At 42.4% G+C, this 137,849-nt stretch overlaps 7 protein-coding genes across 8 annotated transcripts; 1 reads left to right on the forward strand and 6 right to left on the reverse strand.

Moving 5' to 3' along the window:
* Positions 1 to 6,633: 6,633 nt before the first annotated feature.
* Positions 6,634 to 8,701, reverse strand: LOC118947621 (zinc finger protein 3-like). The gene has a single exon (XM_036972559.1). The coding sequence runs from the start codon at positions 8,165 to 8,167 to the stop codon at positions 7,436 to 7,438; it is 732 nt and encodes a 243-aa protein (XP_036828454.1). The 5' UTR covers positions 8,168 to 8,701; the 3' UTR covers positions 6,634 to 7,435.
* A 35,641-nt stretch (positions 8,702 to 44,342) lies between these two features.
* On the reverse strand, positions 44,343 to 51,595 carry LOC118947610 (zinc finger protein 239-like). The gene is made up of 3 exons (XM_036972542.1): positions 51,545 to 51,595; positions 51,171 to 51,348; positions 44,343 to 45,917 (listed from the first exon to the last, which is right to left on the reverse strand). The coding sequence occupies exons 1-3, from the start codon at positions 51,545 to 51,547 to the stop codon at positions 45,202 to 45,204; spliced, it is 897 nt and encodes a 298-aa protein (XP_036828437.1). The 5' UTR covers positions 51,548 to 51,595; the 3' UTR covers positions 44,343 to 45,201.
* Positions 51,596 to 58,609: 7,014 nt separating this feature from the next.
* LOC118947611 (zinc finger protein 501-like) lies at positions 58,610 to 64,777 on the reverse strand. 2 transcript variants are annotated; one of them, XM_036972543.1, is made up of 3 exons: positions 64,731 to 64,777; positions 60,729 to 61,007; positions 58,610 to 60,476 (listed from the first exon to the last, which is right to left on the reverse strand). In XM_036972543.1, exons 1-3 carry the CDS (start codon positions 64,756 to 64,758, stop codon positions 59,356 to 59,358), a joined length of 1,428 nt encoding a protein of 475 aa, XP_036828438.1. In that variant the 5' UTR covers positions 64,759 to 64,777; the 3' UTR covers positions 58,610 to 59,355. The 2 variants fall into 2 exon arrangements, with proteins under 2 accessions (XP_036828438.1, XP_036828439.1); XM_036972544.1 differs by having other exon boundaries at positions 58,610 to 60,290; positions 60,711 to 61,007.
* A 105-nt stretch (positions 64,778 to 64,882) lies between these two features.
* On the reverse strand, positions 64,883 to 66,174 carry LOC118947612 (protein MNN4-like). The gene is made up of 2 exons (XM_036972545.1): positions 65,453 to 66,174; positions 64,883 to 65,138 (listed from the first exon to the last, which is right to left on the reverse strand). The coding sequence occupies exons 1-2, from the start codon at positions 65,847 to 65,849 to the stop codon at positions 64,981 to 64,983; spliced, it is 555 nt and encodes a 184-aa protein (XP_036828440.1). The 5' UTR covers positions 65,850 to 66,174; the 3' UTR covers positions 64,883 to 64,980.
* Positions 66,175 to 73,475: 7,301 nt separating this feature from the next.
* Positions 73,476 to 111,701, reverse strand: LOC110515088 (zinc finger protein 850-like). The gene is made up of 5 exons (XM_036972533.1): positions 111,448 to 111,701; positions 92,202 to 93,438; positions 91,574 to 91,655; positions 83,635 to 83,677; positions 73,476 to 75,581 (listed from the first exon to the last, which is right to left on the reverse strand). Exons 1-5 carry the CDS (start codon positions 111,551 to 111,553, stop codon positions 74,227 to 74,229), a joined length of 2,823 nt encoding a protein of 940 aa, XP_036828428.1. The 5' UTR covers positions 111,554 to 111,701; the 3' UTR covers positions 73,476 to 74,226.
* On the reverse strand, positions 83,779 to 85,128 carry LOC118947613 (protein MNN4-like). The gene is made up of 3 exons (XM_036972546.1): positions 84,633 to 85,128; positions 84,357 to 84,581; positions 83,779 to 84,042 (listed from the first exon to the last, which is right to left on the reverse strand). Exons 1-3 carry the CDS (start codon positions 84,802 to 84,804, stop codon positions 83,885 to 83,887), a joined length of 555 nt encoding a protein of 184 aa, XP_036828441.1. The 5' UTR covers positions 84,805 to 85,128; the 3' UTR covers positions 83,779 to 83,884.
* A 17,761-nt stretch (positions 111,702 to 129,462) lies between the features above and the next one.
* LOC110519809 (piggyBac transposable element-derived protein 4-like) lies at positions 129,463 to 136,476 on the forward strand. Its single transcript, XM_036972547.1, has 3 exons — positions 129,463 to 130,112; positions 132,534 to 132,774; positions 134,212 to 136,476. The coding sequence occupies exons 1-3, from the start codon at positions 129,893 to 129,895 to the stop codon at positions 135,965 to 135,967; spliced, it is 2,217 nt and encodes a 738-aa protein (XP_036828442.1). The 5' UTR covers positions 129,463 to 129,892; the 3' UTR covers positions 135,968 to 136,476.
* The last annotated feature ends 1,373 nt before the right edge of the window (positions 136,477 to 137,849 follow it).

Here is a 137,849-nt window from a genome sequence, read left to right on the forward strand (position 1 = left end):
GACCAAGCTGTATGCTAGACCAGACCAAGCTGTACCATCTGGTGTTCTGATCTGGAGAGACTCTTCTCTTCCTCGTCAGCATCAGGATGTTGTTGAGGCTTCCCAGAGGATCCACGATAGTCATGTGTCTCTCCTGTGTGAATGAGAACATCAAACAGATGGTAAACTTATGACCATCTATTGCAATCATAGAGTTACAAGAGACATGCATATGTCTAAAATGGCCACTTTCATCATGATTTCCTAAAATATTGTTTGTGATGCAAATGTAAAAGGGTCGTTCCACAAAATGGGTGGCCTTTGTTATTTTAAGTAGAAAATATGCACCAATATAGAATTTTAAAAGACTGTTATATTAGATGAGGGGAACTTTAATATAGACCACATTGAGAATTCAATACATCGAATTGAAAAGTCCCTAAAATATATGAACCAATGGTAGATCGACCATTTAACAATTCCTACAGTACTGAACAACATATTCAAGTGTAGAACTTCAGTAGAATGCCACTTTAAAACCACACATTAGTTCAACAACGGCATAGTTTGTGTCCCTGTTGAAGACAGTACTCACTGGTGTTAATCTGATATTCTGTCTCTTCCTCTTTCACTCCCAAAACGTCTTCCTCCTTCACCTTTATTGAGATAGCATCATCTTCCTCTCTAAACGGTTCTTTCTCTTCTTTCACTATAACAGCCTCCTCTTCCTCCTTTTTCATTCTGAAAGATTCTTTCTCCATACAGCTGACCCCCTCTTCATTAGCAAGGGAGAAGTAGTTTAGTGAGCTCATGGTCAGGGATGTTATCTAGCTAGCTAGCATTAGCGTCTAGCCTAGTGCTAGGCTCAGTATCAATCTTTAACACGTTTGCAAATTGAACCAATTGAACCAATACGTCAACCGAAAATCGTTTAAAACACTGAGATTAGATAATGTACATTAGCATGGTCTAAAACGTCAATCTTTCAGTTTTATGTTGGCTAGCAAGCTACCGACGTGGTTGAAAGAGTTGGCGCCTTGTTGTTCCTGAAGAAGCGTCCCGTCCAGTCCATTATACGTCACGCAAGAAGAGTCAACTGAAAGACGCTCGTCGCCATCTGCTGGCTGGAGTGGGTAACGCAGTTTGGAAACAATAGTTACTACACTTTTTGTATTGGAAAGAACGTCATAATAATTTAACAATAAGCTGATATATTTTCTCTTTCGTCATACAACTAATACTTTCCTGTACACAGACGTAGAAGCGTAATATGAATATGTAGATGATGAATAAATACTTCTATGAATAGGTAGTGTGTTTATACACATTTACTCTGTTCATTTTTCACAATCGTTTTTGTCTAGATGTGACCATACTCTTCCCTTAAAGCCACGCTCTATACGATACAAATCATCCTGTAAACAACAGAACAAATGCATCACATGCAAATAGCACTTGATTATCTGTAGTGCTTTACACTGGGTAGACAAAACATTAAGAACAGCTTCTCCTTCCATGACTTAGAAAGACCAGGTGAATCCAGGCTAAAGCTATGATCCCTTACTGATGTCACTAGTTAAATCCACTTCAATCCGTGTAGATGAAGGGGGGAGACAGGTTAAATAAGGATTTTTAAGCCTTGAGACATGAGACATGGATTGTGCATGTGTGCCATTTAGAGAGTTAATGGGGAAGACAAAATATTTAAGTTACTTTGCACAGGGTATGGTAGTAGGTGCCAGGCGCACCGGATTGTGTCAAGAACTGCAACGCTGCTGGGTTTTTCAGCTCAACAGTTCCAATGTGTACCAAGAGTGGTCCACCACCCAAACAGTGGTGGTTTGTGCCGTTTAAGATGAGGCAGGACGATTTGTTTTTTCATGAGCATGGCCTTAATTCTATTACAGCATATTGGACGACTGTCATTCATATTTCACTCACCCTGTTCAATGTAACAGCAATAGGTTTAGGCTACTACATGATACTCTAATTGTCCCTATACCCATCATGAGGTAGCAACCTAGCCTATGAATGAAAGTTTAGAATGTAGGTTCACACAGGTCGAGAGAACATTTTGCGATGACAGACAGTGACACATAGACAGACAGTGACACATTCAATACTGCCTTGCACACTCTCGCCTGCATCTAGCTGAAATAGAGATATCACTGGACAAATTCAGGTATGTTTATCCCCGTTTTGTTCCATTTAAGAAACGTTTGTCAACAGAATCGGCGGAATGAAAACACCCCTGATCATGCATAAACACAGTTCACTTTCATTACAGACACGTTGTATTCCTTCTTGCATCTATGTGCTCTCCTCTTATCACCTTCTCCCTTTGTTTCTGTACTTCAATGCACAACACATCAGCTGTATGTGACCAGGAGAAAAAACCTTTCCAAGCCAAACCATTTCATAACTGAAACACACAGCTTACATTGTTGTCACCATATTAGCTAAAGTAACATCATAGTCAACAGAGCTAATAGAACTAACTTGTTAGTAAACCTGCTACAATCATGCAGTAACATTAGTGTACAGTCAGTAAGCAGTTTAGCACTTACCTTGGCGGGTCCCAGTGGCAATAAATTAGTAAAACCAAAAGCTTGCCTTGACTTGGAAGAGTTCCAGTGTTGTGTTGGATAGTCATAGCCAGCTAGCTAACATAGCATCGCTCTGTTTGAGCCAAGTGTTTGAGTAGACTAAACTAGATAGCTGCATTTGCTAAGTAAGTGAAACTGAAAGTGGAAAATAAATGACAAAATATCTCTCTCTCGCTTCTCCTTCATTTTGGAATAAAATAATTTGTTCAAAACTGTTCAACTATTGTATTTTTCTCTCTTTTAGTCAACTACTCACCACATGTTATGCACTGCAGTGCTAGCTAGCTGTAGCTTATGCTTTCAGTACTAGATACATTCTTTGATCCTTTCATTGGTTGGACATCATGTCAGTTCATGCTGCAAGAGCTCTGATAGGTTGGAGGACGTCCTCCGGAAGTTGTCATAATTACTGTGTAAGTCTATGGAAGGGCTTGAGAACCATGAGCCTCCTAGGTTTTGTATTGAAGTCAATGTACCCAGAGGAGGATGCAAAACAGTATGTTTTAATAAATTATTTGGTGACGTGATTATATTTAGTATAGTTTTATCTAAAAAGGACCACTTTTAAATATTTTACCATTTGAATTTTTCTGAAAATAACTGAGGACGATGGTTCTCCCCTTCCTCCTCTGAGGAGACCCCACTGCACCCAAAGGACACCCAGCCAACTTGACACAATTGTGGGAAGCATTGGAGTCAACATGGGCCAGCATCCCTGTGGAATGCTTTCGACACCTTGTAGAGTCCATGCCCCGACGAATTGAGGCGGTTTAGAGGGGAAAAGGGGAGGGTCCAACTCCATATTAGGAAGGTGTTCCAGATGTTTGGTATAATCAGTGGATACATCTGCAATTTAGCAGACACTTTTATCCAAAGGGATTTGCAGTCATGTGTGCAAACACTGTACATATGGGTGGTCCCAGGAATCAAACCCACTACCCTGGTTTAACAAGCACTATACTCCACCAACTGAGCTACAGGACCACAAGGAATGATCAAGGATGACGCAGATAAACACACACAGCCTGAGTTTCAAAAATATAATTGTATCAAAGACCGTAACATTGAAACTGCATATTTAGTTACAATCAAATATTATTTGTCACATGCGCTGAATACAACAGGTGTAGATCTTAACGTGAAATGCTTACTGACAAGCCCTTAACCAACAACGTAGATAAGAAAAATAAGGGTTGAGAAAATATTCCCAAAATAAAAAGTTTTAATAAGTAGCTCAGTACCGAGGGGTAGCTCAGGCCTGAGGTGTAGACATTACCTGAGGTACCCCTCGGTCCTGAGCTTCCTCAGTAATAAGGCAGCCCTCAGTCCAGGTGGGCCCTTTGTTAGGGTTACTAGGCCAAGGTCGGCGGCGAGGGTCGCCACTCAAATGACGCTAAGAAAGCGGACTAAGACTATGGTAGAGTGGCGTCCACGTCCCGCCACAGTAGAAAGACGCCCACCCAGACCCTCTCCTATGGGTTTAGGTGTGCGGCCGGGAGTCCGCACCTTTGGGGGGGGGGGGGGGGGGGGGGGGGGTACTGTCACGCCCTGTCCTTAGTTATCTTTGTTTTCTTTATTATTTTGGTTAGGCCAGGGTGTGACATGGGTGATTTATGTGTTTCGTCTTGTCTAGGGGTTTATTAGATTTATGGGGTTGTGTTCATGTTAGGTGTCTAGGTAAGTCTATGGTTGCCTAGATTGGTTCTCAATCAGAGGATATATATAGAGGAGGTACCAGTACCGAGTCAATGTGGAGGCTATATACAGGAGGTACCAGTACAGAGTCAATATACAGGAGGTACCAGTACAGAGTCAATATACAGGAGGTACCAGTACCGAGTCAATGTGGAGACTATATACGGGGGGTACCAGTACAGAGTCAATGTGGAGACTATATACAGGAGGTACCAGTACAGAGTCAATGTGGAGGCTATATACCGGAGGTACCAGTACAGAGTCAATATACAGGAGGTACCAGTACCGAGTCAATGTGGAGACTATATACAGGGGGTACCAGTACAGAGTCAATGTGGAGGCTATTTACAGGAGGTACCAGTACCGAGTCAATGTGGAGACTATATACAGGGGGTACCAGTACAGAGTCAATGTGGAGGCTATATACAGGAGGTACCAGTACCGAGTCAATGTGGAGACTATATACAGGGGGTACCAGTACAGAGTCAATGTGGAGGCTATATACAGGAGGTACCAGTACCGAGTCAATGTGGAGGCTATATACAGGGGGTACCAGTACAGAGTGGAGGCTATACAAGGGATGTTTACATACACTTAGGTTGGAGTCATTAAAACTCGGTTTTCAACCACTCCACAAATGTCTTGTTGACAAACTATAGTATATGCAAGTATAAACACCATGGGACCACACAGCCGTCATACCGCTCAGGAAGGAGACTTGTTCTGTCTCCTAGAGATCAACATACGTTGGTGCGAAAAGTGCAAACCAGTCCCAGAACAACAGCAAAGGACCTTGTGAAGATGCTGGAGGAAACAGGTACAAAAATATCTATATCCATAGTAAAATGAGTCCTATATCAACGTAACCTGAAAGGCCGCTCAGCAAGGAAGAAGCCACTGAAGAAGGGCCTTGGCTAGGGATGTATCCTTGTTTTGAATCCCAGCCACCATAGGAGGCCTTTTGCCTTTTGGTTGGCCGCCGTTGTAAATAAGAATTTGTTCTTAACTGACTTGCCAAGTTAAATAAAGGTTCAATAATAAATTAATTAAATAAAAATAAAGTACAGAGAGATAATTGATGAAAACCTGCTCCAGAGCACTCAGGACCTCAGACTGGGGCAAAGGTTCACCTTCCAACAGGACAACAACCCTAAGCACACAGACAAAGGACAACGCAGAAGTGGCTTCGGGACAAGTCTCTGAATGTCCTTGTGTGGCCCAGCCAGAGCCTGGACTTGAACCCGATCGAACATCTCTGGAGAGACCTGAAAATAGCTGTGCAGCGACGCTCCCCATCCAACCTGACAGAGGTTGAGAGGATCTGCAGAGAAGAATGGGAAAAAATACAGGTGTGCCAAGCTTGTTCCTGTTAAGACACCTGGCCAGCTGAGTGCAGGTGGGCTCTCCTGTCAACATGAGGCTCCTGTTGCAGCCCTCAAGGGCACATTGACAGATTTTCCACCTAGTCCTCTCTGGGATTCAAACAAGGGATCTTTCAGTTACTGGCCCAACACTGTTAACCGCTAGGCTACCTGCAGCAGGAGCCCCATGTTGACAGGAGAGCCCACCTGCATTCAGCTGGTCAGGGGCAGTGGTGCCCTGTAAGTAACAAATGTATCACTATCAGAAAGGTGTATTATGACATCAGATAGAACTACTCAGACATTCCAAATATCACTTGATTATCAGAGGGGTGAATTATGACATCATATAGAACTACTCAGACATTCCAAATCAGGCTTCATCCACATCATGAAGGTGGATATTGATCCAACCATTTCAAAAGTAATGACTGGGCTGATGGAAACAGGTTATGCCTGAACATTTTTATAAATGGCGACAGACGATATGTTAGTTCGTTTGACATGGTGGGTTGTGTCAGTAAAAATGTTTTAGTGAGAAATGGCGATGGAAACTCCTTTATGTACAAATATTTATATAATAACCATCATGTCTTAGTTAACTTGGAGTCACGTGATGATATGTTGTGTGGTCCTCCCTCTAAAACTTGGAAAACCATGTAGTTTATCAGGCTACAGATGAAATAAGTTATGAACTTCACAGGGTGGTGAAACTACATGTGATGAGCTTGATGCTCAATTCCAATACATTTTGAGGGTCTTAATCTGGTGACATGATGACCGATGCTTGGTTGCCATTTGACAAATAAAATAATTGCTCTCATCCATAATAATCTCATCAATCGGGTAACAATGTTTATTCAACCAGTGGGAGCGTTGTAAATGCCCCAAGGAAAGTCGAAAGAGGAACTCTTCATTGAGACAATGATAAACAGCAATCCTTGGGAGAGTTGTGGTGGATATTATAAAATCAGGATCTGCTGGAGTCCAAGTCAAACCAAGATTCTTTATTTCTGAGCTCAGAGAGAATAACAGAGTTACACAGCGCAGTGTAGACAGTCTGAATTCCTGAAGCATTGGGTGATTAGCACATATCTTTATAGTTTCCTGTTCCTGGGCGGGACTTTATTCATACAAGGACACAGGTGCAAATTGGTTTGCAACACAGGATGATACTCCCAAGAACAGGAGCTTATAATACATTTCACAAGGTTAGTCACATACTCAGTTATGTGGACACACAAACAATTAACATTTTCCATTACAGAGTCTGAACATTTTCATTTCATTAAATCAGCAGTGGGCCAACAATGCAAATGTCAACAATGGAACTAATGCATCACATCCAAATATCACTTGATTATCTGTAGTGCTGGAGGAATGACACACCCAGATAAACACACAGAGTTTAAAAAAAGGACAATTTAAAACAAGGAACCTGATCTCCTTTATATTCAAACTGACAGACTCCATATTCACTTCATGTTTTCTAATAAAAACAAACAAATATATGTTTGAGTATACCCTGTACCATTTAATTTCATATGGTAAAGACAGATAAACACTATGTCAGTCAACAATATAAGACAACGGGAGCACTGTGTATGTTCTCTGATGAATTTTAAGTCAATGTGATGTGAAATATCAACATACACGCTAAGATAAGTAATATCTCTCTCCTGTGTGGATTCTCTAATGACGTTTAAATCACTTATGAGTAATATGTTTTCCCACAGTCTGAGCTTTTCTAAGCCTTCTCCTCTGTGTGTAGTCTAATGTGTTCTTTCAGGCTTCCTAAATGGGCAAAAGCTTTGCACCCTGGGAGGAGTGGTAAGGCTTCTCTCCTGTGTGTAATCTCTCGTGTTGGTTCAGGCATGCTTTCCGGCCGAAACGCTTTCCACACTGGGAGCAGTGGTAAGGCTTCTCTCCTGTGTGGATTCTCTCGTGTTGGTTCAGGAATGCATTTCGGCTGAAACTCTTTCCACACTGGGAGCAGTGGTAAGGCTTCTCTCCCGTGTGTATTCTCTCGTGTTGTTTCAGCTCCACCGAACGGACGAAACACTTTCCACATTGGGAGCAGTGGTAAGGCTTCTCTCCTGTGTGTATTCTCTCATGTTTTTTCAGGTGTCCTCTCCTATTGAAACACTTTCCACATTGGGAGCAGTGGTAAGGCTTCTCTCCTGTGTGTATTCTCTCGTGTTGGTTCAGGCATGCTTTCCGGCTGAAACTCTTTCCACACTGGGAGCAGTGGTAAGGCTTCTCTCCTGTGTGTATTCTCTCATGTATTTTCAGCTCCCCCGAACGGACAAAACTCTTTCCACACTGGGAGCAGTGGTAAGGCTTCTCTCCCGTGTGTATTCTCTCATGTTGTTTCATGTTTACTCTCTGGTTGAAACACTTTCCACAGTGGGAGCAGTGGTGTCGTCTTGCTAGTTTGGACGTCCCTGGCTCTGGTTCCTCCGAGTCTGGCCTTTCTCCTGCCAAAGACAGTGTTATTTTTAAATAGAGACCCGAATGAAACCACATGATAAAACAACCTTGCTACGAGGGTAAATCCTAAATCAGATCTCTCAATAACCCGAGGCCAGTTTTAAAAATCTTAGTGTGATTTTAAAACAAATGTAGAGCTTCCTGGTAATTACTGATATGTTTACATTACTTATTTTATTCATCCTGTTTTAAAAGTCAGAACACAAAAACCTGGACAGTTCTAGGACACTGAAGACACAGACGTCGCTGGATCCCAATCAGCAGGTGGTTCTAAATATATAACTTTCATAGCTGTATGATACAGAATGTGACCTACACACTTCCTTAAACATAAAATAACTAAAGAAGTAATTTTGTGTGGAAGTCCAAAACTTGTTTTTACGTCGAAGTTACAAAGCACATCAGTAACATCTCCCCGCTCGACCAATTTCTTATTTAGACATTCACAGATTTTCAACATTTTGATTATCGCTGATGTCATATTTTGGGTAAATGTTCCTAAAACTGATAGTAACAACAAAAAACAAAAATATAAACGCAACATGTAAAGTGTTGGATGTTTCATGAGCATCACTGTTAGTCAACATTTATTCTTTGCCAAGATAATCCATCCACCTGACAGGTGTGGCATATCAAGAAGCTGATTGAACAGCTTGCTTATTACACAGGTGCACCTTGTGCTGGGGATAATAAAAGGCTACTCGAAAATGTGCAGTTTGTTCACACAACAATGCCACAGGTCTCTGAGGGAGCGGGCAATTGGCATGCTGATTGCAGGAATGTCCACTGAAGCTGTTAGGACATTTAATGTACAGTACCAGTCAAAAGGTTGGACTCACCTACTCATTCAAGGGTTTTTCTTTATTTTTACTATTTTCTACATTGTAGAATAATAAAGACATCAAAATGATTAAAAAACACATGGAATCATGTAGTAACCACAAGTGTTAAATCAAAATATATATTTTATTCTTCAAAAGTTGCCACCTTTGCTTTCTCTCAACCAGCTTCACCTGGAATCCTTTTCCAACAGTCTTGTAGGCATTCCCACATATGCTGAGAACTTGTAGGCCGCTTTCCCTTCACCTCTGCGATCCAACTCATCCCAAACCATCTTGATTTGGTTGAGGTCGGGGGATTGTGTAGGCCAGGTCATCTGATGCAGCACTCCATCACTCTCCTACTTGATCAAATAGCTCTTACACAGCCTGGAGGTGTGTTGGGTCATTGTCCTGTTGAAAAACAAATGACAGTGGGACTAAGCCCAAACCAGATGGGATGGCATATAGCTGTAGAATGCTGTGGAAGCCATGCCGGTTAAGTGTGACTTTGATTCATTTATTCATGGCATTGTCAACAGCAAAGCACCCACACACCATCACATCTCCTCCTCCATGCTTCACGGTGGGAACCACACATGCGGAGATAATCTGTTCATCTACTCCTCGTCTCACAAAGACATGACGCTCGGATCCAAAAATCTCACATTTGGACTCATCAGACCCAAGGACAGATATCCACCGGTCTAATGTCCATTGCTCGTGTTTCTTGGCCCAAGCAAGTCTCTTCTTCTTATTGGTGTCCTTTAGTAGTGGTTTCCTTGCAGCAATTCGACCCTGAAGGCCTGATTCACGCAGTCTCCTCTGAACCGATGATGTTGAGATGTGTCTGTTACTTGAACTTTGTGAAGCATTTATTTGGGCTGCAATTTCTAAGGCTGGTAACTCTAATGAACTTATGCATCAGAAGTAACTCTGGATCTTCCATTCTTGTGGTGGTCCTTAAAGTAATGATGGACTGTTGTTTCTCTTTGCTTATTTGAGCTGTTCTTGACATAATATGGACTTCGTCTTTTACCCAATAGGGCTATCTTCTGTATACCACCCCTACCTTGTCACAACACAACTGATTGGCTCAAACACATTAAAACCTGTTATGGCTAGGGATTCCGCTAGTGGAACATTTCGACAACATCCGGTGAAATTGCAGAGTGCAAAATACAGATTTTTTATTAGAAATATTTAACTTTCATGCATTCACAAGTGCAATACCACAAATTAAAGCTTAAGACTCCATAATGTTTCATCATTAGATGCTACAAGGCTCCTTTAAGACTCCATAATGTTTCGTCATTAGATGCTACAGTCCTCCTTTAAGACTCCATAATGTTTCATCATTAGGTGCTACAGTCCTCCTTTAAGACTCCATAATGTTTCATCATTAGGTGCTACAGTCCTCCTTAAGACTCCATAATGTTTCATCATTAGGTGCTACAGTCCTCCTTTCAGACTCCATAATGTTTCATCATTAGATGCTACAGTCCTCCTTTAAGAATCCATAATGTTTCATCATTAGGTGCTACAGTCCTCCTTTAAGACTCCATAATGTTTAGAATGTGTCTGGAAGCGCTACTCTATCTATTCTACTCTCATCCTTTCGGTTTTAATAATATTTAAAAATAATAATGTTATAATAGGTAATAACTAACTTTAATAACTAGGGTTAATACCTGCCTGGCGCACCAACAAAATATTTCTTTAGCCCCCTCTAACAATACCGCTACAGAATTAGCATAGTAGGCCATGTAACTTAACCTGTAGTGACACCCAGCCCGTGAACGGGACCGTTATCATCATCTGACACTAATTAGCATAACGCAACGGACATCTTCCTAGAAAATATTCCTAGTCATGAAAATCACAAGTGAAATATATTGGAACACAGCTTCGCCTTTTGTTAATTAAGCCGACCCCTTACTTTTTCGAACATTCTGTTAAAAATCGCGCAACATTTCAGCGTCCTGCTACTCATGCCAGGAATATAATATATGCATATGATTAGTATGTGTGGATAGAAAACACTCTGACGTTTCTAAAACTGGTTAAATCACGGCTGTGACTATAACAGAACGTGTGTTTCATCGAAAAGCGGAAGAAAAACTGATCACCGAAAACTGGAAAAAATATCAATGCGCCACTTGCATGTATTGTCTATGGGACAGCAAATTAGATGGGGCCGAGATTGCAAGTCCTACAGCTTCCACACGATGTCGCCAGTCTTGTCAATTGCCTGGGCGTTGTTTCTTGGTCAAACGAGTAAGAGAGACCCCATTCCTTCCGGTCTCCGACAGGATGTTTTGGAAGAGAGATTTCCGACCATGATTTGAAGACGTGGAGCTATTGAATACACATCGCCCCGTGATCAATTTGATAGATTATTAACGTTTACTAATACCTAAAGTTGGATTACAAAAGTATTTCGAAGTGTTTTGTGAAAGTTTATCGTCGACTTTTTTAATTAAAAAAAATGACGTTGCGTTTTAAAACTGTGTTTTTTTCTGATTCACACACTTTTCATAGATCGATATTTTGGGTATATATGGACCGATTTAATTGAAAAAAATACCCAATAGTGATGTTTATGGGACATCTAGGAGTGCCACCAAAGAAGCTCGTCAAAGGTAATGAATGTTTTATATTTTATTTCTGCGTTTTGTGTAGCGCCGGCTATGCTAGTTATTTTGTTTACGTCCCCTTCAGGTATTTCGGGGTGTTGCATGCTATCAGATAATAGCTTCTCATGCTTTCGCCGAAAAGCATTTTAAAAATCTGACTTGTTGGCTAGATTCACAACGAGTGTAGCTTTAATTCAGTACCCTGCATGTGTGTTTTAATGAACGTTTGAGTTTTAACGAGTGCTATTAGCATTTAGCGTAGCGCATTTGCATTTCCAGATGGCTAGATGGCACGCCTGCGTGTCGGGTGGGCTTATCTCAGATTTTCAAAATATGCTTTACAGCCAACGCTAGACAAGCATCTGTGTAAGTTTATCATAGCAAGGCATAATGCTATGCTAGGCTAACAGCAGGCAAACTTGTCACGGAAATCAGAAAAGCAATCAAATTAAATCGTTTACCTTTGATGAACTTCGGATGTTTTCACTCACGAGACTCCCAGATAGACAGCCAAAGTTCATTTTTTCCCCAAATATTATTTTTGTAGGCGAAATAGCTCCGTTTGTTCTTCACGTTTGTCTGAGAAATCGTCCGGAAATTGCGGTCACAACTCCGAAAAATATTCCAAATTAGCTCCATAATATCGACAAAAACATGGCAAACGTTGTTTAGAATCAATCCTCAAGGTGTTTTTCTAATATCTATTCGATAATATATCCGTCGGGACAATTCCTTTTTCTCTAGGACCAATTGGAGTAATGGCTACCTCTGCACTTTACGCGAGAATCTCTCTCGGAGCCACCATGTGACCACTTACGCAATGTGCCCCCATACGGCTATTCTTCAACAGAAATACGTAAAACTACGTCACAATGCTGTAGACACCTTGGGGAATACGTAGAAAGCTTAAGCTCGTTGATGGTACATTCAAAGCCATATAGGGAGTCATTAGAACGCAGCGCTTTCAAATTGGATTTTTCTCAGGCTTTCGCCTGCAACATCAGTTCTGTTATACTCCCAGACAATATCCTTCCAGTGTTTTCTATCCAAAGATGTCAATTATATGCATATTCTAGCATCTTCTCCTGACAAAATATCCCGTTTTAAACAGGGACGTTTTTTTCTCCAAAAATGAAAATACTGCCCCCTAACACCAAGAGGTTTTAAGGTAATCAGAAATATTTAGGACTAACTTATTCCTTGACACCCATTCTGAAACTAACTGCAGCTCTATGTTAAGGGTTGCAGTCATTTCAGTCGCTGTAGTAGCTGACGTGTACGGTGTTGAGTCATCCGCATACATAGACTCACTGGCTTTACTCAAATGTCATTGGCATGTTGTTGGTAAAGATTGAAAAAAGTAGGTGCCAAACAGCTGCCCTGGGGAATTCCTGATTCAAACTTGATTTTGTAGCTCTGGGGCGGCAGGTAGCCTAGCGGTTAGAGCGGTAGGCCAGTAACCGAAAGATTGCTGGATCGAATCCCCGAGTTGACAAGGCCGTCCTAGGCCGTCATTGAAAAAAAGAATTTGTTCTTAACTGACTTGCCTAGTTAAATAAAGGTTACATTTTAAAAGAAAAACTCGATACACAATATAGCAGGGGGTGTAAAGCCATACGTTTTTTTCAGCAGCAGACTATGATAGATAATGTCAAATGCCGAACCGAAGTCTAACAAAACAGCCCCAACAATATTTTGATCATCAATTTCTCTCAGCCAAACAGTCATTTGCAAGTGCTGTGCTTGTTGAATGAACTTCCCTATAAGCTAAAAGTCTATATTTGTTTAATGTAAAATAGCATTGTATCTGGTCAAACACCATTTTTTAGGGTTGGTAACAGGCTGATTGGTCGGCTAGTTTCAAATGTGTCAAGGGCAGTGTCTGGTTGCTCATCATTACGGACCACGGACCACAGAACAAATATTATTTACATCAATAACATAGGAATCACTACAAAAAAATGTATGACCTCTTATACACAATATTAGGCCCAGCCTTGGAAACTGTGGTTTTCCTAGACATGGCTCCTATATTGTGATCACTACATCTGGTGGATCTGGATACTGCTTTAAAACCCATTTCTGCAGCATTAGTAAAGATATGATCAAACCATGTTGATGATTTCCTTCCTCTACTGTTTGTCACTACCCTGGTAGGTTGATTGATAACCTGAACAGGGTTGCCGGCACTGGGAACAGTTTGAAGCTTTCTCTTGAGTAGGCAGCCTGATCACAGCTTTCCTCCAGTATTAGTTCATTAATTACCAAAGTCTTGAGTTTAGTTTGCCTGTTCTACAGTCTTGTAAAGATAGGGGGGTTGACTGGGACAGGCAATGTAACATCCATAATGTTTTAAGGAAAAGTTTTTGTAAAACAAGCATCTTACATTGGATCATCTTGAAACTGTCTCTCCAAAGCTGACTTTCATCAAGGTCTTATATGGTCAATTGGTTTCTCTCTTTTCATTGGCAGAATCCTTTTTCAGTGTTATGATATTCATAACATCCATATACACCAGTCTACCTTCCTGTCAATTGGTTGTCCTGGTAACAGATACCAGTGGGCAGATCTATTGTATTTGTTCAAACTGAACTACAGCACTTACTTTGATGTGTCAAATCTGATCCTTTCTTCTCTTCTCCTCCTCTCACAGTTCCACTCAGCCCTGTTGTTTTCCTGCAGTCCACCAGCAGCACAGACAACCTCTTCATACCCAGCAGTAAGGTGCTACCAGGAGAGGCACGATACAGGGACTCCGGGAGGGAGGAAGGGCTTGCGTTGTCCTGGTAACCATAAAGAGGAGACACAGACGCACATCATTATGGATGCTCATGTCACTGTTGTCATGAAGTGCTTTACAGAAACCCAGCCCAGACCCAGAGAGAGCAAGCTGTATGCTAGACCAGACCAAGCTGTACCATCTGGTGTTCTGATCTGGAGAGACTCTTCTCTGCCTCGTCAGCATCAGGATGTTGTTCAGGCTCCCCAGAGGATCCACCATAGTCATGTCTCTCTCCTGTGTGAACTAGAACATCAAACAGGTGGTAAACTTATGATCTACTATTACAATCACAGAGTCTTACTACAAGAGGCATGAATATGTCTAAGAAAAGGGCCTAAAATGCAAATGTAAAAGCATTGTTCGACAAAATGGAGAATTCAATAAATCTAATTGAAAAGACCCCGAAATATATGAGCCAATGGCAGATTGACCCTTTAACAATTCCTACAGTACTGAACAACATATTCAAGTGTAGAACGCCCCTTTCAAACCACACATTAATTAAACAACGGCATAGTTTGTGCCCCTGTTTTTAAGACAGTACTCACTGATGGTAATCGGATATTCTGACTCCTCCTCCTTTTTCACTCCCAAAACGTCTTCCTCCTTCACCTTTATTGAGACAGCATCCTCTTCCTCTCTAAAAGCTTCTTTCTCTCTTTTCACTGTATCCTCCTCTTCTTCTTCCATGTTCAGCGCAAGAGCTTCTTTCTCCAAACAGCAGACCTCCTCTTCTTAAGCAAGGGAGGAGTAGTTTAGTGAGCTCATGGTCAGGGATGTTAGCTAGCTAGTTAGCATTAGCGACTAGCCTAGTGCTAGGCTCAGTATCAATCTTTAACACGTTTGCAAATTGAACCAGTTGATACGTCAACCGAAACTCGTTTAAAACACTGAGATTCGATCATGTACATTAACATGGTCTAAAGCTTCAATCTTTCAGTTTTATGTTGGCTAGCAAGCTACCGGGGTGGTCGAAAGAGTTGGCGCCTTGTTGTTCCTGAAGAAGCGTCCCGTCCAGTCTATTACACGTCACGGAAGAAGAGTCAGCTGAAAGACGCTCATCGCCATCTGCTGACTGGAGTGGGTAACGCAGTTTGGAAACAATAGTTACTACACTTTTTGTATTGGAAAGAACGTCATAATTATTTAACAATAAACTGATATATTTTCTCTTCCAAATAATACGTTCCGGTACACAGACGTAGAAGCTTAATATGAATATGTAGATGATGAATAAATACTTCTATGAATAGGTAGTGTGTTAATACACATTTCCTCTGTTCATTTTTCACAATCGTTTTTATCTACATGTGACCATACTCCCTTAAAGCCACGCTCTATAAGATACAAATCATCCTGTAAACAGGTAGGGGCGAGGAGAGGGACGGAAGCTATACTGTTACACTGGCAATACTAGAGTGCCTATAAGAACATCCAATAGTTTATATGAAATACAAATGGTATAGAGAGAAATAGTTCTATAAATACTATATTAACTACAACCTAAAACCTCTTACCTGGGAATATTTAAGTCTCATGTTAAAAGGAACCACCAGCTTTCATATGTTCTCATGTTCTGAGCAAGGAACTCAAACGTTAGCTTTTTTACATGGCACATATTGCCATTTATTTACTTCTCCGACACTTTGTTTTTGCATTATTTTAACCAGTACAGAGTTAATGTGGAGGCTATATACAGGAGGTACCAGTACAGAGTCAATGTGGAGGTTATATACAGGAGGTACCAGTACCGAGTCAATGTGGAGGCTATATACAGGGGATACCGGTACAGAGTCAATGTGGAGACTATATACAGGGGGTACCAGTACAGAGTCAATGTGGAGGCTATATACAGGAGGTACCAGTACAGAGTCAATGTGGAGGCTGTATACAGGAGGTACCGGTACAGAGTCAATGTGGAGACTATATACAGGGGGTACCAGTACAGAGTCAATGTGGAGGCTGTATACAGGAGGTACCAGTACAGAGTCAATGTGGAGGCTATATACAGGGGGTACCAGTACAGAGTCAATGTGGAGGCTATATACAGGTGGTACCGGTACAGAGTCAATGTGGAGACTATATACAGGGGGTACCAGTACAGAGTTAATGTGGAGGCTATATACAGGAGGAACCAGTACAGAGTTAATGTGGAGGCTATATACAGGAGGTACCAGTACAGAGTCAATGTGGAGGCTATATACAGGGGGTACCGGTACAGAGTCAATGTGGAGGCTATATACAGGGGGTACCAGTACAGAGTCAATGTGGAGGCTATATACAGGGGGTACCAGTACAGAGTCAATGTGGAGGCTATATACAGGTGGTACCGGTACAGAGTCAATGTGGAGACTATATACAGGGGGTACCAGTACAGAGTTAATGTGGAGGCTATATACAGGAGGAACCAGTACAGAGTTAATGTGGAGGCTATATACAGGAGGTACCAGTACAGAGTTAATGTGGAGGCTATATACAGGAGGAACCAGTACAGAGTTAATGTGGAGGCTATCTACAGGAGATACCAGTACAGGGTCAATGTGAAGGCTATATACAGGAGGTACCAGTACAGGGTCAATGTGAAGGCTATATACAGGGGGTACCAGTACAGGGTCAATGTGAAGGCTATATACAGGAGGTACCAGTACAGAGTCAATGTGAAGGCTATATATAGGAGGTACCAGTACAGGGTCAATGTGAAGGCTATATACAGGAGGTACCAGTACAGAGACAATGTGGAGGCTATATATAGGGGGTACCAGTACAGGGTCAATGTGAAGGCTATATACAGGGGGTACCAGTACAGAGTCAATGTGGAGGCTATATATAGGGGGTACCAGTACAGGGTCAATGTGGAGGCTATATACAGGAGGTACCAGTACAGAGACAATGTGGAGGCTATATATAGGGGGTACCAGTACAGGGTCAATGTGAAGGCTATATACAGGAGGTACCAGTACAGAGACAATGTGGAGGCTATATATAGGGGGTACCAGTACAGGGTCAATGTGAAGGCTATATACAGGAGGTACCAGTACAGAGTCAATGTGGAGGCTATATATAGGGGGTACCAGTACAGGGTCAATGTGGAGGCTATATATAGGGGGTACCAGTACAGGGTCAATGTGGAGGCTATATATAGGGGGTACCAGTACAGGGTCAATGTGAAGGCTATATACAGGAGGTACCAGTACAGGGTCAATGTGAAGGCTTGCTCGTGTTTCTTGGCCCAAGCAAGTCTCTTCTTCTTTTTGCTGTCCTTTAGTAGTGGTTTCTTTGCAGCAATTCGACCATGAAGGCCTGATTCACACAGTCTCCTCTGAACAGTTGATATTGAGATGTGTCTGTTAGTTCAACTCTGTGAAGCATTTATTTGGGCAGCAATTTCTGAGACTGGTAACTCTAATCAACTTATCCTCTGCAGCAGAAGTAACTCTGGGTCTCAATAAAATGCAAATTAATTACTTAAAAATCATTAAATGTGATTTTATGGATTTTTGGATGGATTTTTTAGATTCCGTCTCTCACGGTTGAAGTGTATCTATGATAAAAATTACAGACCTCTACATGCTTTATAAGTAGGAAAACCTGCAAAATCGGCAGTGTATCAAATACTTGTTCTCCCCACTGTATATTATAAAGTATGAAAAGGCTTGTTCGTTCACATGTCATGAATTCACTATGACATGATATTTGTATACGTTTTTTTAGACTTTTGTTATGTAATAGATCATATGGGTTGAAAAGTGTTTTATTAGAAAAGTATGAAAATCAAATTAAATATTATTATTCACGTGCCGAATACAACCGGTGTAGACCTTAGTGAAATGCTTACTTACAAGCCCTTCACCAACAATGCAGTTAAGAACAATACTTGTTAAGTAAAAAAATTGTTATGTTTAAAAAGAATGATGAAATAAAAGTAACAAATAATTAAAGAGCAGCAGTAAAATAACAATAGCGAGGAAATGTGGAGGCTATTTACAGGGGGTACCGGTACAGAGTCAATGTGCCGGGGCACCGGTTAGTCAAGGTAAATGAGGCAATGTGCACATGTAGGTAGAGTTAAAGTGACTACGCATAGATAATAAACAGAGAGTAGCAGCAGCGTAAAGGGGTGGGGGGGTGGGGCGGGCAGTCCCTCTGACACCGCCTGGTATAGAAGTCCTGAGTGGCAGGAAGCTTGGCCCTAGTGATGTACTGGGCCGTACGCACTGCCCTCTGTAGTGCCTTGCGGTCAGAGGCCGAGCAGTTGCCAAACCAGGCAATCATCAATGCTCTCGATGGTGCAGCTGTAGAACGTTTTGAGGATCTGAGGACCCATGACAAATCTTTTCAGTATCCTGAGGGGGAATAGGTTTTGTCGTTCCCTCTTCACGACTGTCTTGGTGTGCTTGGACCATGATAGTTTGTTGTTGATGCGGACACCAAGGAACTTGAAACTCTCAACCTGCTCCACTACAGCTCCGTCGATGAGAATGGGGCGTGCTTGGTCCTCCTTTTCCTGTAGTCCACAATCATCTCCTTTATCTTGATCACATTGAGGGAATGGTTGCTGTCCTGGCACCACACAACCAGGTCTCTGACCTCCTCCCTGTAGGCTTTCTTGTTGTTGTTGTCAGTGATCAGCGAACTTAATGATGGTGTGGGAGTCGTGTCTGGCCATGCAGTCATGAGTGAACAGGGAGTACAGGAGGGGGCTGAGCATTTTTTATCTAGGTAAGTCAGAACAAATTCTTATTTACAATGACAGCCTATGAAGGTGAACCTCCAACAGGACAACGACCCTAAGCACACAGCGAAGACAATGGGCTACTGATGGCAGCCCATTCTTGCATAATCAATGCTTGGAGTTTGTCAGAATTTGTGGGTTTTTGTTGGTCCACCCGCCTCTTGAGGATTGAACTGATGATTGATTGATGGTTGGGAGAAGTTGCTCTCGGAGGATGTATTGGTACCATTCTTTATTCATGGCTGTGTTCTGAGGAACATTGATTTAGGTGCAATCTTACTGGCCTGTGAAACCCTTTTTGTGCAAATCAATGATGACGGCAGGTGTTTCCTTGCAGGTAACCATCGTTGACAGAGGAAGAACAATGATTCCAAGCACCACCCTCCTTTTGAAGCTTCCAGTCTGTTATTCTGGAAGAATTTGTTCTTAACTAGTTAAATAAAGGTAAAAAATTAACATACAAAATACAAAATTGGAACTCAATCAGCATGACAGAGTGATCTCCAGCCTTGTCCTCGTCAACACTCACACCTGTGTTAACGAGAGAATCACTGACATGATGTCAGCTGGTCCTTTTGTGGCAGGGCTGAAATGCAGTGGAAATGTTTTGGGGGGATTCAGTTCATTTGAATGGCAAAGAGGGACTTTGCAATTAATTGCAATTCATCTGATCACTCTTCATAAGATTCTGGAGTATCTTCAAATTGCCGTCGTACAAACAGAAGCAGCAGACTTTGTGAACATATATATTTGTATCAATCTCAAAAAGTTTGGCCACGACTGTACATAGGTATTCCTTTTGTCCAGATGTGAAAGGGCAGTGTTGAGTGCAATAGAGATTGCATCATTTGTGGATCTGTTGGGGCGGTATGCAAATTAGAGTGGGTCCAGGGTTTCTTGGATAATGGTGGGGTGTGAGCCATGACCAGCCTTTCAAAGCAATTGATGGCTACAGACGTGAGTCTCTGATCTGATGAAACCAAGATTAAACTCTTTGGCCTGAATGCCAAGCGTCAGGTCTGGAAGAAACCTGGCACGATTCCTACGGTGAAGCGTGGTGGTGGCAGCATCATGGTGTGGGGATGTTTTTCAGCGGCAGGGACTGGGAGACTAGTCAGGATTGAGGGAAAGATGAACGGAGCAAAGTACAGAGAGATAATTGATGAAAACCTGCTCAAGAGCACTCAGGACCTCAGACTGGGGCAAAGGTTCATCTTCCAACAGGACAAAGACCCTAAGCACACAGCGAAGACAACATAGATGTGGCTTTGGGACAAGTCTGATTGTCCTTGAGTGGCCCTGCCAGAATCCGGATTTTAATCCGACCGAACAACTCAGAAGAAATCCTGAAAATAGCTGCACAGCGACGCTCTCCATCCAACCTGACAGATCTTGAGAGGATCTGCAGAGAAGAATGGGAGAAACTCCACAAATACAGGTGTGCCAAGATTGTAGTGTCATACCCAAGGCGGCTTGAGGCTATAATCACTGCCAAAGGTGCTTCAACAAAGCACTGAGTAAAGGTTCTGAATACTTATTTAAATGTGATATTTCAGTTTTAATTTTAAAATGCATTTGCATACATTTCTAATCCTGTTTTTGCTTCGTCATTATAGGGTGTTGTTGTGCAGATTCATGAGGAAAACCTCCCAATTGAATCAATTTTAGAATATTCCAATAAATTCAGGAAGTAAACTGAAAATTCCCAATTCTCTTCTATGGTTTTCAATGAGGAAAATGTGGAATTTGGTTTACTTTCTGAATTGACTGGAAATGAAATGGATTTGACTCCAACCCTGGTTTTACTACAAATCTGTCAACGTCATCATTTAGTCAATCGATGTTATAATGCATAAAGCTCACAGATGTGATTGTTCTCATTCAGAGTAAATTATTCTAATTGAATAAAACAGAATTAAACAAATCAAATGTATTATGTACCTGAATAACTTCAACAACCTGGTTGATTCTCTGCTCAACAACAGTGACTGTAAATCAATCTGGTTGATTCTCTGGTTGATTCTCTGCTCAACAACACTGACTGTGAATCAATCTGGTTGATTCTCTGGTTGATTCTCTGCTCAACAACACTGACTGTGAATCAATCTGGTTGATTCTCTGGTTGATTCTTTGCTCAACAACACTGACTGTGAATCAATCTGGTTGATTCTCTGGTTGATTCTCTGCTCAACAACACTGACTGTGAATCAATCTGGTTGATTATCTGGTTGATTCTCTGGTTGATTCTCTGGTTGATTCTCTGCTCAACAACACTGACTGTGAATCAATCTGGTTGATTCTCTGGTTGATTCTCTGCTCAACAACACTGACTGTGAATCAATCTGGTTGATTCTCTGGTTGATTCTTTGCTCAACAACACTGACTGTGAATCAATCTGGTTGATTCTCTGGTTGATTCTCTGCTCAACAACACTGACTGTGAATCAATCTGGTTGATTCTCTGCTCAACAACACTGACTGTGAATCAATCTGGTTGATTCTCTGGTTGATTCTCTGCTCAACAACACTGACTGTGAATCAATCTGGTTGATTCTCTGCTCAACAACACTGACTGTGAATCAATCTGGTTGATTCTCTGGTTGATTCTCTGCTCAACAACACTGACTGTGAATCAATCTGGTTGATTCTCTGCTCAACAACACTGATCGCGTCAAACTTTGCTGTGTGTCCAGGCTGTCACTTCTGTCATCAGCTACTAACACCAGTGCTGCACCTTTGTCCTTGTCCCTGGATGACGTCTTCCTGCTCCCTCTTCCATAGTGAGAACACTGATGGCTCAACATGGTTTTCTGAGAGACTGGATGAAGGCATCCTGCTCCCTCTTCCATGGTGGGAACACTGCTGACTCAACATGGGCTTCCTGGTTATGAAAGAAAGTGTGATGGTCAATGGTAGCCACTCCCATTGTTTGAAGCAGTTGTAGTCTTTGTTGGCATGCATCCAGACCCCAGAATGGTAGTAGAAAGGAGCCTGTTCCCCACATTGCTTCCTCACAATCATTGGGTGCATCGACCACTCACCCACAGGACCAGAATTGCTGTCTGATCTTCATTCCTACAGTCTTCATCACCGTCCCTGGAGTCTCTTCACTGTCTGATCTTCATTTCTACAGCCTTCATCTCCGTCCCTGGAGTCTCTTCACTGTCTGATCTTCATTCCTACAGCCTTCATCTCCGTCCCTGGAGTCTCTTCACTGTCTGATCTTCATTCCTACAGCCTTCATCACCGTCCCTGGAGTCTCTTCACTGTCTGATCTTCATTCCTACAGCCTTCATCACCGTCCCTGGAGTCTCTTCACTGTCTGATCTTCATTCCTACAGCCTTCATCACCGTCCCTGGAGTCTCTTCACCGAGTAAGTAAAGATAGTTTAAGAAACCTCCCCATTCGACTTGTCTATTATCTTTGTTTAGAAATAGTCATTTGTTTGACCTACTGATTTTCCCTACAATTTATTTTAAGGATTTAGAAACATAGAAATGGTAGAACGAGGAATGTCAGAGTCTGGAATATAAATATATACAGTTGGTTTACAATGTCTATGACGGTGTGTACATTATGGACCGTATATGAATATAAAAGGTGTGTACAGTAGTAGTTATATAGGATGAGCCTTGACTAGAATACAGGGTGGAGTACTGGGTGGTAGACGGCTAGTAACAGTGACTAAGTTCAGGGCAGGGTACTGGGCAGAGGCCGGCTAGAGGGGACTATTTAACAGTCTGATGACCTGGAGATAGACCACACATTAAGTATTGTGGTGGCAGCATCATGTTATGGGTATGCTTGTCACTGGCAGGGACTGGGGAGTTTATCAGGATCAAAAGAAATATGAAAGGAGCAAAGTGTAGACTTTGTATAGGCACTGTACAGCCTTAACTGTGGGATAAAATGGGATATCAGCCAACTCAGTGACAACCACAGAACACAACTATGTATAGTTTACACAAATATTAGTCTCTTAGCTCTTATTGCAGGACATTGAATGTGATACATCACCCTCCATAACCAACCTATTGTGGGTATTGAACATTCATATTGAACAGCCTTACCTATAGAGTAGCACCACCACCCATCAGCCCATTCTCTTCTTGATGTCAAAGCTGCATTGTATTGTTGCTATAGGAGTTTATGATTAATAATCCTATTTACTTCAAGACACACTAAGATGTCACCATACTATTCATTTAAAGCCCCTCTGTCAGATATAAATCATCAGAGTGGGAAACTATCAGAGGGGTGTATTATGACATCATATAGAACTACTCAGACATTCCAAATATCACTTGATTATCAGAGGGGTGAATTATGACATCATATAGAACTACTCAGACATTCCAAATATCACTTGATTATCAGAGGGGTGAATTATGACATCATATAGAACTACTCAGACATTCCAAATCAAGCTTCATCCACATCATGAAGGTGGATATTGATCCAACCATTTTAGAAGTAATGACCGGGCTGACGGAAACAGGATATGCCTGTACACTTTTATAAATGCCGACAGACTATTTGTTACTTCGTTTGACAATTTGTTTGTATATTTGTGTCAGTAAAAATGTCTAAGCGAGAAATAGCTGTGGAAACTCCTTAATGATAACAACCACTTCTTAGTTAACTTGGAGTCACATGATATGTTGTGTGGTCCTCCCACTATGACTTGAGAAACCATGCAGTTTATTAGGCTACAGATGAAATAAGTTATGAACTTCACAGGGTGGTGAAACTGCATGTGATGAGCTTGATGCTCCTTTCCAATACATTTTGAGGGTCTTATTCTGGTGACATGATGATCGATGCTTGGTTGCCATTTGACAAATAAAATAATAATCTCATAATTTGGGTAACAACGTTTATTCAACCAGTGGGAGGCTTGTAAATGCCCACAGGAAAGTCGAAAGAGGAACTCTTCATCGAGACAATGATGAAACAGCAATCTGTGGGAGAGTTGTGGTGGATATTATAAAATAAGGATCTGCTGGAGTCCAAGTCAAACCAAGATTCTTTATTTCTGAGCTCAGAGAGAATAACAGAGTTACACAGTTCAGTGTACCCCTACATCTACCACATCCTTACCAAGGTACACCTACCACATCCTTACCGAGGTACCCCTACACCTACCACATCCTTACCGAGGTACCCCTACACCTACCACATCCTTACCAAGGTACCCCTACATCTACCACATCCTTACCAAGGTACCCCTACACTTACCACATCCCTACCAAGGTACCCCTACATCTACCGTGCTTCTACACCTGCATTGCTTGCTGTTATGGGTTTTAGGTTGGGTTTCTGTACAGCACTTTGAGATATCAGCTGATGTACGAAGGGCTATATAAATACATTTGATTTGATTTGTAGACAGTCTGAATTCCTGAAGCATTGAGTGATTAGCACATATCTTTATAGTTTCCTGTTCCTGGGAGGGACTTTATTCATACAAGGATGCAGGTGCAGCTGGTTTGCAACACAGAATGATCCTCCCAAGAACAGGAGATTATAATAGGACAGTTTAACAAGGTTAGTCACATACTCAGTTATGTGGACACATACAATTAACATTTTCCATTACAGAGTATGAATATTTTCATGTCATTAAATCCTCAGTGGGCCAACAATGCAAATGTCAACAATGACATTCAGATAAACACACACAAAGAGTTTAAAAAAAGGACAGTTTAAAACAAGGACAGGTAAACACATTGTCAGTCAACAATATAAGACAACAGGAGCACTGTGTATGTTCTCTGATGAATGTCATCAGTCAATGAGTCAATGAGATGATGAGATGTGAAATATCAATATACAAGTAATTGTTCTCTTCTGTGTGGATTCTCTCATGACGTTTAAGTGACTGTGGTGAGTAATATGTTTCACCAGTCTGAGCATTTTGTAAGCCTTCTCCTCTGTGTTCTTTCAGGCTTCCTAAATGGGCAAAGGCTTTGCACACTGGGAGCAGTGGTAAAGCTTCTCCCCCGTGTGCAGTCTCATGTGTGTTTTAGGGCTTCCTAATTTGTTAAAATGCTTTGAACACTGGAAGCAGTGGTAGGCTTCACCCCTGTGCGTATATTCTCATGTTTTTCAGGTAGCTTTTCTGGTTAAAACTCTTTTCACGCTGGGAGCAGTGGTAAGGCTTCTCCCGTGTGTGTATTTTCAGGGGTTGGTTTGCGTGTCCTTTCTGGTTAAAACTCTTTGCAGGACCTCGACTCTTTTCTATTTTTTTTTTACCAATGACCATACAGTTTTTAAATTCCTTATCAATCCATGGAGCATTAACAGGTCTAACAATCAGTTTCTTAACAGGTACAGGTTTATCAATAATTGGAAGAAACAATTTAATATGGTAAAAACAGGTAAACACATTATCAGTCAACAATATAAGACAACGGGAGCACTGTGTATGTTCTCTGGTTAATTTTAAGTCAATTTGATGTGAAATATCAACATACACGCTAAGAGAAGTAATTTCTCTCTCCTGTGTGGATTCTCTAATGACGTTTAAGTGACTGTTTTCACACAGTCGGGGCTTTTGTAAGCATTCTCCGCTCTGTGTGCAGTCTCATGTGTTCTTTCAGGCTTCCTAAATGGGCAAAAGCTTTGCACCCTGGGAGGAGTGAAAGATTTCTCCCCTGTGTGTATTCTCTCATGCCGTTTCAGCTTCCACAACTGGTTGAAACACTTTCCACACTGGGAGCAGTGGTAAAGCTTCTCCCCTGTGTGTATTCTCTCATGTCGTTTCAGATCCCATGACCGGTTGAAACACTTTCCACACTGGGAGCAGTGGTAAGGCTTCTCCCCTGTGTGTATTCTCTTGTGTTGGTTCAGGTTTCCTTTCTGGGCAAAACACTGTCCACACTGGGAGCAGTGGTAAAGCTTCTCCCCTGTGTGTATTCTCTTGTGAGCTTTCAGGTGTGCTTTCTGGTTAAAACTCTTTTCACACTGGGAGCAGTGGTAAGTTCTGTGTATTTTCTCATGTTGTCTCAGGTCCCATAACCGGTTACAACTCTTTCCACAGTGGGAGCACTGGTGTCGTCTTGCTGGTTTGGACGTCCCTGGCTCTGGTTCCTCTGAGTCTGGTCTTTCTCCTGCCAAAGACACTGTGTTATTTTTACATAGAGACCCGAATGAAACCACATGATAAAACAACCTTGCTCCGAGGGTAAATCCTAAATCAGATCTCTCAATAACCTGAGGCCAGTTTTAACAATCTTAGTGTGATATTAAAACAAATGTAGAGCTTCCTGGTAATTACTGATATGTTTACATTACTTATTATTCTTTCTGTTTTACAAGTCAGAACACAAAAAACTAAACAGTTCTCTGACACTAAAGACACAGACGTTGCTGGATTCCAATCAGCAGGTGGTTCTAAATATATAACTTTCATAGCTGTATGATACAGAATGTGACCTACACACTTCCTTAAACATAAAATAACTAAAGAAGTAATTTTGTGTGGAAGTCCAAAACTTGTTTTTACGTCACAGACACAAAGCACATCAGTAACATCTTCCCGTTGTTGAAAGGGTTCGACACCTGCTGTTTAAATGGACCAATTTCTTATTTAGACGTTCACAGATATTCAACATTTTGATTATCGCTGATGTCATATTTTGGGTAAATGTTCCTAAAATTGATAGTAACTACAATAAACAAAAATATAAACGCAACATGTAAAGTGTTGGATGTTTCATGAGCATCACTGTTAGTCAACATTTATTCTTTGCCAAGATAATCCATCCACCTGACAGGTGTGGCATATCAAGAAGCTGATTGAACAGCTTGATTATTACACAGGTGCACCTTGTGCTGGGGATAATTATTTGGATGCAACTCAGCATTCATTGTCCTCCAAACATGACGAGTTGAGTTTTTACCAAATGTTCTATTTTGGTTTCATCTGACCATATGACATTCTCCCAATCTTCTTTTGGATCATCCAAATGCTCTCTAGCAAACTTCAGACGGGCCTGGACATGTACTGGCTTAAGCAGGGGGACACGTCTGGCACTGCAGGATTTAAGTCCCTGGCGGTGTAGTGTGTTACTGATGGTAGGCTTTGTTACTGTGGTCCCACCTCTCTGCAGGTCATTCACTAGGTCCCCCCGTGTGGTTCTGGGATTTTTGCTCACCGTTCTTGCGATCATTTTGACCCCACGGGGCGAGATCTTGCGTGGAGCCCCAGATCGAGGGAGATTATCAGTGGTCTTGTATGTCTTCCATTTCCTAATAATTGCTCCCACTGTTGATTTCTTCAAACCAAGCTGCTTACCTATTGCAGATTCAGTCTTCCCAGCCTGGTGCAGGTCTACAATTTTGTTTCTGGTGTCCTTCGACAACTCTTGGTCTTGGCCATAGTGGAGTTTGGAGTGTGACTGTTTGAGGTTGTGGACAGGTGTCTTTTATACTGATAACAAGTTCAAACAGGTGCCATTAATACAGGTAATGAGTGGAGGACAGAGGAGCCTCTTAAAGAAGTTACAGGTCTGTGAGAGCCAGAAATCTTGCTTGTTTGTAGGTGACCAAATACTTATTTTCCACCATAATTTGCAAATAAATTCATTAAAAATCCTACAATGTGATTTTCTGGATTTTTTTCTAATTTTGTCTGTCATAGTTGAAGTGTACCTAAGATGAGAATTACAGGCCTCTCTCATCTTTTTAAGTGGGAGAACTTGCACAATTGGTGGCTGACTAAATACGTTTTTGCCCCACTGTATGTCAGAAGTTAATGGTTCTCTGAAGAAAGACAGATGGCTTCGGAATGTGTTGGGTGGACGAGAGGAGAGCAAAGTGTGAAACAGGGGAGACAGATGAATATCTGTGGATTAGATGAAGGAGAGTTTGAGGTCAGGACAGATTCTCATCAGGGAGATAAAGGTCTGGTATCCTGTTACCCTCTTTACTCTCTTCCTGTGGAACCATAAGATGTAAGGATTGGAGAGAAGGAGGAGTATCTTAAGTGGGATATACACAGTGCGGAGGACAAGTATTTGATACACTGCCGATTTTGCAGGTTTTCCTACTTACAAAGCATGTAGAGGTCTGTCATTTTTTACACTTCGGAAAACCTGCAAAATCGGCAGTGTTTCAAATACTTGTTCCTCCCACTGTATATCTGGATGGAACAAATGTTGGGTTGTCTGAATTACAGATGTACAGAACCTTTGGGAAAAATTAAACTTGGTTAAAGCTTCTCTAGTGTTCGTGAGTTATTTACTGTGAAAAAAAAGAACCCAACAACATCAACAACATAGGAATCACCACAAACAATTGTATGATCTCTTATAAAGAACATTAGGCCCAGCCTTTTGGAACTTTGGTTTTCCTAGATATGACTACTATATTGTGATCACAACATCCGATGAATTTGAATACTGCTTTCAAACAAATTTCTGCAGCAATAGTAAAGATATGATCAAAATATGTTGATTCAATTTCTGTACTGTTTGTAACTACCCTGGTAGGTTGATTGATAACCTGAACAAGGTTGCAGGCACTGGTTTCAGTTCGAAGCTTTCTCTTGAGTAGGCAGCCAGATCACAGCTTTCCTCCAGTATTAGTTAATTAATTAACAGTGTCTTGAGTTTAGTTTGCCTGTTCTACAGTCTAGTAAAGATAGGGGGGTTGACTGGGACAGGCAATGTAACATCCATAATGTTTTAAGGAAAGTTTTTGTAAAACAAGCACCTTACATCAGATCATCTTGAAACTTTCCCTCTAAAGCTAACTTTCATCAAGGTTTTATATGGTCTATTGGTTTCTCTCTTTTCATTGGCAGTATCCTTATTCAGTGTTATGATATTCATAACACCCATATACACCAGTCTAGCTTCCTGTCAACTAACAGAACTCTGCTGGTTGTCCTGGTAACAGATACCAGTGGACAGATCTATTTATTTGTTCAAACTGAACTACAGCACTTACTTTGAGTCAAATCTGATTCGTTCCTCTCTTCTCCTCCTCCCACAGTTCCACTCAGCCCCATTGTTTTCCTGCAGTCCACCAGCAGCACAGACAACCTCTTCATACCCAGCAGTAAGGTGCTACCGGGAGAGGCACGACACGGGAACTCTGGGAGGGAGGAAGGGCTAGTGTTGTCCTGGTAACCATAAAGAGGGGACACAGACACATATCATTATGGATGCTGATGTCACTGTTGTCATGAAGTGCTTTACAGAAACCCAGCCCAGAGCCCGAAAGAGAAAGCTGTATGCTAGACCAGATCAAGCTGTACCATCTGGTATTCTGATCTGGAGAGACTCTTCTCTGCCTCGTCAGCATTAGGATGTTGTTGAGGCTCCCCAGAGGATCCACGATAGTCATGTGTCTCTCCTGTGTGAATGAGAACATAAAACAGATGGTAAACTTATGACCATCTATTGCAATCATAGAGTCTTACAAGAGGCATGCATATGTCTAAAATGGCCACTTTCATCATGATTTCCTAAAATAGTGTTTGTGACGCAAATGTAAAAGGGTCGTTCCACAAAATGGGTGGCTTTTGCGTCCCTTTGTTATTTTAAGTAGAAAATATGCACCAATATAGAATTTTAACAACCTGTTATATTAGATGAGGGGAACTTTAATGTAGACCACATGGAAAATTCAATACATCTAATTGAAAAGTCCCTAAAATATATGAACCAATGGCAGATTGACCCTTTAACAATTCCTACAGTACTGAACAACATATTCAAGTGTAGAACTTCAGTAGAATGCCACTTTAAAACCACACATTAGTTCAACAACGGCATAGTTTGTGTCCCTGTTAAAGAGCGTACTCACTGGTGTTAATCTGATATTCTGTCTCTTCCTCTTTCACTGCCAAAACGTCTTCCTTCTTCACCTTTGAGATAGCATCATCTTCCTTTCTAAACGGTTCTTTCTCTTCTTTCACTATAACAGCCTCCTCTTCCTCCTTTTTCATTCTGAAAGATTCTTTCTCCAAACAGCCGACCACCTCTTCATTAGCAAGGGAGTAGTATTTTAGTGAGCTCATGGTCAGGGATGTTAGCTAGCTAGCTAGCATTAGCGTCTAGCCTAGTGCTAGGCTCAGTATCAATCTTTAACACGTTTGCAAATTGAACCAGTTGATACGTCAACCGAAACTCGTTTAAAACACTGAGATTAGATCATGTACATTAACATGGTCTAAAACGTCAATCTTTCAGTTTTATGTTGGCTAGCAAGCTACCGACGTGGTTGAAAGAGTTGGCGCCTTGTTGTTCCTGAAGAAGCGTCCGTCCAGTCCGTTATACGTCACGAAAGAAGAGTCAACTGAAAGACGCTCGTCGCCATCTGCTGGCTGGAGTGGGTAACGCAGTTTGGAAACAATAGTTACTACACTTTTTGTATTGGAAAGAACGTCATAATTATTTAACAATAAGCTGATGCATTTTCTCTTCCAAATAATACGTTCCTGTACACAGACGTAGAAGCTCAATATGAATATGTAGATGATTAATAAATACTTATATGAATAGGTAGTGTGTTGATATACATTTTCTCTGTTAATTTTTCACATTCTTTTTTATCTACATGTGACCATAGTATTCCCTTAAAGCCACGCTCTATAAGATACAAATCATCCTGTAAACAACAGAACAAATGCATCACATGCAAATAGCACTTGATTATCTGTAGTGCTTTACACTGGGTAGACAAAACATTAAGAACAGCTGCTCCTTCCATGACTTAGACAGACCAGGTGAATCCAGGCTAAAGCTATGATCCCTTACTGATGTCACTAGTTAAATCCACTTCAATCAGTGTAGATGAAGGGGGAGACAGGTTAAATAAGGATTTTTAAGCCTTGGGACATGAGACATGGATTGTGCATGTGTGCCATTTAGTGAGTGAATGGGGAAGACAAAATATTTAAGTTACTTTGCACGGGGTATGGTAGTAGGTGCCAGGCGTGCCGGATTGTGTCAAGAACTGCAACGCTGCTGGGTTTTTCAGCTCAACAGTTTCCCATGTGTACCAAGAGTGGTCCACCACCCAAACAGTGGAGGTTAGTGCCGTTTAAGATGAGGCAGGACGATTTGTTTTTTCATGAGCATGGCCTTAATTCTATTACAGCATATTGGATGACTGTCATTCATATTTCACTCACCCTGTTCAATGTAACAGCAATAGGTTTAGGCTACTACATGATACTCTAATTGTCCCTATACCCATCATGAGGTAGCAACCTAGCCTATGAATGAAAGTTTAGAATGTAGGTTCACACAGGTCGAGAGAAAATTTAGCGATGACAGACAGTGACACATAGACAGACAGTGACACATTCAATACTGCCTTGCACACTCTCGCCTGCATCTAGCTGAAATAGAGATATTACTGGACAAATTCAGGTATGTTTATCCCCGTTTTGTTCCATTTAAGAAACGTTTGGGTTATGATCATGCATAAACACAGTTCACTTTCATTACAGACACGTTGTATTCCTTCTTGTATCTATGTGCTCTCCTCTTATCACCTTCTCCCTTTGTTTCTGTACTTCAATGCACAACACATCAGCTGTATGTGACCAGGAGAAAAAACCTTTCCAAGCCAAACCATTTCATAACTGAAACACACAGCTTACATTGTTGTCACCATATTAGCTAAAATAACATCATAGTCAACAGAGCTAATAGAACTAACTCGTTAGTAAACCTGCTACAATCATGCAGTAACGTTACAGTGTACAGTCAAGTCAGTAAGCAGTTTAGCACTTACCTTGGCGGGTCCCAGTGGCAATAAATTAGTAAAACCAAAAGCTTGCCTTGACTTGGAAGAGTTCCAGTGTTGTGTTGGATAGTCATAGCCAGCTAGCTAACATAGCATCCCTCTGTTTGAGCCAAGTGTTTGAGTAGACTAAACTAGATAGCTGCATTTGCTAGCTAAGTAAGTGAAACTGAAAGTGGAAAATAAATGACGAAATATCTCTCTCGCTTCTCCTTCATTTTGGAATAAAATAATTTGTTCAAAACTGTTCAACTATTGTATTTTTCTCTCTTTTAGTCAACTACTCACCACATGTTATGCACTGCAGTGCTAGCTAGCTGTAGCTTATGCTTTCAGTACTAGATACATTATCTGATCCTTTCATTGGTTGGACATCATGTCAGTTCATGCTGCAAGAGCTCTGATGGGTTGGAGGATGTCCTCCGGAAGTTGTCATAATAACAGTGTAAGTCTATGGAAGCCTTGAGAACCATAATCCTCCAAGGTTTTGTATTGAAGTCAATGTACCTAGAGGAGGATGCAAAATAGTATGTTTTAAATTATTTGGTGATGTGATTATATTTAGTATAGTTTTATCTAAAAAGGACCACTTTTAAATATTTTACCATTTTAATTTTTCTGAAAATAACTGAGGACGATGGTTCTCCCCTTCCTCCTCTGAGGAGACCCCACTGCACCCAAAGGACACCCAGCCAACTTGACACAATTGTGGGAAGCATTGGAGTCAACATGGGCCAGCATCCCTGTGGAATGCTTTCGACACCTTGTAGAGTCCATGCCCCGACGAATTGAGGCGGTTTAGAGGGGAAAAGGGGAGGGTCCAACTCCATATTAGGAAGGTGTTCCAGATGTTTGGTATAATCAGTGGATACATCTGCAATGTAGCAGACACTTTTATCTAAAGGGATTTGCAGTCATGTGTGCAAACACTTTACATATGGGTGGTCCCAGGAATCAAACCCACTACCCTGGTTTAACAAGCACTATACTCCACCAACTGAGCTACAGGACCACAAGGAATGATCAAGGAATGACGCAGATAAACACACACAGCCTGAGTTTCAGAAATATAATTGTATCAAAGACCGTAACATTGAAACTGCATATTTAGTTACAATCAAATATTATTTGTCACATGCGCTGAATACAACAGGTGTAGATCTTAACGTGAAATGCTTACTGACAAGCCCTTAACCAACAACGTAGATAAGAAAAATAAGGGTTGAGAAAATATTCCCAAAATAAAAAGTTTTAAAAAGTAGCTCAGTACCGAGGGGTAGCTCAGGCCTGAGGTGTAGACATTACCTGAGGTACCCCTCGGTCCTGAGCTTCCTTAGTAATGAGGCAGCCCTCAGTCCAGGTGGGCCCTTTGTTAGGGTTACTAGGCCAAGGTCGGCGGCGAGGGTCGCCACTCAAATGACGCTAAGAAAGCGGACTAAGACTATGGTAGAGTGGCGTCCACGTCCCGCCACAGTGGACAGACGCCCACCCAGACCCTCTCCTATGGGTTTAGGTGTGCGGCCGGGAGTCCGCACCTTTGGGGGGGGGGGGGGGGGGGGGGGGGGTACTGTCACGCCCTGTCCTTAGTTATCTTTGTTTTCTTTATTATTTTGGTTAGGCCAGGGTGTGACATGGGTGATTTATGTGTTTCGTCTTGTCTAGGGGTTTATTAGATTTATGGGGTTGTGTTCATGTTAGGTGTCTAGGTAAGTCTATGGTTGCCTAGATTGGTTCTCAATCAGAGGATATATATACAGGAGGTACCAGTACAGAGGCAATATACAGGAGGTACCAGTACAGAGTCAATGTGGAGACTAGTACAGGGGGTACCAGTACCGAGTCAATGTGGAGACTATATACAGGGGGTACCAGTACAGAGTCAATGTGGAGGCTATATACAGGAGGTACCAGTCCCGAGTCAATGTGGAGACTATATACAGGGGGTACCAGTACAGAGTCAATGTGGAGGCTATATACAGGAGGTACCAGTACCGAGTCAATGTGGAGACTATATACAGGGGGTACCAGTACAGAGTCAATGTGGAGGCTATATACAGGAGGTACCAGTACCGAGTCAATGTGGAGGCTATATACAGGGGGTACCAGTACAGAGTGGAGGCTATACAAAGGATGTTTACATACGCTTAGGTTGGAGTCATTAAAACTCGGTTTTCAACCACTCCACAAATGTCTTGTTGACAAACTATAGTATATGCAAGTATAAACACCATGGGACCACACAGCCGTCATACCGCTCAGGAAGGAGACTTGTTCTGTCTCCTGGAGATCAACATACGTTGGTGCGAAAAGTGCAAACCAGTCCCAGAACAACAGCAAAAGACCTTGTGAAGATGCTGGAGGAAACAGGTACAAAAATATCTATATCCATAGTAAAATGAGTCCTATATCAACGTAACCTGAAAGGCCGCTCAGCAAGGAAGAAGCCACTGAAGAAGGACCTTGGCTAGGGATGTATTCTTGTTTTGAATCCCAGCCACCGTAGGAGGCCTTTTGCCTTTTGGTTGGCCGCCGTTGTAAATAAGAATTTGTTCTTAACTGACTTGCCAAGTTAAATAAAGGTTCAATAATAAATAAATCAAATATAAATAAAGTACAGAGAGATAATTGATGAAAACCTGCTCCAGAGCACGCAGGACCTCAGACTGGGGCAAAGGTTCACCTTCCAACAGAACAACGACCCTAAGCACACTGACAAGACAACACAGAAGTGGCTTCGGGACAAGTCTCTGAATGTCCTTGTGTGGCCCAGCCAGAGCCTGGACTTGAACCCGATCGAACATCTCTGGAGAGACCTGAAAATACTTGTGCAGCGACGCTCCCCATCCAACCTGACAGAGGTTGAGAGGATCTGCAGAGAAGAATGGGAGAAAAATACAGGTGTGCCAAGCTTGTAGCGTCATACCCAAGAATACTTGAGGCTGTAATCGCTGCCAAAGGTGCTTCAACAAAGTACTGAGTTAAGGGTCTGAATACTTATGTAAATGTTATATTTCAGTTTTTAATTATAAAATACATTTGCAAACATTTCTAAAACCCTGTCTTTGCTTTGTCATTATGGGGTGTTGTGTGTAGATTGATGAGGAAAACATCCCAATTGAATCCATTTTAGATTAAGACGAACATAACAAAATGTGGAACAAGTCAAGAGGTCTGAATACCTCCCGAATGCGTTGTATGTAGACCAGAATATCAGGAACAGGCTGGATGTGAGAAGGAGTGTGGCATCTCACTGCCATTCAGCATTCAGGAAGTAAACTGAAAATGCCAATTCCCTTCTATGGTTTTCAATTATGAAGAGGTGGAATTGGAATTTGATTTACTTCCTGAATTGACTGGAATTGAATTGGAATTGAATTGGAATTGACTCCAAACCTGGTTTTACTACAAAGCTGTCAGCTTCATCATTCAGTCAATCGATGTAATAATGCATAACGCTCACAGATGTGCTTGTTCTCATTCAGAGAACATTTTTTAGTTGAATAACAAGAAAACAAGAAAAACATTTTATTATGCACCTGAATAACTTGGACATGGACAACCTGGTTGATTCTCTGCTCAACAACACTGACTGTGAATCAATCTGGTTGATTCTCTAATCAACAACACTGATTGTGAATCAATCTGGTTGATTCTCTGCTCAACAACACTGATTGTGAATCAATCTGGTTGATTCTCTGCTGAACAACACTGACTGTGAATCAATCTGGTTGATTCTCTGCTCAACAACACTGATTGTGAATCAATCTGGTTGATTCTCTGCTCAACAACACTGACTGTGAATCAATCTGGTTGATTCTCTGCTCAACAACACTGACTGTGAATCAATCTGGTTGATTCTCTGCTCAACAACACTGACTGTGAATCAATCTGGTTGATTCTCTGGTTGATTCTTCATCACCGTCACTGGAGTCTCTTCACTGTCTGATCTTCATTCCCACAGCCTTCATCTCCATCCCTGGAGTCTCTTCACTGTCTGATATTCATTCCTACAGCCTTCATCACCGTCCCTGGAGTCTCTTCACTGTCTGATCTTCATTCCTACAGCCTTCATCTCCATCCCTGGAGTCTCTTCACTGTCTGATCTTCATTCCTATAGCCTTCATCACCGTCACTGGAGTCTCTTCACTGTCTGATCTTCATTCCTACAGCCTTCATCATCGTCCCTGGAGTCTCTTCACTGTCTGATCTTCATTCCTACAGCCTTCATCTCCGTCCCTGGAGTCTCTTCACTGTCTGATCTTCATTCCTACATCCTTCATCTCCATCCCTGGAGTCTCTTCACTGTCTGATCTTCATTCCTACAGCCTTCATCTCCGTCCCTGGAGTCTCTTCACTGTCTGATCTTCATTCCCACAGCCTTCATCGCCATCCCTGGAGTCTCTTCACTGTCTGATCTTCATTCCTACAGCCTTCATCTCCGTCCCTGGAGTCTCTTCACTGTCTGATCTTCATTCCCACAGCCTTCATCTCCATCCCTGGAGTCTCTTCACTGTCTGATCTTCATTCCTACAGCCTTCATCTCCATCCCTGGAGTCTCTTCACTGTCTGATCTTCATTCCCACAGCCTTCATCTCCATCCCTGGAGTCTCTTCACTGTCTGATCTTCATTCCTACAGCCTTCATCTCTGTCCCTGGAGTCTCTTCACTGTCTGATCTTCATTCCCACAGCCTTCATCTCCATCCCTGGAGTCTCTTCACTGTCTGATCTTCATTCCTACAGCCTTCATCTCCATCCCTGGAGTCTCTTCACTGTCTGATCTTCATTCCTACAGCCTTCATCACCATCCCTGGAGTCTCTTCACTGAGTAAGTAAAGATAGTATAAGAAACCTCTCCCATTCTACTTGTCTATTATCTTTGTTTAGAAATAGTCATTTGTGTGACCTACTGATTTTCCCTACAATTCATTTTAAGGATTTAGAAATATTGAAATGGTAGAACGAGGAATGTCAGAGTCTGGAATATAAATATATACAATTTGTTTAAAATGTATATGATGGTGTGTCTAGACATTATGGACCGTATATGAATATAAAAGGTGTGTACAGCAGTAGTTAGAGTGCCTTGCGAAAGTATTCGGCCCCCTTGAACTTTGCGTCCTTTTGCCACATTTCAGGCTTCAAACATAAAGATATAAAACTGTATTTTTTTGTGAAGAATCAACAACAAGTGGGACACAATCATGAAGTGGAACGACATTTATTGGATATTTCAAACTTTTTTAACAAATCAAAAACTGAAAAATTGGGCGTGCAAAATTATTCAGCCCCCTTAAGTTAATACTTTGTAGCGCCACCTTTTGCTGCGATTACAGCTGTAAGTCGTTTGGGGTATGTCTCTATCAGTTTTGCACATCGAGAGACTGACATTTTTTCCCATTCCTCCTTGTAAAACAGCTCGAGCTCAGTGAGGTTGGATGGAGAGCAATTGTGAACAGCAGTTTTCAGTTTTTTCCACAGATTCTCGATTGGATTCAGGTCTGGACGTTGACTTGGCCATTCTAACACCTGGATATGTTTATTTTTGAACCATTCCATTGTAGATTTTGCTTTATGTTTTGGATCATTGTCTTGTTGGAAGACAAATCTCCGTCCCAGTCTCAGGTCTTTTGCAGACTCCATCAGGTTTTCTTCCAGAATGGTCCTGTATTTGGCTCCATCCATCTTCCCATCAATTTTAACCATCTTCCCTGTCCCTGGTGAAGAAAAGCAGGCCCAAACCATGATGCTGCCACCACCATGTTTGACAGTGGGGATGGTGTGTTCAGGGTGATGAGCTGTGTTGCTTTTACGCCAAACATAACGTTTTGCATTGTTGCCAAAAAGTTCAATTTTGATTTCATCTGACCAGAGCACCTTCTTCCACATGTTTGGTGTGTCTCCCAGGTGGCTTGTGGCAAACTTTAAACAACACTTTCTATGGATATCTTTAAGAAATGGCTTTCTTCTTGCCACTTCCATAAAGGCCAGATTTGTGCAATATACGACTGATTGTTGTCCTATGGACAGAGTCTCCCACCTCAGCTGTAGATCTCTGCAGTTCATCCAGAGTGATCATGGGCCTCTTGGCTGCATCTCTGATCAGTCTTCTCCTTGTATGAGCTGAAAGTTTAGAGGGACGGCCAGGTCTTGGTAGATTTGCAGTGGTCTGATACTCATTCCATTTCAATATTATCACTTGCACAGTGCTCCTTGGGATGTTTAAAGCTTGGGAAATCTTTTTGTATCCAAATCCGGCTTTAAACTTCTTCACAACAGTATCTCGGACCTGCCTGGTGTGTTCCTTGTTCTTCATGATGCTCTCTGCGCTTTTAACGGACCTCTGAGACTATCACAGTGCAGGTGCATTTATACAGAGACTTGATTACACACAGGTGGATTGTATTTATCATCATTATTCATTTAGGTCAACATTGGATCATTCAGAGATCCTCACTGAACTTCTGGAGAGAGTTTGCTGGGGCTGAATAATTTTGCACGCCCAATTTTTCAGTTTTTGATTTGTTAAAAAAGTTTGAAATATCCAATAAATGCCGTTCCACTTCATGATTGTGTCCCACTTGTTGTTCAGTTTTATATCTTTATATCTTTATGTTTGAAGACTGAAATGTGGCAAAAGGTCGCAAAGTTCAAGGGGGCCGAATACTTTCGCAAGGCACTGTATATAGGATGAGCCTTGACTAGAATACAGGGTGGAGTACTGGGTGGTAGACGGCTAGTAACAGTGACTAAATTCAGGGCAGGATACTGGGCGGAGGCCGGCTAGAAGTGACTATTTGAACATTGATATTGGACAGCCTTACCTATAGAGTAGCACCACCACCCATCTGCCCATTCTCTTCTTGATGTCAAAGCTGCAGTGTATTGTTGCTATAGGAGTTTATGATTAATAATCCTATTTCAAGACACACTAATATGTCACCATACTATTCATTTAAAGCCCCTCTGTCAGATATAAACCATCAGAGTGGGAAACCAACTGACATGGAAACAATGGAGCAAATGTATCACTATCAGAGGGGTTTATTATGACATCATATAGAACTACTCAGACATTCCAAATATCACTTGATTATCAGAGGGGTGAATTATGACATCATATAGAACTACTCAGACATTCCAAATCAGGCTTCATCCACATCATGAAGGTGGATATTGATCCAACCATTTCAAAAGTAATGACCAGGCTGATGGAAAAAGGATATGCCTGTACACTTTTATAAATGCTGACAGACGATGTGTTAGTTCGTTTGACATGGTGGGTTGTGTCAGTAAAAACGTTTTAGTGAGAAATGGCGATGGAAACTCCTTTATGTACAAATATTTATATAATAACCATCATGTCTTAGTTAACTTGGAGTCACGTGATGATATGTTGTGTGGTCCTCCCTCTAAAACTTGGAAAACCATGTAGTTTATTAGGCTACAGATGAAATAAGTTATGAACTTCACAGGGTGGTGAAACTACATGTGATGAGCTTGATGCTCCTTTCCAATACACTTTGAGGGTCTTAATCTGGTGACATGATGACCGATGCTTGGTTGCAATTTGACAATTAAAATAATTGCTCTCACCCATAATAATCTCATCATTCAGGTAACAACGTTTATTGAACCAGTGGGAGGTTTGTAAATGCCCCCAGGAAAGTCGAAAGAGGAACTCTTCATTGAGACAATAATACACAGCAATCTGTGGGAGAGTTGTGGTGGATATTATAAAATAAGGATCTGCTGGAGTCCAAGTCAAACCAAGATTCTTTATTTCTGAGCTCAGAGAGAATAACAGAGTTACACAGCGCAGTGTAGACAGTCTGAATTCCTGAAGCATTGGGTGATGAGCACATATCTTTATAGTTTCCTGTTCCTGGGAGGGACTTTATTCATACAAGGATGCAGGTGCAGCTGGTTTGCAACACAGAATGATAGTCCCAAGAACAGGAGATTATAATTGGACAGTTTCACAAGGTTAGTCACATACTCAGTTATGTGGACACACAAACATTTTCCATTACAGAGTCTGAACATTTTCATTTCATTAAATCATCAGTGGGCCAACAATGCAAATGTCAACAATGGAACTAATGCATCACATCCAAATATCACTTGATTATCTGTAGTGCTGGAGGAATGACACACCCAGATAAACACACACAAAGAGTTTAAAAAAGGACAATTTAAACACATGGAATCTGATCTATCCTACATTTGAACACAAGGAAACTGATTTACATTATATTCAAACTGAAATACTCCATATTGTCATGATGTGGCCTTTTCTGGGTATAGATTGTGGCTTCCCCCTCTCCTACACCCAGGTTCTGTTATCTCAGGTCGTAAATACCTGGCAGAGACTCTCTCACCCTTTTCATACAGAGAGAGACCACAGAGTGAACAAAGGAATTCACATGGCCGAACTCCTAAATCCCCAAAATGGCAAAATTAAACTATATGTCCACCTTTGAGAGTGTGGGAAGGGACTGTGGACACTTAAGGGACAGTTATGTTGAGTGTGTTTTCATTTGGTGACCTCAGAGAGGACAGGAAACACTCATAACTATGTCTCTGAATGTGTACATTTCTCAATTATGGGGTTTGCATCTAATTATTGTATGAAATGAATGAGTAAAGATGCAACTATATATGAAATGTGATGTTAAACCTTTAATGTGAGAGAATTGTATTCCTATCCTATTGGTTTAACTAAGTCATTGGTCCGTCCCCGAGGGCACAGACATGATCTGGTGTCATGGAACCGCCTATCCTATTGGTTTAACTAAGTCATTGGTCCGTCCCCGAGGGCACAGACATGATCTGGTGTCATGGAACCGCCTATCCTATTGGTTTAACTAAGTCATTGGTCCGTCCCCGAGGGCACAGACATGATCTGGTGTCATGGAACCGCCTATCCTATTGGTTTAACTAAGTCATTGGTCCGTCCCCGAGGGCACAGACATGATCTGGCGTCATGGAACCGCCTATCCTATTGGTTTAACTAAGTCATTGGTCCGTCCCCGAGGGCACAGACATGATCTGGTGTCATGGAACCGCCTATCCTATTGGTTTAACTAAGTCATTGGTCCGTCCCCGAGGGCACAGACATGATCTGGTGTCATGGAACCGCCTATCCTATTGGTTTAACTAAGTCATTGGTCCGTCCCCGAGGGCACAGACATGATCTGGTGTCATGGAACCGCCTATCCTATTGGTTTAACTAAGTCATTGGTCCGTCCCCGAGGGCACAGACATGATCTGGTGTCATGGAACCGCCTATCCTATTGGTTTAACTAAGTCATTGGTCCGTCCCCGAGGGCACAGACATGATCTGGTGTCATGGAACCGCCTATCCTATTGGTTTAACTAAGTCATTGGTCCGTCCCCGAGGGCACAGACATGATCTGGTGTCATGGAACCGCCTATCCTATTGGTTTAACTAAGTCATTGGTCCGTCCCCGAGGGCACAGACATGATCTGGTGTCATGGAACCGCCTATCCTATTGGTTTAACTAAGTCATTGGTCCGTCCCCGAGGGCACAGACATGATCTGGTGTCATGGAACCGCCTATCCTATTGGTTTAACTAAGTCATTGGTCCGTCCCCGAGGGCACAGACATGATCTGGTGTCATGGAACCGCCTATCCTATTGGTTTAACTAAGTCATTGGTCCGTCCCCGAGGGCACAGACATGATCTGGTGTCATGGAACCGCCTATCCTATTGGTTTAACTAAGTCATTGGTCCGTCCCCGAGGGCACAGACATGATCTGGTGTCATGGAACCGCCTATCCTATTGGTTTAACTAAGTCATTGGTCCGTCCCCGAGGGCACAGACATGATCTGGTGTCATGGAACCGCCTATCCTATTGGTTTAACTAAGTCATTGGTCCGTCCCCGAGGGCACAGACATGATCTGGTGTCATGGAACCGCCTATCCTATTGGTTTAACTAAGTCATTGGTCCGTCCCCGAGGGCACAGACATGATCTGGCGTCATGGAACCGCCTATCCTATTGGTTTAACTAAGTCATTGGTCCGTCCCCGAGGGCACAGACATGATCTGGCGTCATGGAACCGCCTATCCTATTGGTTTAACTAAGTCATTGGTCCGTCCCCGAGGGCACAGACATGATCTGGCGTCATGGAACCGCCTATCCTATTGGTTTAACTAAGTCATTGGTCCGTCCCCGAGGGCACAGACATGATCTGGCGTCATGGAACCGCCTATCCTATTGGTTTAACTAAGTCATTGGTCCGTCCCCGAGGGCACAGACATGATCTGGCGTCATGGAACCGCCTATCCTATTGGTTTAACTAAGTCATTGGTCCGTCCCCGAGGGCACAGACATGATCTGGCGTCATGGAACCGCCTATCCTATTGGTTTAACTAAGTCATTGGTCCGTCCCCGAGGGCACAGACATGATCTGGCGTCATGGAACCGCCTATCCTATTGGTTTAACTAAGTCATTGGTCCGTCCCCGAGGGCACAGACATGATCTGGCGTCATGGAACCGCCTATCCTATTGGTTTAACTAAGTCATTGGTCCGTCCCCGAGGGCACAGACATGATCTGGCGTCATGGAACCGCCTATCCTATTGGTTTAACTAAGTCATTGGTCCGTCCCCGAGGGCACAGACATGATCTGGCGTCATGGAACCGCCTATCCTATTGGTTTAACTAAGTCATTGGTCCGTCCCCGAGGGCACAGACATGATCTGGCGTCATGGAACCGCCTATCCTATTGGTTTAACTAAGTCATTGGTCCGTCCCCGAGGGCACAGACATGATCTGGCGTCATGGAACCGCCTATCCTATTGGTTTAACTAAGTCATTGGTCCGTCCCCGAGGGCACAGACATGATCTGGCGTCATGGAACCGCCTATCCTATTGGTTTAACTAAGTCATTGGTCCGTCCCCGAGGGCACAGACATGATCTGGCGTCATGGAACCGCCTATCCTATTGGTTTAACTAAGTCATTGGTCCGTCCCCGAGGGCACAGACATGATCTGGCGTCATGGAACCGCCTATCCTATTGGTTTAACTAAGTCATTGGTCCGTCCCCGAGGGCACAGACATGATCTGGCGTCATGGAACCGCCTATCCTATTGGTTTAACTAAGTCATTGGTCCGTCCCCGAGGGCACAGACATGATCTGGCGTCATGGAACCGCCTATCCTATTGGTTTAACTAAGTCATTGGTCCGTCCCCGAGGGCACAGACATGATCTGGCGTCATGGAACCGCCTATCCTATTGGTTTAACTAAGTCAATGGTCCGTCCCCGAGGGCACAGACATGATCTGGCGTCATGGAACCGCCTATCCTATTGGTTTAACTAAGTCATTGGTCCGTCCCCGAGGGCACAGACATGATCTGGCGTCATGGAACCGCCTATCCTATTGGTTTAACTAAGTCATTGGTCCGTCCCCGAGGGCACAGACATGATCTGGCGTCATGGAACCGCCTATCCTATTGGTTTAACTAAGTCATTGGTCCGTCCCCGAGGGCACAGACATGATCTGGCGTCATGGAACCGCCTATCCTATTGGTTTAACTAAGTCATTGGTCCGTCCCCGAGGGCACAGACATGATCTGGTGTCATGGAACCGCCTATCCTATTGGTTTAACTAAGTCATTGGTCCGTCCCCGAGGGCACAGACATGATCTGGTGTCATGGAACCGCCTATCCTATTGGTTTAACTAAGTCATTGGTCCGTCCCCGAGGGCACAGACATGATCTGGTGTCATGGAACCGCCTATCCTATTGGTTTAACTAAGTCATTGGTCCGTCCCCGAGGGCACAGACATGATCTGGTGTCATGGAACCGCCTATCCTATTGGTTTAACTAAGTCATTGGTCCGTCCCCGAGGGCACAGACATGATCTGGTGTCATGGAACCGCCTATCCTATTGGTTTAACTAAGTCATTGGTCCGTCCCCGAGGGCACAGACATGATCTGGTGTCATGGAACCGCCTATCCTATTGGTTTAACTAAGTCATTGGTCCGTCCCCGAGGGCACAGACATGATCTGGTGTCATGGAACCGCCTATCCTATTGGTTTAACTAAGTCATTGGTCCGTCCCCGAGGGCACAGACATGATCTGGTGTCATGGAACCGCCTATCCTATTGGTTTAACTAAGTCATTGGTCCGTCCCCGAGGGCACAGACATGATCTGGTGTCATGGAACCGCCTATCCTATTGGTTTAACTAAGTCATTGGTCCGTCCCCGAGGGCACAGACATGATCTGGTGTCATGGAACCGCCTATCCTATTGGTTTAACTAAGTCATTGGTCCGTCCCCGAGGGCACAGACATGATCTGGTGTCATGGAACCGCCTATCCTATTGGTTTAACTAAGTCATTGGTCCGTCCCCGAGGGCACAGACATGATCTGGTGTCATGGAACCGCCTATCCTATTGGTTTAACTAAGTCATTGGTCCGTCCCCGAGGGCACAGACATGATCTGGTGTCATGGAACCGCCTATCCTATTGTTACGAATAAAAGCCACTCCTAAAAAAAAATCCTCTTCAGACTGAGCAAACCAATCACAGCATGAGCTGTGATTGCGAATAGTTTAGACAACGCATACCTTGGTGTAAGCTGAGGTGGCACATTTGAGTACCAAGACTAGAAAACCATCCCACGTGGAGCATTGGCTACACGGCTGGAAATGGTTCAACTCTGAGACTATCAATCCCAACAGAGTAAGAGCATTGGTAGGTCTGTGGGGGCAGCTAGAAATGATGTAAACTTGGGATGCGAATGACGACAACCGCCGAAACATCTATCCTATGAGAACATTTCTGAATGGTAATCTGAGGTATCCATTCTAACCAAGAAAGACTTTGAACTTCAGGGAAACAGAAGGAGAGAGACTCAGATGAACTCTCCAGCAGACGGACCGGATTCCAACAGATCACAACGGCGTAAATATATATTGACTGCAATTATTCCTGAATGAGTGAGCATTCGTGTGCAAAGGATTAGCATTTCAAATAATATACATTTGAAGTTGGAAGTTTACATACACTTAGTGGGGCAAAAAAGTATTTAGTCAGCCACCAATTGTGCAAATTCACTTAAAAAGATGAGAGAGGCCTGTAATTTTCATCATAGGTACACTACAACTATCACAGACAAAATGAGGAAAAAAAATCCAGAAATAATTATATATAAACAAGTAAACATTCTCTCCTGTGTGGATTCTGATGAGTAAAATGCCTTCCCCCCAGTCTGAACATTTGTAAAGCTTCTCTCCCGTGTGCGGTCTCATGTCTTCTTTCAGGTGTCCTAATTGGGTAAAAACGCATTGCACGCTGGGATCAGTGGTAAGATTTCTTCCCTGTGTGAATTCGCTCATGCACTTTCAGGTTTCCTGACTGGCTAAAACTCTTTCCACACTGGGCGCAAAGGAAAGGCTTCTCCCCTGTGTGTATTCGCAAATGATCTTTGAGGATACCTAACTGCATAAAACTCTTTCCACACTGGGAGCAATGGTGAGGCTTCACTCCTGTGTGAATCCTCTCATGTCTTTTCATGTTAACTAAATGGTTAAAACTCTTTCCACAATGGGAGCAGTAGTAAGGCTTCTCCCCTGTGTGTATTCGCAAATGATCTTTGAGGATACCTAACTGCATAAAACTCTTTCCACACTGGGAGCAATGGTGAGGCTTCACTCCTGTGTGTATCCTCTCATGTCTTTTCATGTTAAGTAAATGGTTAAAACTCTTTCCGCAATGGGAGCAGTGGTATGGCTTCTCCCCTGTGTGTATCCTCCTATGTCTTTTCATGTTTCCTAACTGGCTAAAACTATTTCCACACTGGCCGCAATGGTATGGCTTCTCTCCTGAGTGTATTCGCTCATGAGCCTTCAGGCTTCCTAACAGGCTAAAACTCTTTCCACACTGGCCGCAATGGTATGGCTTCTCTCCCGTGTGTGTCCTCTCAGGTCTTTTCAGGCTTCCTAACTTGATCTGGGAGCAGAGGTGTCGTCTTGATGTTGTGGAGGTCTTTGGTTCCTCCAAGTTTGGTTTTCCTCCTGCCAAAGACAGTGTTTATATAAAAAGAGACCAGAATGAAACCTCCACTCTCCAATTTTGTGTAAATTTGTTTACATTGCTTTGCCAAGATAATCCATCCATGTGACAGGTGTAGCATATCAAAAAGCTGATTAAACAGCATTACATAGGTGTACCTTGTGCTGGGCACAATAAAAAGCCACTCTAAAATATACAGTTGTCACACAACACAAGCCACAGATGTCTCAAGTTTTGAGGGAGTGTGCAAATGGATTGGGGACTGCAGGAATATCCACTGGAGCTGCTACCAGAGAATTTAATGTTGCATTCTCTACCATCAGCCGCCTCCAATGTATTTTTTTGAGAATTTGGAAGTCCGTCCAACAGGCCTCACAACCGCAGATCAAGGACCTCCACATCGTCTGAGATCAGCCACCCGGACATCTGATGAAACTGAGGAGTATTTATCCTTGAGGACTATTTAACAAAGCCCTTTTGTGGGGAAAACTAATTCTGATTCGATGGGCCTGGCTCCCAAGTGGGTGGGCTTACGCCCCAACAGACCCACCAATTGCTGCGCCCCTGCCCAGTCATGTGAAGTCCATAGATTAGGGCCTAATAAATGTATTTACGTTGACTACTTTCCTAATTTGAACTGTAAATCATTGAAATTGTTGTTTTCATATCTGTTCAGTATATACATACAGTGGGGAGAACAAGTATTTGATACACTGCCGATTTTGCAGGTTTTCCTACTTACAAAGCACGTAGAGGTCTGTAATTTTTATCATAGGTACACTTCAACTGTGAGAGACGGAATCTAAAACAAAAATCCAGAAAATCACATTTTTAAGTAATTAATAATAATTAATTTGCATTTTATTGCAGGACATAAGTATTTGATCACCTACCAACCAGTAACAATTCCGGCTCTCACGTTTTTCTTTAAGAATCCCTCCTGTTCTCCACTCATTACCTGTATTAACTGCACCTGTTTGAACTCGTTACCTGTAGAAAAGACACCTGTCCACACAGTCAATCAAACAGACTCCAACCTCTCCACAATGGCCAAGACCAGAGAGGGTGTAAGGACATCAGGGATAAAATTGTAGACCTGCACAAGGCTGGGATGGGCTACAGGACAATAGGCAAGCAGCTTGGTGAGAAGGCAACAACTGTTGGTGCAATTGTTAAAAAATGGAAGAAGTTCAAGATGACGGTCAATCACCCTCGGTCTGGGGCTCCATGAAAGATCTCACCTTGTGGGGAATCAATGATCATGAGGAAGGTGAGGGATCATCCCAGAAATACACGGCAGGACCTGGTCAATGCCCTGAAGAGAGCTGGGACCACAGTCTCAAAAAGAACCATTAGTAACACACTATGCCGTCATGGATTAAAATCCTGCAGCGCACGCAAGGTCCCCATGCTCAAGCTAGCGCATGTCCAGGCCCGTCTGAAGTTTGCCAATGACCATCTGGATGATCCAGAGGAGGAATGGGAGAAGGTCATGTGGTATGATGAGACAAAAATAGAGCTTTTTGGTCTAAACTCCACTCGCCGTGTTTGGAGGAAGAAGAAGGATGAGTACAACCCCAAGAACACCATCCCAACCGTCAAGCATGGAGGTGGAAACATCATTCTTTGGGGATGCTTTTCTGCAAAGGGGACAGGACGACTGCACTGTATTGAGGGGAGGATGGATGGGGCCATGTATCGCGAGATCTTGGCCAACAACCTCCTTCCCTCAGTAAGAGTATTGAAGATGGGTCGTGGCTGGGTCTTCCAGCATGACAACGACCCGAAACACACAGCCAGGGCAACTAAGGAGTGGCTCCGTAAGAAGCAACTCAAGGTCCTGGAGTGGCCTAGCCAGTCTCCAGACCTGAACCCAATAGAAAATCGTTGGAGCGAGCTGAAAGTCCGTATTGCCCAGCGACAGCCCCGAAACCTGAAGGATCTGGAGAAGGTCTGTATGGAGGAGTGGGCCAAAATCCCTGCTGCAGTGTGTGCAAACCTGGTCAAGAACTACAGGAAACATGATCTCTGTAATTGCAAACAAAGGTTTCTGTACCAAATATTAAATTCTGCTTTTCTGATGTATCAAATACTTATGTCATGCAATAAAATGCAAATTAATTACTTAAAAATCATACAATGGGATTTTCTGGATTTTTGTTTTAGATTCCGTCTCTCACAGTTGAAGTGTACCTATGATAAAAAATTACAGACCTCTACATGCTTTGTAAGTAGGAAAACCTGCAAAATCGGCAGTGTGTTAAATACTTGTTCTCCCCACTGTATATAGAGTACCAGTCAAAGGTGGACACACCTACTCATTCAAGGGTTTTTCTTTATTTTTCAAAACTGTTTTCTACATTGTAGAATAATAGTGAAGACATCAAAACTATGAAATAACACACATGGAATCATGTGTTAAACAAATCAAAATATATTTTATATTTGAGATTCTTCAAAGTAGCCACCCTTTGTCTTGATGACAGCTTTGCACACTCTTGGCATTCTCTCAACCAGCTTCATGAGGTAGTCATCTGGAAAGCATTTCAATTAACAGGTGTGCCTTGTTTAAATATTCATTTGTGTTTTTCCTTCTTAGTGAGTTTGAGCCAATCAGTTGTCTTGTGACAAGTTAAAGGGGTATACAGAAGACAGCCCTATTTGGTAAAAGACCAAGTCCAAATGGCTCAAATAAGCAAAGAGAAACAACAGCCCATCATTACTTGAAGACATGGTCAGTCAATACCGAATATTTCAAGAACATTGAAAGTTTCTTTAAGCACAGTCGCAAATAACATCAAAAGCTACGATGAAACTGGCTCTCATGAGGACCTCCACAGGAAAGGAAGACCCAGTTACAGTGCCTTGCGAAAGTATTCGGCCCCCTTGAACTTTGCGACCTTTTGCCACATTTCAGGCTTCAAACATAAAGATATAAAACTGTATTTTTTTGTGAAGAATCAACAACAAGTGGGACACAATCATGAAGTGGAACGACATTTATTGGATATTTCAAACTTTTTTAACAAATCAAAAACTACAAAATTGGGCGTGCAAAATTATTCAGCCCCTTTACTTTCAATGCAGCAAACTCTCTCCAGAAGTTCAGTGAGGATCTCTGAATGATCCAATGTTGACCTAAATGACTAATGATGATAAATACAATCTACCTGTGTGTAATCAAGTCTCCGTATAAATGCACCTGCACTGTGATAGTCTCAGAGGTCCGTTAAAAGCGCAGAGAGCATCATGAAGAACAAGGAACACATCAGGCAGGTCCGAGATACTGTTGTGAAGAAGTTTAAAGCCGGATTTGGATACAAAAAGATTTCCCAAGCTTTAAACATCCCAAGGAGCACTGTGCAAGCGATAATATTGAAATGGAAGGAGTATCAGAGCACTGCAAATCTACCAAGACCTGGCCGTCCCTCTAAACTTTCAGCTCATACAAGGAGAAGACTGATCAGAGATGAGAGAGATCAGAGAGGCCCATGATCACTCTGGATGAACTGCAGAGATCTACAGCTGAGGTGGGAGACTCTGTCCATAGGACAACAATCAGTCGTATATTGCACAAATCTGGCCTTTATGGAAGAGTGGCAAGAAGAAAGCCATTTCTTAAAGATATCCATAAAAAGTGTTGTTTAAAGTTTGCCACAAGCCACCTGGGAGACACACCAAACATGTGGAAGAAGGTGCTCTGGTCAGATGAAATCAAAATTGAACTTTTTGGCAACAATGCAAAACGTTATGTTTGGCGTAAAAGCAACATCCTGAACACACCATCCCCACTGTCAAACATGGTGGTGGCAGCATCATGGTTTGGGCCTGCTTTTCTTCAGCAGGGACAGGGAAGATGGTTCAAATTGATGGGAAGATGGATGGAGCCAAATACAGGACCATTCTGGAAGAAAGCCTGATGGAGTCTGCAAAAGACCTGAGACTGGGACGGAGATTTGTCTTCCAACAAGACAATGATCCAAAACATAAAGCAAAATCTACAATGGAATGGTTCAAAAATAAACATATCCAGGTGTTAGAATGGCCAAGTCAAAGTCCAGACCTGAATCCAATCGAGAATCTGTGGAAAGAACTGAAAACTGCTGTTCACAAATGCTCTCCATCCAACCTCACTGAGCTTGAGCTGTTTTGCAAGGAGGAATGGGAAAAAATGTCAGTCTCTCGATGTGCAAAACTGATAGAGACATACCCCAAGCGACTTACAGCTGTAATCGCAGCAAAAGGTGGCGCTACAAAGTATTAACTTAAGGGGGCTGAATAATTTTGCACGCCCAATTTTTCAGTTTTTGATTTGTTAAAAAAGTTTGAAATATCCAATAAATGTCGTTCCACTTCATGATTGTGTCCCACTTGTTGTTGATTCTTCACAAAAAAATACAGTTTTATATCTTTATGTTTGAAGCCTGAAATGTGGCAAAAGGTCGCAAAGTTCAAGGGGGCCGAATACTTTCGCAAGGCACTGTACTTCATTACTTACCAGCCTCAGAAATTGCAGCCCAAATAAATGATTTACAGAGTTCAATTAAGAGACACAACTCAACATCAACTGTTCAGAGGAGACTGTGTGAATCAAGAAGCATGAGCAATGGACCGGTGGAAATCTGTCCTTTGGTCTGATGAGTCCAAATTTGAGATTTCCGGTTCCAACCGACATGTCTGTGAGACGCAGAGTAGGTGAACGGATGATCTCCACATGTGTGTTTCCCACCGTGAAGCATTGATGAGCATTCATGAGTGATGGTGCTTTGCTGGTGACACTGTTTGTGATTTATTTAGAATTCAAGTCACACTTAACCAGCATCGCTATCACAGCATTCTGCAGCGATACACCATCCCATCTGGTTTGTGCTTAGTGGGACTATCATTTGTTTTTCAACAGGACAATGACCCAACCACAACCAGGCTGTGTAAGTTCTATTTGACCAAGAAGGAGAGTGAAGGAGTGCTGCATCAGATGACCTGGTCTTCACAATCACCCGACCTTAACCCAAATTGAGATGCATTGAGATGGTTTGGGATGAGTTGGACCGCAGAGTGACGGAAAAGTAGCCAACATGTGCCCAGCATGTGGGAACTCCGTCAAGACTGTTGGAAAAGTATTCCAGGTTAAGCTGGTTGAGAGAATACCAAGAGTGTGCAAAGTTGTTTTTGTTTTAGTCGGGGAGAGCCCTATTGGGAACAGATACCAATGGGCAGATCTATTTTATTTGTTCAAACTAAACTACAGCACTTACTTTGATGTGTCAAATCTGATCCTTTCTTCTCTTCTCCTCCTCTCACAGTTCCACTCAGCCCCGTTGTTTTCCTGCAGTCCACCAGCAGCACAGACAACCTCTTCATACCCAGCAGTAACGTGCTACCGGGAGAGGCACGACACAGGGACTCCGGGAGGGCGGAGGGGCTAGCATTGTCCTGGTAACCATAAAGAGGGGACACAGACACATATCATTATGGATGCTGATGTCACTGTTGTCATAAAGTGCCTAACAGAAACCCAGACCCAGATAGAGCAAAGTGTATGCTAGACCAGACCAAGCTGTATGCTAGACCAGACCAAGCTGTATGCTAGACCAGACCAAGCTGTATGCTAGACCAGACCAAGCTGTACCATCTGGTGTTCTGATCTGGAGAGACTCTTCTCTGCCTCGTCAGCATCAGGATGTTGTTGAGGCTCCCCAGAGGATCCACGATAGTCAGGTCTCTCTCCTGTTTGAACGAGAACATCAAACAGATGGTAAACTTATTACCATCATCAATTATTACTGTCTATTACAGTCATAGGGTCTTATCAGAGGCATTAATATCTCTAAATGAATTGGGTGCCTTTTGTGTCCCTTTGATATTTTAAGTATAAATTATGCTCCATTATTACATTTTAAAAGACTGTTATATATAATTAAATCTCATTTAAAAGTCCCAAAAATATATGTAGCAATGGCAGATTGACGCTTTAACAATTTATATAGTACTGAACATCACATTGAAGTGAAGAACTTAAGTAGAATGGCCCTTAAAAACCACACATTAGTTCAACAACTGCATAGTTTGTGCCCCTGTTTAAGACAATACTCACTGGTGTTAATGAGATATTCTGTCTCCTCCTCTTTCACTCCCAAAACGTCTTCCTCCTTCACCTTTACTGAGATATAACCTTTTAGAGAGGAAGAGGATGCTTTCTCTTCTTTCCCTATAACAGCCTCCTCTTCCATTTTGAAAGGTTCTTTCTCTCCTTTCACTGTAATATCCTCCTCTTCGTCTTTCACGACAATGTTCAGCGCCAGAGCATCTTTCTCTCCTTTCACTGTAATATCCTCCTCTTCGTCTTTCACGACAATGTTCAGCGCCAGAGCTTCTTTCTCCGTACAGCAGACATCCACTTCTTCAGCAGGGGATGAGTAGTTTAATGAGCTCATGGTCAGGGATGTTAGCTAGCTAGTTAGCATTAGCGAATAGCCTAGTGCTAGGCTCAGTATCAATCTTTAACACATTTGCAACTTGAACAAGCAAATTAGGTTCAAGTTAACGTCAACTGAAATGTGTTTTAAACACTGCGATTAGCTAATGTACGTTAACATGGTCTAAACGTCAATCTTTCAGTTTTACCTTGTCTACCAAGCTACGGAGGTGGTTGAAAGAGTAGCCGTGTTGTTGTTCCTGAAGAAGGGTCCCGTCCAGTCCATTATACGTCACGCTAGAAGCATCACCTGAAAGACGCTCGTCGCCATCTGCTGGCTGGAGTGGGTAACGCAGTTTGGAAACAATTAGTACACTTTTTGTATTGGAAAGAACGTCATAATAATTTAACAATGAGCTGATATATTTTCTCTTACGTCTTACAACTAATACTTTCCTGTTCACAGACGTAGAAGCATAAAATGAATATGTAGATGATGCATAAATACTTCTATGAATAGGTAGTGTGTTGATATACATTTTCTCTGTTAATTTTTTCTCTAGATGTGACCATACTATTCCCTTAAAGCTACAACAGGTGTAGACATTACCGTGAAATTCTTACTGACAAGCCCTTAACCAACAATGTAGTTAAGAAAAATAAGAGGTAAGAAAATAAGTTACACAATAAAAAAATATACCGTGGCTACAGAGTCAATGAGGAGGCTGTATACAGGGGGTACCAGTACAGAGTCAATGTGGAGGTTGTATACAGGAGGTACCAGTACAGAGTCAATGTGGAGGCTGTATACAGGGGGTACCAGTACAGAGTCAATGTGGAGACTATATACAGGGGGTACCAGTACAGAGTCAATGTGGAGGCTGTATACAGGGGGTACCAGTACAGAGTCAATGTGGAGGCTATATACAGGGGGTACCAGTACAGAGTCAATGTGGAGGCTATATACAGGGGGTACCAGTACAGAGTCAATGTGGAGGCTGTATACAGGGGGTACCAGTACAGAGTCAATGTGGAGGCTGTATACAGGGGGTACCAGTACAGAGTCAATGTGGAGGCTGTATACAGGGGGTACCAGTACAGAGTCAATGTGGAGGCTATATACAGGAGGTACCAGTACAGAGTCAATGTGGAGGCTGTATACAGGGGGTACCGGTACAGAGTCAATGTGGAGGCTGTATACAGGGGGTACCGGTACAGAGTCAATATGGAGGCTGTATACAGGGGGTACCGGTACAGAGTCAATGTGGAGGCTGTATACAGGGGGTACCGGTACAGAGTCAATGTGGAGGCTGTATACAGGGGGTACCGGTACAGAGTCAATGTGGAGGCTGTATACAGGAGGTACCGGTACAGAGTCAATGTGGAGGCTATATACAGGGGGTACTGGTACAGAGTCAATGTGGAGGCTATATACAGGAGGTACCAGTACAGAGTCAATGTGGAGGCTATATACAGGAGGTACCAGTACAGAGTCGATGTGGAGGCTATATACAGGAGGTACCAGTACAGAGTCAATGTGGAGGCTATATACAGGAGGTACCAGTACAGAGTCGATGTGGAGGCTGTATACAGGAGGTACCAGTATAGAGTCAATGTGGAGGCTATATACAGGAGGTACCAGTACAGAGTCAATGTGGAGGCTATATACAGGAGGTACCAGTACAGGGTCAATGTGAAGGCTATATACAGGAGGTACCAGTACAGATTCGATGTGGAGGCTGTATACAGGAGGTACCAGTATAGAGTCAATGTGGAGGCTATATACAGGAGGTACCAGTACAGAGTTAATGTGGAGCCTATATACAGGAGGTACCAGTACAGGGTCAATGTGAAGGCTATATACAGGGGGTACCAGTACAGGGTCAATGTGAAGGCTATATACAGGAGGTACCAGTAAAGGGTCAATGTGAAGGCTATATACAGGAGGTACCAGTACAGATTCGATGTGGAGGCTGTATACAGGAGGTACCAGTATAGAGTCAATGTGGAGGCTATATACAGGAGGTACCAGTACAGAGTTAATGTGGAGCCTATATACAGGAGGTACCAGTACAGGGTCAATGTGAAGGCTATATACAGGGGGTACCAGTACAGGGTCAATGTGAAGGCTATATACAGGAGGTACCAGTACAGAGTCAATGTGGAGGCTATATACAGGGGGTACCAGTACAGGGTCAATGTGAAGGCTATATATAGGGGGTACCAGTACAGGGTCAATGTGAAGGCTATATACAGGGGGTACCAGTACAGGGTCAATGTGAAGGCTATATACAGGAGGTACCGGTACAGAGTCAATGTGGAGGCTGTATACAGGGGGTACCAGTACAGAGTCAATGTGGAGGCTATATACAGGGGGTACCAGTACAGAGTCAATGTGGAGACTATATACAGGGGGTACCAGTACAGAGTCAATGTGGAGACTATATACAGGGGGTACCAGTACAGAGTCAATGTGGAGACTATATACAGGGGGTACCAGTACAGAGTCAATGTGGAGACTATATACAGGGGGTACCAGTACAGAGTCAATGTGGAGACTATATACAGGGGGTACCAGTACAGAGTCAATGTGGAGGCTATATACAGGGGGTACCAGTACAGAGTCAATGTGGAGGCTATACACAGGGGATAACAGTACAGAGTCCATGTGGAGGCTATATACAGGAGGTACCAGTACAGGGTCAATGTGAAGGCTTGCTCGTGTTTCTTGGCCCAAGCAAGTCTCTTCTTCTTTTTGCTGTCCTTGAGTAGTGGTTTCTTTGCAGCAATTCGACCATGAAGGCCTGATTCACACAGTCTCCTCTGAACAGTTGATATTGAGATGTGTCTGTTAGTTCAACTCTGAGAAGCATTTATTTGGGCAGCAATTTCTGAGGCTGGTAACTCTAATGAACTTATCCTCTGTAGCAGAAGTAACTCTGGGTCTCAATAAAATGCAAATTAATTACTTAAATGTGATTTTATGGATTTTTGGATGGATTTTTTAGATTCCGTCTCTCACGGTTGAAGTGTATCTATGATAAAAATTACAGACCTCTACATGCTTTATAAGTAGGAAAACCTGCAAAATCGGCAGTGTATCAAATACTTGTTCTCCCCACTGTATATTATAAAGTATGAAAAGGCTTGTTCGTTCACATGTCATGAATTCACTATGACATGATATTTGTATACGTTTTTTTAGACTTTTGTTATGTAATAGATCATATGGGTTGAAAAGTGTTTTATTAGAAAAGTATGAAAATCAAATTAAATATTATTTGTCACGTGCCGAATACAACCGGTGTAGACCTTAGTGAAATGCTTACCTACAAGCCCTTCACCAACAATGCAGTTAAGAAAAATACTTGTTAAGTAAAACAATTGTTATGTTTAAAAAGAATGATGAAATAAAAGTAACAAATAATTAAAGAGCAGCAGTAAAATAACAATAGCGAGGAAATGTGGAGGCTATATACAGGGGGTACTGGTACAGAGTCAATGTGGAGGCTATTTACAGGGGGTACCGGTACAGAGTCAATGTGGAGGCTATTTACAGGGGGTACCGGTACAGTGTCAATGTGGAGGCTATTTACAGGGGGTACCAGTACAGAGTCAATGTGGAGGCTATTTACAGGGGGTACCGGTACAGTGTCAATGTGGAGGCTATTTACAGGGGGTACCAGTACAGAGTCAATGTGGAGGCTATTTACAGGGGGTACCGGTACAGTGTCAATGTGGAGGCTATTTACAGGGGGTACCAGTACAGAGTCAATGTGGAGGCTATTTACAGGGGGTACCGGTACAGAGTTAATGTGGAGGCTATATACAGGGGGTACCAGTACAGAGTCAATGTGGAGGCTATTTACAGGGGGTACCAGTACAGAGTCAATGTGGAGGCTATTTACAGGGGGTACCAGTACAGAGTCAATGTGGAGGCTATTTACAGGGGGTACCAGTACAGAGTCAATGTGGAGGCTATTTACAGGGGGTACCGGTACAGAGTTAATGTGGAGGCTATATACAGGGGGTACCGGTACAGAGTTAATGTGGAGGCTATATACAGGGGGTACCAGTACAGAGTTAATATGGAGACTATATACAGGAGATACCAGTACAGAGTCAATGTGGAGGCTATTTACAGGGGGTACCGGTACAGAGTTAATGTGGAGGCTATATACAGGGGGTACCGGTACAGAGTCAATGTGGAGGCTATTTACAGGGGGTACCAGTACAGAGTCAATGTGGAGGCTATTTACAGGGGGTACCAGTACAGAGTTAATGTGGAGGCTATTTACAGGGGGTACCGGTACAGAGTTAATATGGAGACTATATACAGGAGATACCAGTACAGAGTCAATGTGGAGGCTATTTACAGGGGGTACCGGTACAGAGTTAATGTGGAGGCTATATACAGGGGGTACCGGTACAGAGTCAATGTGGAGGCTATTTACAGGGGGTACCGGTACAGAGTCAATGTGGAGGCTATATACAGGGGGTACCGGTACAGTGTCAATGTGGAGGCTATATATAGGGGGTACCGGTACAGAGTCAATGTGGAGGCTATATACAGGGGTACCAGTACAGAGTCAATATGGAGGCTATATACAGGGGGTAACAGTACAGTGTCAATGTGGAGGCTATATATAGGGGGTACCGGTACAGAGTCAATGTGGAGGCTATATACAGGGGGTAACAGTACAGTGTCAATGTGGAGGCTATATATAGGGGGTACCGGTACAGAGTCAATGTGGAGGATATATACAGGGGTACCAGTACAGAGTCAATGTGGAGGCTATATACAGGAGGTACCGGTACAGAGTCAATGTGGAGGCTATATACAGGGGGTACCAGTACAGAGTCAATGTGGAGACTATATACAGGGGGTACCAGTACAGTGTCAATGTGGAGGCTATATACAGGAGGTACCAGTACAGAGTCAATGTGCCGGGGCACCGGTTAGTCAAGGTAAATGAGGCAATATGCACATGTAGGTAGAGTTAAAGTGACTACGCATAGATAATAAACAGAGAGTAGCAGCAGCGTAAAGGGGTGGGGGTTGGACCATGATAGTTTGTTGTTGATGCGGACACCAAGGAACTTGAAACTCTCAACCTGCTCCCCTACAGCTCCGTCGATGAGAATGGGGCGTGCTTGGGCCTCCTTTTCCTTTAGTCCACAATCATCTTCTTTATCTTGATCACATTGAGGGAATGGTTGCTGTCCTGGCACCACACAACCAGGTCTCTGACCTTATCCCTGTAGGCTTTCTTGTTGTTGTTGTCAGTGATCAGGCCTGATGACACTGTTGTGTCATCAGCGAACTTAATGATGGTGTGGGAGTCGTGTCTGGCCATGCATTCATGAGTGAACAGGGAGTACAGGAGGGGGCTGAGCATGCACCCCTGAGGGGCCCCCTGTGATGAGGATCAGCGTGGCAGATGTGTTGTTACTTACTCCTACCACCTGGGGGTGGCCTGTCAGGAAGTCCAGGATCCAGTTACCAGGTTCCCAAGCTTAGAGATGAGCTTTGAGGGCACTATGGTGTTGAAAGCGGAGCTGTAGTCAATGAATAGCATTCTCACCTTTGTTATTTTTTTTATCTAGGTAAGTCAGAACAAATTCTTATTTACAATGACAGCCTATGAAAGTGGGTTAACTTGTCACGAATCCAACACCTGCTGCTTATTCAAACCAGCCCACTGGGCACAGACGTCAGTTCAACATCTAGTTTCTATTTACATTTCTTTGATTCGTCAACTAATGTGAATTTAACATGAAATCAACACAAAATGTCACCAGTCATTGGATATTGGTTGCAAGTTGGGTGATACACAAAATGTTACCCGTCATTGGATTTAGGTCGCAAGTTGGGTGAAACACAAAATGTTACCCGTCATTGGATTTAGGTCGCAAGTTGGGTGAAACACAAAATGTTACCAGTCATTGGATTTAGGTTGCAAGTTGGGTGAAACACAAAATGTTACCTGTCATTGGATTTAGGTCGCAAATTGGGTGAAACACAAAATGTTACCCGTCATTGGATTTAGGTCGCAAATTGGGTGAAACACAAAATGTTACCAGTCATTGGATTTAGGTTGCAAGTTGGTTGAAACACAAAATGTTACCTGTGGAAACAATGTTTATTCAATCAGTGGGAGGCTTGTAAATTCCCCCAGGAAAGTGGAACGAGGAACTCTTCTTTGAGACAATGATAAACAGCAATCCTTGGGAGAGTTGTGGTGGATATTATAAAATAAGGATCTGCTGGAGTCCAAGTCAAACCAAGATTCTTTATTTCTGAGCTCAGAGAGAATAACAGAGTTACACAGCGCAGTGTAGACAGTCTGAATTCCTGAAGCATTGAGTGATTAGCACATATCTTTATAGTTTCCTGTTCTTGGGAGGGACTTTATTCATACAAGGACACATGTACAAATTGGTTTGCAACACAGGATGATACTCCCAAGAACAGGAGCTTATAATAGGACAGTTTCACAAGGTTAGTCACATACTCAGTTATGTGGACACACAAACAATTAACATTTTCCATTACAGAGTCTGAACATTTTCATTTCATTAAATCATCAGTGGGCTACAATGCAAATGTCAACAATGGAACTAATGCATCACATCCAAATATCACTGTATTATCTGTAGTGCTGGAGGAATGACACACCCAGATAAACACAAAGAGTTTAAAAAAGGACAGTTTAAAAGAAGGAACCTGATCTTCTTTATATTCAAACTGACAGACTCCATATTCACTTCATGTTTTCTAATAAAAACAAACAAATATATGTTTAAGTATACCCTGTACCATTTAATTTCATCTGGTAAAGACAGGTAAACACATTGTCAGTCAACAATATAAGACAACGGGAGCACTGTGTATGTTCTCTGATGAATTTGAAGTCAATGTGATGTGAAATATCAATATACACGCTAAGAGAAGTAATTTCTCTATTCTCTAATGACGTTTAAGTGACTTATGAGTAATATGTTTTCCCACAGTCTGAGCTTTTCTAAGCCTTCTCCTCTGTGTGCAGTCTAATGTGTTCTTTCAGGCTTCCTAAATGGGCAAAAGCTTTGCAACCTGGGCGGAGTGGTAAGGCTTCTGCCCTGTGTGTATTCTCATGCTTTTTCAGGTTTCCTCTCTGGTTGAAACACTTTCCACATTGGGAGCAGTGGTAAGGCTTCTCTCCTGTGTGTATTCTCTCATGTCGTTTCAGATCCCCTGAATGGATGAAACACTTTCCACATTGGGAGCAGTGGTAAGGCTTCTCTCCCGTGTGTATTCTCTCATGTTGTTTCAGCTCCCCCGACCGGTTGAAACACTTTCCACATTGGGAGCAGTGGTAAGGCTTCTCTCCTGTGTGTATTCTCTCATGTTGTTTCAGCTCCCCCGACTGGTTGAAACACTTTCCACATTGGGAGCAGTGGTAATGCTTCTCTCCTGTGTGTATTCTCTTATGTCGTTTCAGCTCCTCCGACCGGTTGAAACACTTTCCACATTGGGAGCAGTGGTAAGGCTTCTCTCCTGTGTGTCTTCTCTCATGAGCTTTCAGGTTTGCTTTCCGGTTGAAACTCTTTCCACACTGGGAGCAGTGGTAAGGCTTCTCTCCTGTGTGTATTCTCTCATGAGCTTCCAGGTTTACTCTCTGGTTGAAACACATTCCACATTGGGAGCAGTGGTAAGGCTTCTCTCGTGTGTGTATTCTCTCATGTCGTTTCAGATCCCCTGAATGGATGAAACACTTTCCACATTGGGAGCAGTGGTAAGGCTTCTCTCCCGTGTGTATTCTCTCGTGTTGTTTCAGCGCCCACAACTGGTTGAAACACCTTCCACATTGGGAGCAGTGGTAAGGCTTCTCTCCTGTGTGCATTCTCTCGTGAGCTTTCAGGTTTGCTTTCTGGTTGAAACACTTTCCACATTGGGAGCAGTGGTAAGGCTTCTCTCCTGTGTGTATTCTCTCGTGTTGTTTCAGCGCCCACGACTGGTTGAAACACCTTCCACATTGGGAGCAGTGGTAAGGCTTCTCTCCTGTGTGTATTCTCTCGTGAGCTTTCAGGTTTGCTTTATGGTTGAAACACATTCCACATTGGGAGCAGTGGTAAGGCTTCTCTCCTGTGTGTATTCTCTCATGTTGTTTCAGCTCCCTCGACTGGTTGAAACTCTTTCCACACTGGGAGCAGTGGTAAGGCTCCTCCCCTGTGTGTATTCTCTCATGTTGTTTCAGCTCCCTCGACTGGTTGAAACACTTTCCACATTGGGAGCAGTGGTAAGGCTTCTCTCCTGTGTGTATTCTCTTGTGAGCTTTCAGGTTTGCTTTCTGGTTGAAACACTTTCCACATTGGGAGCAGTGGTAAGGCTTCTCTCCTGTGTGTATTCTCTCATGAGCTTTCAGGTTTGCTTTCTGGTTGAAACTCTTTCCACATTGGGAGCAGTGGTAAGGCTTCTCTCCTGTGTGTATTCTCTCATGTTGTTTCAGCTCCCCCGAACAGACGAAACACTTTCCACATTGGGAACAGTGGTAAGGCTTCTCCCCTGTGTGCATTTTCTCATGTTGTTTCAGGTCCCATAACCGGTTACAATTTTTTCCACAGTGGGAGCAGTGGTGTCGTCTTGCTAGTTTGGACGTCCCTGGCTCTGGTTCCTCTGAGTCTGGTCTTTCTCCTGCCAAAGACAGTGTTATTTTTAAATAGAGACCCGAATGAAACCACATGATAAAACAACCTGTTTTAACAATCTTAGTGTGATTTTAAAACAAATGTAGAGCTTCCTGGTAATTACTGCTATGTTTACATTACTTATTTTATTCATCCTGTTTTACAAGTCAGAACACAAAAACCTAGACAGTTCTAGGACACTGAAGACACAGACGTCGCTGGATTCCAATTGAACAGGTGGTTCTAAATATATAACTTTCATAGCTGTATGATACAGAATGTGACCTACACACTTCCTTAAACATCAAATAACTAAAGAAGTCATTTTGTGTGGAAATCCAAAACTTGTTTTTACATCGAAGATACAAAGCACATCAGTAACATCTCCCCGTTGTTGAAAGGGTTCGACACATTGCTGTTTAAATGGACCAATTTCTTATTTAGACATTCACAGATTTTCAACATTTTGATTATCGCTGATACCACAGCAGAATGCTGGTGGAATGGTTAAGTGTGACTTGAATAAATAAATCACTGACATTGTCAATAGCAAAGCACCCGCACACCATCACATCTCCTCCTCCATGCTTCACGGTGGGAACCACACATGCGGAGATAATCTGTTCATCTACTCCTCGTCTCACAAAGACATGACGCTCGGATCCAAAAATCTCAAATTTGGACTCATCAGACCCAAGGACAGATATCCACCGGTCTAATGTCCATTGCTCGTGTTTCTTGGCCCAAGCAAGTCTCTACTTCTTATTGGTGTCCTTTAGTAGTGGTTTCCTTGCAGAAATTCGACCATGAAGGCCTGTTTCACGCAGTCTCCTCTGAACCGATGATGTTGAGATGTGTCTCTTGCTTGAACTTTGTGAAGCATTTATTTGGGTTGCAATTTCTAAGTCTGGTAACTCTAATGAACTTATGCATCAGAAGTAACTCTGGGTCTTCCATTCTTGTGGTGGTCCTTAAAGTAATGATGGACTGTTGCTTCTCTTTGCTTATTTGAGCTGTTCTTGACATAATATGGACTTCACCTTTTACCCAATAGGGCTATCTTCTGTATACCCCCCTACCTTGTCACAACACAACTGATTGGCTCAAACACATTAAAACCTGTTATGGCACATTAACTCTTGAAACTAGGGGGCACTATTTTAATTTATGGAAAAATAACGTTCCCAAAGTAAACGGGCTATTTCTCAGGACCAGGTGCTAGAATATGCATATAATTGACAGCTTAGGATAGAAAACACTCAATATTGTCTGTGAATATAACAGAACTGATATTGGAGGCGAAAGCCTGAGAAAAATCCAATCAGGAAGTGACTCTCATTTTGAAACCTCTGCGTTCCTATGCATCCCTATTGACCATTGAAAGGGATATCAACCAGATTCCTTTTTCTATAGCTTCCCTAATGTGTCTACAGTCACTAGACATAGTTTCAGGTTTTTATTTTGAAAAATGAGCGTGAACGACAACATTGCGTCAGTGGTCAGGTGGTGGCTCTCAGAGTGATTTGTGCGTAATAGACAAAGGCGGCCATTGATATATTATCGAATAGATATTTGAAAAACACCTTGAGGATTGATTATAAAAAACATTTGCCATGTTTCTGTCGATATTATGGATCTAATTTGGAGTTTTTTTTCGGCGTTGTCGTGATCACAACTTCCGGTGGATTTCTCAACAAAACGTGAAGAATAAACGGAGGTATTTTGGCTATAAAAAATAATCTTTATGGAACAAAATTAACATTTGCTGTCTAACTGGGAGTCTCGCGAGTGAAAACATCCGAAGCTCAAAGGTAAACAATTTAATTGGATTGCTTTTCTGATTTTCGTGACCAAGCTCCCTGCTGCTAGCTGGACATAATGCTATGCTAGGCTATCGATAAACTTACACAAATGCTTGTCTTGCTTTGGCTGTAAAGCATAATTTCAAAATCTGAGATGACAGGGTGATTAACAAAAGGCTAAGCTGTGTTTCACTATATTTCACTTGTGATTTCATGAATATGAATATTTTCTAGTAAGAATGTTTGTCTGTTGCGTTATGCTAATTAGTGTAGTTGATGACAATTCTCCCGGAAACGGGAGGACTAGTTAGAGCGGTAGGCCAGTAACCGAGAGATTGCTGGATTGAATCCCCGAGTTGACAAGGTAAAACTCTGTCGTTCTGCCCCTGAACAAGGCAGTCCTAGGACGTCATTGAAAAAAATTTATTTGTTCTTAACTGACTTGCCTAGTTAAATAAAGGTTACATTTTAAAAGAAAAACTCTTTATCCACAATATAGCAGGGGGTGTAAAGCCATTTTTATCATCAATTTCGCTCAGCCAATCAGTCATTTGCAAGTGCTGTGCTTGTTGAATGAACTTCCCTATAAGCTAAAAGTCTATATTTGTTTACTGTAAAATAGCAGTGTATCTGGTCAAATATTTTTTTCCCCAAAATTGTAAGGGTTGGTAACAGTCTGATTGGTCAGCTATTTAAGCCAGTAAAGGCAGCTTTACTATTCTTGGGTAGTGGAATGACTTTAGCTTCCCTCCAAGCCTGAGGGCACACACTTTCTAGTAGGCTTAAATTAAAGACAAGGCAAATAAGAATGGCAATATCGGCCGCTATTATCCTCAATTTTCCATCCACGTTGTCAGACACCAGTGACTTGTCATTGTTGATTTTATTTGCACAAAATTTCATTGAAGATTCTCCAAAGATTTTTTACAATCATTCTTCATGTATTTTATCTTTGTTTCATTGTGTACTATCTTCTTTTTACTCAGTTTAGTCAAATGATGTCTCAATTTGCAATAGGTTTGCCAATCAGTTATTCAGCCAGACCTATATGCCATCTCTTTTGCCTCCCTCTTCATCATAACATTTTTTAAATTCCTCATCAATTCATGTGGATTCAACCGTTTTTACAGTCATTTTCTTAATGGGTGCATGCTTATTAGTAACTGGGATAAGCAGTTTCAAACGTGTCAAGGGCAGTGTCTGGTTGCTCATCATTACACACCACGGACCAACAAATATTATTTACATCAACAACATAGGAATCACTACAAAAAAATTTATGACCTCTTATACACAATATTAGTCCCAGCCTTTGGAACGGTGGTTTTCCTAGACATGGCTCCTATATTGTGATCACTACATCTGGTGGATCTGGATACTGCTTTAAAACCCATTTCTGCAGCATTAGTAAAGATATGATCAAAACATGTTGATGATTTCATTCCTCTACTGTTTGTAACTACCCTGGTAGGTTGATTGATAACCTGAACCAGGTTGCCGGCACTGGTTACAGTTTGAAGCTTTTGCTTGAGTGGGCAGCCTGATCAAAACTTTTCTTCAGTACTAGTTAATTAATGACCAAAGTCTTGAGTTTAGTTTGCCTGTTCTACAGTCTAGTAAAGATAGGGGCGTTGACTGGGACAGGCAATGTAACATCCATAATGTTTTAAGGAAAAGTTTTTGTAAAACAAGCACCTTACATTGGATCATCTTGAAACTTTCTCTCTAAAGCTGACTTTAATCAAGGTTTTATATGGTCTATTGGTTTCTCTCTTTTCATTGGCAGAATCCTTTTTCAGTGTTATGATATTCATAACATCCATATACACTACTCTAACTTCCTGTCAACTAACAGAACTCTGCTGGTTGTCCTGGTAACAGATACCAGTGGGCAGATCGATTGTATTTGTTCAAACTAAACTACTTACTTTGATGTGTCAAATCTGATCCTTTCATCTCTTCTCCTCCTCTCACAGTTCCACTCAGCCCTGTTGTTTTCCTGCAGTCCACCAGCAGCACAGACAACCTCTTCATACCCAGCAGTAAGGTGCTACCGGGAGAGGCACGATACAGGGACTCCGGGAGGGAGGAAGGGCAAGTGTTGTCCTGCTAACCATAAAGAGGGGACACAGACGCACATCATTATGGATGCTGATGTCACTGTTGTCATAAAGTGCTTTACAGAAACCCAGCCCACAAGCGAGAGAAAGCTGTTTGCTCGTCCAGACCAAGCTGTACCATCTGGTGTTCTGATCTGGAGAGACTCTTCTCTGCCTCGTCAGCATCAGGATGTTGTTGAGGCTCCCCAGAGGATCCACCATAGTCATGTCTCTCTCCTGTGTGAACGAGAACATCAAAATGAGTAGTAAACTCCCTTTGATATTTTAAGTAGAACATATGCTTCAATATTGAATTTTAAAAGCCTGTTATACTAGATGAGGGGAACTTTAATATAGACAACATGGAGAATTCAATACATCTAATTGAAAAGTCCCTAAAATATATGAACCAATGGCAGATTGACCCTTTAGCAATTCCTACAGTACTGAACAACATATTCAAGTGTAGAACTTCAGTAGAATGCCACTTTAAAACCACACATTAGTTCAACAACGGCATAGTTTGTGTCCCTGTTGAAGACAGTACTCACTGGTGTTAATCTGATATTCTGTCTCTTCCTCTTTCACTCCAAAAACGTCTTCCTCCTTCACCTTTATTGAGATATCATCCTGTTCCTCTCTAAACGGTTCTTTCTCTTCTATCACTATAACAGCCTCCTCTTCCTCCTTTTTCATTCTGAAATCTTCTTCCTTCACTATAACAGTCTCCTCTTCCTCCTTTTTCATTCTGAAATGTTCTTCCACTATAACAGCATCTTCTTCCTTCACTATAACAGCCTCATCTTCCTCCTTTTTCATTCTAAAAGCTTCTTTCTCTTCTTTCACTGTAACCTCATCCTCTTCTTCAATGTTCAGCGCCAGAACTTCTTTCTCCAAACAGCAGACCTCCTCTTCTTTAGCAGGGGATGAGTACTTTAATGAGCTCATGGTCAGGGATGTTAGCTAGCTAGTTAGCATTAGCGACTAGCCTAGTGCTAGGCTCAGCATCAATCTTTAACAAGTTTGCAAATTAGGTTACAGTTAACCAGTTAATACGTCAACAGAACTGTGTTTAAAACACTGAGATTAGATAATGTACATTAACATGGTCTAAAGCGTCAATCTTTCACTTTTATGTTGGCTAGCAAGCTACCGACGTGGTTGGAAGAGTTGGCGCCTTGTTGTTCCTGAAGAAGGGTCCCGGCCAGTCCATTATACGTCACGGAAGAATCATCACCTGAAAGACGCTCATCGCCATCTGCTGTCTGGAGTGGGTAACGCAGTTTGGAAACAATAGTTACAACACTTTTTGTATTGGAAAGAACGTCATAATTATTTAACAATAAGCTGATACATTTTCTCTTCCAAATAATACGTTCCTGTACACTGACGTAGAAGCTCAATATTAATATGTAGATGATTAATAAATACTTCTATGAATAGGTAGTGTGTTGATATACATTTTCTCTGTTAATTTTTCACATTCTTTTTTATCTACATGTGACCATAGTATTCCCTTAAAGCCACGCTCTATAAGATACAAATCATCCTGTAAACAACAGAACAAATGCATCACATGCAAATAGCACTTGATTATCTGTAGTGCTTTACACTGGGTAGACAAAACATTAAGAACAGCTGCTCCTTCCATGACTTAGACAGACCAGGTGAATCCAGGCTAAAGCTATGATCCCTTACTGATGTCACTAGTTAAATCCACTTCAATCCGTGTAGATGAAGGGGGGAGACAGGTTAACAGACAGTGACACATTCAATACTGCCTTGCACACTCTCGCCTGCATCTAGCTGAAATAGAGATATCACTGGACAAATTCAGGTATGTTTATTCAGGTATGTTTATCCCCGTTTTGTTCCATTTAAACGTTTGTCAACAGAATCGGCGGAATGAATACACCCCTGATCATGCAAAAACACAGTTCACTTTCATTACAGACACGTTGTATTCCTTCTTGCATCTATGTGCTCTCCTCTTATCACCTTCTCCCTTTGTTTCTGTACTTCAATGCACAACACATCAGCTGTATGTGACCAGGCAAAAAAACCTTTCCAAGCCAAACCATTTCATAACTGAAACACACAGCTTACATTGTTGTCACCATATTAGCTAAAGTAACATCATAGTCAACAGAGCTAATAGAACTAACTCGTTAGTAAACCTGCTACAATCATGCAGTAACATTACAGTGTACAGTCAGTAAGCAGTTTAGCACTTACCTTGGCGGGTCCCAGTGGCAATAAATTAGTAAAACCAAAAGCTTGCCTTGACTTGGAAAAGTTCCAGTGTTGTGTTGGATAGTCATAGCCAGCTAGCTAACATAGCATCCCTCTGTTTGAGCCAAGTGTTTGAGTAGACTAAACTAGATAGCTGCATTTGCTAGCTAAGTAAGTGAAACTGAAAGTGGAAAATAAATGACAAAATATCTCTCTCTCGCTTCTCCTTCATTTTGGAATAAAATAATTTGTTCAAAACTGTTCAACTATTGTATTTTTCTCTCTTTTAGTCAACTACTCACCACATGTTATGCACTGCAGTGCTAGCTAGCTGTAGCTTATGCTTTCAGTACTAGATTCATTCTCTGATCCTTTCATTGGTTGGACATCATGTCAGTTCATGCAGCAAGAGCTCTGATGGGTTGGAGGATGTCCTCCGGAAGTTGTCATAATAACAGTGTAAGTCTATGGAAGCCTTGAGAACCATAATCCTCCAAGGTTTTGTATTGAAGTCAATGTACCTAGAGGAGGATGCAAAATAGTATGTTTTAATAAATTATTTGGTGACGTGATTATATTTAGTATAGTTTTATCTAAAAAGGACCACTTTTAAATATTTTAATATATGGTCCTCCCCTTCCTCCTCTGAGGAGACCCCACTGCACCCAAAGGACACCCAGCCAACTTGACACAATTGTGGGAAGCATTGGAGTCAACATGGGCCAGCATCCCTGTGGAATGCTTTCGACACCTTGTAGAGTCCATGCCCCGACGAATTGAGGCTGTTCTGAGGGAGAAAGGGGAGGGTCCAACTCCATATTAGGATGATTATATTTAGTATAGTTTTATAGCTCAGGCCTGAGGTGTAGACATTACCATGAAATTCTTACTGACAAGCCCTTAACCAACAATGTAGTTAAGAAAAATAAGAGGTAAGAAAAAAAGTTACACAATAAAAAAATATACAGTGTTTACAGAGTTAATGTGGAGGCTGTATACAGGGGGTACCAGTACAGAGTCAATGTGGAGGCTATATACAGGGGGTACCAGTACAGAGTCAATGTGGAGGCTATATACAGGGGGTACCAGTACAGAGTCAATGTGGAGGCTATATACAGGGGGTACCAGTACAGAGTCAATGTGGAGGCTATATACAGGAGGTACCGGTACAGAGTCAATGTGGAGGCTATATACAGGGGGTACCGGTACAGAGTCAATGTGGAGGCTATATACAGGAGGTACCAGTACAGAGTCAATGTGGAGGCTATATACAGGGGGTACCGGTACAGAGTCAATGTGGAGGCTATATACAGGAGGTACCAGTACAGAGTCAATGTGGAGACTATATACAGGAGGTACCGGTACAGAGTCAATGTGGAGGCTATATACAGGGGGTACCGGTACAGAGTCAATGTGGAGGCTATATACAGGAGGTACCAGTACAGAGTCAATGTGGAGGCTATATACAGGGGGTACCGGTACAGAGTCAATGTGGAGGCTATATACAGGAGGTACCAGTACAGAGTCAATGTGGAGACTATATACAGGAGGTACCAGTACAGAGTCAATGTGGAGGCTATATACAGGGGGTACTGGTACAGAGTCAATGTGGAGGCTATATACAGGAGGTACCAGTACAGAGTCAATGTGGAGGCTATATACAGGAGGTACCAGTACAGAGTCAATGTGGAGGCTGTATACAGGAGGTACCAGTACAGAGTCAATGTGGAGGCTATATACAGGAGGTACTGGTACAGAGTCAATGTGGAGGCTATATACAGGAGGTACCAGTACAGAGTCAATGTGGAGGCTATATACAGGAGGTACCAGTACAGAGTCAATGTGGAGGCTGTATACAGGAGGTACCAGTACAGAGTCAATGTGGAGGCTATATACAGGAGGTACCAGTACAGAGTCAATGTGGAGGCTATATACAGGAGGTACCTGTACAGAGTCAATGTGGAGGCTATATACAGGGGGTACTAGAACAGAGACAATGTGGAGGCTATATACAGGGGGTACCAGTACAGAGTCAATGTGGAGGCTATATACAGGGGGTACCAGTACAGAGACAATGTGGAGGCTATATACAGGGGGTACCAGTACAGAGTCAATGTGGAGGCTATATACAGGAGGTACCAGTACAGAGTTAATGTGGAGGCTATATACAGGAGGTACCAGTACAGAGTCAATGTGGAGGCTATATACAGGAGGTACCAGTACAGAGTCAATGTGGAGGCTATTTTCAGGGGGTACCAGTACAGAGTCAATGTGGAGGCTATATACAGGAGGTACCAGTACAGAGACAATGTGGAGGCTATATACAGGAGGTACCAGTACAGAGACAATGTGGAGGCTATATACAGGGGGTACCAGTACAGAGTCAATGTGGAGGCTATATACAGGGGGTACCAGTACAGAGACAATGTGGAGGCTATATACTCGAGGTACCAGTACAGAGACAATGTGGAGGCTATATACAGGAGGTACCAGTACAGAGACAATGTGGAGGCTATATACAGGAGGTACCAGTACAGAGACAATGTGGAGGCTATATACAGGGGGTACCAGTACAGAGTCAATGTGGAGGCTATATACAGGAGGTACCAGTACAGAGTCAATGTGGAGGCTATATACAGGGGGTACCAGTACAGAGTCAATGTGGAGGCTATATACAGGAGGTACCAGTACAGAGACAATGTGGAGGCTATATACAGGAGGTACCAGTACAGAGTTACATATCAGGAGCAGGTGTTGAAATAAAATACATACAGCTTTATACAGTTTGATTTAATGAGGCTTAATGACCAAAAGCACAATTCTATTTTGTAAACATGAGACAAGTGTACGAGGAGATGCGTGTCTCATGAACTTTAAGTAGCCTTTATTTGTTGTGATATAATCCTTTCGAGACAGGATTGTGTCACGGATCTGGGGAAGTGGACCAAAGCATTTCTGCAGCATTGAAGGTCCTAAAGAACACAGTGGCCGCCATCATTCTTAAATGGAAAGTTTGGAAGTTTGGAACCACCAAGACTTCCTAGTGCTGGCCGCCCAGCCAAACTGAACAATTGGGGGAGAAGGGCCTTGGTCAGGGACGTTACTGAGAACCCGATGGTCACTCTGACAGAGCTCCAGAGTTCCTCTGTGGAGATGGGAGAACCTTCCAGAAGGACAACCATCTCTGCAGCACTCCACCAATTTGGCCTTTTTGGTAGAGTGGCCAGACGGAAGCCACTTCTCAGTAAAAGGCACATGAAAGTCTGTTTGGAGTTTGCCAAAAGGCACCTAAAGGACTCTCAGACCATGAGAAACAAGATTCTCTGATCTGGTGAAACCAAGATTGAACTCTTTGACCTGAATGCCAAGCGTCAGGTCTGGAGGAAACCTGGCACCATCCCTACGGTGAATCGTGATGATGGCAATATCATGGTGTTATTGGGGATATTTTTCAGTGGCAGGGACTGGGAGACTAGTCAGGATCGAGGGAAAGATGTACGGAGCAAAGTACAGAGAGATAATTGATGAAAACCTGCTCAAGAGCACTCAGGACCTCAGACTGGGGCAAAGGTTCACCTTTCCACAGGACAACGACCCTAAGCACACAGCAAAGACAACATAGAAGTGGCTTTGGGACAAGTCTCTGAATGTCCTTGAGTGGCCCAGCCAGAGCCCGGATTTGAATCTGATCAAACAACTCTGAAGAAATCCTGAAAATAGCTGCGCATTGACGCTCTCCATCCAACCTGACAGATCTTGAGAGGATCTGCAGAGAAGAATGGGAGAAAACACCACAAATACAGGGGTGCCAAGATTGTAGTGTTATACCCAAGGCGGCTTGAGGCTATAATCACTGCCAAAAGAGCTTCAACAAAGCACTCTCTGCTCAACAACACTGACTGTGAATCAATCTGGTTGATTCTCTGGTTGATTCTCTGCTCAACAACACTGATCGCGTCAAACTTTGCTGTGTGTCCAGGCTGTCACTTCTGTCATCAGCTACTAACACCAGTGCTGCACCTTTGTCCTTGTCCCTGGATGACGTCTTCCTGCTCCCTCTTCCATAGTGAGAACACTGATGGCTCAACATGGTTTTCTGAGAGACTGGATGAAGGCATTCTGCTCCCTCTTCCATAGTGGGAACACTGCTGGCTCAACATGGGCTTCCTGGTTATGAAAGAAAGTGTGATGGTCAATGGTAGCCTCTCCCATTGTTTGAAGCAGTTGTAGTCTTTGTTGGCATGTATCCAGACCCCAGAATGGTAGTAGAAAGGAGCCTGTTCCCCGCATGCTTCCTCACAATCATTGTCTGGATCGACCACTCCCCCACCTGACCACAGGACCAGTATTGCTGACTGATCTTCATTCCTACAGCCTTCATCACCGCCCCTGGAGTCTCTTCACTGTCTGATCTTCATTCCTACAGCCTTCATCACCATCCCTGGAGTCTCTTCACTGTCTGATCTTCATTCCTACAGCCTTCATCACCATCCCTGGAGTCTCTTCACTGTCTGATCTTCATTCCTACAGCCTTCATCACCGCCCCTGGAGTCTCTTCACTGTCTGATCTTCATTCCTACAGCCTTCATCACCATCCCTGGAGTCTCTTCACTGTCTGATCTTCATTCCTACAGCCTTCATCACCGTCCCTGGAGTCTCTTCACTGTCTGATCTTCATTCCTACAGCCTTCATCTCCATCCCTGGAGTCTCTTCACTGTCTGATCTTCATTCCTACAGCCTTCATCTCCGTCCCTGGAGTCTCTTCACTGTCTGATCTTCATTCCTACAGCCTTCATCACCGCCCCTAGAGTCTCTTCACTGACTGATCTTCATTCCTACAGCCTTCATCACCGTCCCTGGAGTCTCTTCACTGTCTGATCTTCATTCCTACAGCCTTCATCTCCGTCCCTGGAGTCTCTTCACTGTCTGATCTTCATTCCTACAGCCTTCATCACCGCCCCTGGAGTCTCTTCACTGTCTGATCTTCATTCCTACAGCCTTCATCACCGTCCCTGGAGTCTCTTCACTGAGTAAGTATAGATAGTATAAGAAACCTCTCCCATTCTACTTGTCTATTATCTTTGTTTAGAAATAGTCATTTGTGTGACCTACTGATTTTCCCTACAATTCATTTTAAGGATTTAGAAATATAGAAATGGTAGAACGAGGAATGTCAGAGTCTGGAATATAAATATATACAATTTGTTTAAAATGTATATGATGGTGTGTCTAGACATTATGGACCGTATATGAATATAAAAGGTGTGTACAGCAGTAGTTATATAGGATGAGCCTTGACTAGAATACAGGGTGGAGTACTGGGTGGTAGACGGCTAGTAACAGTGACTAAGTTCAGGGCAGGATACTGGGCGGAGGCCGGCTAGAAGTGACTATTTGAACATTCATATTGGACAGCCTTACCTATAGAGTAGCACCACCACCCATCAGCCCATTCTCTTCTTGATGTCAAAGCTGCAGTGTATTGTTGCTATAGGAGTTTATGATTAATAATCCTATTTCAAGACACACTAAGATGTCACCATACTATTCATTTAAAGCCCCTCTGTCAGATATAAACCATCAGAGTGGGAAACCAACTGACATGGAAACAATGGAGCAAATGTATCACTATCAGAGGGGTCTATTATGACATCATATAGAACTACTCAGACATTCCAAATATCACTTGATTATCAGAGGGGTGAATTATGACATCATATAGAACTACTCAGACATTCCAAATCAGGCTTCATCCACATCATGAAGGTGGATATTGATCCAACCATCTCAAAAGTAATGACCGGGCTGATGGAAACAGGATATGCCTGTACACTTTTATAAATGGTGACAGACGATTTGTTACTTCGTTTGACAATTTGTTTGTATATTTGTGTCAGTAAAAATGTCTAAGTGAGAAATGGCTGTGGAAACTCCTTAATGATAACAATCACATCTTAGTTAACTTGGAGTCACATGTTATGTTGTGTGGTCCTCCCACTATGACTTGAGAAACCACGTAGTTTATTAGGCTACAGATGAAATAAGTTATGAACTTCACAGGGTTGTGAAAGTGCACGTGATGAGCTTGATGCTCCATTCCAATACATTTTGAGGTTCTTATTCTGGTGACATGATGATCGAAGCTTGGTTGCCATTTAACAAATAAAATAATAATCTCATCTATCGGGTAATGTTTATTCAACCAGTGGGAGGTTTGTAAATGCCCCCAGGAAAGTGGAACGAGGAACTCTTCATTGAGACAATAATACACAGCAATCTGTGGGAGAGTTGTGGTGGATATTATAAAATAAGGATAAAATAAGGATCTGCTGGAGTCCAAGTCAAACCAAGATTCTTTATTTCTGAGCTCAGAGAGAATAACAGAGTTACACAGCGCAGTGTAGACAGTCTGAATTCCTGAAGCATTGGGTGATGAGCACATATCTTTATAGTTTCCTGTTCCTGGGAGGGACTTTATTCATACAAGGACACAGGTGCAAATTGGTTTGCAACACAGGATGATACTCCCAAGAACAGGAGCTTATAATAGGACAGTTTCACAAGGTTGTGAACATTTTCATTTCATTAAATCATCAGTGGGCTACAATGCAAATGTCAACAATGGAACTAATGCATCACATCCAAATATCACTTGATTATCTGTAGTGCTGGAGGAATGACACACCCAGATAAACACACAGAGTTTTAAAAAAGGACAGTTTAAAAGAAGGAACCTGATCTTCTTTATATTCAAACTGACAGCCTCCATATTCACTTCATGTCTTCTAATAGAAACAAACAAATATATGTTTGAGTATACCCTGTACCATTTAATTTCATCTGGTAAAGACAGGTAAACATATTGTCAGTCAACAATATAAGACAACGGGAGCACTGTGTATGTTCTCTGATGATTTTTAAGTCAATGTGATGTGAAATATCAATATACACGCTAAGAGAAGTAATATCTCTCTCCTGTGTGGATTCTCTAATGACGTTTAAATGACTGTTATGAGTACTATGTTTTCCCACAGTCTGAGCTTTTCTAAGCCTTCTCCTCTGTGTGCAGTCTAATGTGTTCTTTCAGGCACCCTATATGGGCAAAAGCTTTGCACCCTGGGAGGAGTGGTAAGGCTTCTGCCCTGTGTGTATTCTCTCATGTCGTTTCAGGTTTCCTCTCTGGTTGAAACACTTTCCACATTGGGAGCAGTGGTAAGGCTTCTCTCCTGTGTGTATTCTCTCATGTTGTTTCAGCTCGTCTGAACGGCCGAAACACTTTCCACATTGGGAGCAGTAGTAAGGCTTCTCTCCTGTGTGTATTCTCTTATGTTGTTTCAGCTCCGCCGAACGGTCGAAACACTTTCCACATTGGGAGCAGTGGTAAGGCTTCTCTCCTGTGTGTATTCTCTCATGCCATTTCAGCAATCCTGAATGGTTGAAACACATTCCACACTGGGAGCAGTGGTAAGGCTTCTCTCCTGTGTGTATTCTCTCATGTTGTTTCAGCTCACCCGAACGGCCGAAACACTTTCCACATTGGGAGCAGTGGTAAGGCTTCTCTCCGGTGTGTATTCTCTCATGCCGTTTCAGCGTCCCTGAATGGTTGAAACACATTCCACACTGGGAGCAGTGGTAAGGCTTCTCTCCTGTGTGTATTCTCTCATGCTGTTTCAGCTCCTCCGAACGGCCGAAACACTTTCCACATTGGGAGCAGTGGTAAGGCTTCTCTCCGGTGTGTATTCTCTCATGCCGTTTCATCTCCCATGAATGGTTGAAACACCTACCACATTGGGAGCAGTGGTAAGGCTTCTCTCCGGTGTGTATTCTCTCATGCCGTTTCAGCTTCCCTGAATGGTTAAAACACATTCCACACTGGGAGCAGTGGTAAGGCTTCTCTCCTGTGTGTATTCTCTCATGCTGTTTTAGCTCCTCCGAACGGCCGAAACACTTTCCACATTGGGAGCAGTGGTAAGGTTTCTCCCCTGTGTGTATTCTCTCGTGAGCTTTCAGGTGTGCTTTCTGGTGAAAACTCTTTCCACACTGTGAACAGTGGTAAGGCTTCTCTCCTGTGTGTATTCTCTCATGTTGTTTCAGCTCCTCTGAACGGCCGAAACACTTTCCACATTGGGAGCAGTGGTAAGGCTTCTCTCCGGTGTGTATTCTCTCATGCCGTTTCAGCTCCCATGGATGGTTGAAACACCTACCACATTGGGAGCAGTGGTAAGGCTTCTCTCCGGTGTGTATTCTCTCATGCCGTTTCAGCTTCCCTGAATGGTTAAAACACATTCCACATTGGGAGCAGTGGTAAGATTTCTCCCCTGTGTGTATTCTCTCATGAGCTTTCAGCTGTGCTTTCTGGTTACAACTCTTTCCACAGTGGGAGCACTGGAGTCGTCTTGCTGGTTTGGACGTCCCTGGCTCTGGTTCCTCTGAGTCTGGTCTTTCTCCTGCCAAAGACAGTGTTATTTTTAAATAGAGACCCAGATGAAACCACATGATAAAACAACCTTGCTACGAAGGTAAATCATAAATCAGATCTCTCAATAACCTGAGGCCAGTTTTAACAATCTTATTACAAACTTATTTCATTCATCCTATTTTACAAGTCAGAACACAAAAACCTAGACAGTTCTAGGACACTGAAGACACAGACGTCGCTGGATTCCAATTGAACAGGTGGTTATAAATATATAACTTTCATAGCTGTATGATACATAATGTGACCTACACACTTCCTTAAACATAAAATAACTAAAGAAGTAATTTTGTGTGGAAATCCAAAACCTGTTTTTACGTCGCAGATACAAAGCACATCAGTAACATCTCCCCGTTGTTGAAAGGGTTCGACACATTGCTGTTTAAATGGACCAATTTCTTATTTAGACATTCACAGATTTTCAACATTTTGATTATCGCTGATACCACAGCAGAATGCTGTGGTAGTCATGCTGGTTAAGTGTGACTTGAATAAATAAATCACTGACATTGTCAATAGCAAAGCACCCGCACACCATCACATCTCCTCCTCCATGCTTCACGGTGGGAACCACACATGCGGAGATAATCTGTTAATCTACTCCTCGTCTCACAAAGACATGACGCTCGGAACCAAAAATCTCAAATTTGGACTCATCAGACCCATGGACAGATATCCACCGGTCTAATGTCCATTGCTCGTGTTTCTTGGCCCAAGCAAGTCTCTTCTTCTTATTGGTGTCCTTTAGTAGTGGTTTCCTTGCAGCAATTTGTCCATGAAGGCCTGATTCACGCAGTCTCCTCTGAACCGATGATGTTGAGATGTGTCTCTTGCTTGAACTTTGTGAAGCATTTATTTGGGTTGCAATTTCTAAGTCTGGTAACTCTAATGAACTTATGCATCAGAAGTAACTCTGGGTCTTCCATTCTTGTGGTGGTCCTTAAAGTAATGATGCACTGTTGCTTCTCTTTGCTTATTTGAGCTGTTCTTGACATAATATGGACTTCACCTTTTACCCAATAGGGCTATCTTCTGTATACCCCCATACCTTGTCACAACACAACTGATTGGCTCAAACACATTAAAACCTGTTATGGCACATTAACTCTTGAAACTAGGGGGCACTATTTTAATTTATGGAAAAATAACGTTCCCAAAGTAAACGGGCTATTTCTCAGGACCAGGTACAAGAATATGCATATAATTGACAGCTTAGGATAGAAAACACTCTAAAGTTACCAAAACTGTAAAAATATTGTCTGTGAATATAACAGAACTGATATTGCAGGCGAAAGCCTGAGAAAAATCCAATCAGGAAGTGACTCTTATTTTGAAGCCTCTGCATTCCTATGCATCCCTATTTACCATTGAAAGGGATATCAACCAGATTCCTTTTTATATGGCTTCCCTAATGTGTCTTCGGTCACTAGACATAGTTTCAGGCTTTTATTTTGAAAAATGAGCGTGAACGACAACATTGCGTCAGTGGTCAGGTGGTGGCTCTCAGAGTGATTTGTGCGTAATAGACAAAGGCGGCCATTGATATATTATCGAATAGATATTTGAAAAACACCTTGAGGATTGATTATAAAAAACATTTGCCATGTTTCTGTCGATATTATGGATCTAATTTGGAGTTTTTTTTCGGCGTTGTCGTGATCACAACTTCCGGTGGATTTCTCAACAAAACGTGAAGAATAAACGGAGGTATTTTGGCTATAAAAAATAATCTTTATGGAACAAAATTAACATTTGCTGTCTAACTGGAAGTCTCGCGAGTGAAAACATCCGAAGCTCAAAGGTAAACGATTTAATTGGATTGCTTTTCTGATTTTCGTGACCAAGCTCCCTGCTGCTAGCTGGACATAATGCTATGCTAGGCTATCGATAAACTTACACAAATGCTTGTCTTGCTTTGGCTGTAAAGCATAATTTCAAAATCTGAGATGACAGGGTGATTAACAAAAGGCTAAGCTGTGTTTCACTATATTTCACTTGTGATTTCATGAATATTTTCTAGTAAGAATGTTTGTCTGTTGCGTTATGCTAATTAGTGTAGTTGATGACAATTCTCCCGGAAACGGGAGGAGTAGTTCCAAAAGGTTAAAACACATTAAAACCTGCTAGTGGAACGTTGACAACATCCGGTGAAATTGCAGAGTGCAAAATATTTATATATTTGAAATATTTAACTTTCATGCATTCACAAGTGCAAAGCTTAACTTCTTGTTAATCTAGCCACCGTGTCAGATTTCAGAAAGGCTTTGCGGCAAAAGCAAACCATGCAATTATCTGAGGAAAGCACCCCATCAAACAAACACATGACAATCATATTTCAACCCGCCAGGCGCGACACAAACCTCAGAAATAACAATATAATTTGTGCCTTACCTTTGAAGAGCTTCTTCTGTTGGCACTCCAATATGTCCCATAAACATCACAAATGGTCCTTTTGTTCAATTAATTCCGTCGTTATATCTCCAAAATGTCCATTTATTTGGTGCATTTGATTAAAAAAAACACTGGTTCCAACTCACCCAGCATGACTACAAAATATCTAATAAGTTACCTGTAAACGCTGTCCAAACATTTCAAACAACTTTCCTAATCTAACTTTAGGTATTTTAAAACATAAATAATCGAGAAAATTTAAGATGGGATAAACTGTGTTCAATACCGGATAAAAACAACGTGAAGCGCGTGACCTGGAGTGCGCATCAAAACATTAGAGAGCACTAGGCTGGACCCTCGTTCTGAATAGCCGAACTTCTTCATTTCTCTAAAGAAAAACATCAACCAATTTCTAAAGACTGTTGACATCTAGTGGAAGCAATAGGAACTGCAACCAAGTGCCACACAAAACCATTTGAAAACAGAGTCACCTCAACAACAAAAAATTCCTCCTGGATGGTTTGTCCACGGGGTTTCACCTGCCAAATAAGTTATGTTAAACTCACAGACATTATTTTTACAGTTTTAGAAACCTTAGGGCAGGGGTGTCAAAGTCAAATGGACGGAGGGCCAAATAAAAAAATCAGCTACAAGACGAGGGCCGGACTGTTCGAATGTTCATTGAAAATTTTTTAAATGACGCATATAGTCTAGTGAACCTAATTGAACCTACTGAAAACCTAACAAATATATTACAATATGATCAGATAAATAAAGCAATATTTTCTTATGGCTCTGTCAGTAATCTTTAATTTTCAACAGACACAAAAGACAAATTTCCTTTATATAAATATCCCCATAACATGAACATTAAATGAAAGAAACCGGTATTCAAGGCACCATCAGTAGACTATATTTTCTATTTTAGCAAAAGTGGGCTAAATTTACTTCAAAGAAAAAACAATAATAGCAATTTTCTATCATCCACTCAACTGAAATATTTTTAAAATATAATTGGATTGAAATACAAAAAAATAAAGTGCAAAAATCTATTAATCAAAAACAACACTTTGTTTAAGGAGAAGTAACATGCAGTGAAAACAAATATTAAATTTTAACTTTTAAACTTGAACTGAGTAAAAACTCTAAATATGTGATTGCACAGTAATGTTCACTTGTTTGAGGTTGAGGGTGATACTTGGTGGTGTCCCATCTTTTCCACAAGTTCATCAATGTTCGGGGTAAGGCTCTGAGCTGAAGAAATCCTCAGAATTGAGTGGAGGTGTTCAGCAGTAAGTCGACTTCTGTGTGATGTTTTGTTCAGGTTCATCAAAGAAAACAGTTGTTCACACAGGTATGTGCTGCCAAACATAGACAACGTTTGAGCAGCCTGGATGCGCAGCTGGGGCATTGTGCCGGGGAGGAAACGGGCGAACTCCGCAGCACCCACTGCCGCATATTTTGCCCTCAGTGCATCATTGCATTGGAGGTCAATCAACTCCATTTGGAGGTTTGGTGGTGAGCTTTCCACGTCAACAGCAAATGGGTTACCGAGCAGTTCCAACCTGCTTTTTTGTGCTTCAAAGTCAGCAAATCGGCGTCGAAAGTCAGCGGCAAGCATACCTATTTTATCAGCCAACTGTGTGCTCGGGAACGCACTGGTAGAGAGCTTCTCTTTCATGGTCTGGCAGCTGGGAAAGTGGCTCAAATTTTCTTTCCGCATCTGCGTCTCCCACAGAGTCAGTTTGGTTTTAAATGCCTTCACTGTACTGTACATATCAGAGATGACACGATCCCGACCCTGCAGCTGCAAGTTTATTGCATTCAGATGACTCGTAATGTCACACAGAAAAGCCATTTCACACAGAAACATTTCGTCTCGGAGTTGTGTTGTGTCTTTCCCTTTGCTGTCCAAGAACAGACAAATCTCCTCACGAAGCTCGAAACATCTTTGAAGCACCTTTCCCTGGCTTAGCCATCGCACCTCTGTGTGATAAGGCAAATCACCATGCTCCGTTTCTAACTCCGTCAGAAATGCCTTGAACTGGCGGTGATTCAAACCTTTGGCTCTGATAAAGTTAACTGTGCGCGTGATGATGCTCATTACATGCTCCATTTTCAAGGCTTTACCGCACAACGCTTCCTGGTGTATGATACAATGATAAGCTGTCAGCTCACCTGTCGCGTTTTCCTCTTGCATCTTTTCCCGTATCTTCGCCACCAGTCCGCTCCTGTGTCCACACATCGCAGGTGCTCCGTCGGTTGTCAAACCCACGAGTTTTTCCCAAGGCAGCTCCATCTCATTTACACATCTTGACACCTCTTCATACAAATCATGCCCCGTAGTTGTGCCATGCATAGGACGTAAAGCCAAAAACTCCTCTGTCACGCTTAGGTTGGAGTCCACTCCGCGGATGAAAATTGACAACTGGGCAATGTCAGAAATGTCGGTGCTCTCATCCACAGCCAAGGAATATGCAATAAAATCTTTTCCCTTTTTCACAAGCTGCTCTTTTAGATTGATGGACAACTGGTCTACTCTCTCGGCAATGGTGTTTCTGCTCAGACTCACATTTAAAAAGAGTTGCCTTTTTTCTGGGCAAACTTCGTCACAAACTTTAATCATGCAGTTTTTGATGAAATCCCCCTCCGTAAATGGCCGGGCTGATTTAGCGATCTCTTCTGCCAAAATAAAACTGGCCTTGACAGTTGCGTCCGCGTGTGTGTCCGCGTGTTTCGTTTCATAATGTCGTCTCAGATTATACTCTTTCAGTACCGCCACACTTTCTCCACACAGGTTTTCCAGCTACCTTCGTGAACATATACTCCGACTCCCACCTTGTTTGAAACCCCCGGTTCTCAGTATCCACCTTCCGTTTTGCCATTTTTGATGGGTATCTGAAAGTTAATTTTACTGTGATGCTGACGACTGCTGTGCCAATAAATATTGAAATGAAGCAGCCTACTGCTCGGTGCGTCACCTTTGCATTGTGGGAAATGTAGTATTGGTGCGTGTAAAAGATCTGCGGGCTGCCGGCTTGCTGCGGGCCGGTTCTAATAATAAATCAAGATCATCCCAGGGGCCGTAAAAAACCTTCTTGCGGGCCGGATGTGGCCCGCGGGCCTTGACTCTGACATATGTGCCTTAGGGTGTTCTCTATCCGAATCTACCAATTATATAAATATCCTAGCTTCTGGGCCTGAGTAGCAGGTAGTTTACTTTGGGAACGCTTTTCATCCGGACGTGAAAATACTGCCCACTATCCCAAACAGGTTATAGGGAAAGAAATTCCACAACTTAACTTCTAAAAAGGCAATTAATTGAAATTCATTCCCGGTGACTACCTCATGATGCTACAGTCCTCCTTTAAGACTCCATAATGTTTCATCATTAGATGCTACAGTCCTCCTTTAAGACTCCATAATGTTTCATCATTAGATGCTACAGTCCTCCTTTAAGACTCCATAATGTTTCATCATTAGATGTTACAGTCCTCCTTTAAGTCTCCATCATGTTTAGAATGTGTCTGGAAGCGCTACTCTATCTATTCTACTCTCATCCTTTCGGTTTTAATAATATTTAATAATAATAATAATAATAATGTTATAATAGGTAATAACTAACTTTAATAACTAGGGTTAATACCTGCCTGGCGCCCCAACAAAATCTTCATATTTACCCCCCTCTAACAATACCGCTACAGAATTAGCGTAGTAGGCCATGTAACTTAAGGTAATCAGAAATATGTATTCCTTGCCACCCATTCTGAAACTAACTGCAGCTCTTTGTTAAGTGTTGCAGTCATTTCAGTCGCTGTAGTAGCTGACGTGTACAATGTTGAGTCATTCGCATACATAGACACACTGGCTTTACTCAAATGTCACTGGCATGTTGTTGGTAAAGATTGAAAAAAAGTGAGTGCCAAACAGCTGCCCTGGGGAATTCCTGATTCTACCTTGATTTTGTTGTACAGGCTTCCATTAAAGAACACTCTTTGTGTTCCGTTAGACAGGTAGCTCTGGGGCGGCAGGTAGCCTAGTGGTTAGAGCGGTAGGCCAGTAACCGAGAGATTGCTGGATTGAATCCCCGAGTTGACAAGGTAAAACTCTGTCGTTCTGCCCCTGAACAAGGCAGTCCTAGGCCGTCATTGAAAAAAATTAATTTGTTCTTAACTGACTTGCCTAGTTAAATAAAGGTTACATTTTAAAAGAAAAACTCTTTATCCACAATATAGCAGGGGGTGTAAAGCCATTTTTATCATCAATTTCGCTCAGCCAATCAGTCATTTGCAAGTGCTGTGCTTGTTGAATGAACTTCCCTATAAGCTAAAAGTCTATATTTGTTTACTGTAAAATAGCAGTGTATCTGGTCAAATATTTTTTTCCCAAAAATTGTAAGGGTTGGTAACAGTCTGATTGGTCAGCTATTTAAGCCAGTAAAGGCAGCTTTACTATTCTTGGGTAGTGGAATGACTTTAGCTTCCCTCCAGGCCTGAGGGCACACACTTTCTAGTAGGCTTAAATTAAAGACAAGGCAAATAGGAATGGCAATATCGGCCGCTATTATCCTGACTTGTCATTGTTGATTTTATTTGCACAACATTTAATTGAAGATTCTCCAAAGATTTTTTACAATCATTCTTCATGTAATTTATCTTTGTTTCATTGTGTACTTTATTCTTTTTACTCAGTTTAGTCAAATGATGTCTCAATTTGCAATAGGTTTGCCAATCAGTTATTCAGCCAGACCTATTTGCCATCTCTTTTGCCTCCCTCTTCATCATACCATTTTTTAAATTCCTCATCAATTCATGTGGATTCAACCGTTTTTACAGTCATTTTCTTAATGGGTGCATGCTTATTAGTAACTGGGATAAGCAGTTTCAAACGTGTCAAGGGCAGTGTCTGGTTGCTCATCATTACACACCACGGACCAACAAATATTATTTACATCAACAACATAGGAATCACTACAAAAAAATGTATGACCTCTTATACACAATATTAGTCCCAGCCTTTGGAACGGTGGTTTTCCTAGACATGGCTACTATATTGTGATCACTACATCTGGTGGATCTGGATACTGCTTTAAAACCCATTTCTGCAGCAATAGTAAAGATATGATCAAACCATGTTGATGATTTCATTCCTCTACTGTTTGTAACTACCCTGGTAGGTTGATTGATAACCTGAACCAGGTTGCCGGCACTGGTTACAGTTTGAAGCTTTTGCTTGAGTAGGCAGCCTGATCACAGCTTTCCTCCAGTATTAGTTAATTAATGACCAAAGTCTTGAGTTTAGTTTGCCTGTTCTACAGTCTAGTAAAGATAGGGGGGTTGACTGGGACAGGCAATGTAACATCCATAATGTTTTAAGGAAAAGTTTTTGTAAAACAAGCACCTTACATTGGATCATCTTGAAACTTTCTCTCTAAAGCTGACTTTAATCAAGGTTTTATATGGTCTATTGGTTTCTCTCTTTTCATTGGCAGAATCCTTTTTCAGTGTTATGATATTCATAACATCCATATACACTACTCTATCTTCCTGTCAACTAACAGAACTCTGCTGGTTGTCCTGGTAACAGATACCAGTGGGCAGATCGATTGTATTTGTTCAAACTAAACTACTTACTTTGATGTGTCAAATCTGATCCTTTCATCTCTTCTCCTCCTCTCACAGTTCCACTCAGCCCTGTTGTTTTCCTGCAGTCCACTAGCAGCACAGACAACCTCTTCATACCCAGCAGTAAGGTGCTACCGGGAGAGGCACGATACAGGGACTCCGGGAGGGAGGAAGGGCAAGTGTTGTCCTGCTAACCATAAAGAGGGGACACAGACGCACATCATTATGGATGCTGATGTCACTGTTGTCATAAAGTGCTTTACAGAAACCCAGCCCACAAGCGAGAGAAAGCTGTTTGCTCGTCCAGACCAAGCTGTACCATCTGGTGTTCTGATCTGGAGAGACTCTTCTCTGCCTCGTCAGCATCAGGATGTTGTTGAGGCTCCCCAGAGGATCCACCATAGTCATGTCTCTCTCCTGTGTGAACGAGAACATCAAAATGAGTAGTAAACTCCCTTTGATATTTTAAGTAGAACATATGCTTCAATATTGAATTTTAAAAGCCTGTTATACTAGATGAGGGGAACTTTAATATAGACAACATGGAGAATTCAATACATCTAATTGAAAAGTCCCTAAAATATATGAACCAATGGCAGATTGACCCTTTAACAATTCCTACAGTACTGAACAACATATTCAAGTGTAGAACTTCAGTAGAATGCCACTTTAAAACCACACATTAGTTCAACAACGGCATAGTTTGTGTCCCTGTTGAAGACAGTACTCACTGGTGTTAATCTGATATTCTGTCTCTTCCTCTTTCACTCCAAAAACGTCTTCCTCCTTCACCTTTATTGAGATATCATCCTGTTCCTCTCTAAACGGTTCTTTCTCTTCTATCACTATAACAGCCTCCTCTTCCTCCTTTTTCATTCTGAAATCTTCTTCCTTCACTATAACAGCCTCCTCTTCCTCCTTTTTCATTCTGAAATGTTCTTCCACTATAACAGCATCTTCTTCCTTCACTATAACAGCCTCCTCTTCCTCCTTTTTCATTCTGAAATCTTCTTCCTTCACTATAACAGCCTCATCTTCCTCCTTTTTCATTCTAAAAGCTTCTTTCTCTTCTTTCACTGTAACCTCATCCTCTTCTTCAATGTTCAGCGCCAGAACTTCTTTCTCCAAACAGCAGACCTCCTCTTCTTTAGCAGGGGATGAGTACTTTAATGAGCTCATGGTCAGGGATGTTAGCTAGCTAGTTAGCATTAGCGACTAGCCTAGTGCTAGGCTCAGCATCAATCTTTAACAAGTTTGCAAATTAGGTTACAGTTAACCAGTTAATACGTCAACAGAACTGTGTTTAAAACACTGAGATTAGATAATGTACATTAACATGGTCTAAAGCGTCAATCTTTCACTTTTATGTTGGCTAGCAAGCTACCGACGTGGTTGGAAGAGTTGGCGCCTTGTTGTTCCTGAAGAAGGGTCCCGGCCAGTCCATTATACGTCACGGAAGAATCATCACCTGAAAGACGCTCATCGCCATCTGCTGTCTGGAGTGGGTAACGCAGTTTGGAAACAATAGTTACAACACTTTTTGTATTGGAAAGAACGTCATAATTATTTAACAATAAGCTGATACATTTTCTCTTCCAAATAATACGTTCCTGTACACTGACGTAGAAGCTCAATATTAATATGTAGATTATTAATAAATACTTCTATGAATAGGTAGTGTGTTGATATACATTTTCTCTGTTCATTTTTCACATTCTTTTTTATCTACATGTGACCATAGTATTCCCTTAAAGCCACGCTCTATAAGATACAAATCATCCTGTAAACAACAGGACCTGCTCCTTCCATGACTTAGAAAGACTAGGTGAATCCAGGCTAAAGCTATGATCCCTTACTGATGTCACTAGTTAAATCCACTTCAATCCGTGTAGATGAAGGGAGGAGACAGGTTAACAGACAGTGACACATTCAATACTGCCTTGCACACTCTCGCCTGCATCTAGCTGAAATAGAGATATCACTGGACAAATTCAGGTATGTTTATTCAGGTATGTTTATCCCCGTTTTGTTCCATTTAAACGTTTGTCAACAGAATCGGCGGAATGAATACACCCCTGATCATGCAAAAACACAGTTCACTTTCATTACAGACACGTTGTATTCCTTCTTGCATCTATGTGCTCTCCTCTTATCACCTTCTCCCTTTGTTTCTGTACTTCAATGCACAACACATCAGCTGTATGTCACCAGGAGTTAAAACCTTTCCAAGCCAAACCATTTCATAACTGAAACACACAGCTTACATTGTTGTCACCATATTAGCTAAAGTAACATCATAGTCAACAGAGTTAATAGAACTAACTCGTTAGTAAACCTGCTACAATCATGCAGTAACATTACAGTGTACAGTCAGTAAGCAGTTTAGCACTTACCTTGGCGGGTCCCAGTGGCAATAAATTAGTAAAACCAAAAGCTTGCCTTGACTTGGAAAAGTTCCAGTGTTGTGTTGGATAGTCATAGCCAGCTAGCTAACATAGCATCCCTCTGTTTGAGCCAAGTGTTTGAGTAGACTAAACTAGATAGCTGCATTTGCTAGCTAAGTAAGTGAAACTGAAAGTGGAAAATAAATGACGAAATATCTCTCTCTCGCTTCTCCTTCATTTTGGAATAAAATAATTTGTTCAAAACTGTTCAACTATTGTATTTTTCTCTCTTTTAGTCAACTACTCACCACATGTTATGCACTGCAGTGCTAGCTAGCTGTAGCTTATGCTTTCAGTTCTAGATACATTATCTGATCCTTTCATTGGTTGGACATCATGTCAGTTCATGCTGCAAGAGCTCTGATAGGTTGGAGGACGTCCTCCGGAAGTTGTCATAATTACTGTGTAAGTCTATGGAAGGGCTTGAGAACCATGAGCCTCCTAGGTTTTGTATTGAAGTCAATGTACCCAGAGGAGGATGGAGGATGCAAAATAGTATGTTTTAATAAATTATTTGGTGACGTGATTATATTTAGTATAGTTTTATCTAAAAAGGACCACTTTTAAATATTTTACCATTTTTATTTTTCTGAAAATAACTGAGGACGATGGTCCTCCTCTTCCTCCTCTAATGAGACCCCACTGCACCCAAAGGACACCCAGCCAATTTGACACATTTGTGGGAAGCATTGGAGTCAACATGGGCCAGCATCCCTGTGGAATGCTTTCAACACCTTGTAGAGTCCATGCCCCGACGAATTGAGGCTGTTCTGAGTGGATATATGTATCTGCCATTTAGCAGACACTTTTATCCAAAGGGATTTGCAGTCATGTGTGCAAACACTTTACATATGGGTGGTCCCAGGAATCAAACCCTGGTTTAACAAGCACTATACTCCACCAACTGAGCTACGGAACCACAAGGAATGATCAAGGAATGACGCAGATAAACACACACAGCCTGAGTTTCAGAAATATAATTGAATCATTAGACCGTAACATTGAAACTGACATACTTCATATTTAGTTACAATCAAATATTATTTGTCACATGCGCTGAATACAACAGGTGTAGATCGTAACGTGAAATGCTTACTGACAAGCCCTTAACCAACAACGTAGATAAGAAAAATAAGGGTTGAGAAAATATTCCCAAAATAAAAAGTTTTAAAAAGTAGCTCAGTACCGAGGGGTAGTTCAGGCCTGAGCTACCCCTCGGTCCTGAGCTTCCTCAGTAATGAGGCAGCCCTCAGTCCAGGTGGGCCCTTTGTTAGGGTTACTAGGCCAAGGTCGGCGGCGAGGGTCGCCACTCAAATGACGCTAAGAAAGCGGACTAAGACTATGGTAGAGTGGCGTCCACGTCCCGCACCAGAGCCGCCACAGTGGACAGACGCCCACCCAGACCCTCTCCTATGGGTTTGGTGTGCGGCCGGGAGTCCGCACCTTTGGGGGGGGGGGGGGAGGTATTGTCACGCCCTGTCCTTAGTTATCTTTGTTTTCTTTATTATTTTGGTTAGGCCAGGGTGTGACATGGGTGATTTATGTGTTTCGTCTTGTCTAGGGGTTTATTAGATTTATGGGGTTGTGTTCATGTTAGGTGTCTAGGTAAGTCTATGGTTGCCTAGATTGGTTCTCAATCAGAGGATATATATAGAGGAGGTACCAGTACCGAGTCAATGTGGAGACTATATACAGGGGGTACCAGTACAGAGTCAATGTGGAGGCTATATACAGGAGGTACCAGTACCGAGTCAATGTGGAGACTATATACAGGGGGTACCAGTACAGAGTCAATGTGGAGGCTATATACAGGAGGTACCAGTACCGAGTCAATGTGGAGACTATATACAGGGGGTACCTGTACAGAGTCAATGTGGAGACTATATACAGGGGGTACCTGTACAGAGTCAATGTGGAGACTATATACAGGGGGTACCAGTACAGTGTCAATGTGGAGGCTATATACAGGGGTTACCAGTACAGAGTCAATGTGGAGGCTATATACAGGAGGTACCAGTACAGAGTTAATGTGGAGGCTATATACAGGAGGTACCAGTACAGAGTCAATGTGGAGGCTATATACAGGGGGTACCAGTACAGAGTCAATGTGGAGGCTATATACAGGGGGTACCAGTACAGAGTGGAGGCTATACAAGGGATGTTTACATACACTTAGGTTGGAGTCATTAAAACTCGGTTTTCAACCACTCCACAAATGTCTTGTTGACAAACTATAGTATATGCAAGTATAAACACCATGGGACCACACAGCCGTCATACCGCTCAGGAAGGAGACTTGTTCTCTCTCCTAGAGATCAACATACGTTGGTGCGAAAAGTGCAAACCAGTCCCAGAACAACAGCAACCTTGTGAAGATGCTGGAGGAAACAGGTACAAAAATATCTATATCCATAGTAAAATGAGTCCTATATCAACGTAACCTGAAAGGCCGCTCAGCAAGGAAGAAGCCACTGAAGAAGGACCTTGGCTAGGGATGTATCCTTGTTTTGAATCCCAGCCACCATAGGAGGCCTTTTGCCTTTTGGTTGGCCACCGTTGTAAATAAGAATTTGTTCTTAACTGACTTGCCAAGTTAAATAAAGGTTCAATAATAAATAAATCAAATAAAAATAAAGTACAGAGAGATAATATATGAACACCTGCTCCAGAGCACGCAGGACCTCAGACTGGGGCAAAGGTTCACCTTCCAACAGGACAACAACCCTAAGCACACAGACAAAGGACAACGCAGAAGTGGCTTCGGGACAAGTCTCTGAATGTCCTTGTGTGGCCCAGCCAGAGCCTGGACTTGAACCCGATCGAACATCTCTGGAGAGACCTGAAAATAGCTGTGCAGCGACGCTCCCCATCCAACCTGACAGAGGTTGAGAGGATCTGCAGAGAAGAATGGGAAAAAATACAGGTGTGCCAAGCTTGTTCCTGTTAAGACACCTGGCCAGCTGAGTGCAGGTGGGCTCTCCTGTCAACATGAGGCTCCTGTTGCAGCCCTCAAGGGCACATTGACAGATTTTCCACCTAGTCCTCTCTGGGATTCAAACAAGGGATCTTTCAGTTACTGGCCCAACACTGTTAACCGCTAGGCTACCTGCAGCAGGAGCCCCATGTTGACAGGAGAGCCCACCTGCATTCAGCTGGTCAGGGGCAGTGGTGCCCTGTAAGTAACAAATGTATCACTATCAGAGGGGTGTATTATGACATCAGATAGAACTACTCAGACATTCCAAATATCACTTGATTATCAGAGGGGTGAATTATGACATCATATAGAACTACTCAGACATTCCAAATCAGGCTTCATCCACATCATGAAGGTGGATATTGATCCAACCATTTCCAAAGTAATGACTGGGCTGATGGAAACAGGTTATGCCTGAATATTTTTATAAATGGTGACAGACGATATGTTAGTTCGTTTGACATGGTGGGTTGTGTCAGTAAAAACGTTTTAGTGAGAAATGGAGGTGGAAACTCCTTTATGTACAAATATTTATATAATAACCATCATGTCTTAGTTAACTTGGAGTCACGTGATGATATGTTGTGTGGTCCTCCCTCTAAAACTTGGAAAACCATGTCGTTTATTAGGCTACAGATGAAATAAGTTATAAACTTCACAGGGTGGTGAAATTACATGTGATGAGCTTGATGCTCAATTCCAATACATTTTGTGGGTCTTAATCTGGTGACATGATGACCGATGCTTGGTTGCCATTTGACAAATACAATAATTGCTCTCATCCATAATAATCTCATCAATCGGGTAACAATGTTTATTCAACCAGTGGGAGCGTTGTAAATGCCCCAAGGAAAGTCGAAAGAGGAACTCTTCATTGAGACAATGATAAACAGCAATCTGTGGGAGAGTTGTGGTGGATATTATAAAATAAGGATCTGCTGGAGTCCAAGTCAAACCAAGATTCTTTATTTCTGAGCTCAGAGAGAATAACAGAGTTACACAGCGCAGTGTAGACCGTCTGAATGCCTGAAGCATTGGGTGATGAGCACATATCTTTATAGTTTCCTGTTCCTGGGAGGGACTTTATTCATACAAGGATGCAGGTGCAGCTGGTTTGCAACACAGAATGATAGTCCCAAGAACAGGAGCTTATAATAGGACAGTTTCACAAGGTTAGTCACATACTCAGTTATGTGGACAGACAAACAATTAACATTTTCCATTACAGAGTCTGAACATTTTAATTTCATTAAATCATCAGTGGGCCAACAATGCAAATGTCAACAATGGAACAAATGCATCACATCCAAATATTACTGTATTATCTGTAGTGCTGGAGGAATGACACACCCAGATAAACACAAAGAGTTTAAAAAAGGACAGTTTAAAAGAAGGAACCTGATCTTCTTTATATTCAAACTGACAGACTCCATATTCAATTCATGTTTTCTGATAAAAACATACAAATATATGTTTGAGTATACCCTGTACCATTTAATTTCATCTGGTAAAGACAGGTAAACACATTGTCAGTCAACAATAAGTGACTGTGATGAGTAATATGTTTTCCCACAGTCTGGGCTTTTGTAAGCATTCTCCGCCCTGTGTGAGGTCTCATCTGTTCCTTCAGGCTTCGTAAATGGGCAAACGCTTTGCACCCTGTGAGCAGTGATAAGGCTTCTCCCCTGTGTGTATTCTCTCATGGTGTTTCAGATGACAAGGCCGTTTGAAACTCTTTCCACACTGGGAGCAGTGGTAAGGCTCCTCCCCTGTGTGTATTCTCTCATGCCGTTTCAGATGACAAGGACGTTTGAAACTCTTTAAACATTGGGAGCAGTGGTAAGGCTTCTCCCCTGTGTGTATACTCTCATGCCGTTTCAGATGACAAGGTCGTTTGAAACTCTTTCCACACTTGGAGCAGTAGTACGGCTTCTCTCCTGTGTGTATTCTCTCATGTCGATTCAGCTGCCCTGACTGGTTGAAACACTTTCCACAATGGGAGCAGTGGTAAGGCTTCTCCCCTGTGTGTATTCTCTCATGTTGTTTCAAGTTCCCTAAATCGTTAAAATTCTTTCCACATTGGGAGCAGTGGTAAGGCTTCTCCCCTGTGTGTATTTTCTCAAGTTGTTTCAAAGCCCATAACCGGTTACAACCCTTTCTACAGTGGGAGTACTGGTGTCTTCTTGCTGGTTTGGACGTCCCTGGCTCTGGATCCTCTGTGTCTGGTCTTTCTCCTGCCAAATACAGTGTTATTTTTAAATAGAGACCAGAATGAAACCACATGATAAAACAACCTTGCTGCGAGGGTAAATCCTAAATCAGATCTCTCAATAACCTGAGGCCGGTTTTAACAATCTTAGTGTGATTTTAAAACCAATGTAGAGCTTCCTTGTAATTACTGCAATGTTTACATTACTTAACAGCAATCCTTGGGAGAGTTGTGTTAGATATGATAAAATAATGATCTGCTGGAGTCTAAGTCAAACCAAGATTCTTTATTTCTGAGCTCAGAGAGAATAACAGTTACACAGTGCAGTGTAGACAGTCTGATTTCCTGAAGCATTGGGTGATGAGCACATATCTTTATAGTTTCCTGTTCCTGGGCGGGACTTTATTCATACAAGGACACAGGTGCAAATTGGTTTGCAACACAGGATGATACTCCCAAGAACAGGAGATTATAATAGGACAGTTTCACAAGGTTAGTCACATACTCAGTTATGTGGACACACAAACAATTAACATTTTCCATTACAGAGTCTGAACATTTTCATTTCATTAAATCATCAGTGGGCCAACAATGCAAATGTCAACAATGGAACAAATGCATCACATCCAGATATCACTTGTTAATTAATCTGTGGTGCTGGAGGAATGACACCCAGATAAACACACACAGAGTTTAAAAGGACAATTTAAACACATGGAACCTGATCTATCCTACATTGAAACTGACAACTCCATATTCAATTAATGTTTTCTAATAAAAACATACAAATATATGTTTGAGTATACTTGGTACAATTATTAATTTAATTTCATATGGTATTAACAAGTAAACCCACTCTCTGTCAACAATATAAGACAATGGGAGCACTGTGTATGTTCTCTGATGAATTTTAAGTCAATGTGATGTGAAATATCAATTTACACACTAGGATAAGTAATTATTTTCTCCTGTGTGGATTCTCACATGACGTTTAAGTGACTGTGATGAGCAATATGTTTTCCCACAGTCTGAGCACTTGTAAGATTTCTCCCCTGTGTGCAGTCTCACATGTTCTTTCAGATTTCCTAAATGGGTAAAACGCTTTGCACACTGGGAGCAATTGAAAGGCTTCTCCCCTGTATGTGTTCGCTCATGAGCTTTCAGATTTCTTAAGTGGCTAAAACTCTTTCCACACTGGGAGCAATGGAAAGGCTTCTCACCTGTGTGTGTTCGCTCATGAGCTTTCAGGATTCCTGACTGGCTAAAACTCTCACCACACTGGGCACAATGGTATGGCTTCTCCCCCGTGTGTATTCGCTCATGAGTTTTGAGGGTGTCTAACCGCATAAAACTCTTTCCACACTGGGAGCAATGGAAAGGCTTCTCCCCTGTGTGTATTTGCTCATGTGCTTTCAGCTTTCCTGGCTGGCTAAACCTCTTTCCACACTGGGAGCAATGGTGTGGCTTTGCTCCCGTGTGTATCCGCTGATGTCTTTTCATGTTAACTAACTGGCTAAAACTCTTTCCACAATGGGTGCAATGGAAAGGCTTCTCCCCTGTGTGTATTCGCTCATGAGCTTTCAGGCTTCCTAAGTGGCTAAATCCCTTTCCACACTGGATGCAGTGGTAAGGCTTCTCTCCTGTGTGCAGTCTCATGTGTTCATTCAGGTTTCCTAAGTGGCTAAATCTCTTTACACACTGGGAGCATTTGTAAGGCTTCTCACCTGTGTGGATTCGCTCATGCACTTTCAGGTGTCCTAATTCGCTAAAACTATTTCCACACTGGGCGCAATGGTATGGCTTCTCCCCTGTGTGTATTCGCTCATGAGATTGCAGGTTCCCTAACAAGCTAAAACGCTTTCCACACTGGGCGCAATGGAAAGGCTTCTCCCCTGTATGTATTCTCTCGTGTCTTTTCAGATTTCCTAAAAGGTTAAAACTCGTTCCACACAGGGTGCAATGGAAAGGCTTCGCTTCGGTGTGTATCCTCTCATGTCTTTTCAGGCTTCCTAACTTGGTAAACCTAGTTCCACAATGGTAGCAGTGGTAAGGCTTCTCCCCTGAGTGTATTCGCTCATGAGCTTTCAGGCTTCCTAACTTGGTAAAACTCTTTCCAATCTGGGAGCAGAGGTGTCGTCTTGCTGGTTTGGACGTCTCTTGTTCCCCCGAGTTTGGTTTTTCTCCTGCCAAAGACAGTGTTTATTTAAAGAGAGCCCTGAATGAAACCTCCACATGATAAAACCGCCTTGCTATGAGGTTTAATCCAAATCAGATCTCTCAATAACCGGAGGCCATTTTTCAAACATTTCATAATTTAAAACAATCTTGGTGTGATTTTAAAGCAGATTATGTTGTAGAGCTTCCTAGTAATTTGTTTAGTTTACATTACTTATTCATTCTGTTTTAGAAGTCAGAAAACAAAAAACTAGACAGTTCTAGGACACTGAAGACACAGACGTCGCTGGATTCCTATTGAACAGGTGGTTCTAAATATATAACATTCATAGCTGTATGATACAGAATGTGACCTACACACTTCGTTAAACATATAATAACTAAAGAAGTAATTTTGTGTGGAAGTCCAAAACGTGTTTTACATTGGAGACAGACACAAACCACATCAGTAACATCTCCCCGTTGTCTCAAGGGTTCGACACATTGCTGTTCAAAAATCTTTAACATTTTGACTAATCACTAATGTCATGATATTTCGGGTAAAGTAAAAATAATGAAATATTTGGGGCAGATTAAAATATATATTATTATAAACAACTTTTTTGTAAATTGCTAGTTTACAGTCTTGTCTCCTCGCTGCAACTCCTGTAATATCTCGGGAGAGGCGAACGTCAAGAGCCAACCCGGAAGCCAGCCACACCAACGTGTTGGAGGAAACACTGTACACCTGGCGACCGTAACAGCGTGCATGTGCCCAGCCGCCACAGGAGTCGCTAGAGCGTGATGGGACAAGGACACCCCAACTGGGCAAACCCTCCCCCAACCAGGACGACGCTGGTTGTTGGCCAATTGTGCGTCACCTCATGGCTCTCCCGGTCATGGCCGGCTGCGAAACAGGTCGTACATTTTGGAGAAATGTCCTCTGGTCTGATGAAACAAAAGTAGAACCGTTTGGCCATAATGACCATCGTTGCGTTTGGAGGAAAAAAAGGGGGGGGCTTGCAAGCCGAACAACACCATCCCAACTGTGAAGCGCGGGGGGTGGCAGCATCATGTTGTGGGGGTGCTTCGCTGCAGGAGGCACTGGTGAACTTCACAAAATAGATGGCATCATGAGGCAGGACAATTATGTGGATATATTGAAGTAACATCTCAAGACATCAATCAGGATGTTAAAGCTTGGTGGCAAACGGATCTTCCAAAATGGACGACGACCCCAAACATACTTCCAACGTTGTGGCAAAATGGCTTCAGGACAACAAATTCAAGGTGTTGGAGTGGCCGTCACAAAGCCCTGACCTCAATCCTATAGAACATTTGTGGGCAGAACTGAAAAAGTGTGTGCGAGCAAGGAGGCCTTACAAACCTGTCTCTGTTACACCCGCTCTGGCAGGAGGAAGGGGCCAAAATTCACTCAACTTATTGTGGGAAGCTTGTGGAAGGCTACCTGAAACATGTGACCCAAGAAAAACTATTTAAAGGCAATGCTACCAAATAGTAATTGAGTGCATGTAAACTTCTGACCCACTGGGAATGTGACTATTATTCTGACATTTCACATTCTTAAAATAAAGTGGTGATTGTTACGTTCCCCAGTTTCTGGGTTGTGGTTTGTTATGTGTGTTTCAGGACGGCTTCCTGAAATCCCCTAAGCAGCTGATTGGTCGACTCCATGGCTAATTGGAACTGACCCCGCCCCCTTGTCAAGATGCAGCTGTCTCCAATTACCCATTCTTTCAGAAGCTATATGAAAGCCATTGTTCTGTTTGGAAGAGAGATCATTGAAGAAAGATGATTGCTGAGAGCTCATTGAAGAAAGATGATTGCTGAGAGCTCATTGAAGAAAGATGATTGCTGAGAGCTCATTGAAGAAAGATTATTGCTGAGAGCTCATTGAAGAAAGATGATTGCTGAGAGCTCATTGAAGAAAGATGATTGCTGAGAGATCATTGAAGAAAGATGATTGCTGAGAGATCATTGAAGAAAGATGATTGCTGAGAGAAGAGGCTGATGGTTATAGCATATGTTGGTTGTTTCTCAGGCAGTTGGTATGTATTGTGTTAGTTGTAGATGGGAGCAACTAGGTAGGTTCTGTTTGAGTTTGTTGCTCAGTCATAGCCTATTTGATGTCCTGTGTTTCTGTGTGTTTGTGAAGAGTTTAATTTGTTCCCAGGGGGGAAGGGGAAGGCACCTAGGGAGTGCTTAGGCAAGAGGCCCGCGGGCATCCATATACCCGTAGTATATTTACTGTCTAGGCACACTAGGTAAGACCTGGGTGGACCCCCTCCTGTATTTTGGTTAGGGCACTAGGTGGTGCTAAATTAGGTAAGTAGTGGTTAGGCAGGTAAGATTGGCTAAATTGTATGTCAACTTCTGACCTCCACTGTATATAGTACCAGTCAAAAGGTTGGACACACCTCCTCATTCAAGGGTTTTTCTTTTTTGCTATTTTCCACATTTTAGAATAATGGTGAAGACATCAAAACTACGAAGTAACACATACAGAATCATGTAGAAACCAAAAAAGTGTTAAACAAATCAAAGTATATTTTATATTTGAGATTATTCAAAGTAGCCCCCCTTTGCCTTGATGACAGCTTTGCACGCTCTTGGCATTCTCTCAACCAGCTTCACCTGAAATGCTTTTTTCCAAACGTCTTGAAGGAGTTCCCACATATGTTAAGCACTTATTGGTTGCTTTCCTTCACTCTGCGGTCCAACTCATCCCAAACCATCTCAAATGGGTTGAGGTTGGGTGATTGTGGAGGCCAAGACATCTGATGCAGCATTCAATCACTCTCGTTGGTCAAATTGCCCTTACACAGCCTGGAGGTGTGTTTTGGGTCATTGTCCCATTGAAAAACAAATGATAGTCCCACTAAGCCAAAACCAGACGGGGTGGTGTATCGCTGTGGTAGCCAACCTGGTTAAGTGTGTAATGAATTCTAAAAAATCATTGACAGTGTCATCAGCAAAGCACCCCCACACCATCACACCCCCTCCTCCATGCTTCACGGTGGGAACCACGCATGCAGAGATCATTCTACTCTGCGTCTCACAAAGACGTGGCGGTTTGAACCCAATCTCAAATTTGGATTCATCAGACCAAAGGACAGATTTACACAGGTCTAAGGTTTATTGCTCGTGTTTCTTGGCCCAAGCAAGTCTCTTCTTATTATTGGTGTCCTTTAGTAGTAGTTTCTTTGCAGCAATTCGACCACAAAGGCCTGATTCACGCAGTCTCCTCTGAACAGATGTTGTTGAGAATGTGTCTGTTACTTGAACTCTGAAGCTTTTATTTGGGCTGCAATTTCTGAGGCTGGTAACTCTAACAAAATGATCCTTTGCAGCAGAGGTAACTCTGGGTCTTCCTTTCCTGTGGAGGTCCTCATGAGAGCCAGTTTCATCATAGCAGAGGTAACTCTGGGTCTTCCTTTCCTGTGGAGGTCCTCATGAGAGCCAGTTTCCTCATAGCAGAGGTAACTCTGGGTCTTCCTTTCCTGTGGAGGTCCTCATGAGAGCCAGTTTCATCATAGCAGAGGTAACTCTGGGTCTTCCTTTCCTGTGGAGGTCCTCATGAGAGCCAGTTTCATCATAGCGCCTGATTGTTTTTGCGACTGTACTTGAAGAAACTTTCGAAGTTCGTAATTTTCTTGATTGACCTTCATGTCTTAAAAGTAATGATGGACTGTCGTTTCTCTTTGCTTATTTGAACTGTTCTTGCCATAATATGGACTTGGTCTTCTATACACCACCCTACCTTGTCACAACACAACTGATTGGCTCAAACGCATTAAGAAGGAAAGAAATTCCACAAATTACCAAGGCACATCTGTTAATTAATTGAAATGCATTCCAGGTGACTTCCTCATGAAGCTGGTTGAGAGAAGGCCAAGAGTGTGCAAGGCAAAGGGTGGCTACTTTGAATAATTTGTTTAACACTTTTGGTTACTGTATGATTCCATAAGTGTTATTTCATAGTTTTGATGTCTTCACTACTATTCTACAATTTATAAAATAGTAAAAACGAAGAAAAACCCTTGAATGAGTACTTGTGTCCTAACTGTTGACTGGTACTGTATATATGGTCGATTCTGTGGGAAAGTCAACCTGAACATGTGTAACGGAGGTGAGAACGTGCCATAAACTCACTCCACAGCTTGAAACGTCACAGATGGAGCTGTCCAACTGGTACCTTTTAAACTCACTCCACAGCTTGAAATGTCACAGATGGAGCTGTCCAACTGGTACCTTTTCTATAGCTCCATCGGTTCATTGTCAAGGAGAGCGGTCACATGTGATGAGAAGCAGAGGATCACTAGTTTGAGTCCATTATGGGGATAGAGGAGGAAGCTAAACTGTAAGCAGCACACTGATGTCAGAAACATGAACAATAAAGTGAGTCATTTCCAAATGAAACAATGTTCTTTAAGGTCTATATAGTATATATATATATTAAACCATGTTCTTTAAGGTCTATATAGTATATATATATGAAACCATGTTCTTTAAGGTCTATATAGTATATATATATATTAAACCATGTTCTGTTAAGGTCTATATAGTATATATATATATATTAAACCATGTTCTGTTAAGGTCTATTTAGTGTATATATATATTAAACCATGTTCTTTAAGGTCTATATAGTATATATATATATATTAAACCATGTTCTGTTAAGGTCTATTTAGTATATATATTAAACCATGTTCTTTAAGGTCTATATAGTATATATATATTAAACCATGTTCTTTAAGGTCTATATAGTATATATATATATTAAACCATGTTCTGTTAAGGTCTATATAGTATATATATATTAAACCATGTTCTTTAAGGTCTATATAGTATATATATTAAACCATGTTCTGTTAAGGTCTATATAGTATATGTATGTTGGAGTTCATTTGACCTGTTAGAGTAGGAAATGTAATACATTTTGTCCATTAGAGACGGAGGCCAAGTCTCACAAGAAAAGCTTTTCATTCAGTCCTATTTCATAACCCTAACCCTAACCATAACCATAACCATAACCATAACCCTGACCATAACCCTAACCCCTAACCCTAACCATAACCATAACCATAACCATAACCCCTAACCATAACCCCTAACCATAACCATAACCCCTAACCATAACCCCTAACCCATAACCATAACCCCTAACCATAACCCCTAACCCCTAACCATAACCCCTAACCCTAACCATAACCCCTAACCATAACCATAACCCCTAACCCCTAACCATAACCCCTAACCATAACCCCTAACCCCTAACCATAACCCCTAACCCATAACCATAACCCCTAACCCCTAACCATAACCCCTAACCCATAACCATAACCCCTAACCATAACCCCTAACCCCTAACCATAACCCCTAACCCATAACCCTAACCATAACCCCTAACCATAACCCTAACCCTAACCCCTAACCATAACCCCTAACCATAACCCCTAACCATAACCATAACCCCTAACCCCTAACCCATAACCATAACCATAACCATAACCCCTAACAGTAACCCCTAACCATAACCATAACCCCTAACCCCTAACCATAACCATAACCCCTAACCATAACCCCTAACCATAACCATAACCCCTAACCCATAACCCCTAACCCATAACCATAACCCCTAACCATAACCCCTAACCCCTAACCCATAACCCCTAACCATAACCATAACCCCTAACCCCTAACCCATAACCCCTAACCCATAACCCTAACCCCTAACCCCTAACCCCTAACCCCTAACCCATAACCATAACCCCTAACCCCTAACCATAACCCCTAACCATAACCATAACCCCTAACCCATAACCATAACCCCTAACCATAACCCCTAACCCCTAACCATAACCCCTAACCCTAACCATAACCCCTAACCCCTAACCATAACCATAACCCCTAACCATAACCCCTAACCATAACCCCTAACCCCTAACCATAACCCCTAACCCATAACCATAACCCCTAACCCCTAACCATAACCCCTAACCCATAACCATAACCCCTAACCCCTAACCCCTAACCATAACCCCTAACCCATAACCCTAACCATAACCCCTAACCATAACCCTAACCATAACCCTAACCCCTAACCATAACCCCTAACCCCTAACCATAACCCCTAACCCATAACCATAACCCCTAACCCATAACCATAACCCCTAACCATAACCCCTAACCCCTAACCATAACCCCTAACCCATAACCCTAACCATAACCCCTAACCATAACCCTAACCATAACCCTAACCCATAACCATAACCCCTAACCATAACCATAACCCCTAACCATAACCATAACCCCTAACCCCTAACCCATAACCATAACCATAACCATAACCCCTAACCATAACCCCTAACCATAACCATAACCCCTAACCATAACCATAACCCCTAACCATAACCCCTAACCATAACCATAACCCCTAACCCATAACCCCTAACCCATAACCATAACCCCTAACCATAACCCCTAACCCCTAACCCATAACCCCTAACCATAACCCCTAACCCCTAACCCATAACCCCTAACCCCTAACCCTAACCATAACCCCTAACCCCTAACCCATAACCATAACCCCTAACCATAACCCCTAACCATAACCATAACCCCTAACCATAACCATAACCCCTAACCCCTAACCATAACCATAACCCCTAACCATAAACATAACCCCTAACCATAACCATAACCCCTAACCCCTAACCATAACCCCTAACCATAACCATAACCATAACCATAACCCCTAACCATAACCCTAACCATAACCCCTAACCATAACCATAACCCCTAACCATAACCCCTAACCATAACCATAACCCCTAACCATAACCATAACCATAACCCCTAACCATAACCCCTAACCATAACCATAACCCCTAACCCCTAACCATAACCATAACCCCTAACCATAACCCCTAACCATAACCATAACCCCTAACCCCTAACCATAACCATAACCCCTAACCCCTAACCCATAACCATAACCCCTAACCCATAACCATAACCCCTAACCATAACCCCTAACCCCTAACCCATAACCCCTAACCATAACCCCTAACCCCTAACCCATAACCCCTAACCCCTAACCCTAACCCCTAACCATAACCCCTAACCCCTAACCCATAACCATAACCCCTAACCATAACCCCTAACCATAACCATAACCCCTAACCATAACCATAACCCCTAACCATAACCATAACCCCTAACCCCTAACCATAACCCCTAACCATAAACATAACCCCTAACCATAACCATAACCCCTAACCCCTAACCATAACCCCTAACCCCTAACCATAACCCCTAACCATAACCATAACCCCTAACCATAACCATAACCCCTAACCATAACCCCTAACCATAACCATAACCCCTAACCATAACCCCTAACCATAACCCCTAACCCATAACCATAACCATAACCCCTAACCATAACCCCTAACCATAACCCCTAACCCCTAACCATAACCCCTAACCATAACCATAACCCCTAACCATAACCCCTAACCATAACCATAACCCCTAACCCCTAACCATAACCCCTAACCATAACCATAACCCCTAACCATAACCCCTAACCATAACCATAACCCCTAACCATAACCATAACCCCTAACCATAACCCCTAACCCCTAACCATAACCATAACCCCTAACCATAACCCCTAACCATAACCCCTAACCATAACCCCTAACCATAACCATAACCCCTAACCATAACCCCTAACCATAACCCCTAACCATAACCATAACCCCTAACCCATAACCCTAACCCCTAACCATAACCCCTAACCATAACCCCTAACCATAACCATAACCATAACCCCTAACCATAACCATAACCCCTAACCATAACCCCTAACCCCTAACCCTAACCCCTAACCATAACCCCTAACCCCTAACCATAACCCCTAACCATAACCATAACCCATAACCATAACCCCTAACCCCTAACCATAACCCCTAACCATAACCATAACCCATAACCCCTAACCCCTAACCATAACCATAACCATAACCATAACCCCTAACCCCTAACCATAACCCCTAACCATAACCATAACCCATAACCATAACCCCTAACCCCTAACCATAACCATAACCCCTAACCATAACCATAACCATAACCCCTAACCATAACCATAACCCCTAACCATAACATAACCATAACCCCTAACCATAACCCCTAACCATAACCATAACCCATAACCATAACCCCTAACCATAACCATAACCCATAACCATAACCCCTAACCCCTAACCATAACCCCTAACCATAACCCCTAACCATAACCCCTAACCATAACCATAACCCCTAACCATAACCCCTAACCATAACCATAACCCCTAACCCCTAACCATAACCCCTAACCATAACCCATAACCCCTAACCATAACCATAACCCATAACCATAACCATAACCCATAACCATAACCCCTAACCATAACCCCTAACCATAACCATAACCCCTAACCCATAACCCCTAACCATAACCCCTAACCATAACCCCTAACCATAACCATAACCATAACCCCTAACCCCTAACCATAACCCCTAACCATAACCCCTAACCATAACCATAACCCCTAACCATAAGCATAACCCATAACCATAACCCCTAACCATAACCCCTAACCCCTAACCATAACCCCTAACCATAACCCCTAACCATAACCCCTAACCATAACCCCTAACCCCTAACCCCTAACCATAACCCCTAACCCCTAACCATAACCCCTAACCATAACCATAACCCATAACCATAACCCCTAACCCCTAACCATAACCCCTAACCATAACCCATAACCCCTAACCCCTAACCATAACCATAACCATAACCCCTAACCCCTAACCATAACCCCTAACCATAACCATAACCCCTAACCATAACCATAACCCCTAACCATAACCATAACCCCTAACCATAACCATAACCCCTAACCATAACCCCTAACCATAACCATAACCCATAACCATAACCATAACCCATAACCATAACCATAACCCCTAACCATAACCCCTAACCATAACCCCTAACCATAACCATAACCCCTAACCATAACCCCTAACCATAACCCCTAACCATAACCATAACCCCTAACCATAACCCCTAACCATAACCCCTAACCCCTAACCATAACCCCTAACCATAACCCATAACCCCTAACCATAACCATAACCCATAACCATAACCCATAACCATAACCCCTAACCCCTAACCATAACCCCTAACCATAACCATAACCCCTAACCCATAACCCCTAACCATAACCCCTAACCATAACCATAACCCCTAACCCCTAACCATAACCCCTAACCATAACCCCTAACCATAACCATAACCCCTAACCATAACCCCTAACCATAACCCCTAACCCCTAACCATAACCCCTAACCATAACCCCTAACCATAACCCCTAACCATAACCCCTAACCATAACCCCTAACCATAACCCTAACCCCTAACCATAACCCCTAACCCCTAACCATAACCCCTAACCATAACCATAACCCATAACCATAACCCCTAACCCCTAACCATAACCCCTAACCATAACCATAACCCATAACCCCTAACCCCTAACCATAACCATAACCCCTAACCCCTAACCATAACCCCTAACCATAACCATAACCCATAACCATAACCCCTAACCCCTAACCATAACCCCTAACCATAACCATAACCCCTAACCATAACCATAACCCCTAACCATAACCATAACCATAACCCCTAACCATAACCCCTAACCATAACCATAACCCATAACCATAACCCCTAACCATAACCCATAACCATAACCATAACCCCTAACCATAACCCCTAACCCCTAACCATAACCCCTAACCATAACCATAACCCATAACCATAACCCCTAACCATAACCCCTAACCCCTAACCATAACCCCTAACCATAACCCATAACCCCTAACCATAACCATAACCCATAACCATAACCCCTAACCATAACCCCTAACCATAACCCCTAACCATAACCATAACCCCTAACCCATAACCCCTAACCATAACCCCTAACCATAACCCCTAACCATAACCATAACCCCTAACCCCTAACCATAACCCCTAACCATAACCCCTAACCATAACCATAACCCCTAACCATAAGCATAACCCATAACCATAACCCCTAACCATAACCCCTAACCCCTAACCATAACCCCTAACCATAACCCCTAACCATAACCCCTAACCATAACCATAACCATAACCATAACCCCTAACCATAACCCCTAACCATAACCCCTAACCCTAACCATAACCCCTAACCATAACCCATAACCATAACCCCTAACCCCTAACCATAACCCCTAACCATAACCATAACCCATAACCCCTAACCATAACCATAACCCATAACCATAACCCCTAACCCCTAACCATAACCCCTAACCATAACCATAACCCATAACCATAACCATAACCCCTAACCATAACCCCTAACCATAACCATAACCCCTAACCATAACCCCTAACCATAACCATAACCATAACCCCTAACCATAACCATAACCATAACCCCTAACCATAACCATAACCCCTAACCATAACCATAACCATAACCCCTAACCATAACCCCTAACCATAACCATAACCCCTAACCATAACCATAACCCATAACCATAACCCCTAACCATAACCCCTAACCCCTAACCATAACCCCTAACCATAACCATAACCCATAACCATAACCCCTAACCATAACCCCTAACCATAACCATAACCCCTAACCATAACCCCTAACCATAACCATAACCCCTAACCATAACCCCTAACCATAACCCATAACCCCTAACCATAACCATAACCCATAACCATAACCCATAACCATAACCCCTAACCATAACCATAACCCCTAACCCATAACCCCTAACCATAACCCCTAACCATAACCCCTAACCATAACCCCTAACCATAACCATAACCCCTAACCATAAGCATAACCCATAACCATAACCCCTAACCATAACCCCTAACCCCTAACCATAACCCCTAACCATAACCCCTAACCATAACCCCTAACCATAACCCCTAACCATAACCCATAACCATAACCCCTAACCATAACCATAACCCCTAACCATAACCCCTAACCATAACCCCTAACCATAACCCCTAACCATAACCATAACCCCTAACCATAACCATAACCCATAACCATAACCCCTAACCATAACCCATAACCCCTAACCATAACCCATAACCATAACCATAACCCATAACCCCTAACCATAACCCCTAACCATAACCCCTAACCATAACCCCTAACCATAACCATAACCCCTAACCATAACCATAACCATAACCCCTAACCCCTAACCATAACCCCTAACCATAACCATAACCCCTAACCATAACCCCTAACCATAACCATAACCCCTAACCATAACCCCTAACCATAACCATAACCCCTAACCATAACCCCTAACCATAACCCCTAACCATAACCCCTAACCATAACCATAACCCCTAACCATAACCATAACCCCTAACCATAACCCCTAACCATAACCATAACCATAACCATAACCCATAACCATAACCCATAACCCCTAACCATAACCCCTAACCCTAACCATAACCCCTAACCCCTAACCATAACCATAACCCCTAACCATAACCCTAACCATAACCCCTAACCATAACCCCTAACCATAACCATAACCCCTAACCATAACCCCTAACCCCTAACCATAACCCCTAACCATAACCCCTAACCATAACCATAACCCCTAACCATAACCATAACACCTAACCATAACCATAACCCCTAACCATAACCCCTAACCCCTAACCATAACCCCTAACCCCTAACCATAACCCCTAACCATAACCCCTAACCATAACCCCTAACCATAACCCCTAACCATAACCCCTAACCATAACCCCTAACCATAACCCCTAACCATAACCCCTAACCATAACCATAACCCCTAACCATAACCCCTAACCATAACCCCTAACCATAACCCCTAACCATAACCCCTAACCATAACCCCTAACCATAACCCCTAACCATAACCCCTAACCATAACCCCTAACCAAAACCATAACCCCTAACCATAACCATAACCCCTAACCATAACCCCTAACCATAACCATAACCCCTAACCATAACCCCTAACCATAACCCCTAACCATAACCATAACCCCTAACCATAACCCCTAACCATAACCCCTAACCATAACCCCTAACCATAACCCCTAACCATAACCATAACCATAACCCCTAACCATAACCATAACCCTAACCATAACCATAACCCCTAACCATAACCATAACCCCTAACCATAACCCCTAACCATAACCCCTAACCATAACCCCTAACCATAACCATAACCCCTAACCATAACCCCTAACCATAACCCCTAACCATAACCCCTAACCATAACCCTAACCATAACCCCTAACCATTACCATAACCCCTAACCATAACCATAACCCTAACCATAACCCTAACCATAACCCCTAACCATAACCATAACCCCTAACCATAACCCCTAACCCTAACCATAACCCCTAACCATAACCCCAAACCATAACCATAACCCCTAACCATAACCCCTAACCCTAACCCCTAACCATAACCCCTAACCATAACCATAACCCCTAACCATAACCCCTAACCCCTAACCATAACCCTAACCATAAACCATAACCCATAACCCCTAACCATAACCCTAACCATAACCCTAACCCCTACCCCTAACCATAACCCCTAACCATAACCCCTAACCCCTAACCATAACCCATAACCCATAACCCTAACCATAACCCTAACCATAACCCCTAACCATAACCCCTAACCATAACCATAACCCCTAACCATAACCCCTAACCATAACCCCTAACCATAACCCCTAACCATAACCATAACCCCTAACCATAACCATAACACCTAACCATAACCATAACCCCTAACCATAACCATAACCCCTAACCATAACCCCTAACCCCTAACCATAACCCCTAACCATAACCCCTAACCATAACCCCTAACCATAACCCCTAACCATAACCATAACCCCTAACCATAACCCCTAACCATAACCATAACCCCTAACCATAACCCCTAACCATAACCATAACCCCTAACCATAACCCCTAACCATAACCCCTAACCATAACCCCTAACCATAACCCTAACCATAACCCCTAACCATAACCCCTAACCAAAACCATAACCTCTAACCATAACCCCTAACCATAACCCCTAACCATAACCATAACCCTAACCATAACCCCTAACCATAACCATAACCCCTAACCATAACCCCTAACCATAACCCCTAACCATAACCCCTAACCATAACCATAACCCCTAACCATAACCATAACCCTAACCATAACCCCTAACCATAACCCTAACCATAACCCTAACCATAACCCCTACCCCTAACCATAACCCTAACCATAACCCCTAACCATAACCATAACCCCTAACCATAACCATAACCCCTAACCATAACCATAACCCCTAACCATAACCCCTAACCATAACCCCTAACCATAACCCCTAACCATAACCCCTAACCATAACCACTAACCATAACCCCTAACCCCTAACCATAACCCCTAACCCCTAACCATAACCATAACCCCTAACCATAACCCCTAACCCCTAACCATAACCCCTAACCCCTAACCATAACCCCTAACCATAACCATAACCCCTAACCATAACCCCTAACCCCTAACCATAACCCCTAACCATAACCCCTAACCATAACCATAACCCCTAACCATAACCCTAACCATAACCCCTAACCATAACCATAACCCCTAACCATAACCCCTAACCATAACCCCTAACCATAACCCCTAACCATAACCATAACCCCTAACCATAACCCCTAACCATAACCATAACCCCTAACCATAACCCCTAACCCCTAACCATAACCCCTAACCCCTAACCATAACCCCTAACCATAACCCCTAACCCCTAACCATAACCCCTAACCATAACCCCTAACCATAACCCCTAACCATAACCCCTAACCCCTAACCATAACCCCTAACCATAACCCTAACCATAACCCTAACCATAACCCTAACCCCTAACCATAACCCCTAACCATAACCATAACCCTAACCATAAACCATAACCCATAACCCCTAACCATAACCCTAACCATAACCCTAACCCCTACCCCTAACCATAACCCCTAACCATAACCCCTAACCCCTAACCATAACCCATAACCGATAACCCTAACCCCTACCCCTAACCATAACCCCTAACCATAACCCCTAACCCTAACCCTAACCATAACCCTAACCATAACCCCTAACCCCTAACCATAACCCCTAACCATAACCCTAACCCTAACCATAACCCCTAACCATAACCCCTAACCCCTAACCATAACCCCTAACCCCTAACCCCTAACCATAACCCCTAACCATAACCCCTAACCATAACCCCTAACCATAACCCCTAACCATAACCCCTAACCATAACCCCTAACCCCTAACCATAACCCCTAACCCTAACCATAACCCCTAACCATAACCCCTAACCATAACCCCTAACCCCTAACCCCTAACCATAACCCCTAACCCCTAACCATAACCATATTTCATGGCTTTTAAAGAGCTTGTTTTACGGCGCTTGTTTTATTGCCATTTTTTAACAAGTTCTGTAGATCAGATGTTAATGAAGCAATACAGACCACATTGAGGGGTCTGGAGTTTAGTTTGCCTGTTCTACAGTCTGGTAAAGATACGGGGGTTGACTGGGACAGGCAATGTAACATCCATCATGATTATAAGGAAATGGGACAGGCAATGTAACACCCATCATGATTTTAAGGAAATGGGACAGGCAATGTAACATCCATCATGATTTTAAGGAAATGGGACAGGCAATGTAACATCCATCATGATTTTAAGGAAATGGGACAGGCAATGTAACATCCATCATGATTATAAGGAAATGGGACAGGCAATGTAACATCCATCATGATTTTAAGGAAATGGGACAGGCAATGTAACATCCATCATGATTTTAAGGAAATGGGACAGGCAATGTAACATCCATCATGATTATAAGGAAATGGGACAGGCAATGTAACACCCATCATGATTTTAAGGAAATGGGACAGGCAATGTAACATCCATCATGATTTTAAGGAAATGGGACAGGCAATGTAACATCCATCATGATTATAAGGAAATGGGACAGGCAATGTAACATCCATCATGATTATAAGGAAATGGGACAGGCAATGTAACATCCATCATGATTATAAGGAAATGGGACAGGCAATGTAACATCCATCATGATTATAAGGAAATGGGACAGGCAATGTAACATCCATCATGATTATAAGGAAATGGGGCAGGCAATGTAACATCCATCATGATTATAAGGAAATGGGACAGGCAATGTAACATCCATCATGATTATAAGGAAATGGGACAGGCAATGTAACATCCATCATGATTATAAGGAAATGGGACAGGCAATGTAACATCCATCATGTTTTAAAGGAAATGGGACAGGCAATGTAACATCCATCATGATTATAAGGAAATGGGACAGGCAATGTAACATCCATCATGATTATAAGGAAATGGGACAGGCAATGTAACACCCATCATGATTTTAAGGAAATGGGACAGGCAATGTAACACCATCATGATTATAAGGAAATGGGACAGGCAATGTAACACCCATCATGTTTTTAAGGAAATGGGACAGGCAATGTAACACCCATCATGATTTTAAGGAAATGGGACAGGCAATGTAACATCCATCATGATTATAAGGAAATGGGACAGGCGATGTAACATCCATCATGATTTTAAGGAAATGGGACAGGCAATGTAACATCCACCATGATTTTAAGGAAATGGGACAGGCAATGTAACATCCATCATGATTTTAAGGAAATGGGACAGGCAATGTAACATCCATCATGATTTAAAGGAAATGGGACAGGCAATGTAACATCCATCATGATTTTAAGGAAATGGGACAGGTGATGTAACACCAATCATGATTTTAAGGAAATGGGACAGGTGATGTAACACCCATCATTATTATAAGGAAATGGGACAGGCAATGTAACATCCATCATGATTTTAAGGAAATGGGACAGGTGGTGTAACACCCATCATGATTATAAGGAAATGGGACAGGCAATGTAACATCCATCATGATTTTAAGGAAATGGGACAGGTGATGTAACACCAATCATGATTTTAAGGAAATGGGACAGGTGATGTAACACCCATCATGATTATAAGGAAATGGGACAGGCAATGTAACATCCATCATGATTATAAGGAAATGGGACAGGCAATGTAACATCCATCATGATTTTAAGGAAATGGGACAGGTGGTGTAACACCCATCATGATTATAAGGAAATGGGACAGGCAATGTAACATCCATCATGATTTTAAGGAAATGGGACAGGTGATGTAACACCAATCATGATTTTAAGGAAATGGGACAGGTGATGTAACACCCATCATGATTATAAGGAAATGGGACAGGCAATGTAACATCCATCATGATTATAAGGAAATGGGACAGGCAATGTAACATCCATCATGATTTTAAGGAAATGGGACAGGTGGTGTAACACCCATCATGATTATAAGGAAATGGGACAGGCAATGTAACATCCATCATGATTTTAAGGAAATGGGACAGGTGGTGTAACACCCATCATGATTATAAGGAAATGGGACAGGCAATGTAACATCCATCATGATTTTAAGGAAATATTTTTGCAGTCTATCTTCATGTCAACTGATGGGTTTTGACCTATAAACTTCAAACATCCTTGATGATGTCACGGCGGGAGAGAGAGAGAGAGAGAGAAGGTGCCGGACGTGTAAATACTGTCAGAACATGTTGTTGACATCAGGGAGAGAGAGAGAGAAGGTGCCGGACATGTAAATACTGTCAGAACATGTTATTGACATCAGGGAGAGAGAGAGAAGGTGCCGGACATGTAAATACTGTCAGAACATGTTATTGACATCAGGGAGAGAGAGAGAAGGTGCCGGACATGTAAATACTGTCAGAACATGTTGTTGACATCAGGGAGAGAGAGAGAAGGTGCCGGACATGTAAATACTGTCAGAACATGTTATTGACATCAGGGAGAGAGAGAGAAGGTGCCGGACATGTAAATACTGTCAGAACATGTTATTGACATCAGGGAGAGAGAGAGAAGGTGCCGGACATGTAAATACTGTCAGAACATGTTATTGACATCAGGGATCATATGGAAAGCAGGGGTGGGGTCACAGACCGGTACGAGTCAACAGGACAGCTCTGAGTTAGGGAGGATTAAGGAATTCGAGGATGAGGTCAGATGACGTGAGAAAGAACATGTTATTGTTATCAGGGATCATATGGAAAGGAGGGGTGGGGTCACAGACCGGTACGAGTCAACAGGACAGCTCTGAGTTAGGGAGGATGAAGGAATTTGAGGATGAGGTCAGATGACGTGAGAAAGAACATGTTATTGTTAGACATCAGGGATCACATGGAAAGGAGGGGTGGGGTCACAGAGTCAACAGGACAGCTCTGAGTTACGGAGGATGAAGGAATTTGAGGATGAGGTCAGATGACGTGAGAAAGAATAGTCATCACTACAGTTCTGCCTAGCAACAGAGAGGTATTGGTCTGACCATATGTGAGGAGGAGACTCAGCCTTGGAAGGGTTAAATACCAGCGCTGGTGTGAATAGGTTGCTTGTCTCATGCAGCTGTAAGACCCAATGGGTGATTTAAACTTGGTTTAAGCTTTACCAACCGTCCCTGAGTTTATTTACTCTGTTTGTTTATTTAAGAACCTAACACAACTAACATAACTCTGTCTACTGTGGTGGAAATATACCTGGTAACAGATACCAGTCCATCTTCATGTCAACTAACAGAACTCTGCTGGTTGTCCTGGTAACATACTAGATGGCAGATCTATTTAATTTGTTCAAACTAAACTACAGCACTTACTTTGATGTGTCAAATCTGATCCTTTCTTCTCTTCTCCTCCTCTCACAGTTCCACTCAGCCCCGTTGTTTTCCTGCAGTCCACCAGCAGCACAGACAACCTCTTCATACCCAGCAATAAGGTGCTACCGGGAGAGGCACGACACGGGGACTCCGGGAGGGAGGAAGGGCTAGCGTTGTCCTGGTAACCATAAAGAGGGGAGACAGACTGTTACGGATACCATTATCCTGTGTGTGTGTGTATCCTGTGTGTTTCTTTTCTCTCTGTCTTCCCTCACAGGTGAACATCATCACTCCCCAATCAGTCAACAATCAACCCATCAATCAGAAGACACACCTCCTCCTGTTTCCTACCCTATCACAGTTCCTTCCCCATGGTTTAAAAACCCCATCATTTGTTTGCTCAGGAGCTCAATCTTTGTAATGCTATGTTGATAGATCTCTGTTCTTCATAGATTTCAGTAGCTCAATCTTTGTAATGCCATGTTGATAGATCTCTGTTCTTCATAGATTTCAGTAGCTCAATCTTTGTAATGCCATGTTGGTAGATCTCTATTCTTCATAGATTTCGGTAGCTCAATCTCTTTGTTAATACCATGTGGGTAGATCGCTGGTCTTTATAGATTTCAGTAGCTCAATCTCTTTGTTAATGCCATGTTGGTAGAGCTCTGTGTTTGACTCGCTCTCTGTGTATTAATTAACCTCTTCTTTTGTTTGAGCACCTCCAAATCACTTTGTCATCTCCTGTGAGTATTGTTTTGGTTATGGTGTTTGTTTGTTGCTGGTGGGAAAAGGGGAAACCAAGACAAGTCGCCCATGGGCATACACTACCCGTAGGTGAACTTTGTTAAAAACACTAGTTAGAACTGGGCGGACCACCCACTGTATTTTTTTTGTTAGTTAGTTAGCTGTTGTTAAAGTAGGCTAGTCTAGCTTAGGGGTGTTTTTGCATATTTGTTTCTTTCCTTGGGTCCAGCTCAGCCCCTTTTCCTGCTCCCCCCATTACCGTGTGTTTATAAATAAACCCTGAGTTTGACGGTATTATTTCGGTTGTCGTGGTTATTTCGTTCACACTCACTTTGTCACAATTATAATTTACATGAGTTATGTTACGGGTCTCACTACCATCCCCCCTAGACTGTCGGGCCAAAAGGGATTCGTAACATAAGTGGGGGCTCATCCGGGATATGTCTTTACTGACACCCATGCCGCTCATGTAGATTGTGATCGTGGTATAGTTCAGTGTTGAGCGTCATAGCTGAAGTAGCATTAGTGTTTGCTATTTTTTTTGGCTCTTGTGAAGTAGTGTAAGATGGCTACTTTTGATTTGAAGTCCTTTTTGGATAATCCTTCATGGGAGGTTTTTGATAAATGTCGTAGAGTTGATTTAATGACCTTGGCTGACCATTATTCGGTATTGATTCCACAGAGTTTAGTTAAGGCGGAGGTTAAACAGCTGGTGTTAAATGTATTGTTGGAAGAGCAGGTGCTTGTGTTACCGCTGCCTGGGCATACTAACCCTGTAGGGGATGTTGCTGCTCCTGTAAGCCCATTGGTGTCTGATAGTGAGGGCGAGGCTAAAACACCAGCCACATTGTCCCATTTAGATCCACTCTCCCCACTGTCAAACGGCGATGCCAGGAGGGATGTCCGTTTAGCACAGTTACAACTAGAGGTGGAAGAGAGCCCAAATTAGGCGAGAGACTCTCCAGTTGGAGATGTGTAAAATTGAGGCAGAAAAAGAACGAGAACGAGAACAGAGGCAGATGACGTTTAAAATGCGCCAGATGGAACTGGAGGCAGAGACAGCGAGGCTAGCCTTCGTTCCTGCTGTCACTGTTAGTGAGTCGTCCTCACCAGCTGTGTCCTCAAACACGTTTGACATTAGCAGGCAGATAGCCTTAGTACCTTTGTTCAGAGAGTCGGAGGTTGACTCCTATTTTTGCGTATTTGAGCGTATAGCCGTAGCATTGAAGTGGCCTGAAGAGGTATGGTGCCTATTACTTCAGTGTAAATTAACTGGTAAAGCCCAAGAGGTTTTGTCAGCGCTACCTCTGGAGGACAGTTTGAATTATGAAGTGGTCAAAGCTACTGTTCTTCGTGCCTATGAGCTTGTGCCTGAGGCATACCGACAGAGATTTAGGTCTCATAGAAAGTCTTCTAGTAAGACTTATGTGGAATTTGCTAGAGACAAGGGAAATCTGTTTGATAAATGGCATGCTGCTAGTAAGGTAACTGATTTCAACTCTCTCCGGGAGTTAATCTTGTTGGAAGAGTTTAAAAATTGCTTACCCGAACGCATTGTAGTTTACCTAAACGAACAGAAAGTATCCTCCCTGGCAGAAGCGTCTGTGTTGGCAGACGAGTTTGTGTTGACGCACAAGAGTGTGTTTTCGGCTCATACTGAGAGTAGAACCACTGAGTTTCCTACCTTTAGCCCTAGTCGGCCAGCAGTGGTATATCAAGCACGCCAGAAGAATGAGCGTTCCTGTTTCTATTGTCATAAAGTGGGACATATGATTAATGATTGTTTCCTGCTAAAACGCAAACAAGGGATGCCTCTTTGTGCCAAGCCACCAACAGGTGTTGCTCTAATTCGTACGGTTGTGAGGTCTGCAACAAAACAGGTGCCTCAGGGTAACTGCAGTTTGAAAGTCTCAGTCCCCGACCGCAGTTATGAACCATTCATTTCCGAGGGGTTTGTGTCCCTAACGAATGACGGAGCGTCTCAGCGTCCGGTTAAAATCCTTAGAGATACTGGTGCGGCGCAGTCGTTTATATTGTCTGATGTGTTGCCCTTATCTGACGATACATACTGTGGTTCCAGTGTGTTAGTGCAGGGTATTGAAATGGGTTTTGTCCCAGTGCCGTTGCACTTTGTGAAAGTACACTCTGAGTTAATCAGTGGAATATTCAGAGTGGGGGTACGTCCTAAGTTGCCAGTGAAAGGTGTGACCTTTATAATGGGTAACGATATTGCCGGAGGAAAGGTAGTACCCGTATTGGAAGTATTGGATAAAAGTGACCACTCTCTCTCGAATGAGTTGGCACAGAGTTATCCACATGTGTTCCCCGCTTGTGCTGTCACTCGTGCTCAGGCACTACAAGAGGGTGACATGATAGATTTGTCGAACACTCTTCTGTTCAAAGAGGATGATCAAGAGGATGGATTGTGTGATACCTCTGCGAAGTTGATCACCTCTGACAAACAGCCCAGAAAAGAATTAAAGAACGTTGAACTTATTGCTGATGCAATACAGTTACCAGTCACTCGTGAGCAGCTGATTGCTAACCAAAAGGTTGACAACAAACTTGCTAAATGTTTTACTAGTGTTGTCTCGTTAGAAGAGGTGAAGAAGAAGAATGTGGCTTACTTCATTGAGGGTAATCTCCTCATGCGTAAATGGAAATCCCATGTTGACGCGGGTGGAGATTGGAATGCTGTTTACCAAATAGTGATTCCTACAGCCTTTCGACAAAATGTGTTATCCCTTGCTCATGATCACCAGTGGTCTGGTCATTTAGGAATTACAAAGACGTATGATCGGATCCTTCGACATTTCTTTTGGCCGGGTTTAAAACAAGATGTGGCGCAGTTCTGTCGGACATGCCACACCTGTCAGATAACAGGAAAACCAAATCAGGTTATTCCTCCTGCTCCTCTTTGTCCTATACCTGTCATAGGTGAAACATTCGAGCATGTGGTGGTTGATTGTGTCGGACCGTTACCGAAGACAAAATCGGGTAACCAGTTTTTGTTAACGATAATGTGTATGGCTACAAGATACCTCGAGGCTATTCCTCTGCGAAGGATAACAGCCCCAGTAGTGAGTAAGCAATTACGAGTTTTTGTCTCGTGTCTAATGATTGTTGTATGTTTTGCAAGGTTGTTGACTTTGTTATTGTTATGAGTATTCATGGTAATACTGTGGTCGCAATCCCCCCCTAGGGTTGCTCTTTTAAGGGTGGGAGTGTTACGGATACCATTATCCTGTGTGTGTGTGTATCCTGTGTGTTTCTTTTCTCTCTGTCTTCCCTCACAGGTGAACATCATCACTCCCCAATCAGTCAACAATCAACCCATCAATCAGAAGACACACCTCCTCCTGTTTCCTACCCTATCACAGTTCCTTCCCCATGGTTTAAAAACCCCATCATTTGTTTGCTCAGGAGCTCAATCTTTGTAATGCCATGTTGATAGATCTCTGTTCTTCATAGATTTCAGTAGCTCAATCTTTGTAATGCCATGTTGATAGATCTCTGTTCTTCATAGATTTCAGTAGCTCAATCTTTGTAATGCCATGTTGGTAGATCTCTATTCTTCATAGATTTCGGTAGCTCAATCTCTTTGTTAATACCATGTGGGTAGATCGCTGGTCTTTATAGATTTCAGTAGCTCAATCTCTTTGTTAATGCCATGTTGGTAGAGCTCTGTGTTTGACTCGCTCTCTGTGTATTAATTAACCTCTTCTTTTGTTTGAGCACCTCCAAATCACTTTGTCATCTCCTGTGAGTATTGTTTTGGTTATGGTGTTTGTTTGTTGCTGGTGGGAAAAGGGGAAACCAAGACAAGTCGCCCATGGGCATACACTACCCGTAGGTGAACTTTGTTAAAAACACTAGTTAGAACTGGGCGGACCACCCACTGTATTTTTTTTGTTAGTTAGTTAGCTGTTGTTAAAGTAGTCTAGCTTAGGGGTGTTTTTGCATATTTGTTTCTTTCCTTGGGTCCAGCTCAGCCCCTTTTCCTGCTCCCCCCATTACCGTGTGTTTATAAATAAACCCTGAGTTTGACGGTATTATTTCGGTTGTCGTGGTTATTTCGTTCACACTCACTTTGTCACAATTATAATTTACATGAGTTATGTTACGGGTCTCACTACCATCCCCCCTAGACTGTCGGGCCAAAAGGGATTCGTAACACAGACACATATCATTATGGATGCTGATGTCACTGTTGTCATGAAGTGCCTTTACAGAAACCCAGCCCTGACCCAGATAGAGCAAGCTGTATGCTAGACCAGATCAAGCTGTATGCTAGACCAGACCAAGCTGTATGCTAGACCAGACCAAGCTGTACCATCTGGTGTTCTGATCTGGAGAGACTCTTCTCTTCCTCGTCAGCATCAGGATGTTGTTGAGGCTCCCCAGAGGATCCACCATAGTCATGTCTCTCTCCTGTGTGAACGAGAACATCAAACAGGTGGTAAACTTATGATCTACTATTACAATCACATAGAGTCTTACAAGAGGCAATATCTCTAAACAGGGCCTAAAATGCAAATGTTAAAGGGTTGTTCCACTAAATGGGTGCCTGTTGCATCCCTTTGATATTTAAGTAGAAATTATGCACCAATATTGCATTTTAAAAGCCTGTTATATTAGATGAGGGGAACTTTAATACAGACCACATGAAGAATTCAACACATCTAATTTAAAAGTCCCCAAAATATATGCACCAATTGCAGATCGCCCCTTTAACAATTCCTACAGTACTGAACAACATATTCAAGTGTAGAACTTCAGTAGAATGCCCCTTTAAAACCACACATTAGTTCAACAACGGGCATAGTTTGTGCCCCTGTTTAAGACAGTACTCACTGGTGTTAATCTGATCTTCTGTCTCCTCCTCTTTCACTCCCAAAACTTCTTCCTCCTTCACCTTTATTGAGACAGCATCCTCTTCCTCTATAAAAGGTTCTTTATCTTCTTTCACTGTAACAGCCTCCTCTTTCACTATAACAGCCTCCTCTGCTTCCTTTTTAATTCTAAAATGTTCTTTCTCTCCTTTCACTGTAATATCCACCTCTTCTTCTTCTTTCACGACAATGTTCATCTCTAGAGCTTCTTTCTTCGTACAGCAGACATCCTCTTTAGCAGGGGAATAGTAGTTTAGTGAACTCATGGTCGGGGATGTTAGTTAACTAGCTAGCTAGCATTAGCGAATAGCCGAGTGCTAGGCTCAGCATCAATCTTTAACAGGTTTGCAAATTGAAAAGGCAAATTAGATTAAAGTTAACCAGTTGATACGTCAGCTGACATGTGTTTTAAACACTGGGTTTGCCGAATGTACACAAGCATGGTCTAAAACGTCAATCTGTAAGTTTTATGTTGGCTAGCAAGCTACCGAGGTGGTTGAAAGAGTTGGCGCCTTGTTGTTCCTGAAGAAGCGTCCCGTCCAGTCCATTATACGTCACGCAAGAAGCATCACCTGAAAGACGCCCATCGCCATCTGCTGGCTGGAGTGGGTAACGCAGTTTGGAAACAATAGTCACGACACGTTTTGTATTGGAAAGAACGTCATAATAATTTAATAACAATAAGCTGATATATTTTCTCTTTCGTCTTACAACTAATACGTCCCTGTACACAGACGTAGAAGCTTAATATTGTAACGAGCCTGGGTTTATAAGCGCGGAAATCGACCCTGCCGCACGAGCTTTTGCGGCACAGTCGATAGCGCGACGGTCCTCGGGCTCGAAGGTCGAGGGTTCAAGACCTGCTCCCCGCTGTTTCATTACAATATGAATATGTGGACGATGAATAAATACTTATCTGAATAGGTAGTGTGTTACTGTGTGTTTTCAATCAGGATCTCAGGGATCACTGCCTCAAACGACCACCCCTCATCACTGTCAAACGCTCCCTAAAACACTTCTGCGAGCAGGCCTTTCTAATCGACCTGGCCCGGGTATCCTGGAAGGATATTGACCAAATCCCGTCAGTCGAGGGTGCCTGGTCGTTCTTTAAATAAGCGTGCACCTTTCAAAAACATGTAGAAATAAGAACAGATATAGCCCTTGGTTCACTTTTTCACTTCAGACCTGACTGCCCTCGACCCGCACAAAAACATCCTGTAGCATTGAATAGTCCCCGCGATATGCAACTTTTCAGGGAAGTTAGGAACCAATACACGCAGTCAGTCAGGAAAGCAAAGGCTAGCTTTTTCAAATAGAAATTTGCATCCTGTAACTCCAGAAAGTTTTGGGACTCTGTATAATACTTATTAAAATAATACTACTTTTCCACCATCATTTGCAAATAAATTCATTCAAAATCCTACAATGTGATTTTCTGGATTTTCTTTGTCTCATTTTGTCTGACGTAGTTGAAGTGTACCTATGATGAAAATTACAGGCCTCTCTCGTCTTTTTAAGTGTGAGAACTTGCACAATCGGTGGCTGACTAAATACTTTTTTGCCCCACTGTATATGCTCTAGTTGGCTGGTCCTCGCTACATATTCGTCGCCAGACCCACTGGCTCCAGGTAATTTATAAGTCTATGCTAGGTAAAGCTCCGCCTTATCTCAGTTATCTCAGCACACGTTCCAGCAGGTGTATCTCACTGATCATCCCCAAAGCCAACACCTCGTTTGGCCGCCGTTCCTTCCAGTTCTCTGCTGCCTCTGACTGGAACGAATTGCAAACATCTCTGAAGTTGGAGACTTTTATTTCCCTCACCAACTTTAAACATCTGCTATCTGAGCAGCTAACCGATCACTGCAGCTGTACATAGTCCATCTGCAAATAGCCCACCCAATCTACCATACTGTTTTTTATTTTATTTACTTTTCTGCTCATTTGCACACCAGTATCTCTACTTGCACATCATCATCTGCTCATTTATCACGCCAGTGTTAATCTGCTAAATTGTAATTATTCGCTCCTATGGCCTATTTATTGCCTACCTCCTCATGCCTTTTGCGCACACTGTATACAGACTTTATTTTCTCTACTGTGTCATTGACTTGTTTGTGTCATTGGCTTGTTTATTGATTACTCCATGTGTAACTCTGTGTTGTTGTCTGTGTCACACTGCTATGCTTTATCTTGGCCAGGTCGCAGTTGCAAATGAGAACTAGTTCTCAACTAGCCTACCTGGTTAAATAAAGGTGGGGGAAAAATGTGTTCTATATGCTCTGTGTGTTATATGTGTTCTGTGTGTTCTGTGTGTTATATGTGTTCTGTGTGTTATATGTGTTCTGTGTAACTGTGATGGAGAGAAATGTTTTGCTGTCTGAATACAGCTGTACAGACCCTTTGGGAAGAATTAAACTTGGTTAAAGCTTCTCTAGTGTCCGTGGGTTAATTACTCTGAAAAATAAGAACCTAACAATATTATCAGAGGGGTGTATTATGACATCAGATAGAACTACTCAGACATTTCAAATCAGGCTTCATCCACATCATGAAGGTGGATATTGATCCAACCATTTCAAAAGTAATGACCGGGCTGATGGAAACAGGATATGCCTGTACACTTTTATAAATGCTGACAGACGATTTGTCAGTTTGTTTGACATGGTGGGATCATTTTGTGTCAGTAAACATTTATAAGCAAGAAATGGAGGTGGAAACTCCTTTATGAGCAAATGTTTATATAATAACCATCACATCTTAGTTAACTTGGAGTCACGTGATGATATGTTGTGTGGTCCTCCCACTACGACTTGGGAACCCATGTCGTTTATTAGGCTACAGATGAAATAAGTTATGAACTTCACAGGGTGGTGAAAGTGCACGTGATGAGCTTGATGCTCCTTTCCAATACATTTTGATGGTCTTATTCTGGTGACATGATGATCGATGCTTGGCTGCCATTTGACAAATGAAATAATAATCTCTCTTATCCATAATAATCCCTGTAATCACCCGCTGCTGGCTACAGTGCACGCGGACAAGAGCGCGTTTTCTATATAACGCAACAGTTTTTTAAAACCATCAGTAGAGTTGAAAATGCGATGGAAACCCATTTAACTTGTATTTCTTATTTATTCATGCAGAATGTCACAGCAAAACATACATAGCTTAGCTACTTGATAGAAACACTGACATACTTTAACAGTGTGTTTGATAGAAACACGGACATACTTTAAGTTGCACTGAAACTTAGCTACTAATGTGGATACTGATCCAACACCTGCTGCTTATTCAAACCAGCCCACTGGGCTCAGACGTCAGTTCAACATCTAGTTTCTAGTTACATTCAACACAAAATGTCACCTGTCGTTAGATTTAGGTTCCCAGTTGGGTGAAACACAAAATGTCAGCTGTCGTTAGATTTAGGTTCCCAGTTGGATGAAACACAAAATGTCAGCTGTCGTTAGATTTAGGTTCCCAGTTGGATGAAACACAAAATGTCAGCTGTCGTTAGATTTAGGTTCCCAGTTGGGTGAAACACAAAATGTCAGCTGTCGTTAGATTTAGGTTCCCAGTTGGGTGAAACACAAAATGTCAGCTGTCGTTAGATTTAGGTTCCCAGTTGGATGAAACACAAAATGTCACCTGTCGTTAGATTTAGAAAAATTAATAAAAATACCTGATGTTGATGCGTTTTTAATCCAATCAGTTGTCGACACTGATCTGACATCATCACGTGGATTTGTTTTGTTGAAATGACGTGGAAACAATGTTTATTCAACCAGTGGGAGTAAATGTAAATGCCCCCAGGAAAGTCAAAAGAGGAACTCTTCATTTTGACAATAATGGAACAGCAATCCGTGGGAGAGTTGTGATGGATATTATAAAATAAGGATCTGCTGGAGTCCAAGTCAAACCAAGATTCTTTATTTCTGAGCTCAGAGAGAATAACAGAGTTACACAGCGCAGTGTAGACAGTCTGAATTCCTGAAGCATTGGGTGATGAGCACATATCTTTATAGTTTCCTGTTCCTGGGCGGGACTTTGTTCATACAAGGACACAGGTGCAAATTGGTTTGCAACACAGAATGATACTCCCAAGAACAGGAGATTATAATTGGACAGTTTCACAAGGTTAGTCACATACTCAGTTATGTGGACGCACAAACAATTAACATTTTCCATTACAGAGTCTGAACATTTTCATTTCATTAAATCATCAGTGGGCCAACAATGCAAATGTCAACAATGGAACAAATGCATCACATCCAAATATCACTTGTTAATTAATCTGTGGTGCTGGAGGAATGACACCCAGATAAACACACACAGTTTAAAAAATGACAATTTAAACACATGGAACCTGATCTATCCTACATTGAAACTGACAACTCCATATTCAATTAATGTTTTCTAATAAAAACATACAAATATATGTTTGAGTATACTTGGTACAATTATTAATTTAATTTCATATGGTATAAACAAGTAAACCCATTCTCAGTCAACAATATAAGACAATGGGAGCACTGTGTATGTTCTCTGATGAATTTTAAGTCAATGTGATGTGAAATATCAATTTACACACTAGGATAAGTAATTATTTTCTCCTGTGTGGATTCTCACATGACGTTTAAGTGACTGTGATGAGCAATATGTTTTCCCACAGTCTGAGCACTTGTAAGATTTCTCCCCTGTGTGCAGTCTCACATGTTCTTTCAGATTTCCTAAATGGGTAAAACGCTTTGCACACTGGGAGCAATTGAAAGGCTTCTCCCCTGTATGTGTTCGCTCATGAGTTTTCAGGTTTCCTACCTGGCTAAAACTCTTTCCACACTGGGAGCAATGGTGTGGCTTTGCTCCCGTGTGTATCCGCTGATGTCTTTTCATGTTAACTAACTGGCTAAAACTCTTTCCACAATGGGTGCAATGGAAAGGCTTCTCCCCTGTGTGTGTTCGCTCATGAGCTTTCAGGATTCCTGACTGGCTAAAACTCTCACCACACTGGGCACAATGGTATGGCTTCTCCCCTGTGTGTGTTCGCTCATGAGATTTCAGATTTCTTAAGTGGCTAAAACTCTTTCCACACTGGAAGCAATGGAAAGGCTTCTCCCCTGTGTGTATTCTCTCATGAGTTTTCAGGTTTCCTACCTGGCTAAAACTCTTTCCACACTGGGAGCAATGGAAAGGCTTCTCCCCTGTATGTGTTCGCTCATGAGATTTCAGGGTGTCTAACCGTTTAAAACTCTTTCCACAGTGGGCGCAATGGTATGGCTGCTCCCCTGTGTACATTCGCTCATGAACTTTCAGGTTTCCTAACTTGATGAAACTCTTTCCAATCTGGGAGCAGAGGTGTCGTCTTGCTGGTTTGGACATCTCTATCTCTGGCTCTGGTTCCTCCGAGTTGTTTTTTTCTCCTGCCAAAGAGTGTTTATTTAAAGAGAGACCTGAATGAAACCTTAACATGATAAAACTGCCTTGTTATGAGATTTAAGTTCTCAAACATTTCAAAATTTAAAACAAAATGTGGTACAGCTTCCTGGTAATTAATGATATTATGTTTACATTACTTATTTTACTCATTCTGTTTTAGAACACAAAGAACTAGACAGTTCTACGACACTCAAGACACAGACATCACTGGATTCCTTTCATGCAGGTGATTGTATATATAACCTTTGCTGTACGATACAGAATGTGACTTTTTCGATACGCATGAAAGCTTTATTTCTCTCCGATTTTGTGCACAAATTTGTTTACGTCGCTTTGCCAAGATATTCCATCCACCTGACAGGCATATCAAGAAGCTGATTAAGCAGCATGGTCATTACACAGGTGCACCTTGTGCCGGGGGAAATTAATCAGCATGGTTACCACAATGTTCTGCAGCAATACGCCATCACATCTGGTTTGAGCTTAGTAGTCACTATCATTTGTTTTTCAACAGGACAATGACCCATCACACCTACAGGCTGTGTAAGGGTTATTGGACCAAGAAGGAGAGTGATGGAGTGCTGCATCAGATGACTTGGCCTCCACAATCAACCGACCTCAACCCAATTGAGATGGTTTGGAATGAGTTGTACCGCAGAGTGAAGGAAAAGCAGCCAACAAGTGCTCAGCATATGTGGGAACTCCTTCAAGACGGTTGGAAAATCATTCCAGGTGAAGATGGTTGAGAGAATGCCAAGAGTGTGCAAAGCTGTATTTGTATTAGTCGGGGACAGCCCTATTGGGAACAGCTACCAGTGGGCAGATCTATTGTATTTGTTCAAACTAAACTACAGCACTTACTTTGATGTGTCAAATCTGATCCTTTCTTCTCTTCTCCTCCTCTCACAGTTCCACTCAGCCCTGTTGTTTTCCTGCAGTCCACCAGCAGCACAGACAACCTCTTCATACCCAGCAGTAAGGAGCAACTAGGAGAGGCACGACACATGGACTCCAGGAGGGAGGAAGGGCTAGCGTTGTCCTGGTAACCATAAAGAGGGGACACAGATCATTATGGATGCTGATATCACTGTTGACAAAGTGCTTTACAGAAACCCAGCCCAGACCCAGATAGACCAAGCTGTATGCTAGACCAGATCAAGCTGTACCATCTGGTGTTCTGATCTGGAGAGACTCTTCTCTTCCTCGTCAGCATCAGGATGTTGTCGAGGCTCCCCAGAGGATCCACAATAGTCATGTCTCTCTCCTGTGTGATTGAGAACATCAAAGTCAACTTATGATTTTTTTATTGCAATCATAGGGTCTTACAAGAGCCATTAATATGTCTAAAAAGGACCTAAATTGGCCACTCAATTATGTTTTTTTATATATATATTGTTTGTGATGCAAATGCAAAAGGGTCGTTCCACGAAATGCATGCCTTTTTTTCACCCCTTTGATATTTTAAGTAGAAATGAAGCTCCAACAGTGAATTTTAAAAGCCTGTTATACCAAATTAAGTGCACTTCATTATAGACCACATAGATAATTCAATACATCTAATTTAAAAGTCCCCCAAAATTATATGAACCAATGGCAGATTGACCCTTTAACAATTCCTACAGTACCTAAGAACATATTCAAGTGTAGAACTTCAGTAGAATGCCCCTTTAAAACCACACATTAGCTCAACAACGGCATAGTTTGTGTCCCTGTTTAAGACAGTACTCACATTAGCTCAGGTGGGTATAATTTGTGGAACGTTCCAACAGGAATCTGCTCCAAAAACTTCGTAAATAACAAGGCTGCCAACAAGCAACGCATACAGAGTCGTATAACAGTAGAATGAGATACCGGGTAGGGAGTGGGCTATTTTAAGACGTTTTACACTCACCACGTTAATCCACTCTGGTAGCCTACGGACAATCATTAAGAATAAACTACGTGGTGAGTTGATGCCTATTCGGCAGCTAGTTAGTTAGCTCGGTGAATTGATCATGCTACTTTGAATGCCGCGTTTGTTGGCAACCTTGTACTTTACGAAGTTTTTGGAACAGATTCCCGTTGGGACAACAAATTATACCAACCCCATTAGTTCAACAACAACATAGTTTGTGGCCCTGTTTATAAGACAGTACTCACTGGTGGTAATCGGAACTTCCGTCTCCTCCTCCTCTTTTATTGAGATAGCCTCCTCTTCCTCTTTTACACCAAAATGTTCTTCCTCTTCTTTCACTACATTCTCTTCTTTCAATGTTACGGCACCTTCTTCCTTTTTGATTCTGAAAGCTTCTACCTCCTCCTTTTCCACTCTGACAACCTCTTTCCCATCTTCCTCTTTCCCTGTAATATCATCCTCTTCTTCTTTCAATGTGATAGCCTCCTCTTCCTCCTTTATCATCCTGAAAACTTCTTCCTCTCCTTTCACCAGTTTCTTTCTACGTCTAGTTTAGTGACCTCATGCTCCGGGCGATTAGCCTCGTGCAGTATCAATGTAACATGTGCTAATTTAACAAGCAAATTACGTTTAAATGAACTAGTAGAAACGTAAACATAGTTGTGTTCTAAACACTAAGAGTAATATACACAAGATTACTTATTACACTATTACTTTCTTACTTACTTTAATTTGATTACTTATTATTATTATTACACTAGATTGGTCTAAAAAGCTTCAATATTTCAGTTTTATGTTCGATAGCAAATCACCGCGTCGGTTGTATCTGTAGCCTTTTGTCTCTGTTGAAGAAGCCTCCTGTTCCGTCCACTAGATTATACGTCACGCAAGAAGCATCACCTGAAATACTCACATCGTCATCTGCTGACTGGAGTGGGAAACGCAGATTGGAAGAAAAATCTCCATTACAATGTTAATTCTGGCAAGCAATGTCATGAGAAGTAATTTAAAAACAACCAGATGTTATGTTTTCTCTTACAGACAATCCTTTCCTCCAGGGCTGACCTGCCCATTAGGCCCCAAGCCCATGGCACGCCACTGCCCATTAGGCCCCAAGCCCACAGCACGCCACTGCCCATTAGGCCCCAAGCCCATGGTACGCCACTGCCCGTTAGGCCCCAAGCCCACGGCACGCCACTGCCCGTTAGGCCCCAAGCCCACGGCACGCCACTGCCCATTAGGCCCCAAGCCCACGGCACGCCACTGCCCGTTAGGCCCCAAGCCCACGGCAAGCCACTGCCCATTAGGCCCCAAGCCCACGGCACGCCACTGCCCATTAGGCCCCAAGCCCACGGCACGCCACTGCCCATTAGACAGGATTAGGTGACAGATAGACAAGGGAGGTATATCCCCGAGCTAAATTGATCAGCAACACATATTAACACCTCACATAATGCTGCCCAAAAACAATGCTAACTTCTCTCACCCAGCGGCATATGGGATATTTATGTGAGTGTTGCTGTTGCCACATGAAGCACTTCCCATTTTGTAAAAGGCAACATGGACAGATAGGACTCTACCTGTGTAGAGCACATGCCCCTTTGCCCTTCCAGTCTCTAAAGTGCCCTTTTGGGTGGTGGTATAATCTGTATTCATTTTTTCTCATCAGTTATTCTGAACCCACTGCCTGCAAGTCATTGTTAAATTCACCTCAGGGATTTGTAATTTCCTTCAACTTTCTGAAGAGGAAACAGCCAGGAAATGCCCCTGTCTGAGTGAGTTTGTCTACCACTACGTATAGCTGTTAGCGATGATGCTAATGATCCACTACGTATAGCTGTTAGCGATGATGCTAATGATCCACTATGTGTAGCTGTTAGCGATGATGCTAATGATCCACTACGTATAGCTGTTAGCGATGATGCTAATGACAACCATCTTCTGGTTGATGGAAAAGCTTAATCCAAAAAAACCTTGTCAATTAAATGTGAACTACAAAGTAGTCTATGCCTCCCTGGCCTACCTGGCAGAATGATATCATGATTATTAGTAGTCTATGCCTCCCTGGCCTACCTGGCAGAATGATATCATGATTATTTGCATCAATCCAGTTGTGATTTGTTCTGCCATCCAGGACCTCTATACCAGGCGGTGTCAGAGGAAGGCCCATAAAATAATCAGAGACTCCAGTCCCCCAAGTTATAGACTGTTTTCTCTGGTAGCGCACGGCAGGCGGTACCAGAGCACCAAGTCTAGGACCAAAAGGCTCCTCGACAGCACGGCAGGCGGTACCAGAGCACCAAGTCTAGGACCAAAAGGCTCCTCAACAGCTTCTACCCGCCAAGCCATTAGACTGCTGATCATTTCATAAAAAATCACCACCGGACAATTTACATGATATCATAGTCACCTATGCATAGTCACTTCACCCCCCCCACCACCATGTACAGATTACCTCAAGTAGCCTGTACCCCTGCACACTGACTCGGGTACCCCTGTATGTAGCCTCGTTATTGTTGTTCTTATTGTGCTACTTTTTATTTTAGTCTACTTGGTAAATATTTTCTTCTTCTTGAACTGCACTGTTGGTTGAGGGCTTGTAAGTAAGCATTTCACGGTAAAGTCTACACTTGTTGTATTCAGCATTTCACGGTAAAGTCAACACTTGTTGTATTCAGCATTTCACGGTAAAGTCTACCCTTGTTGTATTCAGCATTTCACTGTAAAGTCTACCCTTGTTGTATTCAGCATTTCACGGCAAAGTCTACCCTTGTTGTATTCAGCATTTCACGGTTAAAGTCTACCCTTGTTGTATTCAGCATTTCACGGTAAAGTCTACACTTGTTGTATTCAGCATTTCACGGTAAGGTCTACACTTGTTGTATTCAGCATTTCACGGTAAAGTCTACCCTTGTTGTATTCAGCATTTCACGGTGAAGTCTACACTTGTTGTATTCAGCATTTCACGGTGAAGTCTACACTTGTTGTATTCAGCATTTCACGGTGAAGTCTACACTTGTTGTATTCAGCATTTCACGGTGAAGTCTACACTTGTTGTATTCAGCATTTCACGGTGAAGTCTACACTTGTTGTATTCAGCATTTCACGGTAAAGTCTACACTTGTTGTATTCAGCATTTCACGGTGAAGTCTACACTTGTTGTATTCAGCATTTCACGGTAAAGTCTACACTTGTTGTATTCAGCATTTCACGGTAAAGTCTACCCTTGTTGTATTCAGCATTTCACGGTAAGGTCTACCCTTGTTGTATTCAGCATTTCACGGTAAGGTCTACCCTTGTTGTATTCAGCATTTCACGGTAAAGTCTACACTTGTTGTATTCAGCATTTCACGGTAAAGTCTACCCTTGTTGTATTCAGCATTTCACGGTAAAGTCTACCCTTGTTGTATTCAGCATTTCACGGTAAAGTCTACACTTGTTGTATTCAGCATTTCACGGTAAAGTCTACCCTTGTTGTATTCAGCATTTCACGGTAAAGTCTACACTTGTTGTATTCAGCATTTCACGGTAAAGTCTACACTTGTTGTATTCAGCATTTCACGGTAAAGTCTACCCTTGTTGTATTCAGCATTTCACGGTAAGGTTTAATTCGGCGCATGTGGCAAATAAAGTTTGATTTGATTTGTGTTCCAGAGAACCAACCACAAACCGAGTAAGGCTCTTACTGGTGCCACTTTAATTAAAGGGTATCTACACCCCAAAGTAACATTTTCTTAGATTTTTCTCAGGAAAAAAAAAACGGTCAGCTGATGTGGTTTAAGTATTGTTGTGGACTTACATCCAATTGTGTAGTTTCTCTATTAACAGTGTTATTTTGAAAGAAAAACAGAACATGGACAAATCAGAAATCTGGAAAAACAAAACAGAGAAAATGGAATTTGAGAAAAAAACAAACGGCATTAGGTTAAAAATATAAAATGGATTTGATGCCCAACATTTTCTCTCATTACTGTATTATCTAGGGATAGTGTAGAGTAACAGCTGTATCCTGAAGTGACCTTTAACCTCCCTGCTCCTCAATACTTCTTCCACTGGATCAAAGCTTCGGCCAAGTAGGATACATGATAGTGGCAACACATGGAGTTGGGCATTGTCAAGGGCAGGATACATGATAGTGACAGTGAAGTCCTATTACCAGTCAGATAGGAAGTAGCAGTGAAGTCCTATTACCAGTCAGATAGGAAGTAGCAGTGAAGTCCTATTACCAGTCAGATAGGAAGTAGCAGTGAAGTCCTATTACCAGTCAGATAGGAAGTAGCAGTGAAGTCCTATTACCAGTCAGATAGGAAGTAGCAGTGAAGTCCTATTACCAGTCAGATAGGAAGTAGCAGTGAAGTCCTATTACCAGTCAGGTAGGAAGTAGCAGTGAAGTCCTATTACCTGTCAGGTAGGAAGTAGCAGTGAAGTCCTATTACCAGTCAGACAGGAAGTAGCAGTGAAGTCCTATTACCAGTCAGATAGGAAGTAGCAGTGAAGTCCTATTACCAGTCAGGTAGGAAGTAGCAGTGAAGTCCTATTACCAGTCAGATAGGAAGTAGCAGTGAAGTCCTATTACCAGTCAGACAGGAAGTAGCAGTGTCAACACTGCCAAGTGGCTGGGATGTCCTCCACTGAGTCCACAGTCCTCTCCACCATAAACACCATCTGTTGTCTGCACACCTCTGACCACAGATCAGATCAAATGAAATGTTATTGGTCTCATACACATATTTCTTGTAGGTTCCACAAGTGTTTCCCCCTTGGTTTCCGAGTGGTCCCTGTTCTTCTCTCTCTAAATCACACTGTTAATAGAGAAACTACACAATTGGATGTAAGTCCACAACCATACTTAAACCACATCAGGAGACCATTTTTGAAGTCTGAGGAAAATCTGAAAATGTGATTTTTGGGTGTAGATACCCTTTAATTTAAGTGGCACCAGCAAGAGCCTTGCTCATCATTCTGCCAGGGAGGCATAGACTACTTTGTAGTTGACGTTTAATTGACAACGTTTTTGGGAAAGCTTTTCCATCAACTAGAAGATGGTTGTCATTAGCATCATCGCTAACAGCTACACATGGTGGATCATTAGCATCATCGCTAACAGCTACACATAGTCGATCATTAGCATCATCGCTAACAGCTACACATAGTGGATCATTAGCATCAGCGTCTTTCGGGTGATGCTTCTTGTGTGACGTATAATCGAGTGGACGGAACTGGAGGCTTCTATAACAGCGACAAAAGGCTACTGATTTGACCAACGTGGTGGTGTGCTAGCAAACATAAAACCGATTCATTGAAGCGTTTTAGACCAATTTATTGTATATTACTCTTAGTGCTTTGAACATACTTGTGTTTACTTATCTACTAGCTAATTTCAACGTCATTTGCTTGTGAAATTAGCAACATTGATACAGCATTTGGCTAATCTCCCGGAGCATAAACTCACTAAGCAAGACGGAGAAAGAAGCTTTCAGAATGAAAAAGGAGAAAGATGCCATAACATTGAAAGAAGAGAATGTAGTGAAAAAAGAGGAAGAACATTTTGGAGTGAAAGAGGAGGAAGAACATTTTGGAGTGAAAGAGGAAGAACATCATTTTGGAGTGAAAGAGGAGGCTATCTCAGTAAAAGAGGAGAAGAAAGACGTTTTGGGAGTGAAAAGGGAGGAGGAGGAGACTGAACATCCGATTACCACCAGTGAGTACTGATTTAAAAACGTGCACAAACTATGCAGTTGTTGAACTAATGTGTGGTTTTTAAGGGGCATTCTACTTAAGTTCTACACTTGAATATGTTGTTCAGTACTGTAGGAATTGTTGAAGGGGCAATCTGCCATTGGTACATATCTTTGTGGGACTTTTTAATTAGACGTATTGAATTCTCCATGTGGTCACGTGGTCTACATTAAAGTGAACAACGGCGAGACAGCCTATATACCAAGTAACACCCCTACAAACCCCTACTCTCTCTGGCCAGATGTAACCCCACATATATCTCACTTTCTCTCACTTCCTCATCCACGGGGCTGTAGTGCAGCAGGTTGAGAGCTGCACTACACATAACCAACAAACTAACATGGTCCAAGCACACCAAGACAGGCATGAAGAGGACACAGACAAAACCTATTCCCCCTCAGGAGACTGAAAAGATATGGCATGGGTCCTCAGATCCTCAAAATGTTCTACAGCTGCACCATCGAGAGCATCCTGCAACAATGTCAATTATTTACATTTAATTTAACTTGTTTTGGCTGCAATCCTGATATCGGGATAAGTGTCATCAACAACCGCTGAATAGCATAGCGCTACCTACAATAAATATTACTATAAATATTTATATTCACGAAATCACAAGTGCAATATAGGAAAACACAGCTTAGCCTTTTGTTAATCCACCTGTCGTGTCAGATTTTGAAATTACGCTTTTACAGCGAAAGCAATCCAAGCGTTTGTAAATTTATCGATCACATGACAAAACATTAAGTACACTTAGCATCAGGAAGCTCGGTCACAAATCAGAAAAGCAATCAAATTAATTGTTTACCTTTGATCTTCGGATGTTTTCACTCACGAGACTCCCAGTTAGACAGCAAATGTTCTGTTTGTTCCATAAAGATGATTTTTATATCCAAAATACCTTTGCTTGTTTGTCGCGTTATGTTCAGAAATCCACAGGAGCGGTCAAGACAACGCAGACAAAAATTCTAAATAGTTTCCATAATGTCCACAGAAACATGTCAAACGTTTTTTTATAATCAATCCTCAGGTTGTTTTTAAAATATATAATTGATAATATATCAACCGCAAATGTCTTTCACAGGAGGGGAAAACAATGGCTGTCGGATTCTGTTGGGCGAGCAAAACTCATGTGACCACTTGACGCGATGTTATCGTTCTGGCTCATTATCCCAAATAAAAGCCTGAAACTATGTCTGAAGACTGTTGACACCTGGGGAACGTGATAGGAAAATGAATCTGGTTCACATCCCTTTAAATCAGGCAAAGGCAGGCTATGGAACATGGAGTTTTCAAAATAGAAGCCACTTCCTGTTTTGATTTTCCCCAGGGTTTCGCCTGCAATATCAGTTCTGTTATACTCACAGACAATATTTTCACAGTTTTGGAAACGTTAGAGTATTTTCTATCCAATACTAATAATAATAATATGCATATATTAGCAACTGAGACGGAGGAGCTGGCCGTTGACAATGGACACCGTTTCATCCAAGCTACTCAATACTGCCCCTTGCAGCCATAGAAAGTTAAGGAAATCAGTCAATGTAAATAAATTAAATAGGCCCTAATCTATGGACCTCACAGTACTGGGCAGGGGCGCAGCCATCCACCCACTGGGGAGCTAGTCCCACCCACTGGGGAGCCAGGCCCAGGAAACGAAGCTGTCTGGGTGGCTGGTCTAAGACAATGTGGAGGACCTGGACTGGCGTGGTTATACGTGGTCAGTTGGATATACTGCCAAATTCTCAAACACGACATTGGAGGTGACTTATAGTAGAGAAATTAACATTTAATTCTCTGGTAACAGCTCCAGTGGATATTCATGCACGGCAATTGCACACTCCTTTGAGCCATCTGTGGCATTGTGTAACAAAACTGCACATTTTAGTGGCCTTTTATTGTCCCCAGCACAAGGTGCACCTGTGTAATGATCATGCTGTTTAATCGGCTTCTTGACATGCCACACCTGTCAGGTGGATGGATTATCTTGGCAAAGGGCTACAAAAAAATGTAAGCACAAAATGATTGAAATAAGCTTTTTGCGCGTATGGAAAAAGTGAACTTATGTATCTTACAACTATGAAGGTTGTATATATTTAGAACCACCTGATGGATAGGAATCCATCGACGTCTGTGTCCCACAACTGTCTAGTTGTTTGCATTCTGACTTCTAATACAGAATTAATAAGTAGGTCAACATATTACCAGGAAGCTCTACAACATTTGTTTTAAAATCACACCAAGATTGTTTTAAATGATTAAATGTTTGAAAACTGGCCCCAGGTTGAGGGGATCTGATTTGGATTAAACCTCATAGCAAGGCAGTTTTATCATGTGGAGATTTAATTCTGTTCCCTCTTAAAATGAACACTGTCTTTGGCAGGAGGAAAAGCGAACTTGGAGGAACCAGAGACGTCCGAACCAGCAAGACGACACCTCTGCTCCCAGATTGGAAAGAGTTTTACCAAGTTAGGAAGCCTGAACAGACATGAGGGGACACACACTGGAGATGGGGAAAGTGACACAGAATTACTACAGGACGAAGACGAGTCACTGAGCGAACACAGCTTTGACTCCCAGACGGAAGATATGTTTCTACATGGCGAGGACATAGTTTTGGACTGGTGCGTTCTTCTCATGATAATGCCGTGATTTGAAATTAATAATATCAAATATTATCCATTAGAGATGGATCCATTCAATTTTATTTGCAATATTAAAAAAATATAATCAGTAATGAAATGTGTAAAGTACGCTTGGCTATACATTGTGTGTGTGTGAATATATCTATATTATATAATCAATATATTATTTATATAATCAATATCAATAGGTTTTATATCAATGGAATGTAGTAGAATGGAACAGCACACAATCACCTCACCACAGTGACCATGTTCCCTCTACTCCATACAATCACCTCACCACAGTGACCGTGTTCCCTCTACTCCATACAATCACCTCACCACAGTGACCGTGTTCCCTCTACTCCACACAATCACCTCACCACAGTGACCGTGTTACCTCTACTCCACACAGTCACCTCACCACAGTGACCATGTTCCCTCTACTCCATACAATCACCTCACCACAGTGACCGTGTTCCCTCTACTCCATACAATCACCTCACCACAGTGACCGTGTTCCCTCTACTCCACACAATCACCTCACCACAGTGACCGTGTTACCTCTACTCCACACAGTCACCTCACCACAGTGACCGTGTTACCTCTACTCCACACAATCACCTCACCACAGTGACCGTGTTACCTCTACTCCACACAATCACCTCACCACAGTGACCATGTTCCCTCTACTCCATACAATCACCTCACCACAGTGACCGTGTTCCCTCTACTCCATACAATCACCTCACCACAGTGACCATGTTCCCTCTACTCCATACAATCACCTCACCACAGTGACCGTGTTACCTCTACTCCACACAGTCACCTCACCACAGTGACCGTGTTCCCTCTACTCCATACAATCACCTCACCACAGTGACCGTGTTACCTCTACTCCACACAATCACCTCACCACAGTGACCGTGTTCCCTCTACTCCACACAATCACCTCACCACAGTGACCGTGTTCCCTCTACTCCACACAATCACCTCACCACAGTGACCGTGTTCCCTCTACTCCACACTGTGGGGAACATGGTGAGGTGATTGTATGGAGTAGAGATAACATGGTCACTGTGGTGAGGTGATTGTATGGAGTAGAGGTAACATGGTCACTGTGGTGAGGTGATTGTGTGGAGTAGAGGTAACATGGTCACTGTGGTGAGGTGACTGTGTGGAGTAGAGGTAACATGGTCACTGTGGTGAGGTGAGTGTTTGCTGTTCCGTTCTACTCCATTCCATTGTTATATAAATATCCATTGGGGGCTGGTGAGGGGAGGGCGGCCCACAACAATGGCCGGAGTGGAAGGGAACAGCTCTTCACCATAGTGATTGTGTTCCCTCTACTCTATATAATAGATATCTGTTTAATTCACGTGTTGATACCGGGCTCATCTGTAAAAGTATTCTTACTGATTGTTTTTTCTTACACAGTGCCAGGGACTCGGATGAACAATGGGAACCCCCAATGTCAAGGTGTCCATCCACCACTAATTCAGACGCTGAAGCTGGTTCATCCAGCCGGACCCCTGCTGCCTCCGGCTCCACACCTTCCCCCGCCCGGCCATCTAGAGGTGTGAAGAAGCCAGCCCAGAAGCGGAGGAGGGCCAGTGAACCGGCGACAACTACCACCGAGGCAGAGGACCGTTGGCACACTGTGCTAGAAGATGATGTGGAGCCACTTCCACCAACATTTAGACCGAAAAGGCAGCCAGGACCTCAGCTGGACATGACTGCAGAGTACAGCCCCCGTCATCTTTTCCAGATGTTTTTCTCCTTGTCAGTTCTTGATTCGCTGGTTTCTAACACCAACAAGTATGGGGCTAAGAAACAAGCAGGCAAGAAAGAGGCATGGAAGCCCATTTCCATCCAAGACCTGTACTGTTACATCTCACTGGTTATTTACATGGGGTTGGTGAAGTTGAAAACCCTGAAGGACTACTGGAAAACGTCACCTCTCTACCAACTGCCTTTCCCCACCACTGTCATATCCTGTAAAAGGTTTCTGACTATCTCACGGGCGCTTCATATCAGTGACCCACAAGTTGACGAGGTCAATGACAAGAAGAGAGGCACAGCAAGCTTTGATAGGCTCTGCAAAATCAAACCTCTCTACTCCAGCATGGTTGAGGCCTGCAAGACCCATTTTCAGCCCAACCAGAACCTGTCCATAGATGAGAGGACGGTAGCCTCAAAGGCTAGAATTGGCCTCAAACAACATATGCCTAACAAGCTGTGTGGGTACAAACTCTTTGTTTTGGCCGATTCTGTGTGTGCCTACACGTGGAATGTGTTTGTTTGTGAGGGGGACAGCAGTTTTGCGACCGGTAAGGGACTCAGTTATGATTCCGTTATGGAGTTGTTGGATTTTCAGCTGCTGGGGACGGGCTACAAACTGTTTATGGACAACTTCTACACAAGCCCTACCCTGTTTACAAACCTGAGGAAGCAGGATGTGTGGGCTTGTGGCACCATCCGTACCAACAGACAGGGCTTTCCGAAAACCAAGGTGAACGACATGCCTAAGAGGGCAGAAAGGGGGACCATGCGATGGATTCGTAAACACGACCTGCTCTTTGTTAAGTGGATGGACACCAGAGAGGTGGTCATGTGCTCCAGTATCCACAAATCCTTCAGTGGCGATCACGTCAACAGGCGTGTGAAGGATGCTAATGATGCATGGACCACTAAAGATGTCCCCATTCCTGCTGCTGTGAAGGATTACAACAAGAGCATGGGAGGTGTGGACAAGTCAGACGCTCTGATAGGCTACAACAATGTTCTTCACAAGACAATGAAATGGTACAGGACATTGTTCTATCACTTCATTGACATTGCTGTGGTGAATGCATTCGTCCTTCATAAGGAAATGGCTCAGAGCTGTAGACAGACCTCCATGACACCGCTAGCCTTCAGAGAGCTGCTCATCCAGGAGCTTGCTGGCTACAACATGTCCACTGCATCACATTATGTCCCTTCTACTCATGCCGCCAGTGGTGTTCACATTCCCAAATTCTTATCTGCAGGCATGAATGTGCCTCGGGGTAAAAAGGGCACAGTGGGGAGGCGTCGTTGTGTTCTGTGTCACAGGAAATGCGCTGTCGCCTGCACCGCTTGTTCTGTTACCCTCTGCTTTACACCAGAAAGAGACTGTTATGGGCCTTGGCATCAGCAGCAGAATATTGTGTAGAGGACTGAGGATCTACACCAGAAAGAGACTGTTATGGGCCTTGGCATCAGCAGCAGGATATTGTGTAGAGGACTGAGGATCTACACCAGAAAGAGACTGTTATGGGCCTTGGCATCAGCAGCAGGATATTGTGTAGAGGACTGAGGATCTTCCAAATACTGTCATTCTAAAGTGTGTCATTTGGATTATTTTTTTTTCATTCTTTTTTTTTTGGGGGGGGGGGGGTGTTGGCATATAATTTTTGTATGTTGTATATAGTTATTTGCTTGAAAATGTATCACTTTACCAATTTGGCCACTTGGGTACATTTGGGCAACTGGTGTGGGACACCTGGGTGAATTCATTCTAAATGTCATGTCGCTCGCTCATTCCTGACGTTACCAGTCTAAAACTTTACACACACACTGATGCCATCTAGTGGCCAAAATCGAAATAGCGCCTGTGCTGGAATAATACAGTATGGCCTTTCTCTTGCGTTTCAAAGATGATGTTACAAAAAAAATGATTTTTTTTTCTTCTTTGCGTTATCTTTCACCAGATCTAATGTGTTATATTCCACAACATTCCTTTCACATTTCCGTAACCTTCAGTCTCCTTTCAAATGCTATCAAGAAAATGCATATCTTTGCTTCAGGTCCTGAGCTACAGGCAGTTGGATTTGGGTTTGTCAAGAATGGTGAAAATGGGGGGAAAAAATGGGTGGATCCAACATTCATGAACCTTCACTGTCTTCATCGCTAAACTAGCAACAATAACTATTGTCTATTGTTATTCTCAATGACCTTCCTGGCCTTATGAAATCCTAGCTAAATACAATGTTCCCACCAGTTTTCATGTCTTTGGTTATGCAACCATTTGTTTATTAGATTATATTTCTCATTGAGATGAATATAGTTTTAATTCTGCATGGGTCACGCATTGCTTTGGTCATGTTCTCTTATGGGTCAATTATTTTGAATTAAAATATAGAAATTATGCTGTCTCAATCACTTACAGTGCCTTTGGAAAGTATTCAGACCCCTTGACTTTTTCCACATTTTGTTATGTTACAACCTTATTCTACAATTGATTAAATAAAACAAATGTAAAACATGTTTTTAAAAAATATCACATGTACATAATTGTTCAGACCCTTTGCTATGTGACTCAATTGAGCTCAGGTGCATCCTGTTTCCATTTATCATCCTTGAGATGTTTCTACAACTTGATTGGACATGATTTGGAAAGAACACACCTGTCGATTTTAGGTCTCACAGTTGACAGTGCATGTCAGAGCAAAAACCAAGCCGTGAGGTCGAAAGAATTGTCCGTAGAGCTCCGAGACAGGATTGTGTTGAGGCACAGATCTGGGGAAGGGTACCAAAACATTTCTACAGCAGTGAAGGGCCCTGAATTTGCCCCCTGGGGTAAAAGGGTAAAATGATCTGTTTAAGTCATTAGTAAAGGGCACATCGTTAAAGAATACAATTATATATTATTTTTTGTGGTCTATATCCTGTCAATCCTTTATTCCTTCATAAACAGAAAACATATGTACCTAAACACAACATGTGTTCAAGGGCCCCTTCACAACCTCTTGACCATTATATCTGGATAGCTGACAACTATTTTTAAAAGGGTAAAAATGATCTGTTCAGGTCATCAGTAAAGGAAGCATAGTTAAAGAGTACAATGAACCTTTCAAAGAGGATGTTATCCAACCCAACTCCATGTGTTGCCACTATCATGTATCCTACCATGACTATATCCAACCCTACTCCATGTGTTGTCACTATCATGTATCCTACCATGACTATATCCAACCCTACTCCATGTGTTGTCACTATCATGTATCCTACCATGACTATATCCAACCCTACTCCATGTGTTGTCTCTATCATGT

This window comes from Oncorhynchus mykiss, unplaced genomic scaffold (genome assembly GCF_013265735.2).
Source record: "Oncorhynchus mykiss isolate Arlee unplaced genomic scaffold, USDA_OmykA_1.1 un_scaffold_173, whole genome shotgun sequence".
Lineage (NCBI taxonomy): Eukaryota > Metazoa > Chordata > Actinopteri > Salmoniformes > Salmonidae > Oncorhynchus > Oncorhynchus mykiss.

Excerpts from the sequence above, each read along its gene's own strand:
- LOC118947613 (XM_036972546.1), bottom strand. The coding sequence starts at position 84,804 with ATGAGCTCATTAAAGTACTCATCCCCTGCTAAAGAAGAGGAGGTCTGC. Across the intron at positions 84,582-84,632 it reads TGTTATAGTGAAGGAAGAAG|ATGCTGTTATAGTGGAAGAA; the intron begins ATTTCAGAATGA and ends TGAAGGAAGAAG. Across the intron at positions 84,043-84,356 it reads AGAATATCAGATTAACACCA|GAGAGAGACATGACTATGGT; the intron begins GTGAGTACTGTC and ends TCGTTCACACAG.
- LOC110515088 (XM_036972533.1), bottom strand. The coding sequence starts at position 111,553 with ATGAAGAGGTTGTCTGTGCTGCTGGTGGACTGCAGGAAAACAACGGGG. Across the intron at positions 93,439-111,447 it reads ATCAGATTTGACACATCAAA|GAGAAAAACCAAACTCGGGG; the intron begins GTAAGTGCTGTA and ends TGTCTTTGGCAG. Across the intron at positions 91,656-92,201 it reads GAAAATAATTACTTATCCTA|TCCCGCCCAGGAACAGGAAA; the intron begins GTGTGTAAATTG and ends GTATGAATAAAG.
- LOC118947612 (XM_036972545.1), bottom strand. The coding sequence starts at position 65,849 with ATGAGCTCATTAAAGTACTCATCCCCTGCTAAAGAAGAGGAGGTCTGC. Across the intron at positions 65,139-65,452 it reads AGAATATCAGATTAACACCA|GAGAGAGACATGACTATGGT; the intron begins GTGAGTACTGTC and ends TCGTTCACACAG.
- LOC110519809 (XM_036972547.1), top strand. The coding sequence starts at position 129,893 with ATGAAAAAGGAGAAAGATGCCATAACATTGAAAGAAGAGAATGTAGTG. Across the intron at positions 130,113-132,533 it reads TGAACATCCGATTACCACCA|GAGGAAAAGCGAACTTGGAG; the intron begins GTGAGTACTGAT and ends TGTCTTTGGCAG. Across the intron at positions 132,775-134,211 it reads GAGGACATAGTTTTGGACTG|TGCCAGGGACTCGGATGAAC; the intron begins GTGCGTTCTTCT and ends TTTCTTACACAG.
- LOC118947610 (XM_036972542.1), bottom strand. Across the intron at positions 45,918-51,170 it reads ATCAGATTTGACACATCAAA|GAGGAAAACCAAACTTGGAG; the intron begins GTAAGTGCTGTA and ends TGTCTTTGGCAG.
- LOC118947621 (XM_036972559.1), bottom strand. The coding sequence starts at position 8,167 with ATGTGGTTTCATTCGGGTCTCTATTTAAAAATAACACTGTCTTTGGCA.
- LOC118947611 (XM_036972543.1), bottom strand. The coding sequence starts at position 64,758 with ATGAAAGGATCAGATTTGACACATCAAA. Across the intron at positions 61,008-64,730 it reads ATCAGATTTGACACATCAAA|GAGAAAGACCAGACTCAGAG; the intron begins GTAAGTAGTTTA and ends TGTCTTTGGCAG. Across the intron at positions 60,477-60,728 it reads GAAAGCAAACCTGAAAGCTC|ATGAGAGAATACACACAGGA; the intron begins ATGAGAGAATAC and ends AGCTGAAACAAC.